General features: G+C 44.0%; 2 protein-coding genes across 7 annotated transcripts; one reads left to right on the top strand and one right to left on the bottom strand.

The window, feature by feature from the left end:
• Window positions 1-21244: 21244 nt before the first annotated feature.
• Window positions 21245-104596, bottom strand: cdk4 (cyclin dependent kinase 4). Of its 6 annotated transcripts, XM_073071369.1 has the most exons (9): window positions 104467-104573; window positions 98371-98505; window positions 62481-62737; window positions 61414-61549; window positions 56635-56802; window positions 53085-53194; window positions 51626-51676; window positions 47088-47223; window positions 42995-46247 (listed from the first exon to the last, which is right to left on the bottom strand). In XM_073071369.1, the coding sequence occupies exons 2-9, from the start codon at window positions 98371-98373 to the stop codon at window positions 46158-46160; spliced, it is 951 nt and encodes a 316-aa protein (XP_072927470.1). In that variant the 5' UTR covers window positions 98374-98505; window positions 104467-104573; the 3' UTR covers window positions 42995-46157. The 6 variants fall into 6 exon arrangements, with proteins under 6 accessions (XP_072927474.1, XP_072927470.1, XP_072927469.1 ...); XM_073071368.1 differs by lacking the exon at window positions 98371-98505 and having other exon boundaries at window positions 104467-104596; XM_073071367.1 differs by lacking the exons at window positions 98371-98505; window positions 104467-104573 and adding an exon at window positions 98200-98356.
• tspan31 (tetraspanin 31) lies at window positions 26220-41239 on the top strand. The gene is made up of 6 exons (XM_073071374.1): window positions 26220-26398; window positions 31303-31470; window positions 34177-34257; window positions 36211-36348; window positions 37058-37168; window positions 39683-41239. Exons 1-6 carry the CDS (start codon window positions 26336-26338, stop codon window positions 39755-39757), a joined length of 636 nt encoding a protein of 211 aa, XP_072927475.1. The 5' UTR covers window positions 26220-26335; the 3' UTR covers window positions 39758-41239.
• Window positions 104597-142929: the final 38333 nt, after the last annotated feature.

Genomic DNA, 142929 nt, shown 5'->3' with positions numbered 1-142929 from the left:
TGCAGCCAACAAAAGAGGGGGAGACAATGCTTCAATCACGCCCAACAGAAAGTGAAGAGGAGTATTGTGAGTGGTTTGGGGCCACTTATCTAAGAAGGATGTGCCGCCTTTGGAGAGGGTCCAAAGGAGGTTCACAAAAATGACCCCAGGAATAATGGGTTAATGTACAATATGTATGAGGAGTGTTTGATGGCACTGGACCTGTACTCACTGAAGTTTTGAAGAATGAGGGGGGAACTTATTGAAATCTATTGAATATTAAAAGGCCTAATAGTGTGAAGGTGGAGAGGATGTTTCCTATGGTGGGTGAGCCTAGGACCAGAGGACACTACCTCAGAGTAGGACGAATCTTTAAAACAGAGATGAGGAGGAATTTATTTAGTCAGAGGGTGGAGACCAAGTCATTAGGTATATTTAAAGCGGGTGCTGATAGGTCCTTGATTCATGAGGCTGTAAAAGGTTACAGGGAGAAGGTAGGAGAATGGGGTGGAGAGGGATAATAAGTCAGCCATGATCGAATGGTGAAACAGACTCAATGGGCCAAATGGCCTAATTCTGTTCCTATGTCTTATGGTCTGTAGGATCCGGGCCTCCTGTCAACACCCAGAGCAGGTGCGGCCAGTCCCTGCAATACCTGGATTTTTGAGCTGGCCAGGGTGCACTCCTCAGCACCATGTCTCAACACATAGCTTGCTCCAGACCACCCAACACCAGACCCTCCACACCAATCAGTGAACAATTCATTAATTCATCGCTGAGTGTCAGCAGAGCAGGGGTCTGCACTAGGCTCCTTGTGCAGCAGAATGTGGCATGAGTGAATATCGTTTTAAAACAAAGAACATACTTTCCTGTGAGTATTCAGACTGGCAGCCCAAAAGCAATGTAATAAATGATCACTCTGCTGGTTAGCACTAAGATGTATCCCTGGGAACAGCCTGTGTGGAGCCCTGTGATACACAGTTGTTTACAATGAACCACGACCTTTCCTTCCAGATGTTTGAAGGAAACATACATTCCAGCGATAGGGGGATACCTACAGGAAAGATATCAGTAAGATTGAAAGAGTACAGACAACATATACAATAGGTTAAGGTTTAGTTCCCTGGAGCGTAGGAGAATGAGAGGAGATTTGATAGAAGTATGCAAAATTATGAGGGGTATAGATAGGGTGAATGTGAGCAGGCTCTTTCCACTGGGGATGGGTGAGACTAGACTAGAGGATATAGGTTAAGAGTGAAAGATTAAATATTTCAGGGGAACCTGAGAGGAAACTTTTTTATTCAGAAAGTGCTGCAAGCATGGAATGAGCTGCCAGTGGAAGTGATGGATGCAGGTTTGATTGCAACATTTAAGAGAAATGAATGGAGAGGGTATGGAGCGATGTGGTCCAGGTGCAGGTCAATGGGACAAGGCAGAATACTAATTTGGCACAGACTAGATGGGTTGAAGGGCCTGTTTCTATGTGGTAGTGCTCTCTGACTCTATGTTGGTCTCAGTCCCACCACAGCTAGCTCTGGAATGGTTACTAGCGTCTGTCTGGTACATCACTCATTTGTCAAACCGAATTCGACCAGTGAGTTATTCAACATTGAGAAGGGGAAAGTGTTCTGTGCCTCTCCTCGATGTCAATGCTCCATGTAGTGGAGTCCACAATAAATGATACATTTTACATTTAATAATAGTACAGAATAGTATGAGATGAAATGTTTAAAAATTGAACAGAAGAAAGAACTTGTTTTTATATCGCACCTTTCACAATCTCAAGATAATACCAATATGGTCACCAGGTTCAAAGAATAACTTTTTCTTCAACAAGATCTGTAATGGCCTTCACTGATGAGAACAATCTGGTCTGCTGACATTCTGACTAAAGGCTCAGCCACCAAAGTGAATAGGGGAAGAAAGACGCAAAATGCAAACCTACTCCCTATACACTAGCTATTCAGGAAATTGTACCAAATCAAATGTCAAAGAAGGCTGTATAATGGCAAACAAGCATTTGCTTGGTCCCCAAGTTAAACTTGGCCACTTTCAAGAGTATGACTTCTGACCAGAAACTCACATCAGGTCACAGAAGGTCATACTTCTCACTTCTTGATTTTAGTCTGCCAAACCTATCATAGAACCATAGAACATTACAGCACAGAAACAGGCTCTTTGGCCCTTCTTGGCTGTGCCGAACCATTTTTCTGCCTAGTCCCACTGACCTGCACCTGGCCCATCCCTCCATACCCCTCACATCCATGTACCTGTCCAAGTTTTTCTTAAATGTTAAAAGTGAGCCGGCATTTACCACTTCATCTGGCAGCTCATTCCACACTTCCACCACTCTCTGTGTGAAGAAGCCCCTCCTAATGTTCCCTTTAAACATTTCCCCCTTCACCCTTAACCCATGTCCTCTGGTTTTTTTCTCCCCTAGCCTCAGTGGAAAAAGCCTGCTTGCATTCACTCTATCTATACCCATCATAATTTTATATACCTCTATCAAGTCTCCCCTCATTCTTCTACGCTCCAGGGAATAAAGTCCTAACCTATTCAACCTTTCTCTGTAACTCAGTTTCTCAAGTCCCAGCAACATCCTTGTAAACCTTCTCTGCAATCTTTCAACCTTATTAATATCCTTCCTGTAATTCGGTAACCAAAACTGCACACAATACTCCAAATTCAGCCTCACCAATGCCTTATACAACCTCACCATAACATTCCAACTCTTATATCATGTATTTATTTCCAATATTTTTTCGGTCTTATTTAAGATTCTTCCTATTTGCATAAAATTACCTACAAAAATCAACTTATTATTTTATAGACCGCACTTTCACTGGTAAATACAAGCAACATAATGTGAGATTAATCCTTCAAAGCATGATCTGTATGTCTTAAGTCTTCTTTTATTAAAGACCTTGTCTTGGATATATAATTTAAAAAATTCTGGATTAATGGACACATAAATAGCAGCAACATTTCCATAGCTTCAGTACAGAAAGTGCATTTGAATTACAAAATTAAAATAGTCACATATAGATGAGTGGGAAGGAGCGGTTTTAATAGTCAAAACAGGTACAACACTTCCAAAAGCATTTGGAAATAATATGAAGATATTGTAATCCATTATCAGCTGTTCCCAAGGTTAAAGTGACAGGAGACTAAGCTACCTTATGATTTACTGACATCTGCAGATACTTATACCATCACAATCCGAACATATAAGAGAGGGAGACTTAAGACTCATAGAGAGTAATAACCTGCATTTATCCAACATCTTTAATGTAGCAGAAGTGTAGCACTTCACAGGATATGCTTATCAGACAAAAACTGACGTCAAGTTATAGGTGGAAATATAAAGTCACATGGCCCAATTCCAAAGGATTCGGTATTAAACAGCTTATGAGGGAATAAGGCAGAATCAAAGTGATTAGGGAAGAGAATCCAGACCTTATTACCCAGACAGCAGGAGGCTTAACTGTCAATGGTGGGGTGAATCAAGTGAAGGATACACAAAAATCAGAATCAGGTTTACTATCACTATCTTACATGATGTGAAATTCTTGTTGTGTGGCAGCAATAAAGTGCAAAGTCTTAAAAATTACTATAAATTACAAAATAAATAATGCAAAATAAAAGAATAATGAGGTAATGTTCATGGACCATTCAGAAATCTGATGGCAGAGGGGGAAAAGCTGCTTCTAAACCACTGAGTGTGGGTCTTCAGGCTTCTGTACCTCTTCCCTGACAGTAGTAACAAGAAGAAGGCATGTCCTGGATGGTGTGGGTTCTTAGTGATGGATGCTTTCTTTGGGGCTCTGCCTTTTGAAGATCTCATCAATAACAGGTTCTGTGATGGAGCTGGCTGAGTCTATAACTCTCTGCAGCCTCTTATGATCCTGTGCATTGAAGCTTCCATATCAGGCTGCGATATAAGCAGTCAGAATGCACTCCACCTTACATCTATAGAAACTTGCAAGCTTGCTTAGTGACATACCAAATTCCTCATACTCCTAACTAACTAAAGATGCTGGTGTGCCTTCTTCCTGAATGCATCAATATGTTGAGCCTAGGACAGATCTTCAGAGATGTTAACACCTAGAATCTTGAAGGTGCTCATCCTTTCCACCGGTGACCCCTCAATGAGGACTGTTGCATGTTCTCCTGATTTCCTCTTCCTGAAGTCCACAATCAACTCCGTGGTCTTGCTGATGTTGAGTGCAAAGTTGTTGTTGCGACATCACTCAACCAGCCAATCTATCACACTCCTGTACACCTCCCACTCATCATCTGAGATTTTACCAACACCAGTGGTGACATCTGCAAACTTATAGATGCTGTTTGAGCTGTGCTTAGACACACAGTCATGAGTGTAGCGAGAGTATAGCAGTGGTCTGAGCACGCGTCCCTGAGGTGCATCTACTGTATATTGATTGTCAGTGAGGAGGAAATGTTATTACTAATCTGTACTTACTGTGGTCTCCTGATAAGGAAATTGAGGATCCAGTTGCCAAGGGAGGTACTAAGGCCTAGATGTAAAAACTGAGGGGGTGATGGTATTGAACACTGAGTTGTAATTGATAAACAGCAATCTGACATTCATTTTGCTGGTGTCTAGGTGCTCCAAAGCAGAGTGGAAAGCCAGTGACATTGTGTCTGCTGTAGGCAAATTGCAGCAGGTCCTTGTTCAGGCAGGAATTAATTTCAACTACGACCAACCTATCAAAGCACCACATTATGGTAGATGTGAGTGCTACAGTCAATAGCTGTTGAAGCTGATACGACTGCTGCCCTTTGGAAGCAGCAGTGAGAGATTGAAGATGTCCTTGAACATTCCAGCCAGTTGGTTGGCACATGTTTTCAATGCCTTGCCAGCTTGTGAGTGTTCTCCCTCTTGAAAGATGTTCTGACAGTGGCCTCCAAGACAGAGATCACAGAGTCGCTAAATGCTGTGGGGATTCAGCTAGGTGTACTGTTATTCTCCCTTTCAAAGAGGGCAGGCATAAATGAAAGCAGAGTTCTCAAAGCATTAAGGGAATAGAGGAGGTTGTAGAGCTAGGGAGGGGCTACACCCCGGACAGATCTGAACATACGGAAGAGAATGTTAAAATTGAGCTGTTGCTTATCTGGGATCTAATATAAAGGTGGAGGTGGGTGAATGGGAATTCATGCAAGTCAGGACATAGACATCAGAGTTTTGGATTAATTCAGTCATAGATAGATAAGGTCACAGAATCATACAACAGAAAAACAGACCTTTCAGCCCACTGAGTCCATGCTGACCATCAATAATCCAGTTACACTAATTCTATTTTCTTCTCCCCGCATTCCTATCAATGCCCGCCATGTTCTATCACTCTTCTACACACTAGAGGCAACTTACAGTAGCTGATTAACCTACCAGCCTAAACATCTTTAGCAAGTGAGAAGAAACTTAAGTACCCAGAAGAAACCCACGTGGTCACAGGGAGGATGTACCAACTCCGCACACACAGACCATATGAGAAGTGAAAATTGAACTCAGCTCACTGGAGTTGTGAGACAGCAGCTCTACCTACTGGGCTACCATGCACCATAATCCATTGATACTTTACACTGATATTGATTTTTTTCCCTTTCTTTCACAATGCAAGTAACAGTTACAAGATGCTTACATGGAACACTTCAACCACTTCATGACATCGCCTCATCCACCCTGAAAAACATGAACAAGAAAAGTGAACAGCTAATCACTAAACAGAAAAACATTAAAAAACATGCATTAAGGTTCACATTCATGAAAGGAGGCAGATGAGCAGTCTGTCAAGAGGGGATCAGTATAGTCAAGCTTACACTTAAAACATGATTGGGGATTTCAGTCGCTGGTGTGGTGTGGTCACTTTACAAACGTGAAAATAGATGGTCTTTGGGATGGAGAGGATGTGGGCTTGGACACCAAAGAAAGAGGATAGAATTGATGGCTTGGTAACAGATTTTGTGACGAGAGCTAAAGATAATAGGTTTATTCTCAGTAATATTGAACTGGATTTTCCACAATCTAACAACACCAAAGCTGGGTAGGGAGGTGGGTAGAATTGGGGTTCATTGGAATACACATGGAACTTGATGCCTGCCTTCAAAAGAGATTCAAATGAACAGCAACATAGAAAGAAAAATAAAGATAGCCAGTTTGCACAGGGGATCAGGTTGCCATATGGATCAGGTAGTCAGGTAGACTTAAGAGGAAACATTGAAGATTCTCAACAAGGGTGAGAAAATCTGCAGATGCTGGAAATCCAAGCAACATGGAGGAACTCATCAGGTCAGGCCACATCTATGGAAAAGAGTACAGTCAACGTTTCAAGCCAAGATCCTCCACCAGGTCGTGTTTTTTCCATAAATGCTGTCTGGTCTGCTGAGTTCCTCCAGCACTTTGTGCACATTGTTAGGTTCTCAACAAATCAGAAAGCATCTGTGGAGAGAGAAACAGGAGTAATGTTTCAGGTTGATGGCCTAGATGTTGAATTTAACAGATGTGATGAAAGTTCATCATCCTGAAATGTCAAGCGAGTCTCTTTCTCCAGCAAACACGAGGAAATCTGCAGATGCTGGAAATGTGTTGTTTGTTTTTCTATTCTATTTCAAATTTCTAATCTCTACAGTGTGTTGTTTTATGTAGAATTGCTGAAAGTGAGTATAATCTCTGTTGTTCGATCAGATGCCTTCCTACGAGTACAGAAAAATTGGGATGAGGAATTTCTCTACTCCCCTCCCCCCAGACAAATATTTTTGGAATGCTTCGTACTACCATTTCCAGCCAACAGATAATAAACCCCAAGGACCACCCATGTTTCCCACAGGACGTGTGCCACCCTGAACAGATTCTCACTTACCTCTCATTTCAGTCTCAGACTTCGCTCCAGCACCAATGACTCAAACTAGTACTAATTTTACACCAAGCCTCACTCGCCTTAGTTTAAACTGGTGCTCTTCGTCTGCCAAAGTGACAGTCTCTCCTCACACTCTAGTTCATGCTGTAACTCTCTTCTTTCTCCCTCTTTCTCTGTTAACATTGGTACACTTATTCACCTCAAATCTTAACATGGCAGCCTGGGAAACTTCTATTTTCTCTTGGTGTCATTCTCAGTTTGTGCCTTCTCCATTTTCTCTGCTCAATACTTTCACTTTCTGAGTTCTGCTGCTGATGGAAGCATCTATAGGAACTCTTGTACTGTAAACTCTCGCTAGCTTAGCTCCATTCTGAGTGGCAAGGGGATGAAGGTAGGTAGGATACTGGAGGGAGGTGGTCCAGTCTCTGTGTGGGACGGTGTGCAGAATAGCTGCTGTTTACTCAATGTAACTGTATAATGTAATTCATTATATGTGAGGTGCTTTGGGAATTCCTGATAAGCATTAGGAAAACACCATTTAACCACAAGTTCCTTTTTCCACTGAAACAGTGCACAGTGGAAAAACAGCACTGATGGATGCACCACAGCTTACGTAATTCTGCCTACTATAACTTGCACAAAAAAGGTGCACTTCAAAGATAAAATGTTAAGATAAGTAGCATAATCTAAGCACTTTACGCATCTTAGACAGAGATAGTTAATAAACGTATGAAATAAATGCCAAGGCTTCTGACTTGCCGTTCCACTCAGTCCTGGCCTGGCCTTCCATGTTTCTGCTACTTGACATGATGATGGTGGTTTGCCAATAATACTTCGGGCCCAGCTATGATTTACATGACGTTGCATCCTGAAAACAATTAAAAAATGGAATACCAATCTTAACCAGAAATGTTAAGCTGTCTTCTCTCTCTTCAGATACTGACATGCTTTCAGTGCAAGGTCCCAGCACGCTCTGACACTGATCCTGATTTTGAACTTAGCTGCACTTTAAGTGGGCCTGACAATCTCCATTTGAAGTTGTCAGTTAACCAGCTTTCAAGAACCCATTAATTCCACATGCAGTTCATTCTCTGAATGTCAACCATAATTGATACTTTTTGCTCTAGCCTATTGTTTTTGACAGTGCAGCTGGAAAGTGAATGAGTGTGTGCAAGCACAACTCAAAGAGTCAAGCACCAAACCCCTAATCTCTCTAGTCACAAGCGAATAAGGTAAAAGAACCCTTAGGGGTAGGTGATCATAACATGATCAAATTCACCCTGAAATCCGATAAGAAGCTAAAGTCAAATGTATCAGTATTATGGTGGAGTAAAGGGAATCACAAAGGCACGAGAAAGGAGTTGGCCAGAAATGATTGGAAAAGAATACTGGCAAGAATTATAGCAGAGCAGCAATGGCTGTAATTTCTGGAAGCAATTCGGAAAGCACAGGATATATACATCCCAAAGAGGAAGAAGTATTCTAAAGGCAAAATGAAACAACCATAGCTAACAAGAGAAGTCAAAGCCAACATAAAAGCAAAACAAAGGGCACATAATAGAGCAAAAATCAGTGTGAAGTTAGAGGATTGGGAAGCTTTTAAAAACCAACAGAAGGCAACTAAAACAGTCATTAAGAAGGTAAAGATGGAATACAAAAATAAGCTAGCCAATAACATTAAAGAGGATACCAATAGTTTCTTCAGATACATAAAGTGTAAAAGAGAGGTGAAAGTGGATATTGGACTGCTGGAAAACAATGCTGGAGAGATTGTAATGGAGGACAAGCTGAATAAGTATTTTATGTCAGTCCTCACTGTGGAAGGCACTAGCAGTATGATGGAAATTCCAGGTGTCAGGGGTCATGAAGTGTGTGAAGTTACCATTACTAGAGAGAAGGATCTGAAAACTGAAGGAAACTGAAAAGTCTGAAAGTAGATAAGATGGACCAGATGTACTACACCCCAGGGTTCTGAAAGAGGTGGCTGAAGAGATTGTGGAGGCATTAGTAATGATCTTTTAAGAATCACTTGATTCTGGAATGGTTCCGGAAGACTGGAAAATCACAAATGTCACCCCACTCTTCAAGAAGGGAGAGAGGCAGAAGAAAGGTAAATATAGGCTACCCTGATCTCGGTGGGTGGAAAGATGTTGGAGTCAATTGTTAAGGATGTGGTTTTGGAAAACTCGAAGACACTTGATAAAACAGGCTGTGGTCAGCATGGTTTCCTTAAGGGAAAATCTCGACTGACAAATCTGTTGGAATTCCTTGAAGAAATAACAAGCAGGATAGACAAAGGAGAATTGGTTAATGCTGTGTATTTAGATTTTCAGAAGGCCTTTGACACAGGGGTCGGTGTTGGGACCGTTGCTTTTTACGATGTATGTCAATGATTTGGACTGTGGGATTAATGGATTTGTAGCTAAATTTGCCAATGACACAAAGATAGGTGGGGGAGCGGGTAGTGTTGAGGAAACAGAGAGTCTGCAAAGAGACTTAGATAGTTTAGGGGAATGGGCAAAGAAGTGGCAAATGAAATACAATGTTGGAAAGTGTTTGGTCATGCACTTTGGTGGAAGAAATAAACTGGCAAACTATTATTTAGATGGGGAGAGAATTGAAAATGCAGAAATGCAAAGGGACTTGGGAATCCTTGTTCAAGATATCCTGAAGGTTAACTTCCAGGTTGAGTTGGTGGTGCAGAAGGCGAATGTAATGTTGGCATTAATTTCCGGAGATATCAGAATCAGAATCAGACTTTAATCGCCAAGTACCTATGCACATACAAGGAATTTACTTCTGGCAGATGTTGTCTCTCTGCTCATAACAATAATAATGATAAATATAAATGAAAATATAAATTGTACATACAGGTAGTGCAATCCAAGTAATAGTTAGCTGACAGTTAACCGGCAGTTAACTGTTCAGCAAAGTGACCGCAGTAGGGAAAAAACTTCTCCAGTGCCTATTAGTCTTAGTCTGGAGGGATCTGAAGCGCCTACCAGACAGAAGCAGATCAAACAGTCCGTGCGCAGGATGGAAGGAGTCCTTTATGATGTTCCCCGCCCTCTTCTTCAACCTGGAAGAGTACAGATCCACAATAGAGGGCAGGGAGGCTCCAATAATGCGCTCGGCAGTCCTCACTGGGCGCTGTAGTCTGGTTCTATCCTGCTTGGTGGCGGCTCCAAACCACACAATGATGGAGGTGCACAGGACAGACTCAATGACTGCAGTGTAGAATTGCAGCAGCAATTCCTGAGGCAGACCGTATTTCCTCAAGAGCCGCAGGAAATACATCCGCTGCTGGGCCTTCTTCAGGATGGAGCTGATGTTCTGCTCCCACTTCAGATCCTGAGAGATGGTGGTTCCCAGGAACCTGAAGTTCTCCACGGTGGACACAGGGCTGCTGAGGACTGTGAGGAGAGACATAGCGGGGGGATGTCTCCTGAAATCCACTATCATCTCCTTTGTCTTGAGCGTGTTCAGCTCCAGATTGTTCCGACTGCACCAGAGCGCCAGTTGGTCCACCTGCTGTCGATATGCAGACTCATCACTATTCTGGATTAGTCCGATGACGGTAGTGTCGTCTGCAAACTTCAAAAGCTTCACATAGGAATATATGGAATATAAGAGCAGGGATGTGATGTTGAGGCTCTATAAGGCACTCGTGAGACCACACTTGGAGTATTGTGTGCAGTTTTGGGCTCCTTATTTTAGAAATGATATGCTGACATTGGAGAGGGTTCAGACAGGATTCATGAGAATGATTCCAGGAATGAAAGGGTTACCATATGAGGAACGTCTGGCAGCTCTTGGACTGTATTCCCTGGAGTTCAGTAGAATGAGGGGGGATCTCATAGAAACATTCCAAATGTTAAAAGGCTTGAACAGATTAGATATGGCAAAGTTATTTCCCACAGTAGGGGAGTTCAGGACAAGAGGGCATGACTTCAGGATTGAAAGACGTCCATTTAGAACAGAGATGCAGAGAAATTACTTTAGGCAAATCTGTGGAATTTGTTACCATGAGCAGCTATGGAGGCCATGTCATTGGGTGCATTTAAGGCAGAGATAGATAGGTTCTTGATTAGCCAGAGCATCAAAGGGTATGGGGAGAAGGCAGGGGAGTTGGGATGACTGGAAGAATTGGATCAGCCCGTGATTGAATGGCAGAGCAATGGGCCGAATGGCCTACTTCTGCTCCTATATCTTATGGTCTTATGTGGTGGAGACACAGTGTCACACATGAGGCTGCTTAACAAGCTATGATCCCACGATATTACAAGGAAGATTCTAGCTTGGACAAAGTAGTGGCTGATCACCAGGAGGCAAACAGGGAGCCTTTTCTGGTTGGCTGCCAGTGATTAATGGTTTTCCACAGGGTTCTGTGTTCGGACTGATTCTTTTTACATTATATGTCAGTGATTTGGATGATGGAATTGATAGCTTTTTTGCAAAGTTTGCAGACGACATGAAGCTAGGTGGAGGAGCAGGTAGTTTTGAGGAAGTAGAGGCTACAGAAGAACTTAGACAGATTGGGAGAATGGGTAAGAAAGTGGCAGGTGGAATGCAGGTTCAGGAAATGTATGGTCATGCACTTTGGTAGAAGAAATGAAAGGATTGACTATTTTCTAAATGAAGAAAATACAAAAACTGAGGCACAAAAGGACTTGGGAGTCCTTGTGCAGGATTCCTTAAAGGTTAATTTGCAGGTTGAGTCTGTGGTGAAGAAGGCAAATGTGATGATAGCATTCATTTCAAGAAGACTAGAATATAAAAGTAAAGATGCAATGTTGAGACTTTATAAAGCACTGGTGAGGCCTCACTTGGAGTATTGTGAGCAGTTTTGGGCCCTTTATCTTAGAAAGGATGTGTTGAAACTGGAGAGGGTTCAAAGGATGTTCACAAAAATGATTCCAAAATTGAATGGCTTGTCATATGAAGAGCATTTGATGGCTCTGGGCTTGTATTCACTAGAATTCAGGGAGAAAGAGGGGTGACCTCATTGAAACCTATTGAATGATGAAAGGACTTGATAGAGTGGATGTGGAGAGGATGTTTCCTATGGTGGGAGAGTCTAAGACCAGAGGATGCAGTCTCAGAATATACGGGCGTCCTTTCAGAACAGAGATGAGGAGGAATTTCTTCAGAGAGTAGTGAATTTGTGGAATTCTTTGCCACAAGCAGCCGTAGAGGCCAAGTCTTTTTGTATATTTAATGGAGAGGTTGATAGATTCTTGACTGGTCAGGATATGAAGGGATATGGAGAGGAAGGCAGGAGATGGGGGAAGACAGGAGATTGGGGCAGAGAGGAAAACTGGATTAGCCATGATGAAATGGTGGAGCAGGCTCAATGGGCCAAAATGGCCTAATGGTGCTCCTATATCTTATGATCATATGGAATAAAAAAATTTAGTCATTGGACATAATAGGTGTCTGTGTATCCTCATATCACCCAGTTGCACTCACATCTACTGTGACAAAGTGCTTTGACAGGTTGGTCATGGCTAGAATCAACTCCTGCCTAAGCAAGGACCTGGACCTGCTGCAATTTGCCTATCGCCACAATAGGATGCAATCTCTCTGGCTCTTCACTTGCCCTTGGATCACCTGGACAACAGTAATACCTACGTCATAATGCTGTTTATTGATTATTGCTCAGCATTCAACACAATCATATCCTCAGTACTAACCAACAAGCTCCAAAACCTGGACCTCCGTACCTCTTTCTGCGACTGGATCCTTGACTTCCACACCGGGAGACCACAATCTGTGTGGATCAGAAATAACATCTCCTCCTTGCTGACAATCAACGCTGGCGCAACTCAAGGATGCATGGTTAGCCCACCACTCTACCTTCTCTACACCCATGACTGCGTGACTAGACACAGCTCAAATGCCATCTATAAATTTGCCGATGACACAAATATTGCTGGTAGAGTTTCAGATGGTAATGAGGAGGCGTACAGGAGTGAGATAGATCAGCTGGTTGAGTGGTGTCACAACAACAACTCTGCACTCAACATCAGTATGACCATGGAATTGATTGCAGACTTCAGGAAGGATGAGTCATGAGAACACACTCCAGTCCTCATTGAGGAATCAGCAGTGGAAAGGGTGAGCTGTTTCAAGTTCCTGGGTGTCAAAACTCTGAAGATCTATCCTAGGCCCAACATATTGATGGAATTACAAAGAAGGCACGACAATGGCTATATTTCATTCAGAGTTTGAGGAGACTTGCTATGTCACCAAAGACACTCAAAAATTTCTACTGATGTTCCATGGAGAGTGCTCTAACCTGTTGAATCACCATCTCATATGGAGGGACCACTACAAAGATTCAGAAAATGTTGCAGAAGGTGTCAAACACAGCCAGCTCCACCATGGGCACCAGCCTCCCCAATATCGAGGACATTGTTAAAGGGCAGTGCCTTAAAAAGGTGGCATCCATCATTAAGGACCCCCATCACCTAAGACAAGCTCTCTTCTCATTGCTGCCATCCAGGAGGAGGTACAGAAGTGTGAAGACACACACTCAGCAGTTTAGGAACAGCTTCTTCCCCTTGCCATCAGAGTTCTGAATGGACAATGAACACCATCTCACTATTTCTTCCTCCCTTGTTGCACTATTTAGGTAATTTAATTTATAGTGTTTTTATTATGTATTGCACTGCACTACTAACGCAAAATGACAAATTTCACAACATAATGCTAGTGATATTAAAGCTAATTCTGATAATGTAGAGCTTGGAATATTATCCTTTGATATACTTAATTTCTCACATATTTATAAGCACCATATCCTCATCAATAGTCAAATTTACATCCACATTCAATTTTAATATTTGATTAAGGCAAAACTATTCCTTCATTTTCCTTTTACCCATGGCAATTGCCCCTCGCTGTCCATTTTGTGCCAAATCTGATTTTAGGATAAGCTAATGAAGTAATGGCTGTGCTATCTGGCTCAGTGACCTTGTGCAAGTATCCTAGAAACAGACAAGATGATTCTGGCCGACTCAGCTGCAGTCCTTGCCGATTCAAAACATGGGGAAAGAGCCATGGCTGATATTTCAGGACATGACAGAGGCTGAAAAGAATAGGAAAGAAAACAGAAGAAATGGCTTAGGGAACACCAAAAAGAAGGTAATTAACACTTATAGATTGTTGGAAGGAAAAAGTACAGAAGGGAGAATAAGAATACTAGAACAGGATAGAAAGAGGATGCAGAGCCTCAATTTTGGCAGAGAATCATAACACTAGTGTTTCTAACATTAAGCCCTAGAGGGCGGCAGAGGACCATTATCTGATATAAACCATCAAAATTCAAGATTGAGATTGTATATTGTTACTTTTCAGTACAGGAGTGTAAAGGTGAACAAAATTTTACTTTTATTTTCCAAACAGGATATACAGCGGATTCCAGTTCATTGGGACACATCGGGACAATTGGAGCACAACTGCTCCAATTATGCAAAATTTCATGGAAATAGTTAAAAAGGTATAAAAAAGACAACCTACCATTGAACTGAGTAACAAATTATGTATTTAAATGAAATGCAGAACCAATTAGAACACTACTAATTTTACTATAAGACTATGTATTAGTTTGTAATGGTTAGTAAAGGAGGAATTCATCAAGTGTACTCTGGCATTGTACTCGATTGGTAAACTATCCCCTTAAAACATTGAGGTTTAACACTGATCCCAATAACCAACAATTTCTTCTTATCAGTTCCTGGCATACTTGAATAGTTATGTGATCCATTGCTATCTCTGAACCTGAAAATGTTGTGTGTTTGTAGCAACGGGAACCATCCAGCGTAGCATGATAAAAAAAAGGCCTGTTTCATTGGCATTGTAAATACCATCTGCACAAAATTCTTGAAACATCTCTGGAGCAACCATCTGTTGCTTTGAAATTTTTGTGGCCTAGCTTCTTAGCTAGTTTCTCCAACTTGATTTTTTTAATACTGGTCCATTGAACACACACGCCTTGTCCAGCTACAATGGAAAACCATTCAACCTCTGGATTCTTACCTTCACACTTTTGTTTTTGGGACATCCCCTGTTGTCCCTCGCATAAAGCCCATTCTTCTCATAAATTATCTTGCTGATGTATCAAGCGTGCAATTGTAGATTTCGGCACTCTAGTTATCTCTGCCTGCTGACGATCAGTGGGCTTAGGTGGGTGGCTTTTAATTTTGTCCAGTAAGGTAATTTGTTCAGCTAGTGTCAAATCTGTTCATGGCGAGAGATTTTAAAAAAATTAAAGTCAAAATTTTAAAAAAACAAAATAATCAAAATTCACTGCTTTTAAAATCAGCATCCGTCAGCCTGAATGGATAGCATAACACAAGCACACACAACTGACAAAAATATTCGTCAGTTGTGTGTTCGTCAGTTCGTCAAATTCGTCAGTACACTCCTGATGAAGGGTTTCAGCCCGAAACATCGTCACTACCTCCTCCCACAGATGCTGTCTGGCCTGCTGAGTTCTGTCAGCATTTTGTGTTTTTATTTGACGAAAATATTCGCTCTAAGCACTGTGTAGCATCTAATGGCCATACAAATGCAAATGACTGACCATCTCCTGCCCCAATTAAGTGGCAGAGTGCCCCAAATAAACAAAGGGAATCTCGGCTACTTTCTCGATTTATTTTCTTTAAGAATTGTCCCAAATAAGTGGCTGTCTCAATTAACCAGAATCTATTGTACTTTTTTTTTCTTTTGCCACTCATCATAAGTGAGAGACACTACACAACCTACTTCTACTGCTCTGTCAAATTCGTGGTTATCACTGCTCTGATATATGTTTTAGTAATATGGGAAGGAAGAATAAAGTTGAGATGCTACTAAATATCAATAAACCCTGATGGTAAATGCTTCAAAAACTAGCCTTGGGAAATTGTTCTTCTCAGCTAATTAGAGTATACAGGTTCCACAGCATGACTGAGAGTTCATGGACACAATTCAAGTCAAACAACTAGTGATATTGAACAGTAAAACAAAGCAATGATTGCCTTTAAATTTAATTAGTTGTGCATTATATGTAAAAACAAACCAAAACTCAAAAGTCAAAGTAAACCTATTGTCAAAGTATGTATATGTCACCATAAGATTCATTTTCTTACATTTACAGGAAAATAAAGAAATACAATAGAATTTATGAAAAACTGTAGATAAGCAAAGACTAACAAACAACCAATGTGCAAAAGAAGACAAACTGTTCAAATTGCCAGTTCAGGAGCTTGGTAGGTGTAGGGTAGTAGCTGTTCCTGAAGCTGGAGGTGTGGGACCTCAGGCTTCTGTACCTCCTGCCCAATGGTAATAGCGAGAAGATGGCAGCACTCCTTATAAATGTGCTTATTGGTGGGGAGGGCTTAGCTTGTGATGGACTGGGCTGTATCCACTATTTTCTGTGAACTTTTCCATTCCTGGACATTGGTGTTTCCATATCAGGTTGTGATGCAATTAACTAAGATACTCTCCCATGCTCAATTATATAGGTTTGTGACAGTTTTTGGTGTTATACCAAATCTACAAAAATCTCTAAGAAAGTAGAGGTGCTGTCATGCTTTTTCTGTGGTAGCATTTATGTTCTGGATCCAGGACAGGTCCTCAATTTGATAATGCCAAGAAATTTAAAGTTACTGACGCTCTCCACCTCCAATCCCCTGATAAGGACTTGCTCATGGACCTCCAATTTCTTCTTCCTGAAGTTGATAATCATCTCTTTGGTTTTGCTGATGTTGAGTGAGAGGTTGTTGCTGTGGCATCACTCAGCCAGACTTTGAATCTCCCTCCTATGTGCTAATTCATCACCACCTTTGAGTTGGCTAACAACACTGGTGTCATTAGCAAACTTAAATATGGCATTGGAGCTGTGCTTAGCCATATAGTCATAGGTACAAAGTGAGCAGAGCAACTGTAAGTTTTTATTGAACTGACAAACCTAATACTAAATTGAAGGTCAAAACAGTAAAATAGAACAATCGACGTGAAAGAGTAATAGTTTCAGCCAGACCACTTTAGCCAAAATTACATGGGATAAGAGTAAAGGTAAGGGTAAAAATCATGTTGACTATCTGATTCTTTCAAAAAGAGATCATGAGGCCCAACTAAACCTTAAAACTTCAGATCAATGTCAGAAAGTGCTGGGACATATACTGCAGGTATGTCAGCATCTGAAGAGAGAGAAGACAGGTTAATGTCTCTGACCAGCATAGATTTGACTTTTTAAGCAGAATCTCAAGAGCTTTGCAGAAGCCCCACTATTATCATTAGAATTGTCTGCAAATATTGCCTGATTCTTTAGAGCAAATTAAAAAAAAATTGACAAAGGTGAACAAGATCATGATGATGATGGTTTAGTTAGGATGAAGAAAGGGAAACTGTTCTCATTAGTAAATGCCTTAATAGACAATAGGTGCAGGAGTAGGCTATTCGGCCCTTCGAGTCAGCACCGCCATTCAATGTGATCATGGCTGATCATCCACAATCAGTACCCCGTTCCTGCCTTCTCCCCATATCCCTTGACTCTGCTATCTTTAAGAGCTCTATCTTGAAAGCATCCAGAGAAATGGCCTCCACTGCCTTCTGAGGCAGAGCATTTCACAGATCCACAACTCTCTGGGTGAAAAAGTTTTTCCTCACCTCCAATCTAAATGGCCTACCCCTTACTCTTAAACTGTGGCCTCTGGTTCTGGAATCCCCCAACATCGGGAACGTGTTTCCTGCCTCTAGCATGTCCAATCCCTTAATAATCTTATATGTTTCAATCAGATCCCCTCTCATCCTTCTAAATTCCAGTGTATACAAGCCCAGTCGCTCCAATCTTTCAACATATGACAGTCCCGCCATCCCGGGAATTAAGAAATGGGAACACTGATTTAATGTGAAGGGTAAATGATATACTGAAATGTGAGAAAAAAATTCTTATTTTGCAGAGAGGTTGTGATCTAGAACCTATTGTCTATGAGGGTGATGGAAATAAAGTCATTTGTGGTTTTCAAAAAGGGAAATGGACAGCACTTGAGGGAAATCACGTATAGGATGGACCAAATTGCCTCAAGCTGTATAATAATATAATGATTCTATATACAAATTGTATGCCTAGAAGGCTATTCTTTCTTTGGATGCCATAGGGGATAGAATCATTCTTTGTCTTAGTATTTATAACTTTGAATTGCTGACATTCTTGCTACTACTATTCTTGCTTTAGTTGCAATGCTGCCGTTCAGACCAGGCAAGAATGTACTCGGCAAAATCATTCTGAGTTATACCATAAATATGAAAAAAAATGCTGTCACATTCACAACTCAGATTTGGAACTATTCCAGCAACACCTCCTAGACATACAGCTTTGACCACCTAGAAAGACAAGAGCAGAAGGTGCATGGGAAGACCACCACCTGAAAGCCCGCCTCCTGACTTGCAAACATATTGCTAGGCCCACATTTCTGGAACTCTTGTCCCAACAGCAATGTGGGAGCACTTTCACCTGAAGGGTTGCCACGGTTCACCACCACCATCTCAAGGGCGATTAGGGATGGGAAGTGACACCCAGATATTGAATGAAGAAATAAAAAGGAATGCAAATTTACCAAGGGCTTGCAGGGCCATTTCACAAAGGCCATTAGTAAACCAGGTAGGTGTTTACAACAATGGTTACCATGACAGATTAGTTTTTAAAATCCAGATCTATCTCATTAATTGAATTTAAGTTTACGCAGGGATTCAAATTCAAATATCCAGATCAACTGTTCAATCCTCTGAATACTAGTTGAGCACTTAAGCACAATGCTCCCCTACCTCTTTAATTTTTTTTATTTTAGCAATACTACGCAGAGTAGACCGTTCCGGCCCTTCGAGTCACACAACCCCCAACAAACTCAACTAACCCTAATCTAATCCGGACAATTTCCAAAGACCAATTAACTGATCTGGTACGTGTTTAGACTGTGGGAGGAGACCAGAGCACCCGGGGAAACCCATGCATTCACGGGGAGGACGGACAGAGACTCCTTACAGAAGAGCGCAGGAATTGAACTCCAAACTCCAGAATGCCCCGAGCTGTAATAGCATCGCACTAACCACTACACTACCCTGGCGCTCAAAAGGTATCCTCCTTGAACCCTCCTTCCTTCATCCTGCTTGGGCTTGGGGAAAATTTAGCAGAATGAAATGCAAGCTATAAACAAGTAGCTTTCATGTAACTTTTCCTTTTCTCGTTTTTCCTAAAGTTAAGCACAAAAGAATGAGATTCTACATATTTGGAATTTCAACATACTTTATTTTCATTTAAAAGCAATTTTCAGCTTTTCTTATTCTAAATGGCAACTGCAAATTTCTGCCAAGACTAGGTCATTCAACAGACACCAAGTATGGTACGTTCAACTAACAATTTTTCCATGGTGAAGCAGCATCCAAGAGAAAGGACAAAAACCTTGTCAAACCTTAATAAGTCATCATCCATAAAGAAGCTTGAAACCATTGTTACAGCACAAAGTCATACTATTCTTAAAAACAAAGTTAACGTGAAAGGAAAACCACAAGTCCATTTTGTAAAGGGGAGATAGAATGTGGGAACCTTACCTTTGATTGTGGTAGAAGTAAAAGGGAAAAGTGAGATTTCAGAAACTTAAGGAACACCAGCTTGACTTCCGATTCTTTTGTGCAACCACATTTACACAATGTTATTGAAACTGTTATTCAGGTCAGGGGATAGTCAAAGTAACCAATAGCAGAATGTTTCTAATTCTTATTCATGGTTACCTATAAAGCAATAATCGATTTTCAGGGCTTGGATTAAAGGTAGGTGGACCTTTATGTGAATTATTTAAGCTTAGAAACTAAATCAATACCCACTTCCCATTCTAGCATCCCGGATACAACTTACTTCAAAATAAAACTCAAAAATTGCCAGAACTAGTTTGATTCTAGCACTTACCATCTCTGAAGTCAGAGCAGAAAACCTGGGGCCTAAAGAACAGATGGTGGGATGGAGAGAGCACAGGATGGAGATGGACAGATTGCCATGCTCTAAAAAACATCAATGGCCTAAACACTTAATGCCCCATGTCACTGAGAGCCAAGAACACTTGTGAACCCACCAGGGCCAGATAGGCAGTCAAGATCCACTGGAACGAACGCCTCCTCAACCATGGCCCTGTCCCTAATGGTGAGACCCCTTGACTCCATCCCACAACTTATTTGAGCCACCACCCTGAACAGCAAGAAGTTAAGAAACCCTTATTCCAGATCAAAAATAACAAGGTCTCAGGAGTAAATGGATTCTCCACTGAGATCCCAAAGCTCTACAAAGTCACAAACCCACAACCTCATAGTCTGCATCTGAGAAGAGGAAGCTACACCAGAGAACCCCAGAGACTGTCTTCAAGGAAAGAGACTTCCCATGGTGTCTCCCCACTTTTTGCTACAGGGAAAGCCATTACTAGGGTCTCTGTCATCTACCTCGTCACAGTAGTCGGAGAACTGCTCCATATTTTAAAACATAGATTTGGATTGTATAGAGGCACAATGACCTTTTCCAATCTCTATTTTATGTTGGCTCCATGAAGCCATACAAATAATGATACTACCAATTGTCTCCCAAATGTATACTCTATTCTAAGCTCTGATGTGGGAACAGAGTATCAGGCTCTAACCTCAGCAGGCCAGGCAGCATCTATGGAAAAGAATAAACAGTCAATGTTTTGGGCTGAAATCCATCATCGAGATTGGAAAGGAAGAGGAGAAGTCAGGATAAGAAGGTGGGGGAGGGGAGGAAGTACAAGGTGGCAGGTGATAGGTGAGACCGGGAGCGGGTGAAGTAAAGAGCTGGGAAGTTGATTGGTGAAAGGGATACAGGGCTAGAGAAGGGAGAATCTGATCAGAGATTACAGAAGACCATGGTAGAAAGGGAAGGGGGAGGAGCACCAGAGGGAGGTGATGGGCAGGTAAGGAGATAAGGTGAGGGAGGGAAAAGGGGGTGGGGAATGGTAAAAGGGGGTGGCATTCGAGAAATCAACATTCGTATAGGTAACCCTAGTAATTTCTGAGGTAAGGACATGTTTGGCACAACTTTGTGGGCAGAAGGGCCTGTATTGTGCTGTAGGTTTTCTATGTTTCTATATCATCAGGTTGAAGACAACTCAGACAGAATATAAGGTGTTGCTTGAACGTGGCCAAAACCCACCCCTTCTCATAGCCCTGTTCCAACAAGGCCTAACATAAGCTTGAGGAGCAGCACTTCATCTTCTCTCAGGACCTTTGGAGCACATTATGAATTCAACAACTTTGGATCACTCCTTTTCTCTGTTAGTATCAGAACTGGCAAGAATTGCTCTTAGGTTACACAGAACAACAAATTTTTTCAAAAGTGTTGCTTCCTCAGAGCTTTTTATTTGTTTATGATAGAAGCTGAACACAAATATAATTTCAGACTACTTGTATCACGTAGGAATTTGGAGAAACAAGAAATTAACTTTATTGAATATAATGTGTTTAATTGCATAACAGTGCTGATGCTTTGCAATAGCTTAACTAAGCTAAAATGGCTTATTGATGATTTTCGTTTGTACTCAAAGTGTCTGAGGCTTCTCGCTTAAATGTCCAACAATAATCAGCCAGCATTGATGGATTCCTGTTGCCCTGATACCATTTTACCATGACCGCAATGTCCTGGGGAAACCTTTCCCTGTGCTCGTCACTGATAGCACCAAGATTTTTAAATCTAAATGGGAATGCAGAAAATGAATCTTTAGTGACATTTTGCACTTCATGGTTTTGTCTGCTTGAAGCATGTTGTCAACCAGCTGTATGTAGTCTGGTGCTCTGTACTTGCCAAGGAAATTTTCAACAACATCCTGGAACATCCATGCGATTTTCTCCGGTCCCACTAGAAGTTCTTTGAATGGCCTGACATTGATGACCTGTTTGATTTGTGGGCCAACAAAAATGCCTTCCATAATCTTGGCATCAGTTATTGTGGGAAACGTCTGTCTCAAATATCGAAATCCTTCATGGAAATTTTTGTGCCTGGTAACAGCAGATTCCATCGTTACAGTCTTGAACCCAGTAATTCTGCTTCTCCCTTTGACAAACCCAAGTCTCTGACCAGGTCATTTAACTCAGATTGAGTTATCAGATGAGGCTCACTCAACATAAAGGGTTCAAAATCTGTATCAGTATCTGTCATTTCCATTCCTGGCTCGTGCATCATGACATCTTCGTCTATCTCCTCTAGACCCCATGTCTCTGGTGACTTTGGTACTAGATGATTATCATCATGGTCTCATGGATGAAGGGAGATTGGGGTATTCGGTGGATTTCTTGTTTTTAGCAGAGGAACTATGGTCACCTGGTCAGACAGAAGTAGCAGTCTGTCATATCATCGGGACAGTGAACGACATTGATTTCCGAGTACCTTTGAGCCAAGCGCTACGATCAACAGCACATGTTGCACAACAAATGTGAGGAGCCCACGCTTTGTCTTGACCCCAATTTTACACTCAAATTAGAGGCTTTCTTAATCTGGAGTCATGCTCAGTCTTTGAGATTTAACCACAAATATATGCAGAAAGTATTGAAGCTATTGGAACACTGGTGAGACATTTTGCTATCACAAATACTCCCGAAAATACAATTACTTTTTTAAAATGAGCCCACGCAATATGCTATGAGCATAGAGCATGCACATCAATGTGATCACAAACTGATTCAAATGTAAACACAATGCACAGAACAGTGCATGTGTGATGCTTTTGTAGCCTTTCTAAAACCTGTCCTGCCATGCAGCATCCACCCTGCCTAGCAATGCCTGGACAAAATAGAAAACTTTCCAGCTTACATTGTAGGTAACATTTTAATTGTCTTGAATTATGCATTAAAATAACAAATATAGGCAATTACATAAAGATGGTGCATGATAGGGAAATGTCATGGTGACATTCATGATCATCAGCCCCAAATAAATAAGATACACCCAAAAGTATTCAGGAAGCAAAATCTTTGCTGTGAGTGTAATAAGTTAGTTTTTCTCTCTCAACTGATACTTCCTGATCTGCTGAGTATTCCCCATAGCTTTGAGCCACATTTCATAGCAGTTACATATCCCTTTCTTCTCTGACTTTTCCCTCTCATTAATTCATTAACTAGATTGTCTCATTTCCATGGCAATCCTAACACAGATATGCCCTTTGTCTCATTCTGTTGACAACTTAAAATTAATGCTTTCCCGGTTCTGATGAAAAGGTTTTTGCCTCCCTCTGTCTCTCCGCAGATGTTGTCTCCTTCTGAGTCTTTCCAGCAGTTTCTGTTTTTAATTAACATTTCCAGCATCTGATTTTCAGGAACAATCAAAATTCCACATTTAAACTTCATTATAATCCTTAATGAAGATGCGATGGCATGAAAATGAGTGGAAGGGCAAATCATGACGAATTTATTGTGACTCTGCAATGGGATTTAGATAGACAGAGAGAATGGGTGAAAACTTGGCAAATGGAGTTTATGGAGGGAGGCACTTCAATAAGTGGAATAAAAAGGTAGATTATATCTAATGCAAATAAAACAGATCTTGTTCTCATGCATGAATCACAAAATGCTAATATGCAGGTGCAGCAAGTAATTAAGAAGGCAAATGATATGTTGAACTTTATTGCAAAGGGGTTAGAGTTCAGAAATCAGGAAATTACAGACAGGGTTCTGTTGAAGACACACCCAATGAGGGTTTTATCAGCATTTGAAACAGTCCAAAAGAGATTCAATCAACTAATTCCTGGGCTGAGCAGACTGCCCTGTTAAGTGAGGCTAAACAGTATTCTTTGAAGTTTAGAAAAAGATGATAAGGTAGATGTGAGGATGTTTCCACTAGTGGAAGAGCCTTAAGCACGACGTAGCTACAAAATTAGGGGACTATCATTCAAAAGCAAGGTATGAAAATTTTCCTCACGGATGGTGGTGAACCTCAGGAAAATCTCTGCCCCAGTGAGTAGTGGAGGCTGGATCATTAAAGGTGCTTAAAGTGGAGGTAGATATATCTTAGAAAGATCAGAGAATTAAAGGCAATGGGGAACTGAGAGTTGAGCCTGGGTTCGATCAGCCATGATCATTTTAAATGGTTAGGCAGGTTTGAGGCACCAAATATTCTGCTCCTATTTTCTTGTGAAAAGACTACTTGAAGCATAAACTTCGTCACATTGTTACAAAATCTATTAATTATATTTATTTCTTTAAAATTATTTGCTTTAGCCTTAATTTGGGGTATCTGAAATATCACTCATTGACCAAAACTGGTGGGCAGGAAAATAATTCAAAAATTAGTCCGCGAAATTTCTAGGAACCCTACAATTAAATTATATCCTTCCAGTATTAGACTACAAAATAGTGCAGCAACTGCTATGTGCCACACAATGTGTAGCATCCTTAAAGTTGAGTGTACCTAGTACAACAGCACCATCTACAGCAATAAATGTATTGCTGGATTGGTAATATTAATGTCTGTGGTATGTATACGGAGGAACCATCAGCTGCAGATAGCATGATTACCTTTTTAAATGGAATTATTGGGAGGTATTCCCAAAGTACAGATTTTTTAAACTCCCAGAGTGAGTATAAACCATCGGCTTTGGCAAATAACATGAGGCATCTCGAATTTGAATCTAGTCACAAGCAGGCATTAAAGAATTCCTGCATTCCTCTCAGTGTGGCTCCTTGTGCATCGCAAACACGATAGGTCCACCACTGGCTGCCATGCTTTCGTTTGTTTAGACCAAACGTCTCCATCTCTCCTCCCTAATGCCTACTTTGTCCTCCTGCCTTAAGTGGCTCAGCTTCAATTTTTGTTTATAATTCTCTGACAATCTTGGTACATTTTACTGCATTCAAGGACAATGTAAAATTAAGTTCTTGTTGCTTTCATAGTTTCAAGTCCTGGTCTCCTCGCGTCTACTTTATTAAAATTGCTCAGTAACCTCAATCAGGTCACTTCTAAACCTTCTAAGGTGTGTGGAGCCAGATTTATTGTCACTGATATAAATCATGAAATTTGTTGTTTTGTGGCAGTATAGTGTAGGCAGAACAAACTACTATAAGTTACAATAAAAATAAGTAAATAGTGTAAAAAGAGGAGTAGTGAGGTAGTGTTCATGGACTGTTCAGAAATCTGATGGCAGACGATATGAAGCTATTCTTAAATCATTGTACAGATGCTGGAGGAACTCAGTAGATCAGGAAGCATCTATGGAGAGGAATAAACAGTCAATGTTCCGGGTCAAGATCCTTCATCTATCCTGAGGACAGGGTGGTAGATGTTGCCTACAAGTACTTTAGCAAAGCCTTTAACAAAGTCCCAAATGGCAGACTGATCTGGAAGATTAGAACGCATGTGGTCCAGCATGAATTGGCCAATTAGAAACAAAAATTGGTTTGGTGATAGAAGTCAGAGGACGATCGATGGAGGGTTATTTTACAGTTTGGAGACATGTGACCAGTAGTATGCCATAGGGATTGGTGCTGGGTCCACTATTGTTCATCACATATATTAACAATTTGAATAAGAATGTAGGTGGCATGAATAGTGGATAATCTATTTGTGGATATTTTTAGTGTATTCTACTGCAAAGGCTGGTCAAAAATTACTATTTAGAATCGCTGCCACTTTTCTACTTCCCATTACTAATTCCCCAATCACATCGTCCAAGGGACTACTGCTATCTTGCAATTCTCTTTGAAAGGTTTAAGCAGGGGAAATTCTAGATGCTGGAAATCTTAGAACACACACACACAACGCTGGAGGAACTCAGCAAGTCAGGCAGTATTTATGAAGGTGAATGAACAGTCGATTTTTCAGGGCAAGACCCTTCATTTTTGTATCGTTTGCCAGTTCTCACGGTGATGGGCAAAGATTTAGGGAAAAAACGGTTTAAGATACTTTTGCTGGAATAAGGGGTACTTTCTGAAGAGGATAAGTAAGAAAATACAAACTGCTGAGTTGAGAACTATCAACTTAATGCTTAGGATAGACAACATCACTGTACCTGATAATGTAAGTTAACAAAACCCGTTAAAATTTGTAATACTCTGAGAAGCAAAGAACTTTCCCTTTATTGTCCCGCCTACCATTGGCGAGTGGCTATGACGCCATCATAGGACGACAATCATATGATTGGCAGACAGGCAAACCAATGATAGGCCATGTTGACTTGCACTTCTTCCGGGTTTGTCACTGTAAAAATGAAGTCATAATAGTGATCATATGCCTTTCAACCAATCAGCGAAAGGCTTTGAACGTAAAGGCCGGACAAGGGGATTGACTTTCGCTATTATAGACCAATGAAAATATGTATGTACAGAGTGCGTCCAGCAGCACCAATCAGCTACTAGAAACGGAGTCTGGGTGCGGTCGCCATTGTCATTGTAGTCAGCCCGATAGGAATTGCGACTTGTTGAGAGAGGAGAACTTGAGGGTGGTCAGAATGGTTTGTGGTGGCTTTACCTGCTCGAAGAACGCTCTCATCGCTTTAAACGTGGTGTATATAGTAAGTGAGGCCGGAGTTGGGAATGAGTATATGGAAGTGAGGGTGACCATGGGTCCGGTGTAGCGGTTGCAACGGACAATCTCGGGCCCGACTTTCGGAGCATGCGTAGCACGCACCTCCTTACCAGCTGACAGCAAGAAGCCAGTCGGTTTGCTGAACTGGTTAGGACGTTCAGCCGTTTCTGCGAGTGCTAACATTTCAAATTGTAAACTTAGTGTACTTTTTTCCGTGTTTATGTTCTTGTTTGTTTTAGCATTTTATGCTCAGAATCCGAAATAGGTTTATTATCACCGGTCTATGTCGTGAAATTTGATAGCAGCTGCAGTTCAATGCAATACATAATCTAGAAAGAAGAAAAAATAAATAAGTAAATCAATTACGGTATATGTATATTGAATAAAATACAAATCGTGCAAAAACAAATAATATGTTTAAAAGTAGTGGGGTATTGTTCAAGGGTTCAATGTCCTTTTAGGAATCGGATGGCAGAGGGAAAAAAGCTGTTCCTGAGTGCTTCCTTGATAACTCTGGATAGATTGTGCAATTTTGTTTAATAAGTGTTGTTTTTACAGTTAAATGGATAGGAAATGTTTAGTGGAATATGGGCGAAATGTAGAGAAATAAGGTAAACTCGGATTAGTTGGTCGGCACGGACTAATTGGGCTGAAGGGTTTGTTTTCGTACCTGTTCAGCTCTGTGACTAATTGAGTTTTTCAGTTCACTAGCTAAAGTAGTGGGTAGTGTCTTTTTATTTCAAAGATCATGGACCCTTCTGACGTAGAGAAATAATTTAATCATCTGTGGAACTTGTGCTCTCCATGATTTTGTCACACAAGAATGCAAGAAAATAGAAGTAGGAGCAGGCAAAGAACCCCTTTTGCCTACCATTTAATGTAATCATGGCTGATTTCTACTTTCAAATTTATTCAGCATCATCTCAAATGCACATGATCTGGTTTCCACGACCCTTGGGGGTGGGTAGGGCAGCGACTTCAAAGATTACTCGTGAGTAATGGTTGTGGCCCTGATTTGTGCTGAGATACTGGGGCAAAAGTTGCTTCCAACAGTGAACACATGAGTCTGACACTGAACATAGCCTTAAAAAGGGCTAAATTGGGTAGCTAGTCTACTAACCTATGTTGCAATTACAGCGTGGCCTGTGATTCTACTATTCTGCAATCAATCATTGGTAATATGGTTTAGTAAAAATGCTCTAAGATTTTGTTGGGTGGTATGCTTGAAGCTGTAGATGAACAAGTCTCTCTGCTCTTGAAATGCAAAAAAAAATCTGCTGGTAATAATTGTTGCCTTGTGACATCATCTGGTTCACATTTCCTGTACCCATAAATATTGAATTCAGTTTATTTGAATAAGTAGATTAAATATTGCTTTATGTTGATAGTGAAAGTGTGATGTGACACCCTTTTAGATGCTTGGTTCCTGCTTGCCTTTTTGGGCAATTGGATGAATTAATCAAGGAAAATCAACAGTCCTGAAGAAGGGTCTTGACATTGACTGTTTATTCATTCCCATAGATGCTGCCTGGCTTGCTGTGTTCCCCCAGCAGTTTGTGTTTTGCCTTGGATTTTCAGCATCTACAGATTTTCTCACATTTATGATTCCTTTCCCTCCCACCCCCTCCAGATATTAAAGGGAATTGTGTGGATGATGAGAAAGAAACTTCTCCCTACTGTAAGAGAATAAAAAAGTTGGGAGTGCTTCTCCAAGTAAAGGGTGTAGAAGTTTGGAACTGTTTTCTGAAAATGGCAATTGGGGCTTAAATTTGTACAATTAGAAATCAATAAGTATTAAAGAATATAGAGCATGGGTACTATCTTTTATGACTCCTTGGTCTGTTCTGTGATTCACACCAACCACCAGCATTTTCCCCGTAACTACAAGTGATGAAGCACTTCTTCCACCTCTCCCGTGCTCACCATTCAGGGTGAAGCAGTGATTTTAATTGGTTTTACTATCTAGTTTGCTGTATTTAGTATTTACAAGGTGGTCTCTGTTTTAGAGAAACCAAACACAGGTTGTTTTGTGGAGCATCTGCATTCAGTCCACACAGTGACCCTGAGCTTCCTGTTGTCTTCCATTTTAATTCCCTATCCCATTTTCACTCTGATCTGATAGTGGCCTTTTTTAAACTCATCTTGGCAAAAATAATCATGAAACTATCAGGTGAGCTTTTATTTAAGCCCATTTGATTCACTAAATGTTATTGTTCCTACCCTATTTGATCTATGATTCCAAACTCAACAATAAGTCGAGCCCTTAAGGTCCAGAACAATTAGTGATTGAACATAAATAATAATATTGCCATCACCCTATAAACAAATAAAGTAGCATAGATTTCTTAGTGTGCTTTCTATGTGCTCTCTTAATTGCTTCACATTTGAGAAAAGATTATGGTTGTGTTGAGAAGATGGTTGTAGGTAAAGAAGAGAGGCAACTGAAAAGTTTGTGGATCATTTGAATGCAATGTGCTTAAAAATGTTTTTTTTTGGGGGGGGGGGGTTTGTGAACTTTTAGAGAATGCCTGGTGGCATTGTGATGTTGAGGAGAAATGACTTTGGCAAGATTTGTCACATCAGTTTAGAGTGACTGGATCCATACAAAGAAATCTGTTAAGGCCTCCAGAACTCTTTTAAATTTGGGAGAGGAATTGGTCACTGCAAACTGGCATTAATGTAGCCTTGCTGTGGACAAACCATGCTTTTTAGAGGCCAAAGTTGAGGCAATGAGGAAACAATGACAGTTGTGGGTACTAGGGGAGAGATGGGAGTTTCATTAGAAGATAAAGGAGAGAGGAATGTTGACTGAATACTGCAGAGACTGCTGAAGGTTTGTCATGGTTATGGGTAGGAGATTAGATTTAATAGTCACATGTACATTGAAATACGCAGTGAAATCCGTCATATGCGCTAAAAGGATGTGTTGGGGGCAGCCCACAATGTTGCTACACTTCTGGTGCCAATATGGCATTTCCAGTGTTCAGCAGAAAGACACAGCCAACATACAACAGCAAAGCAAATTCCATCCTCCTTCTCTCTCCCCCACCCCCCCCCCCAGGAGTCACTGGCCTTCATCCTCAGGGCCCAACCAGTCTCTGCCCTCAAACTTGGGGATTGCAATTCTTTGCAAAGAAGCCTTCATCAAAAAGTAATCCAAAGGGGAGTAGGTCTAATTAGCAATAATAACTAACTTCTGAGTGGTCTCTAACATGTGCCAACACAACTGTTAAGTTCAAATGTTTAACAGCAAATTAAGCATTAACCTTTGTATAATCACTTAATAGAATGTGATTAATCTTTGAAGTTTGTACCTTGTTAGCTGACAGCATGCTCTGATGCTGCAGTCTTCATTGATGTTAATGCCTTTAACCTAAATACCTCAAGGTGATGACTTTATATGGAGGAAAGATGAGCAGAATTGATGAATGTTGGTTTTATCGCACAAAAGGGCAAAATGAATGTTAATGTCCAGATAGACATTATAAATAGGTAGATTTTTATAAATGACCTGGATGTAGAGGTGGAAGGATGGGTGAGTAAGTTTGCAGATGACACGAAGATTGAAGGAGTTGTGGATGGAGCTGCAGGTTGTTGAAGGCTACAAGAGGATATAGACAGGCTGCAGAGTTGAGCAGAAAAATGGCAGATGGAGATCAATCCAGATAAGTGTGAGGTGATGCATTTTGGAAGGACAAACCAGAAGACTGATTAATGGTCAGTTACTTAAGAGTGTGGATGAACAAAGGGACCTTGGGGTTCAAATCCATACATCCCTCAAGGTCGCTGTGCAGGTTGATAGGGTAGTTAAGAAGGCTTATGGGATGCTAGGCCTCATTAACAGGGGGATTGAGTTCAAGAGTAGAGAGGTCATGTTGCAACTCTACAAATCTCTGGTGAGACCGCACTTACGAGTATTGTGTTCAATTCTGGTCACCTCATTTTAGGAAGGATATGGAAGCTATGGAGAAGGTGCAGAGGAGATTTACCAGGATGTTGCCTGGATTGGAGAACAAGTCATATGAAGCAAGGTTAGCAGAGCTGGGACTTTTCTCTTTGGAGCGTAGAAGAATGAGAGGGGACTTGATAGAGGTCTACAAGATTATGAGAGGTATAGATAGGGTGGATAGTCAGTACCTGTTTCCCAGGGCACCAATAGCAAACACCAGAGGGCATATGTACAAAATTAAGGGAGGGAAGTTTAGGGGAGACATCAGGGATAAGTTTTTTTTACACAGAGGGTTGTGAGTGCCTGGAATGACTTGCTAGGGATGGTGGTGGAGGCTAAAAGGGTATTTAAGAGCCTCTTGGACAGGCACATGGATGAAAGAAAAATAGAGGGTTATGGGGTAGTGTGGGTTTGGTACTTTTTTTTAAGGATTATATGGGTCAGCACAACATGAAGGGCTGAAGGTCCTGTACTGGGCTGTAGTGTTCTATGGTTCTATAGATGTTAGCAGTAGTATACCATCCTCTTAATATGGTCTCAAAGAATTTGGAAGTAATCTTGTCAGGGAACCAATGATTATTTTAATTTTAAAAGAAAAAGTTTCACTTAATCTGTTCCAGATAAAGTTGGTGGTGGGAGAGTAGGGAGTGAGAAGAAAATCTTTTCACATTTAGATGCAGATTTTTGATATTAATATACTTTGTAAAATTCTGCCTTTGGAAGCCTCTGGTCTTTAAAAAAAATCTATCAAACTTATTGAAATGCTATCTATTTTACCAGTTTGTCTACAGATCCAGTGTGCACTGTAAAATGTTGGTCCTGATCATAAATTGCTGGAGGAAATGTAGAGGATGCCAGCACTTCAGTTGCTGGTATCCCAGTGTGATGTGGGTTGCCAGTGGGTGAATGTGATTTTTAATTCTTTTTTTTTCCTCTTTCAGTTAGTCGGGCTGCTGCTTATTGGAGTGGCAGGATGGGGGAAAAGCTATGGAATAGTTTCCAGTATAAATGTCATTGGTGGAGTCATTGCTGTGGGAGTGTTCCTTCTTCTCATTGCTGTTGTGGGTCTTGCTGGAGCACTGAATCACCATCAGGTCATGCTGTTCTTTGTATCCTTTCATTGGTCTTAACACTGAATTGAGTATACTTGCTGTATTTGCTGTTAATCTTCTTTCCCCTACCCCACCCCCCAACCAGATCTGAGCTGGACTTGTTCTCAATCTCCTTTTCCTCTACACCCAAGCTATTATATTTGTGTAGTATGTTTGATGCTCTACTTTTTGAGACAATATGAAAATGCCCACTGAAGGTTAGTAAAAGTGATCCTCAAAGACATTTATGATATGCATGGAAGTGCCTGGCTTACCAGGCTGTGATGAAATGTACAATTTTGGTTTCTGTTTGAGGGGTGTGAGAAAATAATTTAGAATTAGGTTTAATATCTCTGGCATATGTCGTTATTTGTTTTGTGGCAGCGATACATTGCCATACATAATTAAAAGAGAACTACAAATTATAATATATTATTTTTTAAACCCCTGATGGGTGGTGTGTATGTCTTTAAATTGGTGCAAAAAGAGCAAAAAAAAAGTGAGGTAGTATAGAAATCTGGCAGAGGGAAAGAAGCTGTTCCTGAAATGTTTAGTTTGTTTTCATTCCCCTGTACCTGCTCCTCAACAGTAGTAATAAGAAGAGGTCATGTCCTGGGTGATGGGGGTCCTTAGTGATGGATGCTGCCTTCTGAAGGTGACTGTGCTGCTGAGGAGGCTGGCACCTGTGATGGAGCTGGCTGAGTTCACAACTTTTTCCAATCCTGTGCAATGCCCGCCTTCATACCAGACAGTGAAGCAAACAGAATGCTCTCCACGGTACATTTGTTTTATTTTTTTTTAAATTGTCAGTCTTTGGTGTCATACCAAGCATCCTCAAACTCTTAATGAAATGTAGCCAATTCAGAAATGTTGACGCCCAGAAACCAGAAACTGCTCACCCTTTCCACTGGAAATCCCTCAATGAGGACAGGTGTGTGTTCCCTCAACTTGCCTTTCCTGAAGTCCGCAATTGATTCCTTCGTCTTACTGACATTAAGTGCAAGGTTGTTTGTTGCAACACCACTCAACCTGCTGGCGTATCTTGCTCCTGTACGCCACCTCATCATTTGAAATTCTGCCAACAATAGCTGTCATCAGCAAATTTATAGATGGAGTTTGAACTGTGTAGCCACACAGTCATGGGTGTAGAGATTAGAGCAGTGAGGTAAGCAGCCTCATACCCCTGAGGTGCACCAGTGTTGTCATCAGCTAGGAGGAGATGGTATTTACAATTTGGCACTGATTGTGATCTCCTGGTGAGGAAGTCAAGGATCCAGTTGCAGAAAGAGGTACAGAGGGACAGATTTTGGAGCTTTTTGATTAGAACTGAGGTTATGATTGTGTTGAATGCTGAGCTGTAATCAATAAACAGCAGCATGATGTAGGTATTGTTATTGTCCAGGTGATCCAAAGGCAAGTGGAGAGCTAGTACAATTGTATCCGGTGTAGACCTATTGTGCGATGGGCAAATCCTTCAGATATAACTGGGGAAAAAATATTGCTTAGAATCTTGCTTAGACTTTCTGGCAAAGACGTTCTTTAAAATCGGACTGATTACAGTAATCCCTGGCACAATATTAGCTGCAGCTTTTCTAAGCCACATCTTTCAGCAGAAAATAAGCCACTCTCACTACTTAATCCCTTGTCAAGGATATTCTATCAATATTAAGGAAATCCTGTGGAACAAAGTATATTTGTGATGTAACAGTTATCTTGGTTTTGTTATTGGTACTTTTAACAATAATTGTTTTTGGAATGTGGGCATTGCAGGCTAGCATTATTGCATTTGAATGGACTGGCTTGCTGAGCCATTCCAGAGTACATTGCTGTAAATCTGAAGTCGTACACAAGTCAAGCTGAGACCTTTTTCTAAAAGGCTTTCCTTAAAGCTTTTTTTCAGGAATCAGGTTAGCTTTTATGACAATCCAATAATTCCATAGTGCTGTTATTTTACCAATTATTAACAATTTAAATTCCAGAGTATTTAAACTCTTGCCTCTGATTTGTTTGTCCAACTCTCTGAATTACGAATAAAGTAATTTAGCATCAGTACTATAGTAGAGCAGTAGTCATGTTACCAGTTTGGCATTAACTCAGTTTGGGATTTGAGCTTGTTCATCTTTGGATTCCTGGTCCCACAACATAATCACATGCACTAGATCCAATGTGGTGCAGTGTAAGGGTGAACAATTTAATCTTGCAGATCTATGTCTAGAGAGCAACTATGTTGGCCCAATTTAAGGATTAGGCAATGACTCAATAGTTGTATTTATTTTAAAGCTACTTTTCTTGTAAATTGTAGATTGAAAGAGAAGTAGAGTGGTATAACTGCCTCTATTAAAATATTAAGTTTATCTAAACAGAATGCTAGATATTTAATTGCTCTGATAACAAAGACTTTGATGGGTTTTGCACACTGGTATCATCTATCATTAAATTTGCTCCTATTACATGGGAGCAGTGATGGTTCATTTTGGGCAGCTTTAATGTATTTCCAGTTACCTTTAAGCTCGAGTGTCATGAAAGCTTTGCATTTAAGCTGTAATCTTTCTTGCATGAGGGCACTTGCTGTAGACATGGGGTGAAAATTGCTAATGCGTTGCAACTGATGTTATTAAATGTTAGCTGGCCTTGCTAGTTTTGTATGGACAGCTTTGGGGCTGACCTTTCAGTATTTATTTTCCATCAATTATTCCTCCTATGCTTCTTTGACTTTCATTGCAGTACATGGTTATTTTATTCCTCGTCTTTGTGATTCAGTTTGGAGTTTCTTGTTCATGTCTGGCACTGAACAGAGGTCAACAGGTAAGTTTCACACTATGCATTGCTCTGAAGTATTTAGTTTTATGCTTCCCTTTTGATGATTGATTGTACATTAGCTTTACAGATGCATATGGTGTAGGAAACTCAAAAGGTCTAGTCCCTTCATCTGATCATTATTTTTTCCTTTGTATTGTTCTAAATAGTTCAAATTATTAGTGGCCTGTTTTTAATTGACTTAAATCACAGCAAACCCTGCTTTATGTTGTCAGTCATTTTGTTTTTCTGAAACATTCTCTAGTATGCCTCTGCGTCTAAATGTACTTTCTTTTAAAGTAAAATTATTCTTTAATTTGAACTTGTATCCAATGCTCATAACTTTTCTGGAGCAGTCCCCGTGTAGTTGAGATTCACCTTAAGGTTAAATGGCTAAACTCAATGTGGGCTATACTACTGTTTTCAAAGCTGTGGCTTTTGGTCTTTCGTGCAATCAAAAGTATTGCTTTTAAGTGGATGCAGTGAGCCAGGTGGGGAAAAAATTGCATGATTCTGTGTTAGGTAGCATATTAGCCAAATCTTTCAACCACAGAACTAGAGTTGCAATCCAATGGAATCGAATGTGGACCAGAGTTGGGAGGAGAATGTCTAATCTCTAAATAATCTGTCCGGCCTGATGAATGATTTTGTATACAATTGTTTTTTACATGTGTCATATACTGTATACACTATCATTCATCTTTCTGTATGTCAAAATTCTTTGATTTCAGTTCAGTGTTCAATACCATTGTCCTTGAGATACGGTAAGAGAAACTCTCCAAGCTTAACTTGCCAATGAGCTGCAGTCTCCATAGCCCACTCATTTAGCAATGGTGTGCCACAGGGTTGTATTTTCTTCCCCCTCGTAATTTCTCCAGTGATCATCAGTTAAATTGATAGTTTATGGATGACACCACTGTCATTGGACAAATCACCAGAGGCAACAAATCCAAGTACCATCATGTATTAAACAAGCTAGTGTCCTGGTGCAATCACAACTTGGACCTGAATGCCTTCAAAACATGAGATGCTTATCAACGTCAGGAGAAATGTTTCCTCTCCACACATTCTTTATCAACAACTCTACAGTTATAACTGTTTCAACATTTGGGTTCCTGGGCATCATTAATTCACAGGACCTCATGTGGAAGAACCATATCTCCTTCATTAACAAAAAGGCTCAGCAGAGGATGTACTACTTGCATAGTTGGTAAAAATTCAATCTTCTCCAGAATATACACTACTATCATGGAGAGTATCCTTGCATTAGCTGTTACTGTCTGATTTGATGCAGCATCCTCTCAATAAATGAAAACTACAGTGAGCTATTGGGTCAGTTGAAAAAGTCATTGGCTGCAGTTTACTTATCACAGCAGGGCTTGTATGTGTCCAGGGGAAAGAAGCGAGCAATTAGTCCTGCAGATATTACCCACCCTGCAAACTGCCTTTTCCCAAAGCTCCCTTCTTTAAAGTGCTGTATGGCTATTAAAGTTTTTTTTTTTTAAAAACTTTGTGCCATTTTAAAAGTGACTCCTTCCCCCCCCCCAACAACTAAATCTGATCAACCATTTAATTAGTCCCCCACCCCCCATTAACTCAGTCACAAACTGCAATACTTAAAACCACTTTTTATAAAGGTATCTGCATTGTAAAATGTTGGTTTTGTGTTTATGCAGATTTTATTCCTCATCTGTACCTTAACCTCCAACTTATTTTTATACATTTTTTTATAATTGAGTTTATTTTTGCATGTTAGTGCCAACACCATAGCAAATCCCTAATACATGTAAATATGTATGGTGAATAAAGGTGATCTTTGATCCTACTTTCAATCTGGAACTTGTGTCAACCACATAACTACCTCGCCCACTCAGAATGATGCTTGCTTTAGACATGTAGTGATGCACTTCAGAAATGGCTGTAATTTGGAGTTGGTGTGCAGTGAAACTTTTTTTTGTCTAGGAACATTTGCTAAGACTGACTTGGGACAGAATGTCAAATGCAACCAGGAGAGATCTAGAAAACCAACTCAACTGCTGTGGATTTATGAATGATACAGAAAGTGCCACATATGAGATGGACTGTTTGATATGTGAAGCAGTGAGTATTTTTCGTGCTGGATTTTATTGATGTTCTTGTAAAGATTTGATAAGAGTAATATGGTTTGCATTCATGTTTTAGGAAATGTATTTTCACTACATCCCCATTCCATCAGTCTTTATGATCAGAAATGTCACATTGAGCTTCTGTTCATCCACTGAAGTGGCTTTTATTTTATTTGAAATGGAAATAAACTGATCACTTCCCTCATTACAATGAAGGAAGGTTTGAACTGCACTTACGGCTGTGGTGGTTGAGGAAAGTGAGAGAATGGAGGGAAGAACAATCCCAGCTGACCACAGGTATTGATAATGGCCTGTTGTCAGATCTTGGATAAGACTGTTTAGGTCACAAATGACTGCACTTCAAAATTGCCTGTAAATACTTCAGGACCTCCTTAAGAAGGTTCTTGAGATTGAATAACTGCAAGTATTTTTACATGGAGAAATAAGAGGATTAAAGTTTCACAATCTTCCCTGCCTGAAACCAAAGTTAAAATTAGTTACATTATGTAAATCTTCCCCTATGCTGTTCAGTGAAATGGTCACAAACTAAGTATAATAGTGGCATTAAATGATTGAAAGGAATCCTCTTTAGCTGCTGAGCACCTATGATGGATGGTGACCTCTGAAGGTATTATTTTTAAACTATACTTGTGTAATCCTTGCAGGAAGTGCTCAGATTTTAAATGTCTATATTTCTTTAACAGTCCTGCAAATCCACGTCTCATTGTGAAACTTGTGGTGATGTCATGCTGACACATGCTGGTGAGGCTTTGAGGATCCTAGGAGGTGTGGGCCTTTTCTTCAGCTTTACTGAGGTAAGATTTGTTGTCTTGTAACGTTGTATTTGCCTCTTCAAAGCTCTGAATTTTATAAATGACTTGACTGTTGAAGTGGAAGGGTGGGTTAGTAAGTTTGCAAATGACGAGAAGGTTGGTGGAGTTGGGAATAGTGTAGAAGGTTGTAGATTACAATGAGACATCAATAGGATGCAGAACTGGGCTGAGAAGTGGCAGATACCGTTCAGCCTGGAGAAGTATGAAGTGATTCACTTTTAGAAGGTTGAATTTGAGAGCAGAATACAAGGTTGTTGTCAGTATTTGTAAGTGTGGAAGAACAATGGGATCTTGGAGTCCCCATCCTTGGATCCCTCAAAGTTGCCGTGCAAGTTGAAAGTGTTGTTATGATCTGTTGGTCTTAGTCAGGGAATTGAGTTCAAGAGCTGTGAGGTAATGTTACAGCTCTCTAAAATCCTGATTAGACCACACTTGGAGTACAGTATTTTCATTTCTAGTCACATTATAGGAAGGATGTGGAGGCTTTAGAGGGGGTGCAAAGATGATTCCAGGGTACTGCCTGAACTAAAGAGCATGTCTGAGGATGGGTTGAGTGAGCTAGGGCTTTTCTCTTTGGAGCGAAGCAGGATGAGAGGTGATTTGAAAAGAGATGTACAAAATGGAGCCATATATAGACTGGACAGTCAGACTTTTCCTGGGGTGGAAATAGCTAATATGAGGATCATAATTTTAAGGTACTGTAATTAGAGAAAAGTATACGGGTGTGTCGCAAGTTTTAAGAGTGGTGGGTGTGTGGAATGTGCTGCCAGGGCTGGTGGTAAATGGTAGATATGTTAGGGGAAATTAAGAAACTCTTGTACATACAGATGAAAAGAGGGAAGGACTAGATGATCTTGGAGTAGGTTAAAAGGTCAGTATAACATCATGGGCTGAAGGACTTGCATTGTACTGTACTATTCTTGTTCTATAATGTATGGAGGTAAATTTTATAAAAGGAATTTCTCATCATTGCTATTGAGTCATTGTAGTCCTTCATTTTGGTGTAAAACCAAAACTTGAGCTACTAAAGCTCTTTTTTTTTCAGTATATCTGAAATTAAAAATAGACCCTGACTCTCTTCTTTGACATTCCAGGTGTATGTAATCTACAAAATGCGCTGTAGTCACTCCCCTCTGCTACTCTCAACATCCTAAACCCATCAGCACTATCACCATGGATGGGGTTGTCATATGTGTGACAATGCCACCCCTTGCGAGTTCACTTCCAACTTGTACACTATCCTAACACGAAAATGCACGAGTTCTACATCTTCAAATGTTCTCCCTAAAGGAGAACATTTTCCTTCAACAGAAGCTCACCACCACCTTCTCAAGGGCAGTTAGGGGTGGGCAATAAGTGCTTTTGTTGTGACATGATTTTTAAAAGATTTTGAATTGGTCTATGTTCACAAGTTTTGATAAGTTATGTTGGAAAACTGAAGATGGCAGAGTTAGAATGCAAGACTAGTAGATGCTGTCCAGTTGTTAAGGCAAATTATGGTACCCAAAAACTTGTATCATCTGGTCTTGGACATGACTTCCTTGGGGAAATCACTTACTATTTACTTATTAAATAAGTCTATATACCCCCTTCAGCCTCTGCTGTTCTAGAGAAAACAAACCCAGCCTAAACAGTTACTCGACTTCATATTCCATCCCTGGCAACATCCTGGTGAATTTCCACTGCATCATCCTCAGTGCAATCTTGTCCTTCCTATGAAATGCACACAATATTTAACCAATGTTATATTATTAGTGGCATAACCTCTCCTCTCTTGGTTTATTCCATAGCTAAAGGCAGACAACTGTATGCTGCCTTCCCAATTCTCTTTGCTTGCCTTTGGGCATCTTTGGCTTTGTACCTATGGCCCAACATAATAACTGATCAATACACTCATTGGCCACTTTATTAGATAACTCCTGTAACTAATAAAGTGGCCACTGAGTATATGCCTGCAGGCATTTGCTGTAGCACATCCTCCTCAAAGTTTGATATATGCATTCAGATGCTCTTCTGCACACCACTGTTGTGACGTGTGGTTATTTGAGTTACTGTCACCTTCCTGTCAGCTTGAACCCGTCTGTCTATTCTCCTGACCTCTTTCATTAATAAGGTGTTTTCACCCACAGAACTGCTGCTCACTGGGTATATATATTTGTTTTTCCACACCATTCTCTGTTAATTCTAGAGTGAAAATTTCAGGAAACAGGAGTTCTGGGATACTCCAACCACTCCATCAGGTACCAACAATCATTTCACAATCTGTCACTTGGGTCACATTTCTTTTCCATTCTGATGTTTGGGCTGAACAACTGAGTGTCATTCTAAGCTGAAGACTGCCCTCGGGTCAATGTCCTTTTTGTCATGATGTAGTCAGAACCTTTGATTATGGATGATATCATATTCACACATGCCACCCCTGCATATAAATGTTGTAGAATAACTTGTCAGAAGAGTGAAAAAGATAACATGCTTTGTTTTCTCCTCTTCCACCAGATTCTTGGAGTTTGGCTTGCAATGCGTTTTAGGAACCAGAAAGATCCCCGAGCAAATCCTCGTGCCTTTTTGTAGGATCCTTCTCCATTCTTGTGACAGTTGTATCTTGTAGCTGCTGAAAGTTATCGTTCCCAGGGATTATTTTCATCAAAACCCTTTGATTCTTTAAAACAGAAGAGCCTTCATAATGCATGATTGGATGGAACAAATGATCACTCTGCATGGATTATCTCGGTGCCATGGACTAGACTTGGTGAAATTTGAGCTCTGTTACCCAAACCCACCATCCTTGATGTGAAGTTCTTGCAATATATGCCACGGTACAAGACTATGATTTGAAAAAAAAAGTGCACAGTGTTGGAAATTTTTGAAATTGATATGGAGCTTCTGTTTCTTTATAATGCAGCTATAAATACAGACTTGGCATAATTACAGCTACCATTGATGCTTGCCCAGTTCTTTAACAGAGGGCAATGGAGTTGAGAGGAGGCAAGAATTCAGTCTATCCTCTCATAACCATTTTGATTCAAAGCCCTTTTTTAAATAGTACAGCATGTTTATGAGCAACACATCAGTTTAAGCTTAACAGTAACTTTTAATTTGCCAGCAAAACCAGCCATACTGATTTCAAATTCCTTCTGTGGGGTCAGGTTTAGCCTTTGGCTTATCCAGTCCATGCCAAAACTATTTAAACTGCCTACTCCCAATGACCTGTGCCTGGACTATATCCCTACCACGTACTTATCCAAACTGCTCTTAAATGTTGAAATCGAGCTCACATGGACACTCCACACTGGTTGTAGTCCCACCCAACTTCAGTGGAAGAAGCCTGCTTGTATTTATCCTGTCTAAACTCATAAATCTAGATCTATTCTGTTGGTCAAAGTGAAAGCTGACGCAGTAGCTTGTTGCATCCTCTGTGATGCCTGACCCAAGAGGTATGACAAATTCTCATTACTGATTTGTGATCCCTCAGACCAGCAGCTGTAACTCAGTGGTGAATGGAAATTAAGTAAATGTGAATAACCAACTTCAAGTCTTTATTTTCCGAATCCTGGTTGTCATAATGTCAATGTTTAATGTATACCAATACTACTGAAATTGTTTTCTCACTTTGTAATTGAGGGAGTATTCAACATGTGTTTGGAGCCACGGTTAATGTGTTGGGGTATCTTGGATACAAAGTTGAAAGTTGAGGGCTGTTAGCAGTATTCTCCACAAATCTCAAACACCATGTCTTGCTCCACAGCACCATTAAGTAATCTTTCTAGAAGACCGTCAGCTATTTAGTGTATAGTAACATTTTGTACTGTATCTTTAATACAGAAGACTTGTCAGGTTGAATACCACAAGTATGTCTTTTGAGCTAAGAACAAAGTGAAATGTCAGTATTTTAGGGGCTGAATTTGTAAGTTAATCTAATAAATGCAATCAATTAGTTTTGTCAAATCTTGATTGATGTGTATACTGGCTTTAACTCACTGTGTCACTGCTTTGTTTAGGTGTAGTATACAGACTTGAATAAAGGAGAGCAAGACCAGTGTGATTTCCTAACAAGTGTAATTCTACTTTTTTTTAAACCAAGGCTTTTCCACTAGGCTTTTGGACCAGGATGCAAGGTTTGTTGGGAATAATTTCAGACATTGCATTCTGATGGCTTGCTGGCCTCTTCAGGTTATCAGTGAAGTGAGAAAGCAGCCCAAGAATTAACGTACAATACCTATGCAAGGAATTTAACAGCAAAATCTATAGCATTGTGCCAACATTGCCAATGCATACTGACCTAAATTGTTAAGAATTATTATGTCTGAACAACCTATAGCACACAAGTAGTGTAAACAACTGTATTGAGAGCCAGATTCAGGCAAGGATTTTGTATGTTAATTAGGTGTATGCTTGCCAATTGTACATTTCCACATGTTGATTTTTAAAAACCTTTCAGTTTCTTACTAAGATCCTTTTTGTCAATTGAGGAAGAAAAACATTAAGATGGAAATGAAAAGGAATTAATTAAATTAAGCATAATCCTAATGGAGTAAAATAACTAGGTCTCTAACCACCTTCACCTCCCTCCTTATATGGTTAGGCTGAGAAATTGACTTTGCACTGGCTTAGAAGGTCCTGTTGTGCAAAAATTACATGTAGCAGCTCTTTACCACTCAGCTCATTTGGGAATGGGTAATAAATCAATTAACTTTTTCCCCCTCCACTAAGGTTGTGCATGGAATTCCTACAGTGCTCACCACTATTGATTTTCCTAGAAATCATATTGATTTAATACCATTACATTGGTTAAATTAAGTTTGAACAATCTTCAGAGAATATTCCGATGGCTTGATCCTCAATGTGAAAAATGTTCATTAAATATTTCATGTAATTAAGATATTTTTGTAGTGTAATGTGGTAGATTATATAGGTGGCTGTCCCATTTCCCCCTCAACCTCCACCCCCAATAAAGCACTTTCACAAGGGGCAAAGATCCTGAAGAGAATCCAGCATGCACAAAGGCAGGGGTTGCAATATTTGAGTTGGCAAAATTTAATTGGTATTAGTGAATTTTGAGAACTGTAGCCTTTATTCTGAGATGGGGGGGTGGGGGGGGGGGGGAAGAAAGAATCCAAGATGTCAATGAAATCAGTTGATGTTTATCCCAATGTGAAGATGGGAAAGATGCTTGTGGCAGCTTGCCATTTGTGGGTGCCATTCTACACAGTTTGAAACTTAATTTACACTCGGCTTAGTGGTTGTGAAAATGTTTGCAGTAACATGCTGTCAGGCTGGAGTTTGCACTTCATGGCTGCAGACTTGACCAACAGAACAGCATTTGTGTACCTATTCCAAGTGTTGAAGCCCTTTTTATGGCACTGGTTAAACTAGTGAGCATCATGGAGGTTGTTAGGTTGGCTGTTTCATGTTGTGGATGTTAAAGAATTAAGGTATTTTTGGTTTGGAAAAAGATTCTGGAGTAATGTTTGGTGATGCTTGGCTTGTGCTGTAGGTTCAGGTTTGTTTCCCCTACTTGATCAAACCTAAGAATTACTACTAAACAAGTAGCAAGTTGGCCACAGCTTTCCACAGCCCAGGGCATCGATGTTTTCCTGTGCAAGGGAATGAAATAACACTTGATGTAGGAGATACTAAACCATTCATTTGTTGCTAAATTAGGCCTATTGAAGATTTCTAGCATTGTCTGAATCTGAGTGTCCATGACCATTGCTTGCTCCATAAAGGTTGGCTGGATATTGTGTAAACATGATTTGGATTTCAAAAATGCAGAAAATAACAATTTAATGCAAAATAAGTAAAGACACCTTTTCCTGTAATAAATGCTTTACTAATTCAAACATTTGTCAGTACTTTGTAGAATTAATCAGTGAAAACCCTTTGGGGGGCAGGGTGGGTGACAAATGTGTTATTTTGGGAGAGGAGAGAAAGAGGAAAGATCCAGTGTTTGCAGTACAGATCCAGATTTCTACCATTCCGTGGTTTAATTCAGCAGAAGGGTATGATCATAGTTTTATGTAATAGGTTTGATTTAAATAAAACTATTTCCATTGGGATTTAGGGGACATCTTAAGCCATGCTCTCAGCAATCCTGTTCCCTCAATTGTTTTTCTCTCTCATTCCCATGACCTTCAGTATGCAATAACCACTTAATGTACCACCCAGCACAAACACGTAGTACAACAGGACTCCTGGGCCACCCATGACCCAAACTCAAGAACAAAATCAGGAAATTCTGCACACACAGTGATAGAAATCTGGAACCTGTTTTTGTAAACCTCAAGTCATCCCAATGAAATTAAGGATTTGTTAACCAAAAGGCTATTGGAAACATATACAGAATTGGATCACATGAATGACAAACTTAAGGCTACCAGAAATGCTGTTTCAACCTGTACTGGCCAATCCCCTGTACTATGGATACAATGGATTACAGAAACATTGAGCTCCAACCATACCACTGAATTTTGAAAGAACAGGATCCTACACAGCTTACAACTCTTGTCAAAGTCCATATCTACTGTGGATACCTAGAATGTGAGAACCATGCAAGAACAACAAAGATGACACTACAAAAACCGTAGGTTTTCATCAACCAGTGCCTGGGAAGGATCCAAAGTAACCAACCAGGAATACATAGGTACAGAAATGAAGTTAACCAATATCATGTCCAGGCAGCTTTTAATGTTGAATCCCCAGGGGGGGAGGGGGGGGGAAGAGAAGAAGAGAGACATCCAAAGAACACATGGAGAATACTGAGGCTGAAATTAGAAAACTCCTGATTCAACCTCAAAGTTGACTCTAAATAGGATGGAGACAGGAGGTCATTGCTGGCCTATGCTCCACTGGGAGCTAAGGGCCCAAGAAGACGACAACATACAATGAATACTGACTAAAGGTTTAAAATACTTGTGGCTTTCTATTATGCATGGCTGTCATGATACCAATCCACTTCCAAGTCATAAAGTGTATCATCATTCTGCCACTCCTGAAGGTGAGGATACAAGGATCCACTAACAATAGGAATACCTCAGTGGCCCATCTGTGAGCTATTGCTAGCCTCAAAGAGGAATAACTAAATTTCAAACCACAAAGCATTCACCAGAGGGGTGGTGATGTGCAACTTCCTCCCTCCACATAGCTACTAAAAGCAAGTCCCTCTTTTCAAGTTTGGCAGATAGAAACAAAACACTATAGCATCAGCTCTAAACATTGTTTCTCTCACCACAGATATTGGCTGGCCTACTGAGAATTTGCAGTATTGCTCCTATTGTGCTATTTAATCCTAAATATCCAATTATAATTTATCCCTTACAGTCACTAACTTGATTAACTGGCCATTACAACACTGACCATACAACAATACCCACTGGTCAATACACTTTGGAATGTAAACAGTTTGTAAGAATCACAATAAATGGAATCAAGGTACAGATCAATTCTGATCTAATTGTAAAGCACGACAAGCTTGAGGGGCTGAACAGCAGCCTCCTCTTGTAACAGGATAACTGACATTTGGAGAGGGGTGTCACAGCCCAAATGGCTGATTTCCCTCTGCCAGATTCAAATTGCACCAGACTAACACAAGGTGAGGCGCTTGGTAGTGAAGTTTAACAGCATTCACAAGTTTAATCCAGGGAAGTCCAAAGACCATCAGCTATATTGACCCATCCTAGAACTGGTGCGAAGGTGGAATTTTGAGGATTTCTTTGTCAGAGACAAAAGACAATTAGAGGCCATTCAAGAAAAATCTGAAATTCTAGGTGGGTATGATTAGGAAGTCTGAGGTTTGAAAGTGGCAGAGGAATAACCAACAACTTCACAACATGCAAGGCAGTTGGTCCCTGGCAGCAGACAGACTCCACCATTTATTTTTGCCAGGGAACTGGTACTTGGAAAGCCAACTTGCCATTCCTATAGCACCGTTCAATTTGAGGACAGCAAGATCCCAGAAGGACTGTGATAGTGACCCAGTAATCTGCAATGTGTTCAAGGAGAGATAAATACTGACCAAATTTACATTTCTCTTCACAGAATGTGGAAGGTGCTAGTAACACTGGTGTTTACCGTCCAAGCCAACTGGGTTGTAGCTTGAAGTCGTCATCCCTCCTTTTCCCCTCCCCCCCCAGATTAGGTTTGGATTACATACAGGGCTCAAACCTATCCTCCCTGCACTCCTAATCCCCTAAATTATGGATGCTGCCAGGCCAAACAAGGATACCCAGACATTATTCTAAGGAGCTGGATCTTAGCCTGAAAAACAAGCCACCAGGCAAAATAATCTGCCGATGTTAATCAGGAAAATGGGCTTTGGTTCCTTTAGAAAGTTCAATACACTCAAATACAGCAACAGCTAGCTGTTTGGAGAGAGGAAAAAAGTTACTTTCTTTTCCTCCTCCCTTCATTTTCCCCTCAGTTCCAAGCCAGGTTACAGCAGCACAGGGTCACACTGTTACAGCACCCATATACCTTCCTGGAGAGGGTTCAGCATCCCAATTAAAGGGCCAAAGTTGATTCAAGGTGGGAATGTATGGGTTAACTTCAAGGAGTTTGTGTTTTTTTTTTGGGGGGGGGGGGGGGGGGAGAAAGAGAAGCACTAAATTCCCAGCCTTCATGCACAGTGTGAACAGCACCAAAAGACTGGCATGTAGACAAATGCAAGAGAACAATGCCAGGTGCAAAGCTGACAAATTTCAAGCTCCCCAGACCGGTGTCACACTGCCACCTGGTGGCTTTGGGCAAAGAAACCAGCTTCACAAATCAACAGCAGAACAGAAACTAGGGAAATCCTCAAATGGTTAAAGCTCAATTTCCTTCTCCCCTTCCACCCACCCATCCTCCCCCACCCCCCTATACCCAAACCCACCCCATCCCCAATCCCCCTCCAGCAGTAAACTGCTGTGACACCCAAGTGTGGACAAGCAGACAAAGCTCTTTACAGTTTCCTTTCTATGGGGCACAATTGGTTTGCTTAAACCTTAAGGCTTTGACCTAGGAAATAAGGATGTTGCAGGGCCTTGAAGGCAGAGATTCTTTTCATCGGGCTGAATGTCAGCAGTTCCTGGAACAGAGAATAAAGTAATATGTCAGGTGCACCCTCACGTGGTCATTGCAGCCGCCAATCAAACACAGCTCATTTTTATTTTCACAAAATAATCCAGATGCTCTCTGGCTACAAGCAGCAAGGCCGACTTGCATTTCTATAGCGCCTTGCAGGATGTCTTAAAGCACGTTTCAGCCTGAAGTTACAAATGCGGGAAAAGTGACAGCAGATTTGCGCGCAGCCAGCTCCCAGAAACAGCAGTGTCTTAATGACAGGATGAACTATTTGGGAGTGATAGCCCTGGAGGGCTAAATACGAGCCTGGCACAATACACCAACCAGCTTCAGTTTCTTTTAATAGAGCCACTGGCTTCAAACAGTTAAAAACTTCTTCAAAGCTTCTCAACTACAATATTTGAACTCGGCTTCCCTCGGTAACAGAAGCACAACCTCAAAGTGCTAAACTTTCTAGGCAGGTTTAAAGGGGTTGGGAGCAGCGAGAGTACAGTTGACCGGCATACAAAGGCCTCAGAACTGTACCCAAAATTGCATTACCATTCAGCTCACTGGATGGCAGGGTTCCAGTGAATCCCTGCCAGGAAGAATTGTGTGCAGAAGCCAAGTAGTGCCATGTGGGGGACAAAAGAGATGCACCGTTAACTGCTCATGTGGCTTCTAAAGTAGCCATGGGCAGCCCCTGCACCCAACTAAGTTCACAGGCATCATATCCATTAAGGATATCACACCTCCCACAGTGCCCTTCTTAAGATATTAAGCCAGAATAAAAATCACTTGGGTGCCCACACTTCAGATCCTGGCATTCCATTTTAAACTGGCCATTTCCTAGTGTGCTTCTCACCAGCAGCAGACTTGCCCCCAAGTCATCGATTTCGGGTATAAAGTTCTTGACCGACTGTGGAGGCCGGTTGGTGAAGGCACTTCGCGGCAGGGTCACGTCATCCGGCCAGTCCTCCTCTGCTGGGAGCCCTGTCATGCTGAAAGCAGAGAAGTTTCCAATAAAGAAAAAAAATGACTAATTTCCATAGCATGACTTACACTCCATTCATGACGTCCCAAAGTGTTTCACAGCCAGGGAGCCATTTCTGAAACACTGCCACTATTGCAATGCAAAAAAAATATACAGCAGCCAATATGCGCGCAGTAAGCTCCAGACAGCGATGGAGCAATGTCCAGATCGTCAGAAAGTTGTTTGAGAGATGAATACTGACCAATACACTAGATTATCACCTTGCTAAAACCAGGAACAATTTGAAGTTTTAGTTGCAAGATATTTGTACAGTGACGCAAAGCAACAGGCCAGTTTTCACAGATTTCAATGGTCAGACACCCTTCATCAGCAAGATGTTTAGTGAACTGTAATTGGGCAAAATTGCTAATCACCAAAATGTCGTAAACTCCAAGCCAGTTAGACATCTCAACCCTTCCTTTAGGCCAGAGGTAGTGCTGTGCTCGATATAACCTGGATCTCTCATTTCCTCTCCAAGTTGCCCTAGTTGGATTTTACTAACTTAATTGAGTTTTTTTAGCAAGGTGACGAGAGAGAGAGATCGATGAAGGTTGACCTGTGGATGTAGTCTACATGGATTTTAGTAAGGCATTTGACAAAGTCCCTCATGTGAAGCTTATCCGGAAGATTAAGATGCATTGGTTCCATGCTGAATTGGTCATTTGGATTCAGAACTGGCTTGCACATCGAATACAGAGGGTAGCGGTTGAAGAGAATTATTCGAACTGGAGGTCTGTGATTAGTGGTGTTCTACAGGGATCTGTACTGGGACCTCTGCTGTTTGTGACGTATATAAATGACCTGAATGAAAATGTAGGTGGGTGGGTTAGCAAGTTTGCAGATGATACAAAGTTTGGTGGTGTTGTGGATAGTGTAGGTGACTGGCGAAGAATACAGTGGGATATAGATCAATTGCAGATATAGGCAGAGAAATGGCAGATGGAGTTTAACCCAGACAAATGTAAAGTGTTGTACCTTGGTAAGCCAAATGTAAAGAGACCGTTAAATGCAAGATCCTTAACAGTGATGATGAGCAGAGGGACCTTGGGTCCAAGTTCATAGCTCAATTAAAGTGGTTAAACAGATTGATAGGGTGGTTAAGAGGGCTTATGGCATGGTTGTCTTCATTAGTCGAGGCAATGAGTTCTAAACTCAGAAAGTTATGTTGCAGCTTCATAAAACTCTATTTAGGCCGCATCTGGGGTATTGCACACAGTTCTGGTCACCCCGTTGTAGGAAGCATGTCAAGGCTTTGGAGAGAGAGCAGAAGAGGTTCACCAGGATGCTGCCTGGAGGGCAAGAGCTTCAAGGAGAGCTTGGACAAACTCGGGCCGTTTTCTCCGGAATGGCAGAGACTGAGGGGAGATCTGATAGAGGTTTATAAGATTATGAGAGGGACAGATAGACAATATCTTTTTCCCCAAGGGTTGAAATGCCTAATACCAGAGGGCATGCATTTAAGGTGAGAGGGAGCAATTTCAAAGGAGATGTGAGGGACAAATTTTCCCCCTATTTTTAAAATCAAAAGTATAAAAGTTTATTTACAACACATAGACACAGACAATATTTACAAGACAGTAGCTACACTCAAATTACTATATGGTTAGTACCGTCTATAAAAGCCTATACCACGGGGGAACCAGTGCTCACAGAAATCCCCCAATGTGCCCATCGCAACCACATGCTCCCTCTCCAATGACAACCGGACACGGATGTATACTCGGAAAAGGAGCAGGCAGTCAGCCCAGGCAGCGCCCTCCACCTTCCGTCGCCAAGACCCTTGAATGGCCATCTTGGCCAGGTCCAGGTGGAGATCCTCCTCTCGCCCTGCCCCCTGCAAGTTTCTGTCCCCTCCCACACAGTTGTGGGTGCCTGGCATGCACTGCCTTGGATGGTGGTAGAGGCAGAAATGTTAGAGAACATAGAACATAAAATAGTACAGCACATTACAGGCCCTTCGGCCCACAATGTTGTGCCGACCCTCAAACCTGCCTCCCATATAACCCCCCCCACCTTAAATTCCTCCATATACCTGTCTAGTAGTCTCTTAAACTTCACTAGTGTATCTGCCTCCACCACTGACTCAGGCAGTGCATTCCACGTACCAACCACTCTCTGAGTGAAAAACCTTCCTCTAATATCCCCCTTGAACTTCCCTCCCCTTACCTTAAAGCCATGTCCTCTTGTACTGAGCAGTGGTGCCCTGGGGAAGAGGCACTGGCTGTCCACTCTGTCTATTCCTCTTAATATCTTATACACCTCTATCATGTCTCCTCTCATCCTCCTTCTTTCCAAAGAGTAAAGCCCTAGCTCCCTTAATCTCTGATCATAATCCATACTCTCTAAACCAGGCAGCATCCTGGTAAATCTCCTCTGTACCCTTTCCAATGCTTCCACATCCTTCCTATACTGAGGTGACCAGAACTGGACACAGTACTCCAAGTGTGGCCTAACTAGAGTTTTATACAGCTGCATCATTACATTGTGACTCTTAAATTCTATCCCTTGACTTATGAAAGCTAATACCCCATAAGCTTTCTTAATTACCCTATCTACCTGTGAGGCAACTTTCAGGGATCTGTGGACATGTACCCCCAGATCCCTCTGCTCCTCCACACTACCAAGTATCCTGCCATTTACTTTGTACTCTGCCTTGGAGTTTGTCCTTCCAAAGTGTACCACCTCACACTTCTCCGGGTTGAACTCCATCTGCCACTTCTCAGCCCACTTCTGCATCCTATCAATGTCTCTCTGCAATCTTCGACAATCCTCTACACTATCTACAACACCACCAACCTTTGTGTCGTGTGCAAACTTGCCAACCCGCCCTTCTACCCCCACATCCAGGTCGTTAATAAAAATCACAAAAAGTAGAGGTCCCAGAACAGATCCTTCTGCGACACCACTAGTCACAACCCTCCAATCTGAATGTAGTCCCTCCACCATGACCCTCTGCCTTTTGCAAACAAGTCAATTCTGAATCCACCTGGCCAAACTTCCCTGGATCCCATGCCTTCTGACTTTCTGAATAAGCCTACCATGTGGAAAAATCCATGTAGATCACATCCACTGCACTACCCTCATCTATATGCCTGGTCACCTCCTCAAAAGAACTCTATCAGGCTTGTTAGGCACGATTTGCCCTTCACAAAGCCATGCTGACTGTCCCTGATCAGACCATGATTCTCTAAATGCCCACAGATCCTATCTCTAAGAATCTTTTCCAACAGCTTTCCCACCACAGACATAAGACTCACTGATCTATAATTACCCAGACTATCCCTACTACCTTTTTTGAACAAGGGGACAACATTCGCCTCCCTCCAATCTTCCGGTACCATTCCTGTGGACAACGAGGACATAAAGATCCTAGCCAGAGGCTCAGCAATTTCTTCCCTTGCCTCATGGAGCAGCCTGGGGAATATTCCGTCAGGCCCCGGGGACTTATCAGTCCTAATGTATTTTAACAACTCCAACACCTCCTCTCCCTTATTAAAGACATTTAGACTGGCACACAACTGTGAAAGAAATGGAAGAATAAGGACATTGTGTAAGTAGATGGGCTAACAAATTTAGCCATTTGATTACTAACTTAATTGGTTTGGCACAACACTGTGGGCCAAGGGGCTGTGCTGTACTGCTCTATGTTCTAACACCGTGGCAGTTGAGAGTGATGGGAGTCCCTGGTGGAAGTCCCTTTTCTAGGATGTCCTTTCCATGTCCATCGGGGACCTGGTAGAGATTGCTGAACAGAGCAGTGCCCTGTTACAAATTCATCATTTTATACATGGATCCCCCAGCTGCCTGTCACTTCTGAGGGCTGGAGTGTACGAGGCTGCAGCCCCGATTCGCCTATCTGCAGGGGCTGCTCCTCGCCTTCTGGCTGCACTTTAGCCCCACCCTATTTCTATGCAGTCATCCAGTAAGGAGGGAGGAGGATGCCCAGTAAACTTGCTCCTAGGGCTAGCGAAAATGGTCCTGGAAGCAGAGCAGAGGTTCTGCCCGGGAGGACTGCTTAACGATCTTCTGGGGGAGGGGGTGTCTGTGCCAGGGAGAGCGAACATGCAATATCCATGGGTACAATGTAGGTGTTCCGGGACCATTCGGCACGGACTAGAAGGGCCAAGATGGCCTGTTTCTGTGCTGTAATTGTTATATGGCACCACTGGGAATAAACGCCATTCCTGACAGAGATGGGAACATTTTAATTTAATTTTTGTTGGCACTGTTATTGCCTCTAGTGTTTTGTTGTAGTATTGTAATAACGTAGGAGTTGCAATAAACATACTTCAGTTAAAAAAAGAATTAACTCACTAGCCTCCCATTCAGCCTGGCCCTGAGCCCTGCTGGAATATATCAATTGCACTTACTCAAAAATTTTTCCTAATTGATCAACTTCTGATTTCCCACAAAACAAGGGCCTGCAAATAAGAAAAACAGAGAACAAATCACTTACACGCAAATGGATACTGAAAGCCCATTGGCTCAACATACACCACCACCAAGAGATAAGAGCCCGTCCCCCACCCAACTACCTCATCGCTCCACCTCCCTGCTTCCCACTTTTCAGTTCACAGATAACATCATTAATATTCACTATCCATTCCCAACACCACGAGAAAGCAGTGACAAGCCGCTGCGCTTCATATGGTGAAGCTGCTCCCACGGGGTTAGTACAGGAGAGGTTCCACCAACGATATCCCTGCAAAACCCTCCAAAGCTAACGATGAAACAGCCAAACTGATGTCAGCACTTCTCTCCCAGGCCAATGCAAGATCAAGCTCAACCAGCTTCAATGGTGGCCCACATCACCCACAAGCCTAATGGCAGTCATCACAAATGAGGAAGGAACAACCTGCTGGAGGAGCTCAGTGGGTTGGGCAGCATCTTCTTGAGGCGGGGGGGCGGGGGAAGAGAGAGAGAGGAATTATCAAATTATCAGGCCAAGACCCTGCATCAGGTCTCTTTTCCCCCTGCAGATATTGTGGACATCAGGCCCCTCACCATCAAGGATACGTTCAAACAACTAGGCCTCAAGAAGGTGGCATCCATTATTAAGGACCCTCACCACCCAGGACATCCCCTCTTCTCATTACTACCATCGAGGGGGAGGTACAGGAGCCTGAAGACACACACTCAACGATTTCAGAATTCCATTGGAAAAAAGAAATATATAAAAATTTCCAGGAGGATTGAGAAGCTGCTGCTTCTTACAGGCCTTCGAGGGAAGAGTAACATTCTCACAAACTTCAATGAATGCCTGGTCTGTGACTGCATAAACTGAACAATTCTGCACAATAGCGTAGCGGTTAGTGCAACACTTCACAGCGCCAGCTATCAGAATTCAATTCCCATCACTGTCTGTAAGGAGTTTGGACATACTCCCCATGACTGTGTGGGTTTCTCTCTGATGCTCCAGTTTCCTCCCACAGTCCAAAGGTTAAGGTTATGCCAATAGGTTATGGGCATGCTATGTTGGCACTGGAAGCATAGTGACACATATGGGCTGCCCCCAGCACATCCTTGATGTTTCAAAGTACATGTGACAAATATGGTTTTAACTATTTGGGAAGATGGGCAAATGCTGTTCTGCATTTGGAGAGTCAGCCTGGAATTTTCTGCTCGAGTCTCTACAGTGAGACTCAGAGCTCACAGACCATCTGCCTCAGAGGCAAGGGCAATCCCAAGCTACAACCTACACTTGCCCTATCAAATAAGAAACAGTCACAAACTAATCCACCACATCCTTCAAAACAGTTTACAGTGTCCCCAGGAAGCTCTGGCTCCTCCCTTTTCAAAAGCAATTTTAAGCTGCACTCCCACACTGACCTTCTGCAAATCATCTCAGCAAAGACGCAGCCTGTGCTCCACAAGTCAACAGGGGTGGCATATGTTGATTGAAGCAGTACTTCGGGTGCACGGTACCACAATGTCACCACCTGGTTAGGTCAAACACAAAATGAGGGCAAAGCAAAGTGTTGAGTAACACCCAGGGTGCTGGAGGCTATCAGCAGTTCAGGCAGCATCTACAGAGGGGTTGAGACCCCTTCAACCATCAACTGTTTATTCCCATACAGTTATTGCCAGACTTGCTGAGTTCCTCCAGTGTTGTGCGCACACACGCATTGCTAAAGATTTCCAGCGTCTGCAAAATCTCTTCTGTTTATGGAAAGCAAAGTGTTGGACTGCTTTGGAACTTTGGTAGAAGAGAACGCCTTTCCCCAATCTTCTCAGAAGGCCAAGAGCCAATGGGACTGCTCAAGACCAACATGGCCAGGCTTATTTGTCATATAATGCTATAAGGGTGTGATTAAGTTAGAGAGGATGCAGGAAAGAGTCACAAGGTTGTTGCCTGGACTGCAAGGCTCAAGTTATTAGGGGAGATTGGATAGGCTGGGAGCAAGGAGACTGAAGGGTAACTTGATAAGAGATTTATAGAATTATGAGGGGTATAGACCATGTCGATAGTCACAGCCCTTTTCCCAGGTTAGAGGAGTCTAAAATTAGAGGGCATTTTTTTAAGATGAGAAGGGGACCCAAGGAACAGGTCTAACTGCGAGTGGTGGTGGTGGAAGCAGATACAATTACAACCAATTATTTTTTTTAATAAATCTGGATAGGTACACGGATAGGAAAAGTTTAGAAGGGTCTAATACAGAAAATGGAACTGGCCCCCTCTGTCAGCACGGATGAACTGGGCCCACTTCCATGCTGTTTAAATTGATGAAATTCTACATCAGATAATCAATCAACAGTGCGCAAGTCAATCTATAATAGGAAACTCTAATTATGTAATCAATTCACAAGCAATGCATTTGCCATTGATCTAATAATCTCTATGGTGTGAGTGTCTATTCTGGGGGATTCCCCGCCCTTCAGCAGTTAGGACGTAATCAAGTCTGAGCAGCCAATCAATATTGACGATTTCTCATGGGTCACTGATCGGAAAGCTAAAAGCAGAACTGACGTTTTAAACATTTTGCAGAGTGGAAATAAATACACAAAATATTGGAAGATGAAAAAATAGCATAAACATAACAGAGAACATAATAGCAGAGTACAAGCCCTTCTGCCCACTATATGTCAATTGCTTAACTTACTCTAAGATCAATCTAACCCTGCCCTCCTGCATAGCCCTCCATTTTTCTGTCATCTATGTGCTTATCTAAGAGTTTCTTAAATGTCCCCAATGCATCTGCCTCTATCACCACCCTGGCAGGGTGTTCCATGCACCCACCACTCTCTGTAAAGAACTTACCTCTGACATTCCCCTCTAGACTTTCTTCCAATTACATTAAAATTATGCCCCCACGTATTGACCATTTCTCTCCTGAGTAAAAGGCACTGCCTGTCCACTCTATCAATGCCTTTTATACATCTCTTTCAAGGCTGTCAATTTCTGTCTCATCCTCCTACACTCCAAACAGAAAAGCCCAAGCTCATTCAACTTTACTCATAAGACATGCCCTCTAATCCAGGCAGCATTCTGATAAATCTCGTCTGCACCCGCTAAAGCATATATGTCAAACTCAAGGCCCGCGGGCCAAATGCGGCCCGCGAGATAATATCTAATTACTATTAAAGCTGGCCACAGTAATCGAAGCGCCTATGGCGTATGATATGGCTAATGCTGAGTTTATTCAGGTACCAGGTTTTCAGGGTTTTTAGTGTTTACTCGGCAGTCTTCTTCATAAGAAACGGAATTTGTAAAGTGAAACACTTTGTAGTTATAGCAGAGACTGAGACACATGAGAGCAGGCTGAAAAAACGGAGGCAACGAAAGCTGCGTTCGCACGCGTCCGACTGATCCGGCCCGCATGAAGCTGCATTTTGCTCAATCCGGCCCGTGACCTAAAATGAGTTTGACACCCCTGCTCTAAAGCTTCCACATCCTTCCTGTAATGAGGCGACCAAAACTGAACACAATATTTCAAGAGTGGCCTAATCAGGGTTGTATAGAGCTACAATGTTACCTCAGTTCTTGAATTCAATTCCCCAACTAATGAAGGGCAAAGGGCAATACACCATAGGCCTTCTTAGCAACCTTATCAATCTGTGTGGCAACTTTGAGTGGCCTATGGACGTGGACCCCAAGATCCCCGTTCCTCTAAGCTGTTAAGAAGCCTGCCATTAACCTTGTAACATTAAAACTAAAATATTAACCTTTAAGCACTTAAACTAAAATACAACTTGAGCACCCCTTATCCAAAATGGTTGGGGCCAGAAGTGTTTCAGACTTTTTTGGATTTTGGAATATTTGCATCTATGTAACGAGATAGCTTGGGATGGGTCACAAGTCTAAACACAAAATCTGTTTGCTTTACGTGTATACAAACTTTGTACATCCTGTACATATACCTTGAAGATAGTTTTATACAATATTTTTACTAATTTAGTGCATGAAACAATATTGTGTACATTGAACAATTAGAAAGGTAAGCTCTCACTACCTCGGCCGCCCAAGTGGATAGTGAGTGGCTGTTTGGCAACACCACCATTCACAACTCTGAGTTTGTGCGCTACTGGTAAGCAGTCTTCGTCTTGCACTTGTTCATCACACATATGTACTGATGCAACTGTTCTGCATGGTCTCTTGGTGGCCTCCCTAACTAGTCCCCTTCTTGCACAGTCACTCAGTTTTTGAGGACAGCCTGCTCCCTGCAGATTTACAGCTGTGCCCTATTCTTTCCACTTCTAGACTTAACTATACTCCAAGTGATATTCAGTGACCTGGAAATTTTCTTGTATCCAACTCCTGACTTGTGCTTTTCAATAAACTTTTCGCAGAGCTGCTTGGAGTGTTCTTTTGTCTTTATGGTGTGGTTTTTGCCAGGATACTGACTCACCAGCAGTTGGACCTTCCAGATACAGGAGTATTTTTACCACAATCAATTAAAATACCTTGACCGCACACAGGTGATCTCCATTTAACTAATTATGTGACTTCTTAAACCAATTGGCTGCATCAGTGATGATTTGGTGTGTTATTTTAAAGGGGAATACTTATACAATTTTGTAATTAATTTTAATCACTTTGTAGAGATCCGTTTTCACTTTGATACGGAAGAGTCCTTTTCTGTTGATCAATGTCAAAAAAAAGAGCCAAATTAAATTTACTGTGATTCAATGTTGTAAAACAATAAAACATGAAAACTTCCAAGGGGGTTGAATACTTTTTATAGGTGCTGTACTTGTGGGAACTTTTCCAGCGCATTGTGGAATTTTCCATTTGTGACATCATGTCAGCACTCCAAAAAAATCCGATTTGGGGAGGTTTTTGGCATTTCAGATAAGGGATGCTCAAACTGTAATAATTTTATACTTTCCCTGAGCAAACCCCTCAACCAAGCTCGGCAAGTGCCTGGGGATTCTTGCTTACCACCGGAGTCAGAGCCATTTGGAACCTGTAGATGCGAGCCAAGCCGAAGTCCGCCAGCTTCACTTGGCCCCGGCTGGTCACTAGGATGTTCTCTGGCTTCAGATCCCGGTGCACCACATTGTGAGAATGCAGGAATGCCAGGCCATTCAGCAACTGCTTCATTAGATCCTGTCCAAACAATTACAAGAGACTTCAGTCACTGGTGATCTCCTACCTCTCCCCATCACCAAGCCCTCCTCAATCCCCTCACATTCAGAATCAGGTTTATCATCACTTATAAACATTGTGAAATTTGTTGTTTTGCAGCAGCAGCAGTATGGTGCAATACAAATTACTACATGTTATAATACATAAAAAATAAATTAGTGCAAGTAAAGAACAAAATAGTGAGGTCATGTTCACCATCTGTTCAGAAATCTGATGAGGGGGAAAGAAGCTGATCTTATTTTAAATAATAAGTATGCCTTCAGGTTCCTGTATCTCCTCCTTGATGGTAGCAATGAGAAGAGGGCTTGTCCTGGATGGTGCCTAGGTTAGAGAGCATGTCTCATTAAGAAAGGTTGAGTGAGCTATGATGCTGCTCTTTAGAGTGAAGGAGGATGAGAGGTGACTTCATAGAGGTGTACAAGAGGCATAGATAGAGTGAACAGCCAAAGCCTTTTTCCCCAGGGAGGAAATGGCTAATATGAGGGGGCATAATTTTAAGGTGATTGGAGGAAAATATGTGGGGGGGGGGGTGATATCAGAGGCAGTTTTCTCCACCCCACAGAGTGCACTGCCAGGGGTGGTGGTAAGCGCAGATCTATTAGGGATATTTAAGAGATTTTTAGATAGGCACACGGATGATAGAAAAATGGAGGGATGGAGGGATGGGTTAGATTAATCTTGGAGTAGGTTAGAAGGTCAGCACAACATTGTGGGCCGAAGAGCCTGAACTGTACTGTATTGTTCTACGGTCTAGATTCACAATTTTGTAGCAAGTGTCCACAGTCACTGAAAGGGTTCTGAAGTGCAGATATGGTTGCACTGTGTCAACTTGCATACAGCAAGATTCCACAATTAAGAATAAATATCATTATCCTTTGTTCCCGTTATCCCTACTGTTTGAAGTAGCCAGTGAGAGAGCAACACCTTGCAGGGCAGGTGCCATTTGAAAACTGCAAGTCTCGCTGGGAGAGACTCATTGTTTGAGCCTATAAAAAGAAAAAAGGTGTAAGTGGAGCAGCCATTGTTCGAGTGAGGCAGTGTTAGAGTGGTCTGGCTTTGGCACAACAGGCTTGGGCAAGCACAGGTGCAGGCTCTAAGAAGTTTTCAGCAAGCCTTTTGTTCTGCAGGGTGAGAATGGGTCGAGTTACTGGTAGGTTCCTTGTAAGATGTGGGAACTTTTGGAGACCTCCAAATCCCTTGATAACTGTATCTGCATGAAGTGCATTGAGCTGCAGCTCCTTAAAGACCGTGTTAAGAAACTGAAGCTGCAGTTCGATGACCATCAGCTCATATGGGGGAAATGAGGAGATGACAGGAACTACAGGGAGGTAGTCACCCTCAAGTTGCAGGAGGCAGGTAGCTGGGTGATTGTCTGGAAAAGGGAATAGCCAGTCAGTCCAGAGTAGTTCTGTGCTCAATAATAAGTACATCGCTTTGGAGACTGTTGGGAGAGGGATGACCTTCCAGGGAGAAGCCATAACGAGCAGGTCTTTGGCACTCAGTCTGGCTCTGTGGCTCAAAAGGAAAGGGGTGAGAAGAGGCAAGCTGTAGTGATAGGGGTTTCACCAGTTAGTGGAACAGAAAGGAGGATCTGCCCAAAAGGAGATTCCCAAATGCCTCGTTGCCTCGATCAGGGACATCCCGGATCAAGTCTCTTTATGTGGGAGAGGGAGCAGCCAGAGGTTGCTTATGTCAGTACCAATGACATGGGTAGGAAGTGAGTTCAATGACAAAGTGGTGTTCAGGGAGTTAGGTGCAAAGTTAAGGACAGGACCTCCAGGGATTGCAATCTCAGGATTCCTACCTGTGCCATTTGCTAGTGAGGCCAGAAATGGGAAGATCATACAGTTTAACATGTGGTGAAGGAGATGGTGCAGAGGGAGGGCTTCAGATTTTTGGATCATTGGGTTCTTTTCCAGGGTAGGTGGGACCTGTACAGAAGGGACGGTTTGTACCTAAACTGCAGGGGGGCTAATATCCTAGCAGGAAGTTCTGGTGCTGCACACGGGGCATGGGTGAAGGGGTGGGGTTGCAGTTTAAACTAAGAGTTGCAGGGGAATGGGAACCACAGCACCAAAACAGACAGTGGAGTGGTTGTGGAGACAGATGGTGTTAAGCCTACATATAAAGTCAGGAATCAAAAAGTTGAGCATGGTGAGACTAATGTTCTCAGCTGTGTATATTTCAATGCAAGAAGTATTCTAGGAAAGGCGGATGAGCTCCGGGCATGGATCAGCACATGGAATTAAGACATTATTACCATTAGTGAGACTTGGTTGCAGGAGGGTCAGGACTGGCAGCTCCATGTTCTGGAGTTCCGTTGCTTTAGACATGACAGAGTGATTAAAGGAGGAGAGGTGGTGTTACTAGTCAGGGAAAATGTCACGGCAGTGTTCAGTCAGGTCATCTAGTGAGGCTTTACAGGTAGACTGAGGAATAAGAAACGTTAATGGACTTATATTATAAACCACCCAACAGTCCACAAGATTTAGAAGAGTGGAAACACACAAGGTTGCGATAGGTGATTTTAAACTTTCCACATATTGACTGGGACGCCTATAGTATAAAAACTGGATAGGAAAGAGTTTGAGAAATTTGTTAAGGGAAGTTTCCTTATTCAGTGCATAGAAGTCCCAACTACAGAGTGTGATACTGGATCTATTAGGGAATGAGACAGGGCAGGTGACAGATGTTTGTGTAGGGGAACACTTTAAAACTGATCGCATCATGGTCACTAGATGCAATATAATAGTGGGAAAGGATAGGTCTGGTCTTCTGGTTGAGATTCTAAATTGGAGAAAGACCAATTTTGATCTGGCATGTATGAATTGGGACAGTTTGTTTTCTGGCAAAGGTTTACTTGGTAAGTGGGAGGCCTTCAAAAGGGAAATTTTGAGAGTACAGAGTTAGTATGATCATCAACAATAAAAGGCAAGGACAACAGATTTATGGAACCTTGGTTTTCAAGAGACATTGAAGCCCAGGTTAAGAAAAGCAGGTATACGCAGGCAGGAATGAATGAGGTACCCGAGGAGTACAAGAAATGCAAGAGAACACAAGGAGGAAATCAGGAGGACCAAAAGAAGAGCAGACAAGCTGAAGGAGCCAGAGAGCGGTAGTGGATGGTTGCCTCTCTAATGGGAGGCCTATGACTAATGGAGTGATAATGTGGTGAACTGGATCAGCAAATCTGCAGATGACACCAAGATTAGGGGTGCGGTGGACAGTGAGGAAGGCTATCAGAGTTTGCAGAGGGAACTGGACCAGCTGGAAAAATGGACTTTAATGCAGACAAGTGTGAGGTGTTGCACTTTGGGAGGATAAACCAAGGTAGGACTTGCAGTGAATGGTAGAGCACTGAGGAATACAGTAGAACAAAGGGATCTGGAAGTACAGGTCCATAATTCATTAAAAGTGGTGTCACAGGTACATAGAGGTGTAAGAAAGTTTTTGGCACGTTGGCCTTCATCAATCAATGTATTGAGTACAGGAGTTGAGATATCAAGTTGAAGTTAAGATGCTGGTGAGGCCCAATTTGGAGTACTGCCTGCTGTTTTGATCGCCTACCCACATTAAATATGTTATTAAGATTAAAGGAGTGCCAAGAAAATTTACAAGGATGTTGCCGGGACTTGACCTGAGTTATAAACGTCGAATAGGTTAGGGCTTTATTCCCTAGAATTTAGAAGATTAAGTGGAGATTTGAATGAGGTATACAAAATTATGAGGGGTGTAGATAGGGCAAATGCAATCAGACTTTTTCCACTGAGGTTGAGTGAGACTAGAGGTCACAGGTGAATGGTGAGATGTGGAATATTTAAGGAGAACATGAGGGGAGAACGTTTTCCCTCAGAGGGTGGTGAGAGTGTGGAACGAGCTGCCAGTGGATGCAGCTTTGATTTCAACATTTAAAAGAAATTTGGATAGATACATGGATGGGAGGGACGGACACAGAGGACTATGGTCCGGGTGCACATCAATGGGATTAGTCTGACTAATGGGTCAGCATGGACTAGATGGGCCAAAGGTCCCATTCTGTGTTGTGGTGTTCTATGACTATTGGACCCAATTCAATGGGAAAAGCTCAGAGGACCTTTTACACCAAATGGAGACAATGTTTTTTTTAAAAAAGAGATACAGCATAGTAACAATCTCTTCTGGCCCAATGAGCCCATGTCACTCATGTTACACCCAGATTAAGGCATCATCCCAAGAAATTACAAGAATATTGTGGTGCTCCCTCAACACTGACCTGTTAACAGTGTGCCACTGCAGGGAGCTTGCTCCAACAGGACATTAGATAGATAGTCTTCACTGTGCTCCACAGCAAGCCAGTCCTGTCCAGCAGGAGTCCAGCCCAAAGCCTGAACACGTAAGGCACATGCAAGCACCTCAACTGCTGGTTTCACTGTCAATGGAATCCCCACCCCAATCAAAAAAAAAGCAGAGGAATTTACTGAGGGAGGGTGGGTTAAAGCTGCGGATCACAAACATCACCCTCCTTTCCACTGAAGAATTAGCAAGCAGCAGCAGAACAATGAGAGCGACCCCAGCAATCACCCTGTCCATTACCTTTATCGTCTCCGGTGGCAGTCCAGGTGCCGGGGCCTTTCCCAAGTAGGTTTTCAAATCCTGGTCAACATGCTCAAACACCAGGGTGACCTTGGTTTCTCGATCTGCTCTCATGGTGGCACACACATCGAACAACCTGCAGCAATGCACACAGGTGGATCACCGTGACTGCACAAAACCCAGGGTCACCGAGTCACATCATACAAAAGCATGCCCTTCGGCCCACCATATCCTTGCTGGCAAAGATTTACCAGGATGCTGGCTGGGTAAGAGGATAGGTTGAGTGAGCTCGGGCTTTCTCTTTGGAGTGAAGGAGGATGACAGGTGTACAAGAGGCATAGATAGAGTGGGCAGCAAAAGCCTTTCACCCCAGGAATTAAATGGTTAATACGACAGGGAATAATTTTAAGGTAATAAAGAGGAAAGTATGGGGGGGTGGGGGAGAGGGAAAGGGGACTCTTATGCAGTGAGCTGTGAGTGCATGGAACGTACTGTGAGGGGGTGGTGGTAGAGGCAGATACATTGGGGACACTTAAAAGACTCTTAGGTAGGCACACGGATGATAGAAAAATGGAGAGAAATGGGGGAAGGGATAGGTTGACAGAGTAGGTTAAGAGGTCGGCACATTATCATGGGCTGAAGGACCTTTGCTGTAGTGTTTCAGGTCAAAGAACTGGGAAAAGTTCAAAATTAAGTTGCAGAGAGGGGGTGGGGAATATGGCATGTACAAAGGGAATGTTTGTGACAGAGTGGAGACCGAATCAAGTGACCGTGATGCCGGCTGAGTCACTGGCAGGTGACAATGCAAACCGTGAAATGTTGCCACTAGCAAGGACAGCATTCACCACCCACCCTGGCTACTCAGAAAGATGGCGTTGAACTGGTTTTGTCCCGCATGGTGAAGGTGCTGCAAGCTCAGAGCAGGAAACACTTAAAAGAAAATGATTTCAAATGGAGAAAAAACCCCTGTGCAGCACTCTCTCCCCAACAGGATCCCCCACATTCCCCCACCAAACTAGCGTACACAAGCAGCAAACCCACCCCCACATCCCTCCCCACAGAATTACCTGACGATATTGGGGTGGTCAAACTGCTCAAGCCGCTTCAGCAGTGCCACCTCCCTGACAGTGGAGGCGGGGAGGCCCTCTTCGTCTCTGTGCACCCTCACGTTTTTCAGAGCTACAAACTTGCCACTCCGCAAGTCTCGGGCCTTGTAGACAGTGCCATAGGCCCCTCCTCCGATCTCTGCCACAGGCTCATACTGAGTCATGGGACTCTGCTCCATCTCACAGTCCCTGATAACCTCCAACCTGCTGACTGGCACCTGGAAGGAATTCAACAGGAAAAGTGCAATGAGCCACCTCTTGGTCTTCCTCTTTACCTCCAGCAGCCCTTCGCCAAAGAAGGGCACAAAATCCCCACTAGTGTCTGGGCCAAAACACTGAGGGTCACATATTTTACCACAGAGCCTTGTAGCTTCAACTGCATTTCCCAAATCCATTAACACTTGGAAGGAGGCAGCACTGTGGCGCAGTTGATAAAGATGCTATCTCACAGTGCCAGTGACTCAGGTTCAATTCCAACTTCTGGCCCACTCAGTGCAAACTTCACACACACTCTCTCTGTGACCGGGTGGGCTTCCTTCAGCTGCTCCAGTTCCCTCCCATGACCCAACGGCGTGCAGGGCCCATGCGATGATCAGCTGCTGTAAGTTGCCCCCAGAGTGTGGGTGAGGAGTGATGGTCGGTCGGCACAGACTGATTGGGCTAGAAGGCTTTTTATTTCTACAAGGCTGCTTGCAGATGGGAATGACACTAATTTGACTTTCCTCTCTAAGTCACACTCACATATACATCATGTAAACATTGCTGCACATAAACCCCAGAGCTTGGGGTAGTGTGGTAGCATAACACTATTACAGCATCAGCGACCAGAGCTCAATTCTGCCATTGTCTGTAAGGAATTTGTACATTCTGTCCATGACCTCGTGCATTTCCTCCGGGTGCTCTACTTTCCTCCCACATTCCGAAGACCACAAGACATAGGAGCAGAATTAGGACATTCAGCCCATCAACACTGCTCCACCATTCCACCATGGCTGATCCCAGATCCCATTCAACCCCATACACCTGCCTTCTTGCCATAACCTTTGATGTCCTGACCAATCAGAAAGCTATCAACTTCCACCTTGAATATACCTACAGACTTGGCCTCCACTGCAGCCTGTGGCAGAGCATTCCACAGATTCACCACTCTCTGGCTAAAAAAATTCCTCCTTACCTCTGTTCTAAAGGGTTGCCCCTCAATTTTGAGACTGTGCCCTCTAGTTCTGGACTTTCCCACAATAGGAAACACCCTCTCCACATCCACCCTATCTAGTCCTTTCAATATTCGGTAGGTTTCAATGAGATCCCCCCCGCATTCTTCTAAATTCCAGTCAATACCGGCATGAAGCTGCTAAACATTCCTCATATGTTAATCCCTTCATTCTCAGAATCATCCTCATGAACTTCCTCTGGACTCTCTCCAATGGCAATATATCCTTTCTGAGATAAGGGCCAAAATTGTTAACAGTACTCCAAGTGCAGCCTGACTAGTGTCCTATAAAGGCTCAGCATTATCTCCTTGTTTTTATATTCTATCCCTCTTGAAATGAATGCCAACATTGCATTTGCCTTCTTTACCACAGACTCAACCTGCAAATTAACCTTCTGGGAGTTTTGCACGAGGACTCCCAAGACCCTCTTATGTTTGAATTCTCTCCCCATTTAGATAACAATCCACATTATTGTTCCTTTTACCAAAATGTATTATCATACATTTCTAAACACAATTCCATCTGCCAAGATGTACAAGTTTGCAGGTTAATTGATCACATGGGTAGAACTGGGTAGACCGAAGGGCCTCTTACGATGCTGTATCTCTAAATCGTATAAAGTAAAATCTCCCTCCTAGCAACTGGTGTCTGAAGCCACCATCACCACCTTGGGTGCAATCTTGAAAGGGCAAATAGGGATAGACATTAAATGCCGGCTGTGCCAACAACCCCCACATACACAGCTGCAACTGATACTAGCACATAGTACTGCCCTGCTGAACGAACAAAGACAAGTATATTGAGTACAGGAGATGGGATGTTATGTTGAAGTTGTACCAAGATGTTGGTGAGGTCTAATTTTCTGGCTAAAAGATTGGAAGAGTACAGAGAAAATTTACAAAGATGTTGCCAGGAATTGGAAGAGTCAAAGGGAAAGGTTGAATAGGTTAGGACGACAGCATAGGAGAATGAGGGGGAGATTTGATAAGATTATGAGGGGTATAGATAGGGTAAATGCTTTTTCCACTCAGGTTGGGTGAGGCCAGAACGAGAGGTCACAGGTTCAGAGTTTGAAGGTGAAATGTTTATGGGGAACCTCTTCACTCAGAGGGTGGTGAGTGTAGAATGAGCTACCAGCGGAATTGGAGGATGTGGGTTCGATTTCAACATTAAAGAGAAATTTGGATAAATACATGGATGGGAAGGTTATGGAGGGCTGTGGTCCAGGTGCAGGTCGATGGGACTAGGCAGAACAACATTTTGGCACAGACTGGATGGGCCAAATGGCCTGTATCTGTGCTGTAGTGCTCCATAACTATGTTTGCTCAGCACCTATCCCCTGGGAGCTTCAAACCCATTCGTGCACCATAGCCTCTACTGTAATGTAGAAAACAATGATCAGAAACAAAAAAAAATCCCATCTCTGGAAAGAGTCAAAGGAAGGGAGGGGCACAGAGAAAGAAAGCAAAGAAAATAAAGTTTTCCAGTGGCAGTTCTCACATCCTCTATGTCCCTTCATGCTTCACGTTGTAAAGGATGTTAACAGCTCTCAGTCAATTCTCTCAGTAAATGCAATGGCCAAGTTGTACAAAGGAAGGCCAGATTTCCTAGCATCTTTTCTCATTCTTAATGTCCGAGTGTTGGCCACTCTCCCTCCTGTAGTTCACAGAGGCTCGGGGGCCTGCACTAACACCTCCCTCAGAAGCTCCCAAATTCACATTCCAACGAGTCCAGCAGAGAAATCTTGGCTGAGGCTTCAAATAACCAGTAAAGGAAGCTGTGTATACCACAGGAGGGTCAGCACCAAGGGAGTGCCAGGCCACAGGACGAGCGTCATTCACAGCACATTTAGCTGTTGTCTCCCACTGCCATCTGAGGCAAATGTAAAAGATCTCACAGCTACCCATTTTGAAGGCGAGTGGGAGCAAGGTCGGAAGGAGGGCATTACTGGTGGTGCAAGCTGGAAGCTCAGGAATGGAGCTTACACTCAAATTTTGTACTAGATGATCACATGAGATTGGTCAGAACACTCAAGTACAAAATAGTCTCATTCCCCATCTGCAAAGCTTTCCTTCTCACAGCACCATGAAGTAGCAGTCGTCAAATTATTGATCAAATGAGAAAACTACAACGGCTTGAAGTTTCAAATAAAAACTGAAAATACTGGAAACAATCAACAGGTCAGGCAGCATCTGTGAAGAGAGAAAAACAGTTCTTCAGGACAAAGACTAGACTGAAGATCAACTGATGCCTTGGCAGCCAAATAATCAAGTGACCTGGAATTAAAAAAATTAGCATCAGTAAAAGCAAGCACAAAATGTTACACAAGATTCACAGCAATCCCATTGAATGGTAGAACAGGCACAAGGGCCCACGTGTTTCTAGTCTTGTATAAAACCCAAGCACATGTGCTTCGGGGAAAGACATCTGCCACATCTGGCCTGTATGTCAGACCTCAATTTTTACAGAACTTCTGCTTCAGCTCAAGGCCATTCTTGAGTGGCTGCTCATCAAAAATGTGTTTTCTGTCATAAAAAAAGTTTAGGCAAATGCAGCAACTTTTGACTTCTGTAATAGTTTGCAAACAAGCCATGTGACAAATAAAACGAATCTCTCTTTAACAACAACTGTGATAAGTCAGCAGTCCTGGAAAAACCTCCACATTTCAAGTGCTAGAATATTCAGACAGCAAAATGCAGTGTGTTGCTGTATAAAAGTTGTGTTGGAAAATTTGCTGCTGAAAAATGTGTCACAAAAAAAAAAGCACTTTTTGTTAAATTTAAAAGTACACTACGTATTAGGGGTTTGTTTTGGGGAAAATGGGTTTATGGGTTGTTTGCCAATGCTATTACCAGAGCAACAGTTCTGTCCGCTGCTATCCACAGCACACTGCCTCAGGCAACGAGACCCTGGCAATCCATTTAATTCCCTTCTTTTACTTCCTCCCCTTCCCTCAAAAACAAGTGAATATTTTCAGAAGCTCTCCTGACTGTATAACTGCCTTATTTCTTATATTTTTCCACACAACACAGGAGTTAGCCACTGGGCCCGTCAAGTTGATGCCAGCTTTGAGCGATCCCATTGGCCCCATTCTTCTCCACCCATTCTCCCTCCCAAATCATCAACTCCACCAAATTCTCCTGCTGCCCACACTTATACTAGGAACAATTTACAGTAGCTCATTAACATACATCTGGGCTTTGGGATGTAGGAGGAAACCAGAGCATTCAGGGGGGGGGAAGTCACAGGGAGAGAGTGCAAATTCCACACAATGTTGGAGGTTGGGATTGAACCTAGGTCACTCCCAGCTGTGTCACCCAAAGCATACATTCCTCCAAAATGGCTGAACATGTATTCTGAGCTACTGCTAAGCAAATGTTGAAGCAAAACCAGGAAGTTAAGACCCCATTGTATTTTGAAAGTACAACCTTCATCCTCCAGAGTCCCAGTAAGCAACAGATCAGCTGTTATCCTCCTTGTGAGACAGTCTCATGCAAACTCAGTGTACAGATGGGAGACAGAACAGCACAGGAACAGGCCTTTTGGCCCAGCTGAGTAGCCACTTTCAAGAAGCTATGGATTTGGACCCCAAATAAAACACCTCACATTCACCTAGGTTAAACTCCATCTGCCATTTCTCTGCCCATATCTACAACTGATCTATATACATCACAAACAGCAGAGGTCCCAGTATAGATCCCTGCAGAACACCACTAATTACAGACCTCCAGCTCAATTAAGTCCCTTCAACCACTACCCTTGCTCAGCCCTCATACCCCTCAACTCCCAAGTTGTGCAAGTGTCTGTCAGAATGGATTCAATCACATCTCCACATAGAACTCTAATGAGTCATGAGCTTGGAAAATAAATTCCTTCTCACCTTTATCTTAAATGGACAACTTCCTGCTCTGTATTTACATCCCACTCCCAGTTCGAAATTCCCTATTGAGCATCCACACTGTCAAACCCCACTCCCCCAACTCAAATGAGATTACCTCTGTTGCCTCAACTCCAATAACCATCAGCTCAGCCTATACGATCTTCCTTCATGCCAGAAAATCAACCTCGTGAACCTTCTCCACACAAGCACACAATTCTTTAATCAGAGACTAAAACTGCAGCTGGGTGTATTCGCATTAGCACCCTGTACAGTCACATCAAAACTCCTCCACTTTTATACTTGAACACATACAAACTGCTGGAGGAACTCAGCAAGTCAGTCAGCATCCGTGAAAAGGAATAAACAGTCAACGTGTCAGGACAAGATCCATTTTACGCTTATAGTCCTTGCAGGAAAAGCCAATATTCTATTAGCCTTTCCAGCTTAGTGTTTCACATACGGTACATTGTGTAGCCTCACTCCATGCAAACAACAATTTGCTTTTTCAATTTTCCCTTCTAAAGCAAATAACTTCATATTTTTCTATGTGTATATTCCACTTCCCAAATCCTTTCTTAACCTATCTATTGTATCTCCCTTTGCAGGCTCACCTCAAACTTGATGCAAATATAGGTGGGTTAGCAGCAGTAAATGTGGCAAGAGAACAATTAGACCCCAATTCAACTCAGTGTCCACTCTCATTGGTACACCAGATCACTAATACAAATATCTAATCAGCCAATCATAGGGCAGCAACTCAATGCATAAAAAACATGCAGACATGGTCAACAGGTTTTGTTGAAGAGAGAGATACAGTAACTGAAAATGACCCTGTTAGTTGGTTTGAAATGGACACCAAGGAGAAAGTGATGTCTACTCGTTTAAAGTGAGTGGCAGAAAAGGGTTTTTGGCTACAGCTGGCTTCCAACACATCAGGGTATTCACTTGGAGCTTTTTCCTGACATTGCTTAACCTCTTCACTTGGATTATCTTGACCTGGTCAGTAACTCAGTGATAGCCAATCAATGCTGGAATATTGTTGTCCCTATGAATCCCTCCATTTTCTTAATCATGAAAAGAGTTTGGAATCCAGGTGCTAGCTTTAGAGAGCAACACTCGTGTGCACGGTAATCCTGGAAGTGATTGGAGGCTTTATGTTGGAACGTGGTCTGGCAGTTCTGTAGGCTGGAGAGACGGAGGGAGCACTCCAATCACTGCTGCTGTTCTTGGGCTGGCAAGGAATTACAGGACATCCTCTTGGTTCAGCACTACTTTAAAGTGCGAGAAGTTCTTGAAGCATTTAGTGACACTGGATTCATTTTATGTTTGGAAGATACAAGGACAGCACAATCCAGTTGGTGGTAGTAATGCACCTTTAAGTTGGACTGCCAACTGCCATTAAAAGACAGAAGAGGTTCAGTTGTTGTTCAGGCCAAACATCAGAATGGGAAAGTGTGATCTCAGTGACTTTGACCATGGAATGATTGTTGGTGCCAGATGCGGTGGATTGAGTGCGTGAATATTCCAGGAAATCGGCCAACAGTCTCTAGAGTTTACAGAGGATGGTGCGAGAAACAGAAACCATCCAGTAAGCGACATTTCTGTGGGTGAAAATGCATTGTTAATGAGAGAGGTCAGGAGACAAGCCGACAGGAAGGTGACAGTAACTCAAATAACCACACATTACAACAGTGGTGTGCAGAAGAGCATCTCTGAATGCAGAACACATCAAACCTTGGAGTGGATGGGCTACAGGAGAAGGTGGCCATGCTGGGTTCCATCCCTGTACCTAATAAAGTGGCCACTGAGTGTATACCAGTTAATATAGAATAGTTGAGGCTGCAGCAATGATCTATGTGGCACCTTGATTGTTATTGAAAGGCAATTTTAAAATATCCCATTCATCCCAACAGTTTTCTGTTATTTGCCAACATACTGGTCCAACACCATATCTCTTGTGTAGTAACTTTTTCATGTGACACCCTATCAAGTGACTTCTGGAAATGCAAGCACACATCCACTTTATTTTTAAATCCATCCTTAAAGAACTCTTATCAAACTTGGCAACATAATTTCCTTCTCCTGAAACAAATTGTTCCAGCAAGTCAACTAGAAAATTCTCATCCTTCTATTCAAAATTCCCCTTTGCCTCAAACCTACCTCTGCCCTCATTCACCCAGATCCAATGATTTCTGCTTTCCTCCAACTCTGGTCCCAACTTCCATCAGCAACTGAGCCCTAAGCTCTGAAATTTCCTTCTGAAACATCCCAGCTCTCACAATGCTCCTTTAAGTCACTTCCCTTCAAACCGCTCCCTTTGACCAGGCAGCTGGTCAACTCCCTAGTATCTTCCGGCATCAGTGGGTGTTGTACTTTGTCTGATAATACTTCTAGTAAGAGTCTGTGAATGGAGAAGCTACTGCCGTCAGAACCCTTAAACTCATGAAGACTTTCAATGGGCTCAGGGGAGCTGGAGAGTTTGGACCAGCAGTATAAGACTAAGAAATATCAGGAATTCAGAGTGGAGGAGCATAGGACATGTTTACACAGGGAGTATTTGAGATGAACAGCAGAGACCTGTTTTCAGGGGAAGCTATGTAAATGCATGAAGGAGAATGGAAGAAGATGATGCAGTGATAGTTGAGGGAAACAGACTCAAGTGGAGAATAAACAGCACTGTTCAAATGCAATGATTTCTCTGGGCTTTTAATCAATTGCATTCCACTGCAGACCCATATAGGTTAGTCCTCAAGATCAGCTCAGTTTAAGAGCTTGCATGCACCTTGCTGTGAGTCCAAGTGCTCGAAGCAGACAGGCAGGCATAGACCAGCTGTCACTGCCACATTCAACACACAAAATGCTTACAGCCAGGGAGGAGGGGGAACACGGCACAGGTTATACGGCAAGGAAACTTAAAGCTCCGACATCTGGTAACTTGGAGGGGATCACACGCACAGGTCTGCAGAATGTGGGTTCAATCATGCTGGAGAGGCTGTGGCAATCACCCAGTACAAGTGGAATTCCACCCCAGAGAGGGACTGCCAAGGCGGCGCCAATCTGTCAGAGGAAGCAGAGCGGAGGGACGTCCTGTTTTCAGGACGTGATGGCTGCACCCTGTCTGCACTCCGGTGAGCACGTGCGAGAAAATAAAATAGCACTGCTGCCAGAAAAGACAGGAGGGTGTGGACGAGGCACAGGCAGGGAAAGAGGGGATGCACAGGTGCAGAGGGAGGCACAGACAGGGAGTAGGAGGGGGAAGGGGCAGGATGCAGGAGGGGAGCTGGAGAGGACAGGCAGAGACACAGGCAGGGAGGGGGAAGTGGAGGAGGCAATTCTGTTGAAAAATGTCACTCAGTTCTCTCTTTCAATTGCAGTCCACAATGCTGAGCATTTCCAGGTTTGCCTTTTACTTTGACAGAGGTTCATGCCTTCTACCCAGCTACCCCTTTTAAGATCTGGTTTACTTCACTCCTGATTTGCCTTTAACTCCTGATCTGGCAACAACTTGGACCCGGCAGTGTCCAGAGTTCTGGAGAGATTCCAACTCTTCTGAGCTGCTTCTCAAAAGAGACCAAAGAAAAAATTAACCGCACTCACTAACAATACCGTCCTCAATCCCCTCAAAGTACTCGATGGGATTAATCCACAGAACAAAACAGCTGAGCTTTCCAGCTTCAAATGCTGTTGAAAGTAAGCACAGTGGGAAGAAGAGAGAATTTGAGGTTTAAATGTGCAGGAACCCAATCGCTTACATAGAAGCATTTATCAATTTCAAAGAAATCTGTGAACAAAAACACAGAACCTCAATATCCACCCACATCGCAGTCCAGGGCTTTGCACTGGGCAGGACAACTTTTTTTTAAACTTTTGAATGTGTCCCAGATTCCTTGAAATTGATGCAACTTCACCACTAACACAGAATTTCCAAATGCTAACTACTTAGCATGTATCAAGGATGCCAAGCTCACCCACAATAAGGAAATAAAGCCTGTGGGCATTGACTTGGTGCCACAATCACATTCTGAGGCACTGCCAACTCTTGCCTCACAAACTCATTCTTGTTGCATCATGTACAAAGTTATCACAAAAGTCAGAGCTGTAGTCAGGTACAGGCTCATTCATTACCCAGAAGACACCTCTTATTCTCTCGCCCCACGTACCTTCCATTATCCTTTCTCACAATATGATTGCTATGTCTTTCCTGGTGTGTATCTAATGATGAGATCTCACTGCTTACTTGTGGGTTCACAGCTGTTGTTGATTGCTCATTATCCCATTGTTAAGCAGTTAGCTTTTGTTATCAGATTGGCCATTTTACATCACTTGTTCGTTTCAGTCAGTTTGAAGCATTTTGTTCAAAGTTGAAGGAATTTCAATCAATATTTGAAACTACCTTTCATTAGAATGCCAAGAATACTGTCTTTTTACACCAGCTCCTTGCGTACAGTAACACATTGGTGAATTATAAACCTGCCTCAACAACAGCTACACCAGGACTGGAGTTATCTGTCTAGCTTGAGAAAATGGGGAAAACTCTTGAGGGAGGGCAGAATATTAAAAAGACATTCTCAATGGTGATTCCACTAGACAGTCTAACAGATTTGCAGCAAGCATGGTGGCGCTAGAAGCCCGTGCGAGGGCCGAGGCAGCACTAGCCAGGGCGTCATTTGCAGAAAGAGAAATTGATGTTAAAGTGAGACAGACTGAATTACAAGTAGAGGAGACCCTCCTGGAAGCCTCATTTGAGGCCCTTCAGCATGAAAAAAGGCAGCTTTAGCTGAGACCAGAGTCTTTGAGGGGGGGCATGGAGCAGCTAGCTGACAATGATGATTTCAGATCAAACTCACCATGTCATTCAGCTGAGGGGACCAAGAAGTATGTTCAAGCCCAGTCTGCTTATGATTATATCCTCCCACTAGCAGACACTGAAGACTCAGGCCAGCCAATCAAGACTAAAGGGGGGCTCTTCTTCCACAGGATAACATCCCACAACTCAACACCTTTTAACCAAACGGGACAGAACAGAGACCATCTCCCTCACATGCTTAAGGCTGCACTGCAGCCCCAACGAACTGAACCTAATCAGTGTGTCTGATCTTGCAAGATTCCTAGCCCATCGTGACCAGCTGATGGCCGGACTTGCCAAATTTGATGATAAGCCAGAAAATTACTGGGATTTGAAGTCCTTTTTCTCCAATGCCACTGAAGACCTCAAGCTCCCACCAGTTTCCTTCTTTTCTAGTTTCATCCAAGAAGAAGCCAAAATGAAGAACAACCCCAACTTTATCATCACCACCTCTAGCTCAGCACCACTTAAATCAGAGAAACCTGTTACAGGTCCTGTCATGGTACACAAAACTGAGGTGGCCAACGCTGCCTAAAAGGAAGATGCTAACAAACAGTGCCCTCTACATCAAAAGCTACACCCTCTCCAGTGCAGAGGTTTCAGGGGCAAATCTCTAGGAGCAAAGGGCTTTCATTGAAGAGCACTCCATAAGTTTCCGCTACTGTTCTTCAACCAGCCACCGGGCGATGGACTGTAATGCTATCATCCAGTGCTCTGAATGCAACACTGACAAGCACATGCAGCTCTTCATGTTGGCCACCTCCCTGGTCTGTGAAGAACAACACAAGTACCTCCTTACGGCATGGCGGGGAGGGAGATGTATCCTCCCCTCTCCAGTTGCCTCCTCTTCCTATACTGAAGTCTGTGGGGAAAACTCCGCTAGTAAGTCATGCTCAAAGATCTGTCTTTAGCCAGAAGGCCACCGTGAGAATAGGATGAGGATATATGTTGTCTTAAATGATCAGATGAACATCTCTAGCCAAATCATCTTTCTTCAAAGTCTTCCACATAACCAATGGTGGATGCCTCACTTTACACACTTAAGACATGTATAGGTGTGTCACAGACAGTTGGGCGAAGAGCAAGAGGCTTTGTCGTCGAATCTGTCGATGAAAAGGCTCATTTAGCTCTCCCCACACTCACTGAGTGTGACAAACCTCTGGACAAAAGGAAGAAAATCCCCATTCCAGAAGCAGCGACTCACCACCCTCAAGTCCCTAGCCAGCTAGATACTGTCACTTGACCCAAAAGCCAAGATCCTACTCCTGCCTGGAGACATCATAGACCAGTGGTCCCCAACCTCCAGGCCGTGGACTGATACTGGGCCACGAAGCATGCAAGAGTGCCATTTATGTGCCGGGCGGCACCTAATTAATTAGCTTATTTCGGCTTTTTTCTTAAAGATGTGCTGGGTGCGTTCCACCTACCGCTGCACCCCTGGATGCTTTGCGGCCCAGTATCGGTCCGCGGCCCAGAAGTTGGGGACCACTGTCCATAGACGTACACAAGGTACTTGAGCAATGTACTGAGCCCCCAAATTCTCCCTTTGCACAGAGGTCAGCACTGGGTTGGGTCATAGTAGGAAAATGCCAAGGGAGTGCACACAAACCTTCACCCAAGAACATCTTTAGAACTAGCTTTTGAGAAAGCGAACACCCTAGTCTCATGACCTCCTGCCTTAGCAGCATCCACATCAAGGAGAGCTTCGGCCAGTCCTGCCAGCCTCCCGTCTCTCCTGCCTTGACCTCGCAACAGAGGTTTGACAAGCAACACATTAAGCATGAGTGAATCTGTCTTTGTCTATACAAAGGATGTCTACAAACCAGCTCCTTCACTGGATGACCTTACTTTCCTGAGGATGATGGATAGCAACTCAAAACAGTTGGGTGGCACTGCTACCCTTCCATAGTCCCCAACAACGCCCCCAAGCAAGCAGCCACTTTCCTTCACTTACACATATGCTCGAGAAACGTCCTGAAGTTACTTAGAAAAAAAAACAGCATGACTGGAAAAATAAGACTGTCAGAAAATGGTTGAAATGTGAACTCTGGTTACAAATCTGTAAAACCAAAGTCAGTATTTTGAGTTTGTACAGATTCTAGATTTGAACCATAGAACATAGAATGGATTCTCTGTTGTATATTTGATACAATCTAACTGACTTATTTTAAAGTTTGGGTTAGTGATCCTGCTTGAAGGACAGAATTTTACTCCTGTATTTTGAATCTGGTTGATAGTCTTATTATTCTTTAGTATTTGACTGTGCTATTCAATTGATCAGGAGCATTGACTCTAATATGTTTAATGTTTTTTTCATGAAAGTTATGAGTTCAGTTGGTGGTATCTTTTACAGATACCAGCCAAGGAGTGTTATGTCTTCCCTGGTGTGTATCTAATGACTAGATCTCACTGCTTCCTTGTGGGTTCACAGCTGTTGTTGATTGCTCATTATTCCATTGTTAAGCAGTTAGCTTTTGTTATCAGGTAGGCCATTTTACATCACTTGTTCATTTCAGTCAGTTTGAAGCAATTTGTTACAAGTTAAAGGAATTTCAATCAATATTTGAATCTACCTTTCACAAGAATGCTGGGAAGCTTTTTACAATGGCTCCTTGCGTACTGTAATGCGTTGGTGAATATAGCTTAAGAAAACGGGGTAAATAAACTATTGAGCGAGGGCAGAATAATGATTAAAAATTCAAATTAGATTATTGTTCTATACACCAGGGTGTGATGAAATAAAAACACATAATTCTCCAAGTCATATCTCTCTCTCATACCTCCCTCCACTATTTGGAAACAGGGTGCCAATTTCAGTACTGTTAGATTTTTAGCCAATAACAGATGGAAGCAGGGAGTCTGCAGAAGGACTTAGATTAGGAGAATGGGCAAAGAAGTGGCAAATGGAATACAGTGTCGGGAGGTGTATGGCTATGCACTTTGATAGAAACTAGTCTACACCTTTATTCCTTCTAAACGGAGCAAATTCAGAAATCAGAGGTTCAGAGGGACTTGGGAGCCCTTGTGCAGGATTCCCTAAAGGTTAAAACCTCATGTTTAGCACAGGGAGGTTGGTTGGACTAGTTGAGTCCAACAATGACAAAGGCACGAAAGAGGGTTTCAGCAACAGGAGACAGAATAGGCAGTATTAGAGGTTGAAGCAATGGCCTTATGAGTCAGAGTGAGGAACACCTCTTCAATCTGCTCTTCATTTATTAGGGAAGAGGTTTCGGGGTACTTGGAGGCACATGATAAAATAGGCCAAAGTCAGCATGGTTGCTTTTAACAGGAAACCCTCCCTGACAAATCTGTTAGAATTCTTTGAGGAAATAACAGGCAGGACAAACAATGGAGTCAGTGGATATTGTTTATTTGGATTTTCAGAAGGCCTTTGACAAGGTGCCACACCTAAGACTGCTTAACAAGATAAGAGCCCATGATATTGCAGGAAAGATACTAGCATGTTTTGAAGATTGGCAAAGTGTGGGAATAAAGTGAACCTTTTCTGGTTGGCTGCCGATGACTAGTGGTGCTCACAGGGGTCGGTGCTGGGGATCACTTTTCACATTATACGTCAATGACTTGAATGATGGAATTGATGGCTTGTCGGCCAAGTTTGCAGATGATACAAAGGTAGGTGGAGGGGCAGGTAGTCTGGAGGAAGCAGGGAGTCTGCAGAAGGACTTAGACAGATTAGGAGAATAGGCAAAGAAGTGGCAGTGTAGAGTAGTGTGTGGCAATGCACTTTGATAGAAACTAGTCTACACCTTTATTCCTTCTAAACGGAGCAAATTCAGAAATCAGAGGTTCAGAGGGACTTGGGAGCCCTTGTGCAGGATTCCCTAAAGGTTAACTTGCAGGTTGAGTCAATGTTGAGGAAGGCAAATGCACTGTTAGCATTCATTTCCAGAGGACTAGAATTTAAAAGCAAGGATGTAACGCTGAGGCTTTAAGGCACGGGCCAGACTGCAATTGGAGTATCATAAGCAGTTTTGGCTCCTTATCCAAGAAAGGATCCTCTGCAATGCCAGCAGATCCAGAATAGGTTCACGAGAATCATCCCAGGAATGAAAGGGTTACTTCAAGAGAACTCACACCCTTCTTTACGTTGGCAAAACAGCAGTGGAAACTGTGAGCAGTTTCAAACTCCTGGGAGTGCACATGTTGCACAACCTCTCATGGTTCCAGAACACACTATACACAATGAGGAAAGTTCACCAATGCCTCTACTTTCTGGGAAGGCTGAAGAGAGCAGGATTATGCATATCAATACTCACGTCCTTGCACAGATGCGCAGTGGAGAGCTTCCTAACATGCTGCATCACTGCACGATACAGAAACTGCACTGCAGCGGACTTTACAATGGGTAGTCAAAACAGTCTAATGCATCATCACTGACACCTGCCTACTTGCCATCAAGGACATACATACAGAAGTGTGCCAGAAAAAGGCCAGCAATACCACAAAAGATCCTGTTCCCACCAGGAGGTGGCATAGCATCCACACCAGGACCACCAGACTTGAAAACAGTTACATTTCCCAAGCAGTAAGGATGATCAACACCTCCACCCACTATCTCATTATTACTTTATCATTTCCAGCCAGAATCACTTTATGTACAGGTGCCTAGTGTCACCTTGTGGGCATGCTGTACAATCAATGTATATAAGCTATCTTATGTATTTATATTTAATTTTTTTTTAATCTCTTTGTCATGGTGTTATTGTTTTTGGTTCTGCATTGGATCCGGAGTAACTATTATTTCATTCTCCTTTACATTTGTGTACTGGAAATGACATTAAACAATCTTGAATCTTCAACATACTGTAAGATGAGCTTTTGGTGGCTCTGGGCCAGTACTCACTGGAGTTTAGAAGAATGGGGGGGGAAGGGAATCTCATTGAAACCTATTGAATATTGAAAGGCCTAGATAGAGTGGATGTGGAGAGAATGTTTCTGATACGGGGGAGTCTAGGACCAGAGAGCACAGCCTCAACAGAAGGACATCCCTTTAGAACAGAGATAAGGAGTAATTTCTTTAGCCAGAGGATGGTAAATCTGTGGAATTCATTGCCACAGAGAGCTGTGGAGGTCAATTCATTGAGTGTATTTAAAGCAGAGATTGCTAAATTTTTGATTAGTGAGGGTGTCAAAGGTTATGAGCAGAAGGAGGGAGAATGGGATTGAGAGGGATAATAGATCAGCCATGATGGAATGGTGGAGCAGACTCGATGGGCCAAATGGCTTTAATCTGCTCCTCTGTCTTATTTGCAATAACACTGGTGTTTTGGTGATTTTAACATCCACCTAAAATCACAGCTTCTCACTCTCTTCATCACCTTCAGTCTTATTTTCCACAACTCCAAGTTTCCAAAACTGACATGCTCTAAACCAGGGGTTCCCAACCTGGGGTCCATGGACCCTTCAGTTAATGGTAGAGGTCCACGTAATAAAAAAAAGTTTGGGAACCCCTGCTCGAACCATTTTGCTCCACATTTTATAAAATCCCTTTCCCACTGACAAATGGCCCCTGAGAAAAGCTAACTCCTACTTCCTCCATTCAGTGACACACTTAACTTTCTGCCACTTTCACGTGGCCCCAAATAGTTCTGCTCCAACATTCACCTCCAGCCAATTGACTGCAAACAGTCCCATTATCTTGGAAATTCCTTCACTGGCTGTGGATTACAGGAGGAATGGAGACGGGCTAACCTCTATTGATATCAATGGATTTGGGGTTGAAAGGGTAAACAGCTTCAGGTTCCTCGACATCCACATCACCGAGGACCTCACATGGTCTGTACACACCAGCTGTGTGGTGAAAAAGGCACAACGGTGCCTCTTTAACCTCAAATGGTTGAAGTTTGGTGTGGGCCCCCAAATCCTAAGAACTTTCTACAGGGGCATAATTGAGAGCATCCTGACTGGCTGCATCACTGCCTGGTATGGGAACTGTACTTCCCTCAATTGTAGGGCTCTGTAGAGAGTGGTGCAGACAGCTCAGCACATCTGTAGATGTGAACTTCCCACTATTCAGGACATTTAGAAAGACAGGTGTGTAAAAAGGGCCCCAAGGATCATTGGGGACCCGAGTCACCCCAACCACAAACTGTTCCAGCTGCTACCATCTGGGAAATGGTACCACAGAATAAAAGCCAGGACCAACAGACTCCGGGACAGCTTCTTCCACCAGGCCATCAGACTGATTAACTCACGCAGACACAACTGTATTTCTATGTTATATTGACTGTCCTGATGTATATACTATTTATTATAAATGACTATAAATTGCACATTTAGACAGAGCCATAATGTAAAGATATTTTACTCCTCATGCATGTGAAGGATGTAAGAAATAAAGTCAATTCAATTCTCTCATTAATCCTCATTCTCCAATCCAGACCCACCAGCCACTCTCCATTCCACTGGTTACTCACCAACCTGAACCTCACGCCTAGACCAGTCTCTCTGGCCTGCCTTCCTGCTCCCCCTCCTTCTGCCCATTATTCTAGAGCTCTACAGTAAAGTAAACCAGCAGCAATCTTTGAGATATATAACATGCACCACTATAGCCTTCAAAAGCATTGCTGATGTTTGAGATCGCGACAGATTCAAAGGGCAATTATCAATGAAAAATATTAACTCAAGAAACCAGAAGATTATTTGCATCCCACATCAGTACCAATGGGACAAAGGCCAGTAGCTTTAATTGTATTCATTTGCCTTTGTTTGCAATACAAGAATGTGGAACTCGCTCCCACAGAAAGTGGTTGAGGTAAGCAGCAGCGATGGAAAACAGGAGAATGGGGTTGAGCGGGAAAATAAAATCAGTCACAATCAAACCGCGGAGCAAGCTCGATGAACCGAATGGTCTAATTCTGCTCCTATGTCGTATGGGGAAGCTAGATAAATGCAAAAAGGGGAGTGGAAGTACGGGGATGTGGCAATGGTACGGAAGATGAGGGATAGGAAAGCTATTTTGCAGTAGAAACAATAGTATAGAGCAGAAGGGCTGGATTATCTGCTAAGGAGACGCAGAACACTATCACATCAATCCCTAGCGTTTAATTCTTAAACTAAAATCCCTAAGCTTCATAACTGGAATGACCGAATTCTGAATCATTACATGGTGAATGATTAGACCCCAAGAGAAAGGCCTCGTGTTCCTCCAAAACTCAACACTAATCGCAAAGGTTTAAACAGTTCAATTAAGTTTTAAATGTTTAGGAGGTGTAAAGAAAGACCATTCACTTCGTCTCCTGCCAATTGGACTGAAACTGTAAATATCTACTTTTTTTGAAAACTATGAGATCTTCGATGCAGGTTAAATAAACGCTAAACGTGGCAGCATTAAGTAATCATTTCATCAGCCTCCAAACAGGGCCAAAGTCTCCACTGAAGACCCCACTAAAACCAAATGCACACACGTGCACCACAAAGGCTTCTATAAATATATATGTATATTGAAAGTCTCACACACACACCGACACATATACCATTTTGAAAATCAACCAACAACCTTCCCTCTCGCAGGCGCAGGCTAGTTTATTTAGCCATTGAGAATTTGCCAACGCGATCGCAAACTGTTCCCACTTCTTTTCCACCAGAGTTTTGCTTCGCAATCGAATGCAAGGTAATCGAGAAAAGCCAACAATACTACCCACACTACTCACAAAACTTTCAATGAAGACCCCTGGATTTCCGAGAGAAAATCAAACACGAGACAAACTCATTGTCCTCCGCCGACTCAGAGACCGTCTCCAAGCAATTGCTTCAGTTACGATTTGCAATTGATAAGTATTTAAATTGGATATTTCGAAGTTAAATGTGAAGTTGAAAGCTCGCACTAAAAAACTGACCAGTTTACAAGTTAGGACATGAAGTCATTCACTGAGTATTGTCCTTCCGCTGCCATGATTGACTCCCTTCTGCATGTCCCTATTGGTGGATTGCAATCGGTGATCTGCCCAGTTGGGGGAGGGGGAAAGAAGTTTGCCGCTACTTTTACTGTCCCGTTCTGTGCTTTTTGCTGGCTCTAGGGTTATTTTTTTAAAATATCAAAACATGAGGCTGAAATCCGGAACAACTCAGAGGATCAAGCATCATCTGTGGGGGGTAAAAGGCATCAGGACTGAGAGGGAACAGCAAAGATGTGTCAGTATATATGAGGAGGAAGGAGGTATCTGAGGCTGGTAGCTGGTAGACGGAGCCATATGGGGAGGAGATTATGTGCAGTTGGCGCCAGGCGTGGTAGGGGATAGGAGGGATGAACAAAGGGAGAGAACTAGGTGGGAGGTGAGTATGTGTGGGAGGGTGGTTGTAACCTGAAATTAGAAAATTCAATACTCATACCATTAGGTTGTAGGGCCTACAATGTAGGCTACCCAAGAGGATAGACTCCCTAATCCACTCATCCCTCCCACCTACACCTTTCCATCTCCTGACACTTTCCCCTGCAATGTTAGGAAATGCAACACTTATCACTCACCACCAATTAAAGGGTTAAACAGCTTTTCTGGGTGAAGCAGCAATCCATGCACACTCTGAATAAAGTATATATTGTTTAATTTAAAAAAATTCCATCCCTCGCCCGCACTCACCTACTGTCCTCTGCCTTCTCTGGTACTATGGAGGCGCCAAACTCAAATTGGAGAAATGACCTCTCCTAGTCCACTCAGGTACCTTACAACCCAACAGTATGTATATCAAATTTTTCATCTGCTTATCCACCTGTTTTTTCCTTCCTTTGTTCATCCCTCCCATCCCCAAGCCTAGTTCCATCCACACATCATTCCCCTCATCTTCTGGTCCCGCCTACCAGCCTTTGTCCCGCAGAATTGATATTCTAGCATGAATATCGATTTCTCCTTCTGGTAAAAAAAATCCCTCCGACTCCCCTCCATCTATTCCCTACTCTGGCGTCTTACCTCTTCTCACCTGCCTATCACCTCCCCTGGATCTCCTCCTCCTTCCTTTCCTCCTATGGTCCGCTCTCCTCTCCTATCAGATTCCTTCCTCTCCAGCCCTTGACCTTTCCCACCCACCTGGCTTCACCTATCGCCTTCCAGCTATCTTCCTTCCCCCCCACCCACCTCTTTATCCTGGCATCTTCCCCCTTCCTTTCCAGTCCTCAAGAAGGGTCCCAGCCCAAAACGTCGACTGTTTATTCATTACGTAAATGCTGCCTGATCTGTTGCGTTCCACCAGCACTTTGTGTGTGTTGTACTGTCCCCCTCACCTTCATAGTGCAATCTTTCCTGTCCCCTCAGTCCTAATGCAGGGTCTTTTCCCAAAATGTCAACTTGCTCCTTTTGCCTTCTTGGCTTGCTGAGTTCTTCCAACATTCTGGCTTTATTCTAATTTTTGTCGATCTCATTTTTGTCAGCATTAGAGAGTTTTCTTTTATCTTTAAAATAAACATATGTAATTTATAGACTGACAAATAGGCCACACGAAACAATGCATACATTGACTCACATTGCATTTTATGGAGAATAATCAACTCATCTAATCACATCAAGGTCCCAGGACAATATTAATCCACTTGTTATTCTTTTTGTCATATTGGTTTTGGGATAAACACTGGTCCAAAGATACCAGGGAGAATGTCCCTGCTGTTCTTTGAAACATTGCCAAGTGGTTAAACTAGACCTCAGTCTACTGAGTCAATGCAACTCTTGCCTCTAACAGTACAATCTTGTCTTAGCACTACCTCTCCATTATGCACTGCTTCCCCAACTGTATGGTGCACGCTTAGCATCGTCCCAACAATGCAGCACTGCGCATCAATTGCTCTTTCAGTGCAGCACTGCCTCTCCAATAGTCCAGATTGGCAAGTCCCCAGGTCACAGGTCTGAACTCGAGACCCTGTGAGGCCTGGGGTCGATACCAGAGGTTGAAGGCCAAAGACAGTAAGTCTGGAAGTTGAGGCCCCAAAGACCCTGAGTTGCTGTGACCAGATATCAGAGGCTCAAAGTCTGTGAGTCTGAGGCTCTGGAGGCAGGCTGTCCTGGGCTTGGAGGCCTGTTAGTTTGTGTGAGCGGGAGGAGAGGGGATTGTTTTGCTGTTGCTGTTTGTGTTGTTCTGCTGAATGTTGTGGGCATGCTTTGTTGCCACTGGAATATGTGGCGGCTCTTGCGGGCTGCCCCCAACACATCCTCAGAGTCTGTTGGTTGCTAATGCAAACAACGCATTTCGCCGTATGTTTCAGTGTACATGTGATTCAAGGTGTGATTGATATGTCCGTGGCTTAAAGTAGAACGAGTCAATTTTATAAAACCTAGCACATTTATTTTTCAACATAGTCCCCTCCTACATTTACACACTTAGTCCAGCAGTCGTGGAGCATACGGATCTTGGACCTGCAGAAAGTGTCCACGGATGGGTGATTGATAAGTTTGTGGCCTAAGGTAGAAGGAGATGAGTTATACAGCTCTCGTTACATGCACATGCAGTTCAACTCTTTGAGTGATTATGCAGAAAGTTTGAAGTTAATAACTCATCTCCTTCTACCTTAGGCCAAGAATTTATCAATCACCCCAATGAGTTATTAACTCCAAACTTTCTGCATAATCACTCAAAGAGTTGAGCTGCATGTGCATGTAACGAGAGCTGTATAACTCATCTCCTTCTACCTTAGGCCACGAACCCATCTGTGGACACTTTCTGGAGGTCCAAGATCCGTATGCTCCACGACCGCTGGACTAAGTGTGTAAATGTAGGAGGGGACTATGTTGAAAAATAAATGTGCTAGGTTTTCTAAAATTGACTCCTTCTACCTTAGGCCACAAACTTGTCAATCACCCCTCATAAGTAAATTAATCTTAAATCTGTTCCTTCAGAGCTTCCTCTTTGACAGTGCAGCACTCCCTCAGCATCATCTCTCCAACAATGAGCCCCTCTGAGTACAGAGCTCCCTCGATGCTTCATTCTGCACTTCCTCAGTGCTGGGCTGGAGTGTTGTCTTGGACACTGGGTTCGAAGATGCAACATTCTGAATCTGGAACAAAGGGTTACTGTCTGAACAAATTCTAATGATTTATCTCCTTTATAAAGATTTCATCCCTGCACTTAAAGATTAACTTTGTCACATGTATGTCAAAACATTGAAACAATGAGTGAAAAGCACCATTTGCATCAATGACCAACAGAGTCTGAGATATGTGCTGGGGGCAGCCCACAGGAGTAGCCGCGGTTCCAGTGCCCACAGCTTACTAACCCGAACCCATATGACTTTGGAATGTGGGAGGAAACCAGGGCATGCAGAGGAAACCCACGTGGTCACAGGGAGAATGTACAAGCTCCTTAATGTCTATGAAGTCCCTCAATCATCCAGGTCATTGTACTTTAGACATATGGTATCAACACCGCACAGCTGTTCTTCAGACATTTGGGAAAGGTACCAGACCCTCATGTGATTGCTATACCTTTAAACAACTCACAGAGTTTATAAGCTGGAAAGCTACCCACCATGGATCAGAACAGAAGAAGCCTCTCAGATGAGTGGCGAAACATCTTCTAGACAACACAGCAAGTCCAGTTGCCTTGATTTACTACTGCTTGATATCCTTACAGACAAGTGTGAGAACTGAACCCCAATCGCAGGTGCTGTAAAGCATTACACTAATCGCTATGCTACCAAGCAATCTTATAATAATTTTATGGTCATTAGGCCACAAATCCTTTTTTACCCCTTGATACAAATATTTTACCTGGTATTTTCTTAATGACACAAACTCAAACATTTCCTTCTGTCAAGTCGTCAAGTTAACTTTTATTGTCATTTCGACCATAACTGCTAGTACAGTGCATAGTAAAAATGAGACAACGTTTTTCAGGACCATGGTGTTACACGACACAGTACAAAAAAACTAGACTGAACTACGTAATAAAAACACAGAGAAAGCTACACTAGACTACAGACCTACACTGGACTGCATAAAGTGCACAAAAACAGTGCAGGCATTACAATAAATAATAAACAGGACAGTAGGGCAAGGTATCAGTCCAGGCTTCAGATATTGAGGAGTCTGATAGCTTGGGGGAAGAAACTGTTACATAGTCTGGTTGCGAGAGCCCGAATGCTTCGGAGCCTTTTCCCAGATGGCAGGAGGGAGAAGAGATTGTATGAGGGGTGCATGGGGTCCTTCATAATGCTGTTTCCTTTGCGGATGCAGCGTGTGGTGTAAATGTCCATGATGGCAGGAAGAGAGACCCCGATGATCTTCTCAGCTGACCTCACTATCCGCTGCAGGGTCTTGTGATCCGCGATTGTGCAATTTCCGAACCAGGCAGTGATGCAGCTGCTCAGGATGCTCTCAATACAACCCCTGTAGAATGTGATGAGGATGGGGGGTGGGGGGTGGTGGGTGGTAATACTGAAGTTTTCCTTCATAAAACACTCCTGCTAGATAAATAAACCATATCACTTCAGCAGGGTATGTGCTTGCAAGGCTCTTTCAAGCTGTGTGGCAGACAGATTGTTTATCTGGTTAACTCCCCCTATGCTGACTTCTTGGCCTAAGCTCGGATTCCTGGGGTGAGGTGCCTTTCCTCGACAAGCAAATGAGGCATTAACAACAACAACCACCTCCATTTATATGGCAATTTCAACAAAGCATTTGAAGTGTTTCACAGGAATGTACTTAAGACAAAAATTGATATTGAGTCACCTATGGAGGAAATGTTAGGACAGGTGCCTGTGCCTTGCCACTCTGAAGAAATAGGTTTAACCCTGGTTTCCTTTGATCCGCCAATGCAGAGGATCACAAGAGACTGCAGAGGGTTGTAGTAGTCTCAGCCTGCTCCATTACAGGCACAACCCTCCCCATCCTCGAGGACATTTTCAAAAGACAATGCCTTCAGAAGGTGGCGTCCATCATAAAGGACCTCACCACCTGGGACCTGCCCTGTTCTCATTGCTACCATCAGGGCAGAGGTACATGAGCCTGAAGACACACATTAATGGTTTTTTTTAGAAAAGCTTCTTCCCCTCCACCAACAGCTTTCTGAATGATTCACAAACATTATCTCACTATTCTTCTTTTATGCTATTTAGTTACTTATATTGTAACTTGTAGTTTTTTTTTATGCCTTGCACTGTACACTTGCCAGTAAACAACAAATTTCACGACAAATCTCAGCGATGATAAACCTGATTCTGATTCTGACCATGTAGGTTTCCTCTGTGAAATCCTGTTTCCTCCCACATGCTAAAGATGTGAACATTGCTGGATTAGTTAGCCACTGCACATCGCCCCCAGTCTAAGTGGGCAGCAGGAGAACAGGGTGAAAGATGTGGGAGGCAATTAAAATTGACGTAAGAGAAAATGTACAATTGGTGCAAATGAGTGCTTGATGGATAATGTGGATGGCTGATTGGCTTCTGAACCCGAGGACATAACTTCACTCACCTCAACTCCAAAATGATTCCACAACCTATGGACTCGCCTTCAAGGACTCTACGACTAACGTTCTCAATACCATTCATTCATTCATATATTTACACAATTTGCCTTCTTTTGCACATTGGTCAGTCCTTGTGTGTAGATTTTCATTGATTCTATTATATTTCTCCGTTCTATTGTGAATGTCCACAAGCAAATAAATTTCAAGGAAGTATATGGCGACATGTAAGTACTTTGGTAATAAATTGACTTTGAACTGTGATGGTCTGAAGTACTTGCTTCTGTGCTGGATGACGTTTTGGCTCAAAGCTCAGCTGACGAGATGGGCTTTAAGAAGCACCTTAGAGGAGAAGAGAGAGGCTGCAAATCTAATAGCACAGATGCCGATAGTGGAGCGGTGAACAAGAGGTCTTCCACGCCGAACATTAGTAAGGGCTCTCCAAATGGCGAACTTCGCGTAGGTTTTTGACCATGTTTATATCTGTGGTGTTGATTTGATTGATCAAGAGAAATTGAGCCACGGAAGCCAGTCAGATAGGAAGCTGTTCATAACCTGTCCAGGGGCTTTCGACAAGCTGTACACACCTCCCATGGACTTCATGTGCCTTGGGACTGATGGTTTTCAGCAGTCCTTTGTTGAGCGAAGAGACTTGAAGCAATTGGGTTCATCTTTAGTCTACACCCGAAGGTGGCAAAAGCAATATAGCAAAGCAAAATGTCATGAAGCTAGAATTTACAGGAGCCAATAACATCCTTCATAGGCACGGTGAATCAGGAGCAAGTTCCATACTCTCAGGCTTCCTTTACATTTGAGAAATATTCCTATCAGAAAATTCAGGATTATGTAACAAATCACTCAGGACAGCCTCTCCAAAGCTGCAGTATTCCCTCAGTTCTGTTCCAAAGTGCTCAGTCCTTCAAACAAAGCGAAGGCCACATTCAAGCCACGACTAGCATCACCCTACCCTCCACAGCACCCATGTCTTAGCTCACCTACATCTACAGCGCTCTCCTCCTGCACAGTGATGAGGTCATCACGACTGAAGGCCTCATCAGGACAGTGCGAATTACTGCTGAGATTTTCTGGCCCAGTTTTTTGCTAACACTGTAACAGACATTGACACCCTTTAGCAGGTATTGTCTGATTAGCAGTGATGGTGGGTGTTTTTTTTCAACAAAAATACATTTATTATAAATTCAAACCACAACTATACTATCACATTACAAAAAAAACCCAGACAAATCATGACTAATGTAGACTAAACAAACACATTCCTATCAGAATCAGATTCAGATTTATTATCACCGGCATGTGTTGTGAAATTTGTTAACTTAGCAGCAGCAGTTCAATATAATACATAATATAGAAGAAAAAAAAGTAAAAATAAATAAATAGATCAATTATAGTATACGTATATTGAATAGACTAAAATCATGCAAAAAAACAGAAACAATGTATTAAAAAAGTGAGGTAGCGTCCAAAGGTCCAATGTCCATTTAGGAATCGGATGGCAGAGGGGAAGAAACTATTCCTGAATTGCTGAGTGTGTGCCTTCAGGCTTCTGTATCTCCCACCTGATGGTAACAGTGAGAAAAGGGCATGCCCTGGGTGCTGGAGGTCCTTAATAATGGACACTGCCTTTCTGAGACACCGCTCCCTGAAGATGTCCTGGGTACTTTGTAGGCTAGTACCCAAGATGGAGCTGACTAGATTTACAACCCTCTGCGGCTTCTTTCGGTCCTGTGCAGTAGCCCCCACCCCCCATACCAGACAGTGATGCAGCCTGTCAGAATGCTCTCCACGGTACAACTATAGAAGTTTTTGAGTGTATTTGTTGACATGCCAAATCTCTTCAAACTCCTAATAAAGTATAGCCGCTGTCTTGCCTGCTTTATAACTACAACGATATGTTGGGACCAGGTTAGATCCTCAGAGATCTTGACACCCAGAAATTGAAGCTGCTCACTCTCTCCACGTCTGATCCCTCTATGAGAATTGATATGTGTTCCTTCATCCTACCCTTCCTGAAGTCCGCAATCAGCTTTGATCACTCCTGATCAAAGATGTACAGTAGTTTATTTCCCGTAGTGCCCAAAAGTCTCGAAGCACTTTTCTATTACCCGTGGAGGCCATGTATTTTTTTCTCCCACAGCTGTCCAGCATGGACAGAAACTCAGAGCATTTCCAGGCAGCCAGCCCGGGAGGAACACTCTGTTCCCCTGTTCAGGACGCACAGATAGCAATCTTAGCAAGCCCCAGGAGAAGGTTAACTAGTGTTGGTGCTGGTGTTGGAGGAGCAGAGGAGATCACACTGCTTCTGTGGCTGTAGAAAAGAAACAAGAAGAGAACAAAATGCAAGACTGTGTGATTATAATAATACATCAACTTTTATCCCTTTGAATAATTTGTTACAATTAAGGAAATAAAAATTTGTTTCATAAGCGCAACATTCCCCCGATACTACCTCTCTGACAGTGCAGCGTTCCCTCGGGATAACCACTTCCACAGTGCAGCGTTCCCTGGGGACTACCTCTCCAACAGATTTTGCCAGAGTAATTTAATTTCATGTGTTTAATTCTTCAGCTGCTGTGGTGGCATTCAATCTTAATGTCTCAAACGATTTGTTCAAGCATTTGGATAGTATTGCAGTAATTTAGTCACCACACTACCGTGCCTCGTACATTAATGTTACATCTTCAACATATTACAGCTGCGGGGATCTGGTACAGAAGGGAAGATGAGAGCTGGGACAGGTCAGCCATGATCGTATTGAATGTAGCTCCTGTGCCAGCGACCTGAGTTTCATTCCCCCGCTGTCTCTAAGGAGTTTGTATGTTCTGCATGTGACTGCGTGGTTTTCCTCCAGGCGCACCAATTTCCTCCCATTTTCCAAAGATGTACAGGTTAGTGTAATTGGTTTAATTGGGCAGTGCCAGGTCATTGGTTCGGAAGGGTCTGTTACTGTAACTAATAAAAAATAATATTGAGTGGCGGGGCCAAGTGGCCGACTGCTGCTCCTGTTTTCCTATCAAATGTCGTTCAAAAAAGAACCTTAAACTCGCAGGGTTAAGCTGATTAGTGCAAGCTTTACTGGATTTAAATTCACTATTTGCTGCTTAAATCTATCAACCAGAATAGAAGCTGTGACGTGTCAGAACACACATTGTTCTCAATGCAAACTGAGCCATTAGCAGTTATTATGACATCTTGCATTCGTCAATTGCAAATGCAAAATACAACAACCTTCAACTGAGCGAGTCTGGACCTCAGCACACATTGTGGAAGCCAAGCAACCGTGTACAAAAATATACAACCTGGAGCTGACAGCTTCTGCACTGATCGGTGCAACTGAGGCAGCCGATCAAAGAGACACACTCCTTCTTGCTCAGTTCTTCCTGAATCACATGAGGTTATCAGTCATTCTCTGGCAACTGAATGTCCCAAAAATTATTAAAAGTCTGTATTATTTTTGAAAATTATCAAAATTATCCTGAGAAATTATGAGGGCAGATTGCACAGATTCACTTTGTATTCCTATAGAACATTACAATCAGTACAGGCCCTTCATCCCATGAAATTGTGCTGACCCTGTAATCTATTCTAAAATCAATCTGACCCTTCCCTCGATGTCTTGCTTTCATCCATGTGCCTATCTAAGAGCTTCTTAAATGTACCTAACGTGCCTGCCTCTTCCAACACCCCTGGCTGTGCTTTCTACAAACCTACCACTCCCTGTGTAAAGTACATACCCCTGGCATCCCCCAAATGCTTTCCTCCAAAAACCTTAAGATTATGCCCCATGTGGAAGGGAAGATTAAGTACTAGATTTGACCTATCTGGTTAGGATGTTGATAGAGGAGCCATACATTACCGCAGATGGGGCGATGCTGGAGAGGGTGATTAACAGTTTTGGGGAGGACAATGGCCATGGAAGGCTGCATGGGAGTTTGAAGAGAATGAATGTGATGGGGGAGCGAAGAGGGTGGGGATGGGAGGGTATATGCATTGTGGCTGCTTCCAGCTGTGAGGCCCGGTGTTGCCAGGGCGGCGATGAGCTATGGTGGGTGCAGTACGTGTGAAGAGGGTTTAATGTGGATGAAGGGTACGGTGTGAAAGCGTTGCAATGCACCGTTTCCAATGTGCATGCAGCATTGCAGTGACTAAAGTGCATTGTGAGGATTGCAATGAGAAGACTGGTGTGGAGGGGAGCACGGTTACACTGTGAAAGATTGCACTTGAGAGCATAGGCTGTGGTGTGGCAATGTTACATTTGGTGGGCGTGGGGCTCCAGTGCAAAGATACGACGTTGTGTTCGGGGGCGTTGCTGTGTGCATGAGTTGCAAGGTGTGTGTGGGAGGGGGGAGGATGCACTACGGTGTGGCTATTGGTGTATCAGGCATTGCAATGCAGGAGTTTCAGTGGGAGGGGGTAGCAGCGCTGGGTGCAGTGTGCAAGTGCTGAAAAGGTCACGAGCTGGTGAAGAAGGAATCTGATAGGAAAGGAGAGCGGACCCTCACAATTTTTTCTACCTCTATTAGATCCCCTGTGCTGCAGTTTTGCCACGTGTTTATGTTTGGAGTATAGATGTTTGGCGTTAGCATGGATTAGATTGGCCAAAGGGCCTGTTTCTGTGCTGTTGTTATGCAGTACAGGAGCAGGGCTGCAATAAGAATACCATTCACTGTGTGGGGCTGCATTGGAGAGATGCAGCATGGCGACCTGCTGTGTGGTTGGGGGAATGCAGAGCGGCCGGCAGAGACGTTGTGTGGGGGTGATGCGGTGTTTTCCTCTGTATGTGTCAGGTGAAGAAGCCAGAAGACTACGTTGAGGGAGCAGTGAGGGGGTTGCAGCATGGGTCAGGACGGTAGCAGTCTATACAGGGTGAGGATGCTCAGCGTGGGGCTGTTGCATTGCTGGCGAGCTCAAGTGCAGCGTGGGAGCACAATGCAGTTTGAGAGTTCTCACGGTGGGTTGGGGGAGGGGTGTTGTGGGGAGCCCCCAGAACAAGGAAAGTAACTTCAGCTCCCTGAAGAGCTCTTTAATTCATGAAGACTAGCTTCAGGACGTAGCAGTTAGCGTAACGCTTTACATCGGTGCAGTGATCTGCGTTCAATTTCCACTGCTGTCTGTACATCCTCTCCGTTCCGGTTTCCTCTCACATTCCAAACAAATACGGGTTAGGGTCAGTGAGTTGTGGACATGCTATATTGGCGCTGAAGCTGGCGACGCTCGCGCGCTGCCCCCAGCACATCCTCGGACTGTGTTGGTCACTGATGCGTTCTAATGTACAAATGACAAATCTTGACTCTTCAAAAAAGCTTTCAGAAAGCAACACTGTCCCACCCGCGTCTCCCCTCCCCCTCCCCACTTTCATGGAATTCAAAGATTGTCCATATCACAAAGGGAGTTAATTAACTGTGAAATGTTTTGCAACATTCCAAGGACTTGAGCAGTGCTATTTCACTCATTAATCCTGCTGCAATTCAAAGAGAAAATATTTTGTTTTCTTTGAGATTTAATAATAGCTTTTGGGTTGAAGATTACTACATCTATAAATCACGTTATGCTGTTGCCCTGAGAACTAACACTAGCAGTCAATAGATATGCCACCAGAGATCATTCCTCACCAGCAACTTCAACAATAACTAGAAATGAAAAATGCTGGATATACTCCAGAGGTTTGGCACAATATCTGGAGAGAAACGGTATTAACATTTCAGGTTGATGACCTTTTATAAGCAGACACTCCCTGATAACTACGGTTAAACCAGTCTAAAACAAGAGGAAGTCTGCAAATGCTGGAAATCCAAGCAACGCACGCAAAATGCTGGAGGAACTCAGCAGCCCAGGCAGCATCTATGGAAAAAAGTACAGTTGACGTTTTTGGCTGAGATCCTTTGGCAGGAATGGAGAAAAAAAGCTGAGAAATGGATTTAAAAGGTGGGAGGGAGGGTCTCGGCCCGAAACGTCGACTGTTTACTCTTTTCCATGGATGCTGCCTGGCCTGCTGAGTTCCTCCAGCATCTTGTGTGTGTTGAACCAGTCTATTCTGTTCCAGGATCTGTGTTCTTTGTGATTTTTATAAATAACTGATGAGGAAGTGGTGGGGTGGGTTAGTAAGTTTGCATATAGCATGAAGGTTAGTGGAGATGTAAATCGTGTGGAGGGTTGCAAGGGGTCATTGACAGGATGCAGAGCTGGGCTGTGAAGTCACAGGTTCAAGATTGCTTACAATTGTTCAATGTCATTTCTGTACACAAGTGTAAAGGAGAATGAGATGATTCTTACTTTGGGTAAAGCCCTCCCAACCATTGAGCACATCTGCACGGAGCGTTGTCGCAGGAAAGTGGGATCTATCACTGAGGACTCTCACCACCCAGGACTTGCTCTCTTCTTGCTGCTGCCATCAGAAAGGTGGTACAGGAGTCTCATGACCCACGCCACCGGTTCAGAAACAGTTATTACCCCTCAAACATCAGGCTCTTGAACCAGCAGGGATAACTTCACTCACCTTCACTCACCCCATCACTGAAATGTTCCCACAACCTATGGACTCACTTTCAAGGACTCCTCATCTCATGTTCTCGATATTTATTGCTTTATTATTTACTATCAATATTTCCTTCTTTTTGTATTTGCACAGTTTGTTGGCTTTTGTACACCGGTTTGACGCCCAAGTTGGTGCGGTTTTTTGTTGATTTTGTTATGTTTATGGATTTATTGAGTATGCCTGGAAGAAGATGAATCTCAGAATTGTATATGGTGACATATATGTACTTTGATAATAAATTTACTTTTGAACATTGAACAATGATAAAAGCACAATAAATATAAATACAGAAGATAACTTATGTGCATACTGTAGATTGAATGTATAGTATGTCCACAAAATGATGCTAAGCACAGGAGTGCCTATACATAAGGTGATTCTTACACAAAGTGATAAAGTAGTGATGGTTGGGCGCGTGGAAGGGTGGGTTAGTGGGTGGAGGTGTTGATCAGCCTCATAGCTTGGGGAAAGTAACTGTTTTTGTGTCTGGTGGTCCTGTTTTGGATGCTACATAGCCTCCTCCCTGATGGGAGTGGGAGTTTAATCCAGAAAATTGTGAAGTGATTCAATCTGTAAGGACGAATTTGAAGGCAGGATACAGCATTAAGGGTAGGATTTGGAGCAGTGTGGAGGAACAGAGGAGTCCACAACCATAGATCCCTCAAAGTTGCCCTGCAAGTTGATAGGGTGGTTAAGACGACATAATGCTTGTGTTGGCCTCCATGAGTTGGGAGATTCAGTTCAAGGGCCACGAGGTGACGTTGCAGCTCTGTAAAACCCTAGTTAAACCGCACTTGGAATATTGTGTTCATTTCTGGTCACCTCAGTATAGGAAAGGTGTGGACATTATAAAGAAGTTGCAGAGGAGATTTTCCAGGACTCTGCCCACCATCCAGGGAGTCAGAAAAGTCTTTCCAGGCAAAGCAGTTCTTGCATTTCTTCCAGTCATGTGTACTGCATTCAGTATTCATCGTGTGGCCTCTTCTACACCAAAGAAACCAAACACAGATTGGGGGATCACTTTATAAAACACCGGAGCTCAGTCCTCAGCGGAAACCCTGAGCTCCCCATTGCCTGCCACGTCAATTCCCTGTCCCACTCCTGTCTGACCTATCGGGCTCTGAGCTCCTGCACTGTTACAGTGAAGCCCAGTGCAAGCTGGAGGAACAGACACTCATTGTCTGTCTGGGGGCATTTCAGCCTTCTGGACTGAATACTGGATTCTACTAAGGCAACTTGATATGTGTCTGGATCAGTTGCCCATCTGTGATCAGTAAGGAGAGACAGCAACACTCCTAAACAAAATGCTCCACATGTAAGAAATTGACCTTGTCCCTGCTGACTCTTACCAGTTTTCATCAATTCACCATAGAAAGCATTCTGTATGGAAGCATAGTGACTTTGGTATAGCAACTGCTCAGCTCTGCCCGTGACCACAAGAAACTGCAGAGAGTTGTGGACACAGCTCAGCACATCACAGGAACCAGCCTCCCCTCTATGGACTCTGTCTACTCTTCCCACTGTCTCAGTAAAGCAGCCAGCGTCATCAAAGACCCCACCCTCAGACATTCACTCTTCTCCCCTCTCCCATTGGGCAGAAGATACAAAAGCCTGAAAGCATGTCCAAACAGGCTCAAGGACAGCTTCTATTCCACTTTTATAAGCCTCTTGAACAGACCTCTTGTACAATAAGACCTCGTGGTCTCACAATCTACAGTACCTCATTATGATCTTGCACTGTATCCTTTCTGTAGCATTTACACTTAATTCTGCTGTTGTTGTTTTACCTTGTTCTACCTCAATAGACTGTGTAATGATTTGATTTGATTTGATTTGATTTGTATGAACAGTGTGTAAGACAAGCTTTTCCACTGTATCTTGGTACATGTGACAATAATAAACCAATTCCAATATTGGTTCAGCTTGTTTGTTGTTATCTATCCCTTTTTTTCCTCTGTCAGAACATGCTCAGCCTAACCTGCCAGGTTTGTTTTCCAACTCGACATTTCATAACTCTCACATTCCTCTCACTGTCTGTTTCCATTCACTCACTGACCAGATAAGCTTGTTTACACAAGAGAGGCAAGGAAGGGAAATAATTTGGGGATGGGACTCCAGAGCTTAGGGTAGATAGATAGATACTTTATTGATTAGGTTCTATAATGAGTGAACCTATAGCCAGGGAAGTGATGATCCTCTCCCCTCCTGTTAGACTGTTAGAAGTAACTTATTTTTTTATTCTTTCTTACTTCTCTTCTAATATTTGTATATCTTTATTCTTTGTCTTTATCTTTAGGTCTTTATTCTTTGGAGTGTAGAAGGTTGAGGGGGGACTTGATAGAGGTATTTAAAATAATGAGGGGGATAGTTCGAGTTGATGTGGATAGGCTTTTTCCATTGAGAGTAGGGGAGAGTAGGGGACATGAGTTAAGAGTTAAGGGGCAAAAGTTTAGGGGTAACATAAGGGGAAACTTCTTTACTTAGAGAGTGGTAGCTGTGTGGAACTAGCTTCCAGTAGAAGTGGTAGAGGCAGGTTCGGTATTGTCATTTAAAGTAAAATTGGATAGGTATATGGACAGGAAAGGAATGGAGGGTTATGGGCTGAATGCGGGTCAGTGGGACTAAGTGAGAGTAAGTGTTCGGCATGGACTAGAAGGGCCGAGGTGGCCTGTTTCCCTGCTGTAATTGTTATATGGTTATATGTGCACTTGTAATGCTACTGAGACACTGTAATTTCCTTTGGAATCAATAAAGTGCCTTTCTACCCCACCCCTACTACCTTCACTGCAGCTTCAGTTTTACATTGCCTCCTCCCCAGTTCCGATGAAGGGTCTCCAAAATGAAATATTGTCTGTTCCTCAGCCCACAGATTTTCCACATTTTTTGTTTGATTCTATTTGCAAATTTGATGTCACATCCGATGCTGGGATGAGTTTCCAAGCTGCAGGAAGAGAGCACATAATTTTCCCCTCTGTGACATTGCCTGACTCCAACAACAGTACATCTGCTGAGGAACACCTTTCTCAAGCCTTTGTCGTCTCCTGATTCAGCACACTGCTGGCTGGCCTCTGTTGATCTGCCCTCTATCAAATAAAGGTCATGCAGAACTCAACCAGCACCAGGTCCCATTCAGCTGTTACCCTACATTCAGTTGCTTCTACTGTTGAGACAATAGTCAGATCATCCAAGATCATATTAAATGGTGGAGGTCTTGAGTGGCTAAATGACCTACTCTTGCTCCTGATCCTATCAATGTACTGGCTTCCATTTGAAACTTCTTATTGCTTTAAAGTTCCTCTCACCTTCATCTCTCACTTGACTTTTGTCCAATCCAAGAACCCTCTGAAACCTCTGCTTAGGAGGGTTAATGGCACCTAACAACAACTCCTTTGTTTGCATCTTCGGAAACAGCTCTATTTCCATCTTTAAAATCTCTATTTCTCCCTTTCAGAGTTCTTTTGAAGATCCTGACCTGGAGTTACACACTGACTACAGTTCTTTGCGGGAATGGGACTCACTCTTAGGGTTCCATAACTGGCCGTTGTTCAGCATGCCAAAGGCTCGGCCTGAGAGTCCGACTCGAATTCGGAAGCCTAAGATCTTGGGGCTCTGGAGGTGGGCAGATTGAGGGTCGGTGTCACTACAGGAGACCCGTGTGTCGTCAGGGGAGTCGGGATATCTGCAGTTGTGTGCCTGGAAACCCAGGATCGCAAAGACCCATCGTAAACCAGCGAATTGTTTGTTATGTCTCCCTTCTTGCTGGGAAAATGGAGACACATCTGACTTTATCTTCTCCCTCTCAAATTGGAGTACTAGGAGGCACATGATAAATAGGCTAAAGTCAGCATGGTTTCTTTAAAGGGAAATCTTGTCTGACATATCTTATATGGTTTTATCAATAGCCTTATGCATGTCATAAAATAGTCTGCAGCATGATAGACCTTTCTGAAATTCCTTGAGGAAATAACTGACAGGAGATTCAATGGATGTTGTGTACTTGGATTTTCAGAGAGCCTTTGACAAGGTGCCGCACATGAGGCTGCTTAACAAGATAAAAGTCCATGGTACTACAGGGAAGATACTAGCATGGATATGATAAGATTGGCTGACCAGCAGAAGGCAAAGCGTGACAATAAATACGGGTCTTTTATGGTTGGCTGCAGTAATTAGTGGTGTTCTGCAGGGATTGATGTTGGGACTGCTTCTTTTCACATTGTATGTCAATGATTTGGATGTCGGAATTAAATAAATCAGCCGTGATGGAATGGCAGAACAGTCTCAATGGTCTAATGGCCTAATTCTGTTCCTGTGTCCTATGGTCTTATGGTCTAACGGGGAGGAGCTTAAGAGGATTAATGGTGCCAAACAGCGACTCCTTTGCTTGCATCTTCAGAATCAGCTCTACTTCCATCTTAAATATCTCTATTTTTCCCTTTCAAGGTTCTTTTGAAGACCCTGACCTGGAGTTACACGCTGACTATAGTTCTTTGCGACCCACTCTTGGGGTTTCATGAATGGCTGTTATTTGGCACACCAAGGGCTCAGCCCAAGAGCTTCACTTGCCTTCAGAGGACCGAGGTTTTGTGGCTCTGGAGATGGGGGGATTGGAGTTCGGTGTCCGGGCAAGAGATCGATGTGTCATGTGAGATGGAAGATCTAAGGCTGTGGGCCCCGAGACCCAAGATCTTTGGGCACAGAGCTCGGAAAAAACGATGCAACGGACGTTTAACATCGTAAACCAGCGAGTTGAGTTGTTTGTTATGTCTCCCCTCTCGCTGTGAAACGGAGACATCTCTTTCTCCCTTATTAGGGAGAGAGAGAGCCTGTGTTATATCGAATACCAAAGTCTTTGGGTTAACTGCAAGTCTGTGTCTTTGCTGTTGCTTTGCTCCCACTTGAGTGCTCGGTGGCGGTGCTGATGCTTTTTTTGTTGGTGGGGTGAGGGGGGATTGTTGCTCGCTGCCGCTATGTACGGGAGGGAGGGGAGCTGGGGGGACTTCGGGGTTCTAACATTTAACATCATTCATTCTTCAGGGCACTCCTGTGTTTTCGTGGATGGTTGTGAAGAAAAACCATTTCAGGATGTATATTGTATACATTTCTCTGACATTAAATTGTACCTTTGAACTCTTCTGCTTTGAGCTCTTTGATCATTCTCTAAATGTAATCACCGTTGGTGGCCATGCTAAGCTCTGAAGTCCCATCCCCAAATTATTTCCCTTCTTTGCCTCTTTTCCCACTTTTCAAGGTGTCCTCTGTATAAACTTCTTCCCATCAGTCATAAGTTATTTGTAGGAAGCCTGGTGTGAATTATTGTTCGTTAATGAAGCACCTTGGGACATTAAAAGAAAATGCAAGGTGCTGTTGTAAACCACAAAAAAAAACACCAAACAGATGAAATCTTAATCAAGCCACCTCAACCCCAACCACCCTCCCCTGCCAACTATCTTTTCATTATTCCAGCCTAGGTCACGTGAGATTTCAGCCTGGAAAATTCTAATGAGCACTTGGCGTATAAATGACCCAAATTTAAAGCTGGTGCCATCATTAGCGTATTCCTGAAGTCAAAACACTGAAAATATATCACGTGTCAATTCCAGCACATCACTAGTGTTTTTTTCTACCTGTCAGATTCTGCATGTGGCCAAGATTTTCTGTAGACTGATCTTATAAGCTCTGCAAAATTTAATTCTAAAGTAGTTGGTGATGCAGGCCCCCTCTTGGGAGAGTTCAAAATGCCCATGACAGTGGAAGTTTCAGTAAAGTGACTTCAAACTATGACTCACCATGTTCTCACAATGATCCACATTCAAATCAATTTCCTTGTGCATTGCTGCAAAATAATTCATCCAGTGTTACTCCTTCACTGGAAATCCTTTACAAATTATTTTGGCTTAATAAGTCTGCGTCACATTAGCAAAGCTGATGGTTGATATAGTTCGTTAAGTTTAACTGACCATACATCATTCTTTCACTGCAGGGTTTGGCAATCAGCTTTGTCGTCTTGAAGTTGTTCTTTTAATCAAATTGTATTTCCTTATGCCTCTAGGGCTAGCCAGTAATTTCATACAGAAATTGAAGATGATGAAAATCTGAAATAAAAATAATGTTCAAAACATTCAGCTCATCAGGAAGCGTTTGTGAAGCAGGAAATGGTGTTACTGTTTCAGGTTGTGGTCTCATTATAGATCATTGGGCTGAAATGCTAACCTATTTCTCTGAGCAGCAACTTTGTTCACTGTTGGTGCCCCTCCCTGTTTCCTTTCATTCTTCCATGGGACTAGGTCGCTACTGGCAAGGCCAGCATTGATTTCCCATCCCAAATCACTACAGGGAAGGTGAAGCCGAGCAGCTGCATTCTGTGTGTCTAAGCTGTTCAGGAGGGAAGGTCACTTCTGCATGATGCATCCTTCACATCTGACCACGCTTTTAATCTTTACATGTTGTGTGGGGCTGCCCTTGTTATTATCAATAGATCATTCCCCAGTGACAAGTGAATTCAACGAGACATTAATCACATTGTCTCGAGTGAATCTGTAGGCAATGCAGACTGTTAGTTTTTCATAATCACTTTATAACATAAGGTATTTATTTGCCCTCTACATGAATGTCTTGTCCAGATATCTTAGGTATAACTAAAGCATGTCCTGGGACTGAGGGAAGAGTGACTTCCATTTCCACATCTCCATTCATATCCTTCTCAAAATGTCTCAATGTGCTCAATAGATAATGAGCTAATTTTGAAATGTAGTCACGATGGTAAAGTAGGAAATGCTGCAGTCAATTTCAGATAATTCATTTGTAACTCTCGGTTCAGCTAGCGGCTTAATATAGGGGATGATAGCCCCCGGCCTGGCCAAACTTAAGAAATCTCGTTTGGGTGGATGCTGCGCGATGTGTCCCCTGTTACAGAGCAGTACCATGAAATAGCAAACAGTACATAATATGTGATTAAATGATTGAGTTTTATAATTCTTAATTTGACTATATGGTTAGTAAAGAAACAAACAAAAAGGGCCCATTCTCATGAAACAGTCTAAAGCACAATGTTGGAGCTCACTGATAAGCCGGTCGTCCTCCATTGAACTCCTCCAATCGTCACTGACCTTCGGACCCTCACTCCAGGTCCACTTCATCCGGCAGTCTACCAACTCTCTCCATTCGTGTCTTCTCTCCTACCTCTCCCCAGCAAAAGACTGCGAAATGCTGGCCCCCAGACACACAAGAAAGAACAATGCCCTGCTCATTAGCTAACATGCCCCGTTATCTCCAGTCATAACCCAGACACTGCTGCTACAGAGAAGTCATTACCTTGGCAGTGCAACATTACAGAGGAACCATTACATTAGCAGTGAAACCTTACAGCGTGTTACACTCTCCCCCCCACCAAATTTAGTCATGTCCTCATGACATTGAGATAATTTGCCAACCCTTCCTGCAAAACACAAAGTCCAACCTAGGTGTAAAAGGCAGTGACATAGCTCCTCAACACGGTAGGGAGTCACACTGTGTTCCCCTGGTGCTATGTGGTCTCCTAATTCTCTGAGACCTCCGTACCCCCTCACCTAGCTCTTCAGGTTCAGACATTACTGGGGATACTTCCAGTCTACCTGGAGAGGCCTCCCGCAGCCTATCACATGTGCCCACCTGCAAAGCGGACCCCTCTGTCCTGTGGCCAAGCCCTGCGGAGTCCCCTGCGGAGTCCCACTGCAACCCAGGCTGCCCACAGGTAGCCCTCCCATTTCACCTGACAGCGGGAGAAGGGCCGGGAGTCTCTTCCTCAATCAATGGAGAGTTAGCGAAAGGCAGCATATACCACACATCCATGTCCTCATCCTCCAAATCAGTATCCCTCTCAGGGGTGGGGGCCGGCTTAACCTCAAACTTGGTCCTGTAGAGGTAGTCACTCAGCTTATCCACCACGCCCATTTCTATGCCAGAAACTCCAACTTGTGTGCAGGATAGTTTTTCTTGGAGGGTGACAGACTCCGGCTGACAAATGCAACGGGCCTCAACCCGGTGCCCTGATCCTGATACAGACCCTCTCGGGCTGAGGATCGCCCTGAGGGTGATAGGGCATGGTCCTCGACTTCTTGACTCCAAGCATGCTCAGTAACTCATGGATCAGTCTGCTCTCGAAATCCCGTCCCTGATGACTATGTATCCACCTGGGGAGGCCATAATAAATGAAATACTTCTCCCATATCACTTTGGCCACCGTGGACGCCCTCTGGTCCTTGGTAGGAAAAGGCTGAGCATATCTGGTGTAGTGGTCCGTGATGACTAAGACATTCGCCGTGTTGCTGGCATCGGGTTCTATGGACAGGAAATCCATACACACCAGGTCCAGGGGCCCCGCACTCTGCAAGTGGGGACAAGGGAGCTGCCTGCTTAGGCAGTGTCTTCCGCCGTATGCATTGAATGCACGACTTGCAGTCTCTTCAACCTTCAGCTTCATTCGGGGCCGGTAAAACCGGTCTCTGAGCAATCCATAGGTCTTCTCCACCCCCAAATGTCCAGAATCATCATGAAGTGACTTCAACACAATCTTCCAATTCTTCTCCGCCAGAACCAGCTGGCAACATGGGGGTCGGCCCGGGGATGATGTGACTCAGTATAGGATCTGGTTCTACAACGCCAACTGAGGCCATTCTCTCAGTAATGGAGGCACCGACGGATGTTTCATCTTCTCTGCCTGAGCCAAGTCTCCGTTTTCGACCGCTGCCCAAATAGTTCCGATGCCTGGATCATCTCGCTGAGCAGCTGCCACTTCCCCAGAACTCAATTCTGGCAGCTGACTTGTCTTCAGAGCAGTCAGGTTACAGTAAACTTGGGGAATGGCGTCATCAGAAGCCCTCAATTGATCCACTGCTCGATCCTGCCTCTCCTTTCCCTCTGCCTTCATGGTGATGGCAAACTGACACATGGCCTTCACCCCCGGGGCAGGAACACTCTCCCACTCCTCGTCACGCACACGTCGGGACAAAGCATCAGCATCAATGTTCCTGCTTCCCGGCTGGTAAATCAGGCTGAGATCATAGGCAGAGCACGCTGCCAACCACTGATGGCCTATGGCATCCAGTTTCGCCGAGGTCAGGGTATAAGTTAGGGGGTTGTTGTCCATCCTCACCTCTGCAGGGGCCAGTCAACTGCGACCTTGCTCTGAACAGGATATCCTCAGTCACCCGGATAGTGTGACGTGTGCTCTTGGAACAACCCACATCAAACTCATCAGTGGAAAAGACACCTTCCAGTTTTAACATCTTCTCTACCAGCCTCCTCTTCCAACCCGCAGGAACCGGGGAGTCCCCGAAGTTGAATGACTCAGCAGTCAAGTTTACCGCTTTTCCGATCGTTTCTCCCCGGCTTGTCTCACAGGGACACTAGACTTTACCGTCACCGGGAACAGGTGCAACCCCCGCTTGAAGGTGACCTCCCTCTTCGGAGTGTTCCTGACAATCACTGCCATCCTGCTCGCCTGTACAACCGAGGGCTTCTGCAATTCGGGCCTCACCAGTACCCCAGCAGGAAATCCCGACTCCCCCTTGTGTTCTTCCGGAGCGTCCACTAAGAGGGCTTCACCCTCAAGCACTCCTGGAAATTTGGGGGTCCCCAACACTCTCGCTACTTCTCCAGGCCATACCACCATTGGCTTTGACTGGGTGAACCACACAGTCTCGTTTAAATTCGGTACCCAGCCTAGTGCAGCCACGCACTCCCTCAAAAGCAGCTTGAAACACCGGGTGCACGGACAATGTTCCCAAAAAGCTCTCACCCGCTTTCTCCTTGCAGGCCCCCATGAGCCTCCTTACATGAGGGGTGTTGGTCCCCACCAGAATTGAAACGCCACCCATCCCAACAGGGTCCAGACAAACCAGCACTAATGTATCAAGGACCTCAGACACCCCCACATCGGCCTCCGAGAACTCCAGTTTCACTGACAAATAACCATCCTATGGATAATCACCGGTACTAAGCCCCCAGATCTCTAGTGCTGTGAATGGGGTCAATGGTAAATGCTTCAGATACCGGGTGTAAAACAATGTGACCTGTGACCCGTTGTCGAGTATGGCTTTAGCATAAATACCCTCGATCCGTAGTGACACACTGAGCATGGCCCCACTAAGCTTTCAGGAATTGGGCCTTTCGCTTTCGGGGGTTCCCTGATACATTGCTGAATTCCAGTGAATACAGGCCCAGAGCCATCAAATGCTCCTTATATTACAAGCAACCTCACAATGTTCAATAGAACAACAAAAAAAGCAACAACGATGGATCAAAAGCAGCAAAACAAGCCCCCTATTTCCCTCCCACTCACACGCACAAACAGTTCTCCAACCCCAGGGCAGGCCATCTCCAGGCCTCCAGCCCCCAGTGGACTTGCAGACTCCAGACCCAGGGCTTCAGCCATTGGACCTCGATTTCCAGTCTCATTCAGTCTTCAAACCTCAGTATCAACCACAGCACTCGAGGACCCCATTTTACAGTTGCACACAACATACCCCCAAAACAATGTGATAAAGGCCAGCACTCCATCAGCTCTAATCCTGCACCAGCGTGGCACTTTCTCAGCATTGTGTTAGTGACCACGTTGAGGGGCAAACATTGGTCTCAGAGTACTGGAGAAATTATCTTGTGGTGTACTGTCTTTGGCCTGAAACGGTAACTCTGTTTCTCTTTCTACAAGTACCAGCTGAGTGTTCCCTGCATTTTCTGTTTTTATACCCGGAAGAATCACCCATTTTTTTTTAAGTGCGTCTGTGATCTTTTCTAACACAGAAGGCAAGGCCTCTGTTAATTATCACATCTGAAAAGTCATACTCCCTTCATCACTACTCCTCCCGCTGCCTCTCTGACAGTACAGCACTCGCTTAGCAGTCTCTCTCCAACAGTGTTCTGGTCCATCAGCAATGCCACTCTCTGTCAATGCTACATTGCCAACCTCATCGAGGATGCAATTTATCCTCTAGGGTGACTAATGGTCCTGGAGCACCTCACTGGTGCCAGTCGAGACTGTGTCTTCTTTCATGCCCTCAGCTGCCTGCCACCCAGTATGATGCTTCTTTGGTACTGCATGCCCTACATTAGTACTGTCCCTCTAATACTGTGGTGTTCCAACAATGTCTGACAGGGTGGTGCTCCTTCAAAGGGTTCGGCACTTTTTCAGCACTGCCACTCCCACAGCGCAGACCTCCGTCAGCATCAGATCATAAGACACAGGGACAGAATCAGGCCATTCAGTCCATCAAGTCTGCTCCGCCATTCCATCACGGCCGATTAATTATCCTTCTCAACCCCAATCTCCTGCTTTCTCCCTGTAACCTTTGACACCCTGACTAATCAAGAACCAATCAACCTCCTCTTTAAATATACCCAATGACATGGCCTCCACGGCTGCCTGGGCCAACAAATTATCAGATTCACCACTGTGACAGAACAGGTTGGCAATGCTAATTCTCCCGCTAACCTTGCCCCTTTGCCCAGTTAGTCAGCCCTCCTCGTTCTGTCCCTGGTCTAGTTCCCCCAGCCATTTACATATGCCAACTGTAAAACAATTTTGGCTAATCAAAACAATCCCTTCAGTTAATGTGCTCTACTAGTTTATAACTCATAAAAATAAGGATTCCAGACACAGACATTCATTTATTTTCACTCACACTGTTAAATCGGTTTGTAGACAGCAGAACAGCCACAAAAGACCCGAGGGACAGTTTGGGGCATTCTGAAATAATGCCTGGGTTAGTGGGAGCAGGTGCACCACAGCCTACACAGGCAAGGCCACTGGGGTTGAGGCATTATTCTTTTATATTCATCTGAGCATGTGGACACTGATCTATGGGTTTAATTAAGGCATTCTTCTAAACTCTAATGTGTTACAAGAATCACCTCTTGTAATAATGATCAATGAGACGCAAAAAATCTGTATTTACCGATAAGTAACTTTTATTGTCTCAACTAAAAAGCACATGGGTTCACAAACTAACTACCTGCACACACCCTACTAGAATTCCCTAACAGTCCATGAACAGTCAATGAAGAGAAAAGGATATTACCTGGGAAAAGAGTCTACGCTGGCCAGGCATTCCTTGTGATCCCGATTTCCACGTGTCCATGGGGTCCTCCTTATCTGTGATGGTTGGTCTCTGGCTGCTGGAGAGTTATCGTCACTGTGTATTTGGAGCTCCTGAGTCTTATACTGTTCCTCATCAATTGAACCATTGGACCTCCATCCCATTGGCTCAAGGTCACCTGACCTACTTGGGTCTCCTTCTTACTGGTCATTGTACAGGGTTACAGCCTACATTGTTTCATGGCTCTGCCCACCCCAGCCTCGTGTATTTCAACCCTGACTGGTCCAAACCAGTTAAATGAGGCAACCCAGACAGAGTTTAATGAGATTACAGATTGCTTCTTCGGTAGGTTGGGCATTTTACATAATAAGTAACTACTTGTCTGAAAATGGTCTCGGGTTTGGCAGGTCATTCATTACCTGAAGCTCCTCGTGTTCACATTCAATTGCTCTGTTTAGATGATCCCAGAGCAAGAATAAGTTCAGAGTCCACACCTTTACATAATCAGTAGCTACTTGTCTGAAAATGATCTCGGGTTTGGCAGGTCATTCATTACCTGAAGCTCCTTGTGTCCACATTCACTTTCTCTGATTAGATTATCCCAGAACAAGAATCAGTTCAGAGTCCACACCCTTTACATAATAAGTAACTACTTGTCTGAAAATGGTCTCAGGTTCAGCAGGTCATTCATTACCTGAAGCTCCTCGTGTTCACATTCACTTTCTCTGATTAGATTATCTCAGAGCAAGAATCAGTTCAGAGTCCACACCCTTTACATAACACATAGTTACTTGTCTGAAAATGGTCTTGGGTTCAGCAGGTCATTACCTGAAGCTCCTTGTGTCCACATTCAATTGCTCTGATTAAATTATCCCAGAACAAGAATCAGTTCAGTGTCCACAAAATGGAGGAAACAAAGACAACTGGCTTGTCTGCTTCCCCCGTCCTTGATCAGACTGTAGTTTCTTCTGGCCAACAAGTGAGTACAGGACCAGAACCATCAATCGGTATTCATATGTTAATCCTTTCATTCCCAGGATTATACTCACGAACCTCCTCTGAACCCTCTCCAATGCCAGGACATCCTTTCTTAGATATGGAGTCCTGGAATCATTACACTGAAAGTATCAAGCCAGAATTTGGGATCATGCTTCATGAGTGGAACTAAAACCCACAACCTTTCTGACTCGAGAACCAGATTGGTACACAGTGGGCTCCAGATTTTACACAGCACTTTCACATGAACACTTCCTGTCTTTTTGCCAGTTGAGAGGGTAGGACAGGCAGCACTCCACTGAATGTGATTGATTGGGTGCCAAACAACTTTATTAAGCAGTGAATGTCGAAGTGAACAGGAGCAGTGACAAAAGTGTTTTCTATGTGGTTGTGAGGTTTAGCCAATTCATCCAGTAAAGGAAAATGAGAAATTATTTTAAATCTGAGATACACAATCTGCCAGAGGGACTCAGTTGGTGGAGCAGCATCTGATGCAGGATTTCCACTCAAAACGTTGACAATTCCTCTAGCAGATTGTGTGTTGCTCCAGATTCCAGCATCTGCAATCTCCTGGGTCTCCAAGAACTCGAAACAGTCCACCATTAATCAATTTAAAACATCCAACTGTGTTTTCGTCAAAGCCAGACTCTGACACCCATCAGCTTTCTTGTTGGTTACCAGATCCCTTGACAACGATAATTCGTCAGTTTAATGGACCTGTGGACCAACAGTGGTTCAAATCCAAAGCGAAGGAGTGGAGAGAGCTCAGAATGATGCAGGAACAACTCTCTGCGTTTTGTTGACCAAGTTGCTGCCTAGCCTGCTGAGTATATGTATGTATATGAGGAGTGTTTGGTGGCTCTAGGCCTGTACTCACAGGAGTTTATAAGAATGAGGGAAGACCTCATCGAATCCTATCAAATATTGAAAGGCCGAGATAAAGTGTATGAAGAGAGGATGTTTCCTAAAGTGGGGGTGTCTAGGACCAGAAGACACAGCCTCAGATTAGTGGAGTGTGCCTTTAGAACAGAGATAGGTAGGAATAGGCATGAATCTGTGGAATTCACTGCCACAGACGGCTATGGAGGCCAAGTCATTGTGTATATTTAAAGTGGAGGTTGATAGGTTCTTGATTAGAAAGGGCATCGAAGTTACAGTGAGAAAGCAGAGAATGGGGTTGACAGAGATAAAAATCAGCCCTGATAGAATTACTGAACAGACTCTGGGCTGAATGGCCTCATTCTGCTCCCAAGTCTTATGGTCTTCTGGTCCATACCAAAGCTTTCTGCTTTAACACCACCCTCCCCACATTGTGAACGAAAGTAGATGAATAGATGAATCTTCAGTGACCTGGTTGGGAAACCTGAACATTGTGACCACAACATTCAGACAGAAAAGTGGCTTGTGAATCCGTGTGCACTGAAAAATGGAAATGCGCAGGAACTCACGAGTCCCTGTATCATGTTTAGCATTGTGGATCTGTTCTTGAAGAGCAAAGAAGTGACTTCAATTAACACTGATGTTCGTGGACTTGGCAACAATGCCACACCCTCACTAATGAAGGCCATGGCTGCTCTTGTGCAGCAGTCCAGAGTTCGAAGACCAAAATCGGTGAGTCTGGAGGTCGAGGCCTGAATGTTGAAGCCCATGAGTCAGCATTATCACAACCAGGGTCTCTGCCATGGAGTCTGGGCGTTTTTGCAGGTGGGCTGCTGAATGGAGTTGGCAATCATGCTCTTGAGTATGCGTGTTCCAACCAATTAGTGTTAAACTCCCTTCCTCTCATTTCAGTCTTACATCTTGACCAAAACCACAGGAATGTCAATGTTCCCTGCTTACCTTTGTCCTTGTCCTGGGGGAGAAGACTTCTGTTTAGATTGATGCTAAAAGGAGCAGTATTAATTTAGTTAACACACACAAACTGCTGGAGGAACTCAGCAGGCCAGGCAGCATCTATGGGAAAAAAGTACAGTCAACTCTTCGGCAGGTATTTATTTAGTATTAAGTTACTGCTTCGGAGCCGTGGCGTTGGAATTAGCTTTCATTTTGAGAGTTTTAGTTAACGACACAGTTGGCCTAGCATTTATTGTTTTTTTTCCATTTGTTCTGTACAGTTCTCATTAAAGTTCAGTGAACTGTTCATCTGCTTCAGCGTCTCGCCCTCCATACTTGGGCCGTAACCTCTCACTTGTGTCAGCAAGCTTCGACCACCAAAAATGGACCCAGTGGAGATAGAACAGCTGATCTCAGCCCTAACTTTTGTTCGGCAGGTAAGAGAGAAGCTAAAGTCAGTAGAGGCTGGGATGGCAGAGCGGCTCAAGCAATGCAGCAGCCACTCAGAGCGGCAAGCCCAGTCAGAAACAGACGTCAGTACTTGAAGCAATGGCTCACCAACTCACCACAGGATCAGGTGGCAGCCATTACCACTCTCACTGCTGCAGCAACCTTCAGCCAGGACAGTCCCACTCCCACATCTTCCTCTGTAACAGTCACATCCGCCTCAGCCATTAATGCCTTGATTCCCTTAGCAATTTCTGGATCAGGAATGAGTATTCCTCCACCAGGCAGACACTTTGGTGGTCCTGATGGCTGCAGGAACTTTATCACCCATTGTGTGCTGACTTTCCAAACCCGGCCTGGTCAGTTCAGTAAACTGGCTTCTTTGGTGAACGTCTGGACAGACAGGTAAGGCTCAGCCTGTTCAATGCCCTACGAGAACAAGGTTCCCCTGCAGCCCAAACTTCCCAACGATTCGTGGTTGAGTTCAAGAGAGTGTTTGATCTTCCAGTACTGGGTCAGGAGGCAGACCCCCAGACGTGCGCTAAGGAAAGGGACAGTGAGGGACTGTGCAGTAAAGTTCTGCATGCTTGCAGTTGAGATGGGGAGGAACCAGAGATCCCTCATCACTGCTTTCCAGCATGGGTTGGACACAAGGGTTCAGCATGATGAGCAGGACAGCCTGGATGACCTGATAAACCTGGTCATTCTAAATGACACCCAGGCAAATAGGTGGTGTAGGGAAAGAATGCCCCGATCTTCCTACTCTTTAGATCACTGTCCGTCTTCACCCTCTACCTCATCACCTAGCACTGTGGCTCTCCAGGACACGTCTGGGCATCATTTGCCATGCGTCCAGTAAAAGAGGATTACCCATCAGCAGGATGGGGAATTCTGACAGATTGATTCTCCCTGCAACCATCTTCTTCTAATCCTGTGAAGCTCCCAGCTTCCTTGTTGTGTGGGTCTCAGACCCATGAGATTCAGGCATTTATTGACTCTGGGGCAGCCAGCAACCTCGTGGATATCTCTCTGGATCAAAGATGGACAGTTCTGACTCGACAATTGAGAGAAAATATTGACATCAGTGCTCTGGATGGTTGGCCGGCAAGATCCACCTTTCCACAGAACCCCTCCAGCTTGTTCTGGAAGGCAATCATGGGGAACAGCTCTCCTATCTGGTTGATTCCCCTGAAATGCTGCTAGTGCTTGGCCTTTCCTGGCTCTCTCAACACAACCCATTGATCAATTGGTCCCTAAAGACACTCCAAGAGTGGGGACAAGAAGGATGGCATGCCCTGTCGCTGCATTGATTATCAGCCCTTAAACAATATCACCGTGAAGAACCGCTACCCTGCTTGCTTCTGCATTCAAACATCTCCAGAGAGCAACTATATTCTCCAAGATAGATCAGTTGAATACTTATAACCTGGTTTGCATCCGAGAAGTGGATGAGTGGAAGACAACATTCAATGCCTCCACTAGCCACTGTGAGTACCTCGTGATACCTTTAGGTCTGGCCAACACCCCTGCTGTTTTTCGGGCGCTGGTCAACGATGCTCTCTGGGACGTGTTGAATCAGTTTGCTTTCATGTATTTGGATTGCATTCTCATCTATACCCGTTCTCATCAGGAACACGTCCAGTATGTCCGGGAAGTACTCAGATGGCTCCTCGAGAACAACCTTTATGCCAAGCCAGAGAAGTGTGAGTTCCACAAAGAGCAGGTGTCGTTCTTCGGCTACATCCTCACCCCTTCCAGTGTTCAAACAGACCCGTGTAAAGTTCAGACAGTCACAGAGTGGCCCAAACTATCTATGGTCAAACAGGTGAGGCACTTCATGGGATTTGCAAACTTTTGGTCCCAGACAGCCTAATGTTTATTTTTTCCCTTTTGTTCTGCACAGTTGTTAAGATTCATCTGCTTCAGTGTGTCTCCCTCTGCACTTGGGCCGTAAGCACACATCCCTGTCAGGCACGTCCAGATGTTGGTGGCCTGATGTCTGCAAGTCTTTAGGTGTGGGCCAGGGAATGGAAGTTGTGGGCCCAATGTCTGTGTGTTTAGAGTCCGGGTCCAACGACTGCAGAGGTGGCCTGTCCTGGGGAATGGAGGCATATCCATGTGTCAGTGTGCGGTTGGGAAAGGGGTTTGCTTTGTTACAGTTGTTGTTCCTTGTGTTGTTCCACTGAAGATGGTGGGCAGGCTATGCTGAAACAAGGATGTGTGGGGACACTTGCTGGCTGCCCTCAGCACATCCTTATGTTGTGTTGGTTGTTAACACAAACAACCCGTTTCAGTGCATGTTTTCATGTACATGCGATAAATAAATGAATCTGAAAATATGCAGTGAGTGTTTAAGCCTTCCCTTTCTTTGGAGCAACGGTAGTGTAACAGTTAGCAGAATCGCTTTACAGCACCAGCGATCGTGGCTCAATTCCTGCCGCCATTTGTAAGGAATTTGCGCATTCTCCCCATGATCGCATGGGTTTCCTCCACGTGCTCTGGTTTCCTCCCACAGTCCAAAGACATGTGGATTAGGTTTTGCGGGCATGCTCTGCTGGCGCTGGAAGCACTCATGGGCTGCCCCCAGTATATCCTTGGATTATGTTGGTCATTGATGCAAACAACACATTTCACTGAGCTGTATGTTTCGATTTTTCAATGTACATGTGACAAAGCTGATAATTTAAAACATCTTCCTAATCTTTATCTTGTTCAAAGTCTGTAGAAGCTATTTTTCCTGACTCTTCTTCCTTGCAAGGTACAGAAAGTACACCTGCCCCTACACCTCCTCCCTCACTACCATTCAGGGCCTCAAACAGTCCTTCCAGGTGAGGCGACACCTCACCTGTGAGTCTCTTGGGGTCACCTACTGTGTTGGGTGCTCCTGGTGTGGTGTTCTGTATATCGGTGAGATCCAGCATAGATTGGGAGACCGCTTCGCCGAGCACATACGCTCCATCCGCCAGAAGAAGCGGGATCTTCCAGTGGCCACCCATTTTAATTCCACTTTCTATTCCCATTCCGATATGTCAATTCATAGATTCCTCTACTGTCGTGATGAGGCCACACTGAGGTTGGAGGAACAACAGTTTATACTCTATTTGGGTAGCCTCCAACTTGATGGCATGAACATCAATTTCTCAAACTTCTGGTAATGCTTCCTCCCCACCCCCCCCACACTTCACCATTCCCCATCCCCCTTTCCTTCTCACCTTATCTCCTTGCCCGCCCATCGCCTCCCTCTGGTGCTCCTCCCCTCCCCCCTTTTCTTTCTTCCATGGCCTACTGTCCTCTCTACTATCAGACTCCCCCTTCTCCAGCCCTGTACTCTTTCACCTATCAACTTCCCAGCTCTTTACAGTACCCCCCCTCCCCCTCCCGGTTTCACCTATCATCCTGTGTTTCTTCCTCCGCCCCCCCGCCCCCCCCACCGTTTAACTCTACTCCTCATCTTGTTTACTCCAGTCCTGCCAAAGGGTCTCGGCCCAAAATGTCAATTGTACTTTTTTCCATAGAAGCTGCCCGGCCTGCTGAGTTTCTCCAGCATTTTCTAGTTTAAAAGAGACAGGTTGGTAAATAAGTGACAAATTAATTCAGTGCTTAAGCTTCTGGGTGCAAGTCCCATTCTGAAAACAAGATCTCAGCTAACAGGCTCAGTGCAGTTTTGCTATGGTGCCTCAGCCACGGTATAGCATTCTTTCAACACTGCCTCTCAGTCAGCACTGACTTCAATAGCGCATTCCCTCCGCACCAAGCTTCCTTCACTGTGGTGTTCCCTAAGCACTGGCCTCCCAACAGTGTGCTGCTCCACATTCCAATACTTAGCATAAGCTTTGTTTTTGAAATACAGCTCACGGGAGAAAATATCAAAAAAGAGATTCCCAAAATCTTGGTCACAGAGAGAGGTATTGAGGGGTGTTTCAAATGAGATGAGAGAACCACAGAAGCAGGTTGAGAATCCCACAGTTTGGAGAGAAAAAAATTCTAATCCTGGGAATACCTTTAACAAATAGTGAGAGATTAAGGTCAGAGGTAGGAACTTTAAAGGGGATCTGTGGAGTAACATTTTCTCATACAGAGAGTGGTTGATATCTGGATCTTGCTGCCAGAGGAGGTGATGGAATCAGATACAATTCAGTAAGGGATCCTTAAGATTGTATAGCCAGGGGTGGTGTAGTTTTCACAATTAGAAACTGCAGAGGTATTTTATGTTTAAGAAAAACCGTAACAACTCATTTGTTGATCTCCAAACACTAAACACAAAGAGCGGTAAAAGTACTTTACATATTACGTCATCTTATCTTAAAACAAACCCCAACTCAGTGTTGGTGGTTGTGGATTATGAATGTTTCCACCAATTACGTTACCCTACACAAGCCCCCCACCCCCAAGAATTCACTAAAACTGCCAGAGCTCAGATGAGCTGCCAGGCTCAAGTTCTATGTTCCATGGGTGAAGTAACAGCAGGTGCCTCTGGGTCATCCAGAAGTGTGTTGACACACTCATGGTCATGATGGTGGGGGCGTGGTAGCAGAATCCTCCAAATCTCGGTGAGCGATCGACTGAAATACGTGAAGGTTTACCCCTCTTATCCATGATAAAAGTCTTTTCTCCCCATTCCAAAATGTAGGACAGGCCATCGTAAGGGGGCCTAAGGGGACGTTGATGTGCATCATGGCGGTCAAAAACAAACGGGGCAGAATGTAGGCCAACAGGAACCCAGGAGTGCTGTGATAGGAGGTAGGAGTAGGTGAAAAGGAATTGAGTTTACTGAGGAGGGTGGAACGCTGTTGAGAGGCCGACCAGGCGGTCGTTGAGTCAGGAATGAAATCACCTGCCACTCGTAACGGTGCCCATATGCCAACTCAGCAGTGAACTGTCATGGTTTCGATCGTTAATTCCCTAATTGCTTCCAATTCTCTATGATGATGGCTCACCTGGTTTCCATCAAAGACTCAGTATAAGAACCCCTACATTACAACCACTAGTTGCCAGTTCGTTGGGTCTTTTTCCTGTGAGTAAACTATGTTTCTTAACCGCTTAGAACCGTTTGTTCTAAGTTTAGCTCCAGTTTCAAAGGTTACCTATGAGACTCTGTCTCTCTGAGTCAAGGTTCCATATCAGAGCACCGTGTCAAGATCCCTCTTGTTTGCTGTTTGGCATTTACGCCCGTGTAAAACATCCAAACTCAGTATCTGTGCCTGTGTCCTGCACTTGGGTTCGCTTCAGTCGCTCATTGCAACATGAACAACTGCAGGTCTTCTTTTGGAGCTGTTCTGAGCCCCAGCAGGACCCACGGGAGACGATCATGCCAACACTCATCGGTCAGGGAAGCCCTTAGAAGATGCTTTAAGGAGTGGTGAAACCGCTCACATAGTCCGTTGGACTGCGGGTGATACGCTGTGGTGTGATGAGGCCTAACACCGAGGTTCTGGGCCATCGCAGCCCAGAGGTCTGATGTGAATTGGGGACCGCTGTCAGAGGAATTATCAGAGGGGGTGCCAAACCGAGCGGTGCAGGTGCTGATGAACACCCGAGCCACGTCTGTGGCCATCGTCGAAGCGAGAGGGATGACCTCCGGCCACCTGGTGGTAAGGAGCTGTGTGGAACCGTGGGAGGGGGAAGAGGATCAACAAGGTCCACAGTGACGTGGTCAAACCGTCACTCAGGGACCTCAAAACATGCCAGTGGCACCTGAACATGAAGGTTAATTTTTGCTCACTGGCACTTCACACAGGCTGCAGTCCAGTCACGTTCGTCCTTTCTAAGGCTGTGCCAAACAAACTTCAGTGTAACAGGTTTCTGTGAGGCCTTTCGGCCCAGATGCATGAGGACGTGTATGCAGTCAAAAACAGTCCATCTCCAGTTTGCGGGCATAACCGGTTGAGACATTGCACCGGAGGAAAACCCTAGCTTTCCCAAACTTAATGTCAGCCATCCACAGCTGCTCGGTAAGCCTGGACCTCTGGGTCAGCTCCCATGCCAGCATAGTCAACCCCTATGTGTATGGTCTCAACGGCTGGCTGTGAGAGGCAATCAGCCACAGCATTATTTTTCTCCTTGATATGTTGTATATCAGTTGTGAACTTGGATATGTAGGCCAGTTGACTTTGCTGACATGCAGACCAAGGGTCTGATATTTTGCCCATCGTGTGCACAAGGGGTTTATGGTCAACAAACGCTGAGAAATGGCGACCCTCTAGAAGAAAACAGACCGAGAAGCTAGCAGTCAAATGTGCTGTACTTCCTTTCAGAGGGACAGAGCTGAAGAAGGTGAGCGGCTGCCACACGCCTCCAACCAATTGTTAGTGTATAGCGCCCACAGCATAGTCTGAGGCATCAGTGAGGAATGGGTGCACCAGTAGGGGCAAGTTAGAGCTTGTCTGGTGTCGTCAAATGCCCTGGTCCTGTCTGCTGACCAGTCAAGCACGTGATTAGGGGTATTGCCTTTAAGCAATAGTACAGGGGAGTATAAGTTCAGCAGCTTGCAGAATGAAATGATGATAGAAATTCACCATGCCTAAAAACTTCTGTTGTTTTTTAGTAGTAGTGCGGGGGGGGGGGAGGGTAATATCCATAATAGCAGCTACTTTTGATACAAGGGGTTTCGCGCCTTCTGTGGAGATGCGATGGCTGAGAAAGTCAATATTTGACAACCTAAACTGGCATTTAGCAGGGTTAATAATCAACCCATGTTGGGCTTAAGTGCTTGAAAAGTGTGTGTAGATGAAATATGTGTTCAGATTTAGATACACTGGTGACAGGTGTGTCATCCAGGTAAACAAAAAGACAATCTAAGTCTTTTAATACAGAGTCAATCAGCCGTTGGAAAGTCTGCGCAGAAACTCTGAGGGCAAACAGGATTATCACAGCCATTTTGGGAATGTCCTCTGAGCACACAGGTACCTGATGGTAGACCCTAACCTGATCAGCTTCAGAAAGAATTAACTTTCTGGCTAAGTGCGCCGTGACTTGGACGTGTGGGATTGGATAATGATCGTGTGTGGTAGCCCCATTAAGGCGTTGGCAATCACCACATGGATAGCAACCACCATCGCACTTAGGGACCATATGGAGGGTGAAGCCGAGCCGAACTATTCAAAATGGCGTACAAAGCCAAGACTTTCCATGGCGGCAAACTCAGCCTTCACAGTTGCCAGCTATTCTGGGTCCAGTCTATGCACACAGGCACGGACTGGCGGGCCAGTTGTGGGAATGTGGTGCTCAACCCCCTGTTCTGTGACTGTCGTGGAGAATGTGGGCTTGGTGAGGTTTGGGAATTCACTCAGCAGTCGAGTAAACACGTGGTGGTCCATGCACTTGACAGAGTCGATGTGGGAACTTACTGGGGCAGCAGGGTAATGGCCCTAAGTCCTTGATATCCACAAGCCTGAAGGTTGATTGATAGTCCTTGTGCACACAGGATATTTGCACCGAGCAGAGGTCTATCCACTTTAGCCAGGCCGAGGTCCAATGTGTAACGTCGCCCAATGAAGCAGAGTGACACCCATCCTGTCCCATAAGTCTGGATCTTGTTTCCGTTGGTGGCCTCCAGTGAGGTTTCGTCACTCTTTGCCTTCTCACTACCAGGTGATGCTGGCAGCACACTCACTTGAACACCCGTGTCACACAGGAAGCGATGCACTGAGAGAGTGTCTGTAATAAACAGCTGACGACCCTGGAAGCTGGAACCCACGGTGTTCACAGACCTCTGATGTCCCGATGTGCTGGCACTGTCCGAACTGCATGGTGGTCGGCACTTGCTGGCGTTCGTACTAAAGCGAGTAGGGTAAAAGCACTGGCCCGGCTCCGTCTGTTTCACAGCCGCAGGCGTCCTTATGTTGGGGGCCTTGTTCACCGGGATTATTGAGGTGGAGAAAGGATGAGAAATGATGCACTGGGTGAGTGTAGACTGTCGGCCATTTTAGCAAGCTCCCTATAGTCCATCACAGGTGCATTAGCGAAGTCTATGTGAACTTGATCAGGCATTTGCTGCATGAAGAGTTCTTTAAAAATAAAACAAGGATGGTGATTTCCCAGAAGAGACGGCATGCGGTCCGTTAGCTCCGATAGGTTACCAGCACCGAGACGTATAGGCAGAGCAACTGTTTGGCGTGTCAGACTCCAAAAGTCCAAAAGTCTGTAAAAGGCAAGTTTTCAGTGATCGGTATTTATCGTGTTCAAGTGGGTGTCCTGGTAGATTCACCACTCTCACAGCCGTGGAGTTGCTGAGTGACATTTGGTGGTGTCAGCAGAGATTTCTCACAGAGCAAACTGGGCCTCGGCTTGTACAAACCAAGCAGTTTCAAAGTGACAGCATTGGCTGACATGTTCAATAACTCTGGAATCGTCCTCGAGCAGCAGGGTCACCAAAGTTGGTTTCCACAAATTAAAAACAGCAGAGGCATTTTATGTTTAAGAAAACCCATAACAACTCATTTATTGTACCAAACACTGAACACAAAGCGTGGTAACAGAACTCCTGTCATGATGTCAGACCAGCCTCTTAAAATAAACCCAACTCAATGTCAGTGGCTGTGAATTTTGTACATTTCCACAAATTGCATCATTACAATGGCAATGGGATAAACTCCCACTATTAAATGCTTCCAATGGTGTGCATCTCAAATAGCCTCTGACAACCAAATCCAGCTCCTGGCCTTCTCGTGTGGCTTAGCTACTAAGCCCAGCGGAACTGTTTCTACTGACAGGAGAAGGGGCAAAGGTGGGTTACTGGTGCCTTAAGATCAATCTCTCGGGGCAGATGGGGCTTGTCAGCCGTGGTTGGCAGCGGCTATACCTACTAATGGGAAAGGCTTCGGGAGTAAACCCCAAGGAAAAACCTGGAGCTGGAGTCCCTAAGGCAGTCTATGTTGAGTTCAGTTCTGACTGGCAACTCCTGCAATGCTGCTGGTGCCAAACTGTATCGGTCTCTCGGCCTCTGCGGTTCCTTTCAGTTCATCAGCTGCGTGGAGAGGGGGAGCCTGCTACGTGCTCTCCATTCCATACTGCCCTGGTTTGTGTTCTGGCTTGCATATCATGTAGACAGCTGGGACACAACATCTATGGTCGACCCTGAGCGATGGATAGCGTTAATCTATAGAGGGTGAGATATACAAGTAAAATATAGATACTGGACGTCCGCTCTTCTCCCCTCTCCCATCAGGCAGAAGATACAAAGTCCTGAAAGCACGTAACACCACCACCAGGCTCAAGGACAGCTTCTATCACATTGTGATAAGACTATTAGATAGTTCCCTAGTATGATAAGTTGGACTCTTGACCTCATAATTTACCTTGTTATGACTTTGCTCCTCATTGTTTACTGGCATTGCACTTTCTCTGTAACTGTGACACTTTATTCTGCATTCTGTTGTTGTTTGACCTTGTCCTACCTCAATACACAGTGTAATGAACTGATCTGTGTGAACAATACACAAGACAAGCTTTTCACTGTATCTCAGTACATGAGACAATAATAAACCAATTCCAATTCCCTGTAGTATTGGCAAATTCCTGGGGATTGCCTGTAAGTACTAGCAAACTTCCCAGCAAACACTCTTGAAGAAATTCTCTCTCTCTTTTTGTCGTGGTCCCGATTGTTAATTCTCTATCTTGCTCCTAATTTCCATAGATTGTTCCACGGTTCCAACCGTTAATTTCCCAATTGCTTCTAATTCGCCTTGAAGACGGCACACCTGGTTTCCATCAAGAACTGCAGTACAAGAACCCTGGCGTCACAACCACCAGTCGCCAGATCGTCAGTCTTTTTCCTGTGAGATAACTACGTTTCCCGACCGCTTAGAACCGTTTGTTCTAAGTTTAGCTCCAGTTTCAAGGTTTACCCATGAGACTCCATCTCTCTGAGTCACGGCTCCGTGTCAAGATCCCTCCTGTTTGCTGCTCGGTGTTTACGCCCGTGTAAAACATCCAAACTCAATCTCCATGCCTGTGTCCTGCACTTGGGTTCACTTCAGTTGCTCATTGTAACAGAACAAACTGGCCAAAAATGGACCCAGCAGACACGCAAGACCCTGCAACAAGCCCTCGCCAGCCAGGACTCCCTACTGGGTCTGCATGATCAACTTCTCCGGGATGTCGTGGAGAACCTCCGTTCCCTGTCTGCTAATGTAATGAAGCTCGGTGACCAGGTGGACCGTGTATCCACTAATCTTACTCCATCATCTCCTGGAACTCTGTCTAATCAGTCCAGACAGCCTGTAGTGGCAACCCTCTATGTGTCAGCAACACCTCCGCCAAGAGAGCCGCACATACCGGAACCAGAACACTACGCTGGGGATTTGGGGAAGTGCCGGGCCTTCCTTCTGCAATGCTCCTTGGTGCTCGAACAGCAGTCATCCACATACTCCACAGATAAGTCAAAGATAGCTTAGATCATATATGTCAAACTCCTGGCCCGCGGTGGAATTATCTTTGGCCCGCGAGATAATATCTAATTACTATTAAAGCTGGCCCCAGTAATCGAAGCGCCTATGGCGTATGATATGGCTAATGCTGAGTTTATTCAGGTACCAGGTTTTCAGGGTTTTTAGTGTTTATTCGGCAGTCTTGCTCGGCAGTCTTCTTCATAAGAAACGGAATTTGTAAAGTGAAACACTTTGTAGTTATAGCAGAGACTGAGACACATGAGAGCAGGCTGAAAAAACGGAGGCAACGAAAGCTGCGTTCGCACGCGTCCGACTGATCCGGCCCACATGAAGCTGCATTTTGCTCAATCCGGCCCGTGACCTAAAATGAGTTTGACACCCCTGGCTTATATCATGGGGTTATTGCGGGGAAGTGCCTTAGCGTGGGCTACAGCTGTCTGGGATAATCAACCAGATATCTGCTCTTCTTTTGCCACCTTTATTCCGGAAATGAGAAAGGTCTTTGACCACCCCGTCCGTGGTGAAGATGCTGCTAAGCGTTTACTCACTCTCCATCAGGGCTCACGCAGTGTTGCCGAATATTCCGTGGAGTTCCGGACGTTAGAGGCCAACTTGGGGTGGAACGATGAGGCACTCCAAGGGGTATTTCAGAATGGCCTCAGCGACATAGTGAAAGACAAGTTGGTGGCAAGAGATGACACCGACAGCCTGGATTCCTTGGTCCCCCTAGCCAACAGGTTGGAAAAATCACCTTCGAGAACGCCATAGGGAGAGAACTGGTCGTCCACCCCCTTTAGCCACTCCAGGGCACTCATTTCTGTCTCCCGCCAGAACAAGCCTCTCTTCTCCTCCTGCTCCTGGAATAGCTCCCAGCCCGGCCGTTTCCACCACCCCAGGAGAGGAACCCATACAGCTGGGACGGAACCGTCTTTCTCCCGCAGAGCGGCTCCGGAGACTGGGAGCGGGGGAGTGTCTATATTGCAGCCAGTCTGGCCACTTCCGTGCTACCTGTCCCCTTCGGCCAAAAAGGGAAGGCTCACCAGTAGAGAGGGGGACCCTGGTGAGCCAGACAACATTCCCTTCCATCCCCCGAACCCGGATGCAGATCCCAGCTCCTTTACGTTACAACCAACAGTCCCTGCCTCTGTCAGCTCTCGTGGTCTCCGGTGCCGAGGGAAACCTGTTGGATGAAGACATAGCTTCCCAGGCCGGAATTCCTCGGGAGCCGTTGAGTACCCCTCTGGAAGCCAGGCACTGGACGGTTTACTTCTGACCTGAGTCACCCACGGCACACCACCCCTGTCTCTTATTCTCTCTGGGAACCATTGGGAACAGGTACAATTTAACCTAATTTCCTCTCCTCAAGCTCCTATAGTTCTTGGGTACCCCTGGTTAAGCCACCATTATCCCCACATTGATTGGTCCATTGGGGAGATAGTCAGCTGGAGTCCGTTCTGTCACTCCACTTGTCTTCAATCGGCCCTTTCCCCTGTGAAAGTCACCGCGACCTCGTTGGCTGCTGAAACCCCCGGCTTATCCAAGGTTCCAGCAGAGTGTCACGATCTGGCGGAGGTGTTCAGTAAACAATGGGCTCTTTCCCTGCCTCCATACCACCCTCGTGATTGAGCTATTGACCTTCTCCTCTCCCCACCAGTCGGCTGTACAACCTGTCCCGGCCAGAAAGGGAAGCAATGGAGGCTTACATAAATGACTCTCTCGTAGTGGGCATTATCCAGCCCTCATCCTCCCCTGTAGGCGCAGGTTTCTTCTTTGTGGGGAAGAAAGACAGTTCTCTGCGTCCCTGCATTGACTACCGAGGCCTAAATAGCATAACCGTAAAGAACAAATATCCACTGCCCCTTCTCAACTCTGCTTTCGAACCACTTCACGGAGCCACCATCTTCTCCGAGTTGGACCTACGAAGTGCCTGTCATCTGGTCAGGATAAGGGAAGGAGATGAGTGGAAAACAGCGTTTAACACCCCTCTTGGTCACTTCAAATACCTGGTCATGCTATTCGGCCTCACCAATGCCCCCGCTGTTTTCCAAGCCCTGATAAACGATGTCCTTAGAGATTTTATTAACCGCTTCGTGTTTGTTTATTTGGATGACATCTTAATCTTCTCCAGCAGTTTTCAGGAACACACCCACCATGTCCGTCAGTTTCTGCAGAGGCTTTGGGAGAACAGACTATTCATTAAGGCTGAGAAGTGTGAGTTTCATGTCCCCTCTGTCAGTTTCCTGGGGTACATCATCGAGAGCGGGCAAGTGAAGGCAGATCCCGAAAAGATCTGGGCAGTGGCAGAGTGGCCAAAACCCACGACACTCAAGCAACACCAGCGATTTCTAGGGTTTGCAAACTTTTATTGTTGCTTCATCAGGGATTACAGCCGAGTGGCAGCGCCCCTTACTCGACTCACCTCGCCTAAGACCCCTTTTCACTGGGACCCCAAAGTGGACTCAGCCTTCTCAGAGCTGAAGGAGTGTTTCACCTCCACTGCCATCCTGGTCCAACCAGACCCCTCTTGTCAATTCATTGTGGAGGTCGATGCCTCTGATTCTGGGGTGGGAGCAGTCCTCTCCCAATGTTTGGGCCCTGACCAAAAACTTCATCCCTGTGCCTCCTTTTCTTGCCGGCTATCCCCCACCGAATGGAACTTCGATGTTGGGAACCGGGAGTTACTGGGGTCAAACTCGATTTGGAAGAGTGGAGGCACTGGCTGGAGGGAGCGGAACATCCATTCATCATCTGGACCAATCAAAAGAACCTCGCATGTATCCAAACTGCCAAACGCCTGAATTCCTGCCAAGCCCGTTGGGCATTATTTTTTGGCTGGTTCAGGTTTACACTCACCTATCATCCGGGGTCCAAGAACGGGAAGCCCGATGCTCTCCCCCGTCAATACATTTCCGAGGAGGGCCTTCCCAACCCCAAGACCATCCTTCTGCCATCCTGTGTGGTGGCTGCCCTCACCTGGGAGATCGAGTCCATAGTCAAAGAGGCCCAATGGACTCAGCCAGACCCAGACAACGGACCCCCCCAATCGCCTCTTTGTGCCTGTTCTGTTTGTGCTGGTGGAAAAGCCTCCTACCGATTACCTGCTGGATTGCTTCATCCTCTACCTGTCCCTAGCCACCCTTGGTCTCATATTGCACTCAATTACATTACTGGACTACCCCCTTCACATGGGAACACTGCCGTACTCACCGTGTTGGACCGCTTCTCCAAAGCCGTGCACTTTGTAGCCCTTCCCAAACTGCCTACAGCTCAGGAAACATCCGACCTTCTCGTCCATCACGTCTTCTGCCTTCACGGAATTCCCTCTGACATCATTTCTGACCGGGGTCCCCAATTCATCTCTCATGTCTGGGGATCCTTTTGTCAAGCCCTTGGAGCCTCAGTAAACCTGTCTTCCGGCTTCCATCTGCAGACTAATGGTCAAACAGAACAAGCAAACCAGGATTTGGAAGCGTTCCTGGGCTGCAAAACCGCCAACAACCCGTCATCCTGGAGCACCCATCTCACTTGGGTAGAGTATGACCTCAACTCCCTGGTCAGCACTGCCACCGGAATGTCTCCCTTCAAATGCTCCCTCAGTTACCAACCCCCTCAGTTTCCAACCCCCTCGGTTTCCTGCCCATGAAGCTGACATCGCTATGCCTTCAGTTCAGGCCCATCTCCGCCGGTACCGCAAGATCTGGAAGGAAGCACACACGGCCCTGCTCTGCTCAGCTGACTGCAACCGGAGGATTGCCAATCGCTGTCCAATTCCTGCACCAAATTATCGGCCTGGGTAGAAGGTTTGGCTCTCTGCTAAAGACATCCCCCTCAATAATGAACCCAAGAAACTCGCCCCTCGCTACCTCGGACCATTCGAAATTGAGAGCATCATCAACCCCTCGATTGTCAGACTCAGACTGCCCCGATCCATGCACATTCATCCCACGTTCCACGTCTCCCAATCTGTCAGCCCTTTGTGCCCTCCTGCTGAACCCCCTCCACTTGCCCGGATCACTGACAACCACCCAGCATACACCATCCGGCGAATACTGGATGTGCGCCGCCGAGGCAGGGGCCTCCAATACCTGGTTGATTGGGAGGGATACGGCCTGGAGGAACATTCCTGGATTCCCCACTCCTTCATCCTGGACCCTTCCCTCATCCGTGATTTCCATCAAGACAATTCGGACAAGCCTGGTGGATCGCCGGGGGGGGGGGGGGGGGAGGAGGGTACTGTCGTGGTCCCGATCGTTAATTCCCTATCTTGCTCCTAATTTCCGTTGATTGTGCCACAGTTCCGACCGTTAATTTCCCAATTGCTTCTAATTCGCTTTGATGTCGGCACACCTGGTTTCCATCAAGAACTGCAGTACAAGAACCCTGGCGTCACAACCACCAGTCGCCAGATCGTCAGTCTTTTTCCTGTGAGATAACTATGTTTCCCGACCGCTTAGAACCGTTTGTTCTAAGTTTAGCTCCAGTTTCAAGGTTTACCCATGAGACTCCGTCTCTCTGAGTCACGGCTCCGTGTCAAGATCCTTCCTGTTTGCTGCTCGGTGTTTACGCCCATGTAAAACATCCAAACTCAATCTCCATGCCTGTGTCCTGCACTTGGGTTCACTTCAGATGCTCATTGTAATGTTTTTGTAAATATTGACACAGGTATGTGGGACTCCTTGCACTGAAATTAAAACTCTTATGTGTCAAAAGTTTGCAAATAAAGACTTGTCTCTTATATCATCGTAGGGATGGTTTTGGGGACAGAGATGGGAGTCAGAGATCAGAGTAAAGCTTAGGGACAGGGAGGAGTTAGAGCTCAGCCTCCACTCTGTGCTCCATGTTTGACATGAATGGGTGATGAAGGACATCCACAGTCTGAGCCTCCACTCCTTGCTCGAAGGCCAGCAATGTGGACAGGTGACAAAGGACTTCTGTGGATGTCGGGCCGTCTTGGGTCAGTGGGCCCCGGGATCGGATGTCATGTGAACAGGAGGATTGAGAGCCAGTGAGACGGCAAATCTAGAGCTCAGCCTGAATCGAAAATGGCAACTGTCTGACATCCCCTCAGAAAATGAGAGAAAAACAGTCTTCAACCTTCTCATCCTGTGGATCCTGACTAAATTACATCAGCTCCATATCCCTGTCCCTAAGTTTTACTCTGATCTCCCGTCTCTGTCCCCAAAACCATCCCTACGATGGTTTAAGAGACAAGTCTATGCAGCAAGCTCTCTCCTCCCTTCCTTGTTGCTGGGTCGTAGGTGATAGGAGCTGGAGAGATAAGGTTAATTAGGACCACAGTAGTATTATTTAGCAGATAATTTTGTACATGACGCATTATTAAGTTGCATTGCTTTGTGTTTTCGACAGTGTACAAAAAAAATTCAAATGAAATTTGATGTTGATTAATGAGAATCAGAACTAAAATATAAAAGACACAGGGGAACTTCAAGTCTGCCAGCAATTTCCTCTGTGCCTCACCATCACATGGAAGTAACAGTCCATGTGTTAAGACACATTTGCTTGGTGTGAAGGCTGTTGCACAGATTCCAGCATGGGCTGCTAAAGCAATTCTACTGCTGTGCTGCATATCAATTCAGTCAGATATTGTGGATGTGAGATTCTTGTCCTTATTTTCAAATTCTTCCGACCCTTGCCTCCGTAATCTCCAAACAACAACCCTGCACTCCTTCAATTCTGGCCTCTCAGGTCTGCTCACATCTACTGACCAAATCTGAGGACAGTCAGTCTTTGGAATTATCTGTCCTAGAGCACTGTGGAGACTGTATTCAAATTCCATCGACTGCATTCAAAATAGAGATCGGCAGGTAATAAGCTTGGGATTTTTACCTGAGCACGTGCATATTGGCACAATGTTAATAAGATCAGAGAACTAGTAAATACAGTACATGGCTCAAAGGCGGGTGTGGGAGAAGTCAGTTTGAATTATTGGGATTTTGGCAACAGTTTTGGGGAAAGAGGGATCTGTTCCAATGGGACGGACTTCACCTGAACACACTGGGGCCAATTACATAACTACGGTTGTGGATAGGGCTTTAAACTAAATAATGGAGGGAGGTGGGGTTCAACACTTGGAAAAATAAGAATAAAGGAAAAGGGAAGAGGAGTGCAGGAGAAGTTATAGAGGTCTCTGGAGTAAAGAAAAAGACAGACAATTTAGAAAGGGATAAGAATTTAACTTCAGGTAACATGGAGACAAAATTGAAAAGGGTGATAAATACAGAACTGAAGGTGTTATATTTGAATATACACAGAACACAAAATAAAGTAGATGATCTTGTAGCACAGCTAGAGATTGTCAGGTATGATGTGATGGCATCACTGAATCGTAGCTGACAGAAAATCATAGTTGGGAGATTAACAACCAAGGATACAAATTATAATGGAAAGACAGATAGGTGGGCAGAGGAAGTGAGGTGGCTATGTTGGTAAAAAATGAAATTAAATCCTTAGAGAGAAGTGACATAGGATCAGAAAATGAAGAGTCCTTGTGTTTAGAGTTAAGAAACTGTAAGGGCAAAAAGACCCTGATAGGAGTTATATACAGGCCTCCAAATAGCAACCTGGATGTGGGTTACAGTTACAACAGGAGATAGAAAAGGCATTTCAAAATGCCACTGTTATGGGGGATTTCTCTTTGCAGATAGATCGAGAAAATCAGGTTGGTGCTGGATCCCAAGAGAAACAATTAGTAGAATGCCTCCAAAATGGCATTTTAGAGCAGCTTGTGATTGAGACCACTGGGGGAATGGCAATTCCGGATTGGTGTAGTGCAATGAAACAGATTTAATTAGGGAGCTTAAGGTGAAGGAACTCTTAGGGAACTTAAAGTAGAGGTAGTGATCATAATATGATAGAATTCACCCTACAATCTGAGAGGGAGGAGCTATAATCAGATGTACCTAACCAATGTTGATTGGAAGCGGCCACTAGCAGAGATGATGGCAGAGCAGCAATGGCTGGAGTTTCTGGGAGCAATTTGGAAGATGCAGGATCACTTCATATCAAAAAAGAAGCTTTCTAAAGGGTGTTGAGGCAACTGTGGCTGACAAGGGAAGTCAAAGACAGCACAAAAGCAAAAGAGAAGGCATATAATGTAACAAAAAATCATGTGAAGCTAAATGATTGGGAAACCTTTAACAATCAACAGAAGGCAATCAAAAAGCGGCAAGGAGAGGAAAGATGAAATATGAAGGTAAGCTAGCCAATAATATAAAAGAAGATACCAAAATATTTTGTCAGGTATATAAAGAGTAAAAGAGAGGTGAGAGTGGATATTGGACTGCTGAAAAATTACACTGGAGAGGTAGTAATGGGGGACAAAGAACTGGCAGAAAAACCGAATAAGTATTTTGCATCAGCTTTCATTGCGGAAGACACCAGCAACATGTGATAAATTCAAGAAAGTCAGGGGCAGACGTGCGTGTAGTCACTATTAGTAAGGAAAAGGTGCTTGGGAAGCTGAGGGCTAGATCTGTGGCATTCAAGTCCGGAGACCCAGGACTATACAAGAAAACCAGGTATGCCTTTCAGACAGCTATCTCAAGAGCAATTCCAAAAGAGGTTGGAGATGGAATTGGATGTACGTCGATTCTGGCAGAGTTTTCAGGCCAGTAATTCTACAAAGCTAAACCTAACATTACGAATGGCTGTGATGCTTCACTCCCAGTTGAGCTCAATGCCTTTTATACACACTTTGAAAGAGAGAATGAAACAACTGCTATGAGGATCCCTGCAGCACCCAGTGACCCTGTGATCTCTGTCTCGGAGGCCGATGTCAGGCTGTATTTCAGGAGGGTGAACCCTCAGGAGGCTGTAGTGTTCTCGCACAGGTGTAAAAGAACTCTGAACTAAACACCGAGGTAAACCGTAGTCAATGAAGACAGGATCGCAGTAAGATTAACCGTTTACTGTTCACTCTTCCACATTAACGTATGGTGAAAACTGTTGATAAAACAATACAAAATATATACAGTATTTGTTTCCTTCTTGATATCACATTTACATCGTAAATACTTGCAAAAGTAAAACTACAACAACTATATTACATTAAAGTGCAACATACAGTCAGAATCTACCTACGCCATTGACTGCTTTAAATACACTTCAACACAAACTATCCGCAACTCTTTAAATAACAAAAACATAAACCTTATCAACCGTCATTACTTTTAACAGAATCAGCGTTAACATTTTTAATTCAACATATCGATTATCTCATGAACTTACGGTATTGCTTCACTAATGTTTCTAGTGCGTAGAAAGAAAACTTTTCTTGCGATGATCCTGCACATGTGAGCCCCCTCCTTCCCGTTTCTCCAAACCGGTATTTTCCCACAAGACGCGGCGAAACCAGGTGTGACGTCATCGCATGCCGCGATATATCACAGACAACGAATTTACTTTAAACAATCTTAACTTTAACTAGAAAATGATAACAAACGAATTACTAAAGCGAAAATATAATAAACTAAACAAATGCCATAAAGGCAACACACCCTCGGAGGCCGATGTCAGGCTGTATTTCAGGAGGGTGAACCCTCAGGAGGCACCAGGCCCCGATGCAGTACCTGCTAGGGCTCTGAAAACCTGTGTCAACCAACTGGCAGGAGTGTTCGAAGACACTTTCAATCTCCATTGCTGTAGTCAAAAGTTCCCACCTGCTTCAAAAGGGTAACAGTCACATCAGTGCCCGAGAAGAGCAGGGTGAGCTGCCTTAATGACTATCGTCCAGTAGTACTCACATCTAAAGTGATTAAGTGCTTTGAGAGAGAGAGGTTGGCTATGGCTAAATGAACTCCTGTCTCAGCAGGGACCTGGACCCACTGCAATTTGCCTATCGCCACAATAGGTCTATGGTGGAAGTGATCTCATCATCTTTTCATGCAGCTTTGGATCATTACCTGGACAATACAGGATGCTGTTTATTGACTACAGCTCAGTGTTTATCACAATCATACCCACAGTTCTGAATGAAAATCTCCAGAACCTGACCTTCTGTACCTCCCTCTGCGATTGGTTCCTTGACTTCCTCACTGGAAGACCACAATCTGTGCGGATTGGAAATATCACCAACTCGCTGTTAGTCAACCCTGGTGCACCTCAGGGGTGTTTGCCTACCCCACTGCTCTACTCTCTCTACACCCATGACTGTGTGGCCAGGCACAGCTCAAATGCCACCTATAAATTTGCTGATGACACAACTATTGTTGGCAGAATTTCAGATGGTGATGAGGAGTGAGGTAGATCAGTTGGCTGAGTGGTGTCACAGCAACAACCTTGCACTCAGTGTCAGCAAGACCAAAAAACTGATTGTGGACTTCAGAAAGGGTAAGATGAGGGAACACACGCCAGTCTTCATAGGGGGATCAGAAGTGGAGATGGTGAGCAATTTCAAGATCTTCGGTGTCAATATCTCTGAGGATCTATCCTGAACCCAACATATCGATGCAGCTATAAAGAAGGCACAACAGTGGCTATATTTCATTTGGATTTTGAGGAGGTTTGAAATGTCACTGTGGACACTTGCAAATTTCTACAGATGTACCGTGAAGAGCATTCTAACAGGCTGCATAACCGCCTGGTATGGTGGGAGGAGGGGGTGGCTACTGCACAGAATCGAAATAAGCCGCAGAGACATGTAAACTCAGTCAGCTCCATCATGGGCACTAGCCTCCGTAGTATCTAGGACGTCTTCAAGGTGTGATGCCTCAAAAATGCGGCATCCATCATTACAGACAGACAGACATACTTTATTGATCCAGAGGGAAACTGGGTTTCATTACAGTCGCACCAACCAAGAATAGTGTAGAAATATAACAATATAAAACCATAAATAATTAAATAAAATAAGTTAATCATGCCAAGTGGAAATAAGTCCAGGACCAGCCTATTAGCTCAGGGTGTCTGACACTCCGAGGAAGGAGTTGTAAAGTTTGATGGCCACAGGTAGGAATGACTTCCTATGACGCTCAGTGTTACATCTCGGTGGAATGAGTCTCTGGCTGAATGTACTCCTGTGCCTAACCAGTACATTATGGAGTGGATGGGAGACATTGTCCAAGATGGCATGCAACTTGGACAGCATCCTCTTTTCAGACACCACCGTCAGAGAGTCCAGTTCCACCCCTACAACATCACTGGCCTTACGAATGAGCTTGTTAATTCTGTTGGTGTCTGCTACCCTCAGCCTGCTGCCCCAGCACACAACAGCAAACATGATAGCACTGGCCACCACAGACTCGTAGAGCATCCTCAGCATCGTCCGACAGATGTTAAAGGACCTCAGTCTCCTCAGGAAATAGAGACGGTTCTGACCCTTCTTGTAGACAGCCTCAGTGTTCTTTGACCAGTCCAGTTTATTGTCAATTCGTATCCCCAGGTATTTGTAATCCTCCACCATTTCCACACTGACCCCTTGGATGGAAACAGGGGTCACCGGTGCCTTCGCCCTCCTCAGGTCCACCACCAGCTCCTTAGTCTTTTTCACATTAAGCTGCAGATGATTCTGCTTGCACCATGTGACAGTTTCCCACCGTAGCCCTGTACTCAGCCTCATCTCCCTTGCTGATGCATCCAACTATGGCAGAGTCATCAGAAAACTTCTGAAGATGGCAAGACTATGTGTTGTAGCTGAAGTCTGAGGTGTAGATGGTGAAGAGAAAGGGAGACAGGACAGTCCCCTGTGGAGCCCCAGTGCTGCTGAGCACTCTGTCTGACACACAGTGTTGCAAGCGAACGTACTGTGGTCTGCCAGTCAGAGCAGGGCGGATGGTGTTGAACGCACTGGAGAACTCAAAAAACATGACCCTCACGGTACTCGACGGCTGGTCCAGGTGGGCGTAGACACGGCTCAGTAGGTAGACGATGGCATCCTCAACTCCTAGTTGGGGCTGATAGGCGAACTGGAGGGGGTCTAAGTGCGGCCTAACCATAGGCCGGAGCTGCTCTAGAACAAGTCTCTCCAGGGTCTTCATGATGTGGGAGGTCAATGCCACCGGTCTGTAGTCATTTGAGCCACTGGGGCGCAGCGTCTTCGGTACAGGGACGAGGCAGGATGTCTTCCACAGCACAGGAACCCTCTGGAGACTCAGGCTCAGGTTGAAGACATGGTGAAGTACTCCACATAGCTGGGAGGCATCATCCATCACCCAGGACATGCCCTGTTCTTTACTTTAATTCACGTTTTTTTCTATTATTCTGTATTGCATTGTACTGCTGCTGCAAAGACAACAAATTTCATGATATAGTCTGTGGTATAAAGCCTGATTCTGAATCTGTAAGGTCTGAAGGCGGATAAACGGCCTGGATCAGTTGGACTACACCCCAGGTTCTGAAAAAGGTAGCTGAAGAGATTCTGGAGGCGTTATCCACTCTATCAAGGCCTTTCACCATTCGATAAGTTTCAATTTCCTTTTTAAGATAAGGGACCCAAGCCTGCTTCCAATACTCCAAGTGAGGCTTTATTACATTTCAACATTACATCCTTGCTTTTAAATTCTAGTCCTTTTGAAACGAATGCTGACATCACATTTGCCTTCCTCACCAAAGACTCAACCTGAAAATTACCTTTTAGGGAATTCTGCGCAAGTCCCTTTGCACCTCAGTTTTTTGTATTTTTTCTCTCCATTTAGAAAATAGTCAACCTTTTCATTTCTTCTACCAAAGTGCATAACTTGACACTTCACGACACTATTTTTCATCTGCCATTTCTTTGCCCATTCTCCTAATCTGTCTAAGTCCTTCTGTAGCCTCTCTACATCCTCAGAACTGCCTGTCCCTCCACCTATCTTCATATCGTTTGCAAACTTTGCAATAAAGCCATCAATTCTGTCATCCAAATCATTGACATATAACGTAAAAAGAGTTGGTCCCAACACCGACATCTGTGGAACACTACTAGTCACCGACAACCAATCAGAAAAGGTTTCCTTTATTCCCACTCTTAGCCTTCTGCCAATCAGCCACTGCTTTATCCATACTAGAATCTTTCCTGTAATACCATGGGCTCGTAGCTTGTTAAGCAGCCTCATGTGTGGCACCTTGTCAAAGGACACAACATCCACTGATTCTCCTTTGTCTATCCTGCTTGTTACTTCTTCAAAGAATTCCAACAGATTTGTCAGGCAAGAGTTTTCCATGGGGAAACCATGCAGACTACAGCCTATTTTATCATGTGCCTCCAAGTACCCTGAGACCTTATAATAATCAACTCCAACATCTTCCCCACCACTGAGGTCAGACTAACTGGCCTAAAGTTTCCTTTCTTCTGCCTCCCTACCTTCTTAAAGAGTGGAGTGATATTTGCAATTTCCCAGTTGTCCGGAACCATTCCAGAATCTAGTCATTCTTGAAAGATCACTACTAATGCCTCCACGATCTCTTCAGCCACCTCTTTCCCAACACTGGGCTGTACACCATCTGGTCTTAGTGACCTATCTACCTTTAGACCTTTTATTTTCCTAAGAACTGACTCTCTAGTTATGGTAACTTCACACACATCATGTCCCCTGCTAGTGTCTTCCACAGTGAAAACTGATGAAAAATATTTATTCAGTTTGTCTGCTATTTCGTTGTCCCCCATTACAACCTCTCTAGCGTCGTTTCCCAACGGTCCGATATCCACTCTCACCTCTCTTTTACACTTTATGTATCTCAAAAAACTATTGGTATCCTCTTTAATATTATTGTCTAGCTTACTTTTGTATTCCATCTTTACCTTCTTAATGACTTTCTTAGTTGCCTTCTGTTGGTTTTTAAAAGCTTCCTAATCCTCGAACTTCCCACTAATCTTATTATATTCCCTCTCTTTTGACTTTTATGTTGGTGTTAGCCACGGTTGTGTCATCTTTCCTTTAGAACACTTCTTCCTCTTTGGGATGTATATATTCTATGCCTTCCCAATTGCTTCCAGAAATTCCAGCCATTGCTGCTCTGCTGTCATCCCTGCCAGTGTTCTTTTCCAATCAATTCTGGCCAACTCCTCTCTCGTGCCTCTGTAATTCTCTTTACTCCACTGTAATACTGATACATCTGACTTCAGTTTCTCCTTGTCAAATTTCAGAGTGGATTCAATTATATTATTATCACTTGCCCTTAAGGGTTCTCTTACCTTAAGCTCTCTAATCAGTTCTGGTTCATTGTACAATACTCAAACCAAACTAGCTGATCCTCTAGTAGGCTCAGCCATGAGATGTTCAAAAAAGCCATCTTGTAGGTGCTCCAGAAATCTACCCTCCTGTAATCCTGTACCAACCTGATTTTCCCAATCTACCTGCATATCGAAATCCCCATGACTACTGTAACATTGCCCTTTTGACATGCTTTTTCTATCTCCCACTGTAATTTGTAGGCAACATCCTTACTACTGTTTGGGGCTTTGTAAACAACTCCCATCAGAGTCTTTTCACCCTTGTTTCCAATAGTAGGGGAGTCTAGGACCTGAGGGCACAGCCTCAGAATAGAAGGATGTCTCTTTATAACAAAGATGAAGAAGAATTTCTTTAGGCAGAGTGTGGTGAATCTGTGGAATCCATTGCCACGGCGGCTGCGGAGGCCAGGTCACTTGGTATATTTAAAGCAGAGGTTGATAGGTTCCTGATTAGTCAGGGTGTTAAATGTTACAGGGAGGGGGCAGGAGAATAGGATTTAGAGGGAAAATAAGTCAGCCATAATGGAATGGCGGAGCAGACTCAATGGGCTGAATGGCCTAATCCTGCTCCTATGTCTTATGGTCTTATGGATAGATTTCTTGATAATGAAATCAAGGGATACAGGGATAGGGGTAATAAAAGAGCATTTAAGGTAGATCAACCATAATTTTATCAAATAACAAAGCAGATTGAGGGGCCAAATGGGCTATCCTTTTCTTACTTCTCTTATGTTCCATATGTTGGAAAATGCTAGAGGATTGCAAAGTGCCCAATATGGGATTAGGCAAGAAAGATGGCACTGAGGTCAGATGTGATCTTGATGAATGGGTGCACACTGAAAATGTCAAACGGCCTCTCCTGCTCTTAATTCTTATATAGTTGAGTCCCATCGGGCTTGGATCAGGTAGGCAAGCTTGACGCTTCTCATCTTTCTCATCTGTGATTTCTTTCCTCTCAGTTAGCTGAGCCTTCAGCTGGGGAATTCCCTCCCCTCCATAAAGCTTCTCCACAATTCTTTCCCACCTTTTAGGTACCAGCCTCTTGGGCCAAGATATTGGTCACCTGCTCCACTATCTCCTATGCTGGGCGAAGTTCAAATGTTATATTGGTTAGAGTTTTGGGAGGTTTTCAACTGCGTTAAAGGCACTACGTGTTGTTGCTGTTAGGGTTTCTTTTTTAAAACGTAAGCACTTCCAGCAACAAGATCCCACTGAAGCTATATCTAGACAACCAATACAGGGATATGAGTTCCTCGAGAGAAGACAACAAGCTTGGCAATTGGTCTGCTCTCAGTGTGGAACTCGAAGTCTCTGGTGAGGAGCAACTGTGAGTAAAGCCAGCCTTCTCAGTGGTTGTCGGAGCGAGAATAGCTTTTGGTTTTGGGTTACACGGGATAAACAGAGAAGCTATTCCCATTAACAGATGGTTCACAAACCAAGGAGCACAAATTTGAAATTCTGGGCTAAAGATGCAAGGTGGTTGTATGGAAAACAATTTAGTCTGCAGGAAGTGGTTAGGAGATTAGAAAGAGATGAGAGTTGACTTGATAGATGATAAGAGGCATTGATCGAGTGGATAGTTATTGGAGTATAAAAGTTGCATTGTTTGCTGTGTAACCAAAACTATGTAGTCAGCTTTGAGCTTGCTATTTTGCTATGCATGTATCCAATTTAGTAGGAGAATGAAATCTTAAGAATGTAGAAGACAATGGTGTGTTAATGAGAGGTAGTTAAGAGATGTAGATTAGAACATGATTAAGTCAATGGGTAGAAACAATAGTGGTGGATGTACTTGTGATACGCAACTGTAGACCGATTGGATATGCTAATGCAACTAAACCAGGCGATTGCTATAAAAAATGCTATGTACAAGGATCAGTGGGCAATCGGCGACTAGCTCAATGACTGTCTCAGCTTTGGTTTGCAAATTAAAGTTTAACCCTTCTTGAAGAATCTTCTGCGTCTCCTGGTCGTTTGTGGGGCACGAGAAACCATGACAATAGCCAGAGACTTTTTTCCCAGGGTGGACACGGCTAGTACAAGGAGCATAATTTTAAGGTGATTGGAAAAAATATAAAGCGGGGGGGGGGGGGGGGGGAGGGGGGAATGTCAAATGCCAAAGGAAAGTTCTTTACCCAGAGAGTCGTGGGTGCATGGAAAGCCCAGCCACGGCTGGTGGTAGAGGCAGATACATTTGGGGCATTTAGATAACTCTTAGATAAGCACATGGATGATAGAAAAATGGAGGGTTATATAGGAGGGACAGGTTAGATTGATGTTAGAGTAGGCAAAAGGGTCGACACAAAATCGTGGGTCAAATTGCCTGTACTGTAGAGCAGGGGCCTCTGTTGGGTGTGCTGGAACCCTTATTGGGTTGGGGCTTGCCCTTCCCGTCGGTGCTGCTCTCCAGTGTTTGCTCAGTGCTGCCTTCGGTGTTCACTTAGTGGAAAAACAAGCTGGACCAGGACAATCTACAGTCATGCCACTTCAGGGGCTTGACCTGTGTTTTTTTTTCTTTGTAACTGTACATTTTTCTGAAATTGTAACCACGTGTGCTATTTGTGCAATGTGCTGTTGGTAATGTGCTTTGCACCTTGGCCCTGAAGAGACGCTGTTTCGTTTGGCTATATTCATGTATGGTTGAATGATAATTAAATTTAAACTTGAACTCAACCCAGCTCCTGTTGGCAGAATGGCCAACAACTGCTGGGACAGATGGCTTTACTCGCAGTTGATCATTACCAGAGCCTTCGAATTCCTCATGGTACCGCTCAGTGGGAGCAACCAAAAATTCCAAGACTCTGAAACCAAATCTGATCCAAAGTCAATATCCAGCTGATCATAAGAAGGTGGCGGGGGGGGGGGGGGGGAGAGTGTGAGGTGATTTAAAAGTGGGCCTTCTTCTGCAAGTAATGTTTCTGTTAATATTTGAATAACATGGGCTGGGGTAGGGCTAGTGTAAACCTGGGTGCCAGATGGTTGGTGTAGACATAGTTGGCCAAAGGACTTGTTGCTGTATCTCTTATGATCCTATGATTTATCCATCCTATTCCTCAAGCAATTAAATCACCTATTCACCATCACCTTACTGTTTGTAAAAGCTTGCTGTGCGCAATCTGACTATCAATGTTACATTTCAAAAATCTGCTTCAACGGCTGTGTAGCACACACAGGAGCTCAGCAGGTCAGAAAGCTTCTGTGGAGGGGAATAACCAGTCGACATTTCAGACCAAGTCCCTTCATCAGGACTGCTTACACAAAATGCGGGAGGAACCAAGGAATCCTGATGAAGGGTCTCCAGCGGAAACATCAGCCATTCATTTCTACCTGTGGACGCTGCCTGACCTGCTGAATTCCTCCAGCATTTTACGCGCATCTGCGGAATCTCTTGTATTCAGTGGCTGCGGACCGCTTTGAGCCTTGTTACAGTTGTGGTAATGGAGCTGGTCTAAAAGACGGGTATTTGCAGACAGATGGATCCAGGGAGATGGATGGTGGAATATTCTCTGCTTCTACTTGTGGGTTGGGAATCGACAGGGTGGAGGGGGCATTGTGATGACAGTCTCCTGAGCCAACTGTAGTTGCCTGGTGGGTTATTGCTCGGGATGGGATTTAGCCAGGAGAACTAAGGGTAAAAAGAAGCCAATACATTGATGTTGTTGACCCACTGAAACATCATTCCCACAACACGGGGAGAGAAGGAAATGTAAACTAATAACCATCTAACTTATTAAACTGGATCAGTGCGGTTTGCACACAGTCAGGCCGGCTTTAAGACAGGTGCTGCTTCTATCAAAGGTAGTGCTCTGCCAGAAGGCCATTTCCAGAGAAATGGTAGATAATGCAGCCTTGATTCGGAAAGGTTGTGCTATAGATAGCTCCTGTCTTTCAGCATGTAAATTACATAGGGGAGCAGTTCTTTTTGGTAATTAAGGGTAATGACAGGATGTTGCTCTCTGATATCGGAAGTCTGCAGTCAGAATGTGCCATTTACTGCTTTCTTCTCTCTCACACTTGACTTCCCCACCACTCTTCCATCCATTTACCCAAACTGGGGTGAAGTACAACAGATGGCTCCTACCAGTTTAGCCCCCAGTTAATTCAATGGTCACAGATGTGTGGCAGGCCAGTTGGCCACAGAGTGGCTGATTCGAGAGGGAATGGGCATGGTAGCTGAGGACAGTTCTGCTCTGACTTGACCATCCATGCTTGTCACAGATCGCTGGTTGCTCCTCCCCACCCCCCCCAGTCCAAAACAGCACTTTCAACAGCAGCTTCCACTGAGAGAGTTAGAAACAGAAACAATCGCACAAGGAGGTTTTTAGGGCAGATCAAAAGGGAGGTTTCAATGAAGGGAAAGAGAGGCAGTGGACTTTGGGGAGAGAATCCTGGAACTCAGGACCCAGGCAGCTGAAGGCATGGCCGCCTGACGGAGAAAGGTGAATGGGAGGTTGGAGTCAGAGACACACAGTGACTGTGGAGGCTTATGGAGGCAACGATCACAGAAGCAGCTAGGAACAAGGCCATGCAGAGTATTTAAAAAGATTAAAATGGTAAATTTGAGACTTTGCCAGAATTAGGGTTCAGTGGGCACATGGGCAATAATTGGAAGTGATTCACCTTAAGACGAGGCAGTGTATCCTCCATTTAAACCATGAGGGATCGAGCACGCATTTAAAATTCTCCACCATCTGGTCATGATAGCTGCTGAAGCAGCCATTCCTTCACCTTCCTAATGAACTGGTGCATGGGCATTCTGATCATTAATCTCGAGTCGGACACTCTCAAAAGGAGGGACGCAGCAATACATTTCCACCCACGTTCTTGGAGACAGCTGTACAACACATGTTGTAATTAAGCAGATTATGCACAGCAGAGGTACAATGTCTAGACTCCAGTGCACTTATCACCACTTCATTTATAGAGCTTAAAATAAATGTACAGAAGCAACAAATAACATTTTACAACTAATTACTGTAATTGTGCTGCAGTTGCAGGTGATTTCTGTTTGTTTTTTTCTGCACAATACACAGAATAAGGAATAATTAAAGGGTCAGCTCACAAATGCAAATTGGCTCTGTCTTTATACTGGCACTAGAGATTATAGCTGGTTGTCAAGGCCTGACACCGCTGCCAATCCTGAATCAGTCTTGTGCCAGCAATGGGGGTGATAGGTTTCACACACTTTGTCAGCTTTTACTAGTTTCTCCCTGCCTCCTTTCTCCAACGGATCATCTTTCAGACATTTGACCTCACTCCGCATGGACATTCCCTTCATCCTAACCCACATCTGTCATCCTGTGCTTTCCTAGTCGAGAGTGATGTATAAACTCCTGTGTCTTGAAGGAATGTCTGGGGGAAGGTCTAATTCACTCCAGCTGAGCAAGTTGCAAAGGCTGCTTAATTATCATGAGGCTTTCTTAATCGAGGCATAGACTATATGAAATAGGAGTAGGAGTATTCGGTCCCTTGAACCTGCTCCACCATACAATAATATTTTAGTTGGTCTGATATTAGCCTCAACGTCACTTCCTGTCTGCTTCACATAACCCTAGACTTCCCTGGAGACCAAAAACATATCCGTTTCAGCCTTATATGATTCAGGCTCCATAGCTCTCTGGGGTAGAGAATTCCAAAAACTGACAACCCTTTGAGGGAAGAAATTCCTCATCTTTGCCTTAAAATGGGCAACCACTTAATCTAAAATAAGAAGGAAAAGATGGAATATGGAAGTAAGCTAGCCAATAATATTAAAGAGGATATCAAAAGTTTCTTCAAATACATAAAGTGTAAAAGAAAGGCAAGAGTTGATATTTGACCGCTGCAAAACAATGTTGGAGGGGTAGTAATGGGGGGCAAGGAAATGATGGACGAACTTCATAAGTATTTTGCATCAGCCTTCATTGTGGAAGACACTAGCTGTATGGTGGAAGTTCCAGTGTGTCAGGGGTCATGAGGTCTGTGAAGTTACCATTACTAGAGAGAGGGTGCTTGGGAAACTGAAAGGTCTGAAGGTAGATAAGTCACCTGGACCAGATGGTGCACATCCCAGGGTTCGGAAAGAGGTGCCTGAAGAGATTGTGGAGGCATTAGTAATGATCTTTCAAGAATCACTAAATTCTGAAATGGTTCCAAAAGTCTGGAAAATTGCTAATGTCACCCCACTCTTCAAGAAGGGAGAGAGGCAGAAGAAAGGAAACTATAGGCCAGTTAGTCTGATCTCAGTGGTGGGGAAGATGTTGGAGTTTATTATGAAAGATGAGGTTTTGGGGTACTTGGAGGCACTTGATAAAATAGGCCAAAGTCAGCATGGTTTCTTTAAGGGGAAATCTTTCCTGAAAAATCTGTTGGAATTCTTTGAAGAAATAACAAGCAGGATAAACAAAGGATGTGTGATGTTGTGTACTTGGATTTTCAGAAGGCCTTTGGCAAGGTGCCGCTCATGAGGCTGCCTAACAAGTTAACAGCCCATGGTATTACAGGAAAGATTCTAGCATGGGTAAAGCAGTGGCTGATTGGCAGGAGGCAAAGAATGGGAATAAAAGGATCCTTTTCTTGTTGGCTACTGGTGACTAGAGGTATTCCACAGGGGATAAATGGTGGACCAATTAGGAGAAAGGGCAAAGAAGTGGTGGATGGAATACAGTGTCAGGAAGTGTATGGTCATGCGCTTTAGTAGAAGGAATAAAAAGGGTAGACTATTTTCTAAATGGAGAGAAAATACAAAATTCTGAGGCACAAAGGGATTTAGGAGTTCTTGTGCAGGATTCCCTAAAGGTTAATTCTCAGGTTGAGTGAGTGGTGAGGAAGGCAAATGCAATGTTAGCATTCATTCCAAGAGTTTGGGCCTTTTTCTTAGAAAGGATGTGCTGACACTGGAGATGGTTCAAAGGAATTTCATGAAAATGATTCCAGGTTTGAACAGCTTTGCAGATGGAGAGAGTTTGATGGCTCTGGGCCTGTATTCCCTAAACTTCAGAAGAATGAGGGATGATCCAATTGAAACCTATTAAATGGTGAAAGGTCTAGATAGAGTGGATGTGGAGAGGATGTTTCCTATGATAGAGAGTCTAGGACCAGAGGACACTGCCTCAGAATAGAGGGGCATCCTTTTACAATGGAGATGAGGAGGAATTTCTTTGGCCAGAATGTGGTGAAACTGTGGAATTTGTGGCCACAGGCAGCTGTGGAAGCCAAGTCTTTAAGTACATTTAAGGCAGAGGATGATAGATTCTTGATTGGTCGGGGCATGAAGGGATATGGGGAGAAGGCAGGAGATTGTGGCTGAGAGGAAAATTGGATCAGCCATGATGAAATGGTGGAGCAGACTCAATGGGCCAAATGGCCTAATTCTGCTCCTATATCTTATGGACTTATGACTCTCCCATTCTGGATTCCCCTAGAAGGGGAAACATTCATTCAATAACCATCCTGTCAATGCTCAGACCTTTCACCAAGATCACCCCTCACTCTTGTAAACTGCATTTGCTCCTTGTATGACTTCCCCTTCATCTGAAGAATCAAGTACAAGATAAAGGAAGCTATGTGAAATCTTTGTCACGGACAAGCAAATTAATGTTCAATTCTTCAGAAAGGTCAAGGCCCTGGGGAAGGAGTTGTGGGGGTGGGGGAAGGAGTTCAACCACTGTGGTCCTAGGGGAACAGAAGACTTCAATCAACAAAGACAGACTGAAGAAATTGGAGTTAAGAGTTTCAAGAGGTATTCAAAGTTATGTCGGATTTTGATACCATTGGAAAGGTTAAAGCATTCCTAGTGGCAACAAGAGGCTTCATGATTAAACTGAAAGGCCACTTCACATTTTGCATCCCATCTCGCTCCAAAAGGCTCTGAAGGGCTAATATAATCTTTACCATCTTCTCCTTTCACCCGCCTCTTGTTCTTCCTCAAGGGAGGGTAACTGCACAGAAGCTGATTCAAAGGATGACTCACTTTAGAGTAGTCCTTCACGAACCTCTGAGAGTACCCACAGAATCCAAGGAACGAGCACAAGGCACTCACAGTCTGGAGCCTTGGCCATGTGGTCACCGCTTCTAACTCTGACGGATCAATAGTTACTCCATTCCATGAGACTATGTGCCTAACATAGTTGACAGATGTCTTGCAGAACTGGCACTTGTCCAGGAAAAGTTTTAACCCATCAGCTTTCAGGTGACCCAGCACCTTCAGTAGCCTCACTTCATGTTCTTCCAAGGAGAACCCAAACACTATGATGTCATCCAGATACACCAATACCTCAAGCGAGTTCATATCCCCCACCATCTTCTCCATGACACGCTGGAAGGTTGCTGGGGCTCCCGATATGCTCTTGGGCACCCTATTAAACTGGAAGAATCCCAGTGGACATATAAATGATGTATTTTCTTTGTCAGCCTCACTCATGGGGATCTGGTAATATCCACTCCTCAAGACCACTTCGCACCACTCAGGCAGGCCAGTGCATCTTTGATCCTTGGGACCATTCTCTGGTCAGGGATGGCATGCCTGTTCAGAGTCCTAAAGTCCACACACATCCGTATCTTCCCATTCTTCTTCCTGGCCACTACTACTGGAGACGCATAGCGGCTTCTGGACTCGGTGATGATCCCAGCTTCCTTCAACTGACACAAATGCTGCCAAACATCTTCCACCTCTGCAGGGGCCATTCGCCGAGATCTTTCTTGTAAATGGGTGTCCTCGGTCACTCAGATGGTGTGGCAAGTACTCTTTTGGAGCAATCCACATCAAACTCGTCAGTAGAAAAGACACCTTTGAACTTCAATATCTTCTCTTTCAATCTCCTCTTCCAATCTCCAGGTACTGAGGAGTCACCAAAGTTGGCTGTCAACTTTCCCTTTCCCGGAATCAGTTTCTCCACTGCTTGTCTCACAGGGTCACTAGACATTACCGTCACTGGAAAGAGGTGAGCCATTGGCATCCCCCACTTGAAGGTGACCTCCCTCTCCAAGGTGTTCCTGACAATCACGGTCACCCTGGTCACCTGTACAACCGAGGGCTTCTGCAGTTTGGGCCTTACCGGTACCCCAGCAGGGAACCGTGACTTCTCTTCGTGGTCTTCCGGAGCATCCACCATGAGGGCCTTGGCATCAGACATTCCAGGAAATTTAGGGTTTCCCATCACTCTAGCTTCCTCCTCAGGTTGTAACATGACGGGGTTGGATTGGGTGTACCACACAGTCCCTCATTTGTGCTCCTCATCCGGCCTAAGATGGGCTTGCACTTCCTCAAAAACAGCTCTGAACATCGGGTGAATGGACAAGGTTTTCAGAAAGCGCTCTCCAACTCTCTTCTTGCATGCTTCCACTAGCCTCCTCACGATAGGAGTATTTGTCCCCACAAGAATTGAAGCTACACTCTTCTCGACCAGGTCCAGGTAAACCAACAGTAACGTATCGAGGACCTCAGCTACTCCATATCTGCCTCCGAAAATTCCAGCTTCAACGACAAGTAACCATCGTATGGGTAATCATCAGTACTAAGGCCCCAGAGTTCTATGTGTCAAATACCAGTTGTAGAAGGATCTGTACAGCAGAGTAACCTGAGAACCGGTATCCAGATTGGCTCTGGCATAAATACTCTCTATCCGCAGCAATACACTGGAGCTTGGTCCCACCAAGCCTTCAGGAATAGGGATTTGCACTTTAGTGTTTTCCTTGATACATTGATTGAAAGGTGTTCAAAAGAAGCTACTACCAAAGACTGTACCCTCCTGCTCCTCCATTGCATTCGCCTCCTCTCTCACTTCTCTGATCAGCTCAACAAACAAGGGAGGGTGGGGGGCATGTCTTACGAGACATTCGGAGGCTGCAAGCGATCAGGTCCTGTGACTGTGTGCCTTTCGCCACTTGGTCCATCCTTAACTGATTCACCTCAGCCATCCGAATGCTCCCTCTGCACTGCAAGCAACTCAGCTGTCTCTCTAGCTGAAAATGTAGGCAGAAAGTTTCTCCCCCTTCTCCCGAAACATGCTCCTAAACCCTGTCATAAGCTCCGATGGGCTTCCTGTCGTGCCAAAAAATGTTTTCTAGTGCTTGCATGTAGCCCAAGGAAGTAGCAAAGGGTTCTCTGCCTTCAAGGAGCTCACCACTTCAGCAGCCGGACCTTTTAGACTGTCCACCTGTCACTGCTTTTTCACTTCATCAGAGCACAGCCACTCATCCAGCATCTGCTCCCCCCAAGCCTCATATTCCTCCTCCCCCTCGGGGGTGGGCTGCACTCCCAAGAATGTTCTCAGCCTACGATAACTCTGACTCTCCGCCGGTCCACTTTGCCATTTATCCACCAGGGACGTAAGGGCTGATACCAACTCAGAATTTTCACCCCTCGGCTGGAGGGCCCATTAGACCTTCCACATCAGACCACTCCTTCCCCTTGCTCCACAGAAACAAGAGCAGCTTGTCTTTAAAGGCTCCTGCCTCAGCTATGGTAAACTCGGCTTCCAATTTGGCACCCTTGTCTACACTCCTCTCTTCTCATGGGCGGCCCATGGCCCCATCTCCCTGGGTAACTCCAATGGTACCAGGCAGATCCACTCCTGTTATGTCAGCGCTAGTCCGAACTAACACTTCATTCTTCCCCTCCTTTCGGTCAAGCTGTCGCTCCATGGTCGTAACTCTCCCGAATGCTTTAACAGTGCTTCGATCCTAATCAACAATTCATCTGAGCTGTGGATATCCACCCTGCTCAGAACACAAGCATTAGTTATGGGTGATCTTTTTCAACTGTACCAACACTTAACCACTGCGGCATACATAACCACGTGTCTTAATCACTTTCCTGAACAATAGTTTAACACAGGCTTAAATGCAAAACCACTAAATTAATTCTTAGGGCAATCACACAGCGTCCAATGAATTCAATCCCAGGATGATACCCCCAATGAAACCCCCTTTTACGGGCGTCTCTGGAAATGTGGCTCATTTGCCCCTTGCTAACAGCCACTGGATTCCATGGCAAGAACTTATCTTTCACAGGCTTCGTACATCTAGGGTGTATATGACTTTGGTCCCACCAATTCCGTGAGATTGGGATGCCTTGCCCACCCAAACCCCAGTTTGTGTGAATGCCGTGTGTTTTACTGCCCTGCGATAGCATAAAATAACAGATCACACAATGCAAACGATTATAAAGAAGTATATTTGTGAACGTTAGCTTAACTAAAGAGTTAGTAAAGAAAAGAAAGAAAAAAAACAAAAGGGCCCATTATAATTAAACAGTCCAATGTGCATGGGTTGGAGCTCAAATCTTCCAAAAGCTGTTTTCACCAATCCTTGGCAGACCTCTGTGCCTGGGCTCCATTGAATGCGTTTCCACACCAGATCGACTGGTTCTCTCCAGCGTCTTGTCTCTACATTTCCTGCTGAACAAAGACAAAGACCCACCAGCAGTATCAGTCACAAAGCCGCTCCCCCAGCCTTCTCTAGAACTTTCTCCCCATTCCACTCTCCTGATTGGATGGCCACATTCCTAAGCATCCCATATCTCCAACAGGAGCCCAAACACTGCTTCTACAGAAAGACCATTATGTGAAACACCCTACAACATTAGCAGTAATACCCTTACCAGGGCATTACACTCTCTGCCACCAAAATAGT

The sequence above is a fragment of the Hemitrygon akajei genome, chromosome 18 (genome assembly GCF_048418815.1).
Source record: "Hemitrygon akajei chromosome 18, sHemAka1.3, whole genome shotgun sequence".
NCBI lineage: Eukaryota > Metazoa > Chordata > Chondrichthyes > Myliobatiformes > Dasyatidae > Hemitrygon > Hemitrygon akajei.
This window is presented reverse-complemented; position numbering and strand designations above follow the sequence as displayed.

Excerpts from the sequence above, each read along its gene's own strand:
- tspan31 (XM_073071374.1), top strand. The coding sequence starts at position 26,336 with ATGGTTTGTGGTGGCTTTACCTGCTCGAAGAACGCTCTCATCGCTTTA. Across the intron at positions 26,399-31,302 it reads CTTTAAACGTGGTGTATATA|TTAGTCGGGCTGCTGCTTAT; the intron begins GTAAGTGAGGCC and ends TTCCTCTTTCAG. Across the intron at positions 37,169-39,682 it reads TTTTCTTCAGCTTTACTGAG|ATTCTTGGAGTTTGGCTTGC; the intron begins GTAAGATTTGTT and ends CTCTTCCACCAG.
- cdk4 (XM_073071367.1), bottom strand. The coding sequence starts at position 98,262 with ATGAATTATTTTGCAGCAATGCACAAGGAAATTGATTTGAATGTGGAT. Across the intron at positions 56,803-61,413 it reads TGCCACCGGAGACGATAAAG|GATCTAATGAAGCAGTTGCT; the intron begins GTAATGGACAGG and ends TTGTTTGGACAG. Across the intron at positions 51,677-53,084 it reads GCTGAGATGATTTGCAGAAG|GCCCTTGTTTTGTGGGAAAT; the intron begins GTCAGTGTGGGA and ends TCTTATTTGCAG.